Source organism: Natator depressus, chromosome 11, assembly GCF_965152275.1.
Source record: "Natator depressus isolate rNatDep1 chromosome 11, rNatDep2.hap1, whole genome shotgun sequence".
In the NCBI taxonomy this organism is placed as follows: Eukaryota; Metazoa; Chordata; order Testudines; family Cheloniidae; genus Natator; species Natator depressus.
The window spans coordinates 58,749,606-58,873,576 of record NC_134244.1 but is presented as its reverse complement, the minus strand read 5'-3'; the positions used below and the strand labels follow the sequence as shown (position 1 = coordinate 58,873,576).

Sequence of the window (123,971 nt, the reverse complement as noted above, 5' to 3'; positions counted from 1 at the left end):
GAGAGTGGGTTTGTGGGGGTGGGGGTGGGGGGAGAAAACCTGGATTTGTGCTGGAAATGGCCCAACTTGGTTATCATACACATTGTAAGGAGAGTGATCACTTTAGATAAGCTATTACCAGCAGGAGAGTGGGGTGGGGAGAGGTATTTTTTCGTGCTTTGTGTGTATAAAAAGATCTTCTACACTTTCCACAGTATGCATCTGATGAGGTGAGCTGTAGCTCACGAAAGCTTATGCTCAAATAAATTGGTTAGTCTCTAAGGTGCCACAAGTACTCCTTTTCTTTTTCCAGAGTCTGTTTTGGATGAACTGTCCCATCTGATAAAGTGGGTTCTAGCCCACAAAAGCTTATGCCCAAATAAATGTGTTAGTCTCTATGGTGCCACAAGGACTCCTCATTGTTTTTGCTGATGCAGACTAACACGGCTACCACTCTGAACCCTGTCCTATTTACAATGACTCATTATGCACCTTCTTGTAAGAGTTTTGACAGCTTGGTCAAGGGCATTGAGCAACCTTTTCCCCAGGATCATCAGCTGTACAGTTCTACTATCCACCCCGCTTTTTGAGATGGTCTATCCCACTTCCTGCCTGCCTGGAAGCACATCATCTCAGACAAGTGGATGCTAGAAGTGGTCAACATGCGCTATTCCACCCACTTAGATTCTATCCCTCCCTTCCTGTTCCTCTGCAGGAACCCCTCTCACAATGAGCTCTTAAATCAGGAGGTCCAATCTCTCCTGCTCTTGGAGGTGATCAAGCTGGTTCCCACTGAGTTTGTTAGAAAGGGGTTCTATTCCAACTGGCTCCTCAAGGTTTGATCAGTTCTGGGGTTCCAGTCAGCAACCTCCAAGGCACTAGCCATATTTCAGTCCCTGGGTCTTTGTATCAGTCTGAAGAAGCCTACACTGACTCCACTCAAGAGGACAGACTTGATCGGAGTCACTCTAGCCTTCCTAATGACCAGAGCCTACCAGCCCGAGAAGAGAATCTCCACTATGTCAGTCTAATCTCTACACTACAGCACGGCCTGCAAACAACTGTGAGGACCTACCTAAAACTCCTGTGCTCCATGTTGAAGTCCATGTTTGTGACACCTCAAACAAGACCACATCTCAGATGCCTTCAGATATGACTATGGGCTGTGTACACCCCAAACAGAGACCGTCTCTCAAAACACATAATAGCACCTCTGAAAGTTCTGGACTCTCTAAGGGGTGGAGAGACCCACTGAAATTCTGCAAGGGAACTCCATTCTGACATCCTCTGCCCTCAAAAATCCTCATAACAGATGCCTCTCTTTTGGGTTGGGGTGAGGGGCAAGCGGTCCTCACAAGAGATTATGCTGCCAACATCTTAGAACTGAGAGCAATCCATTATGCTTTTCAACACTTCCTTCATGATATACAGGGCTATACTGTCACGGTAATGCTGGACAACAGGTAGCAATGAAACTGACAAAGCGAAGGAAGATCCCAGACCTTATGCATAGAATCACTAAACATGTGGAAATGGTGTATTTACCATCAGATAGAAATCTTGGTGGTTTATGTACCAGGCCTCCAAAATACAACTACAGACTCCCTGAGCAGGAATGTCAATCAGGACCAAAAATTGGAGCTCTGCAATTTTGTCTTCTGCAGCATCTGCCAATCATGGGGTCTCCCAGGAACAGATCTCTTTGCTACCCCAACCAATATGATAGGTCGTCTTTTCTGCTCTAAGGGAGGTGATTGCGGCTGCAGTTCTTTGGAAGATGCCCTGATAATACCATGGCTGCATGTCCTGTTGTATGCTTACTCGTCTCTACCTCTGATTGTCAAGATGTTAATCAAACTGAGACAGGAAGGAGTGAGGCTTATTCTCAGAGCACCATCATGGCTGAGCTAGGTGTGGCTCGTGAACCTCTTTCACCTTTCAGTGGCAATGCCTTTCTGCCTTCGCTTCAAGGAGGATCGCCTGTAAGAGAACTCAGGCACCCTGAACCATCTCAGCCCTTTATTTTTGAGTCTGAAGGTGTGGTTCCTAGATGGTTCTTGGGCATCGAGTTGACCTGTTTGGATGTGGCAGCACACACACAGGCAGGGACATGCCCAGCTGTAGAATCACACAGAGTCTGCAATTTATCTCTCTGTGGGAGGGCTCAGCTAGGGGAGTGCCCAGCTCTCCTGTGCACACACCTTCTGGAGTGTAAACCCCAAATTATTGTCTTGCGCTGTATAGAGATCTACATAGCATACGCTCAAAAAATCGCCCCCTCCCTCTATGTGGAGGGAGATATGTAAAGCTCTCCTCCCCCCCGCCCCCCAGTTATGAATTGCATAAACTGGGGTTTGGAATAAACAAAAAAGTTTATTAACTACAAAAGGTAAAATTTAAGTGATTATAAAGGGTAGCAAACAGAACAAAGCAGATTACTGAGCAAATAAAACAAAACATGCAAACTAAGCCCAATACACTAAAGAAACAGGTTACAAATAGTAATTTCTCACCCTAAATGTTGTTTTAGGCAAGTTGCAGATTTTCTGCAGCTCAGAGTTCGTTATTTCTCTTCACAGGCTAGACCCCTGTCTCAGCCTGGACTCAGCCCTTGCCTTTCCCCAGCTTAGTTCCTTTGTTTCTTCAGGTTTTTTCAGCAGTCTTCCTTCTTGGGCGGGGAGGCAATGGAGAAGAGCCTTGATTGACTCACTTCCCCGCCTTAAATAGGATTTACAAAAGGCAGGAATCCTTTGTTTCCAGTGGAAAAATACCAGCAGTATCCAAGGTGGTACTCCGTACCAGGTGACATTATCACATAACCTTGCAGTGTTAAGGCAACCGTGAGACAGGGTTTACTTGTAACGTCCACAGGAAGGAACTCCAGGAAGATGAGAGATCAGCATCTTCAAAGACCCATTCTATTATCTTTCCTAATGGCTCATCTAGGCTGATTGCACACTGTCTGGTGGGCATTTCCTAGGTGTAACCACCGTTGTAATTGTAACATGGTCAGTATTCCTAACTTCAGATACAGAAGTGATACATGTATACAAATAGGATAATCATATTCAGTAAAACATAACCTTTCCAATTATATCTTACATGACACATCTTGCATAAAACATATCTTAGTTATGCCATATTTATATCATAACAATATTTCTCTGAAGAATATGGGCTGTAGCATTACAGAATGATGTCCAGTCAGTCCTCTTATCTATCAGGAAACCTACTACTTTTAAAACTTACTTGTAGAAGAGGAAACACTGTCATTCCTGATGTTCTTGCCACTCTTTTCCAGACTCAGAAGTTCTGCTGTCCAAGATCCTTGATTTCCTGTTGGACTTAAAGACACAGGGTCTGTCAATGAGCTCAGCAGAGTACACTTAGCAGCTGTTAAAGCCTTCCTCTCACCTATTGACAACTTCTGAGTTTTAGCCCATCCTACCACTACCAGATTCCTTGTTCCCCCGTGGGACCTTAATTTAATTCTCAGTTCCTTAACGAAACCTCTCTTTGAACCATTGGCTACCTGTTCTCTCTGCCACCTTTCTCTCAACACCTTATTCCTTATAACTATCACTTCACTAGATGGGTGAGAGAACTCAGTGTGCTCATGACAGACCCACCATTCACTACATTCTACAGAGACAAGTTCACATTATGTCCCTATCCTTGTTTTCTCCTCAAGGTTTCTTCATAATACCATATTAATCAGGAAATCCATCTACCAGTGTTCTATCCAAAGCCTCAGGTCAGAAAGGGTCTCAACTTCTACTTAGAACCAAGGCCTTTATGACCTCTCCCATATTCTTTCTATTCTTTGATGAAAGGATAAAAGGGCAGCTCATTTCCATGCAAAGACTATCGAAGTGGGTCTTAGGTTACATCTTAATATGGTATGAGCCTGTAAGAATATAGCCTCCTCACAGAATGAGAGTACAGTCCACAAGGGCTTGGTCAACATCTCTAGACCTTCTGAAAGATGTTCCATAGCAGAAATCTGCAGTACTACAACTTGGTCCTCTGTCCATACATTTGACATGCAGTACTCTATTGTACCTGCTTCCAGAGCTGATGCATTTGGTGACACAGCCCTCCAATCTGTCTTGGATTTGCCTCCTCAACACCCACCTCCATTTGAGTTACTGCTCGATAGTCTCCTACAGTGGAGCACCCAGAGGGACATATACTCATAAAAGGAGGAGAGGTTACTTACCTGTACAGTAACTTGAGTTCTTTGAGATGTTTTGTCCCTATGGGTGCTCCACTGTTCCCCTCTGCTGAAGAGTTTCTGGTTTCACAGTGGAGAAGGAACTGAGTGGTGATGGGTTCATGCTTCTCTATATGCCTTCATATGGGAGCACAAGGAGCTGCTCTGTGCAGGTGCGGACCCACAGCCACCGCTTTATAGTCTCCGGTCCAGCATGCACAGGCGTGCACACATCCTACAGTGGAGCAGCCATAGGGACAAAACATGTTGAAGAACTCAAGTTACTGTACAGGTAAGTAACCTCTCCTTTTTTTTATTATAAGAACATAAGAAGGGCCATACTGGGTCAGATCAACAGTCCATCTAGAACAGTATCCAGTTTTCTGACCGTGGCTAATGCCAGATGCTTCAGAATGAGTGAATAGAACAGGACAATTATTGAGTGATCCATCTGTCGTCTAGTCCCAACATCTGGCAGTCAGAGGCTCAGGGACACCAAGAGAATACCGTTGTGTCCCTGACCATCTTGGCTAATAGCCATTGATGAATCTCTCCTCCATGAACATATCTAATTATTTTTTGAACCTAGTTATGCTTTTGGCTTTCACAAAATCCCCTGCAATGAGGTTGACTGTGCATTGTGTGAAGTACTTCCTTTTGTTTGTTTTAAACCTGCTTCCTATTAATTTCATTGGGTGATCCCTGGTTCTAGTGTTATTACCCCCTTCACATAACACTTTGCAGTGGTGTTTAATGAGAGACTTATGGATTTGATAATGGGTTATGTAGCCTTTCTCTCCTGTTTCATTCTGGTCCCAGTCAGTAGTAATCAAAAATCAATGCTTATCTCTTCAGTGGCCTTTGTGTAATGAGCTGGTGTTTGCAATCCAGTGTCTACATCATAAAAGCCACCATCAAATTGACATGGTAAGTTAGTAGACTAGTTAGAAGGGCATGCCACTGAGTACTGAATATCTAATAACAAAGATTATTACAAGAAAAGATTGACTTGTTGGAAACTGTATTCCTAGTATCAGTCAGGTGTATAGAATACCAAGTGTCTATATTACATTTCAGAAATATGTACATAGAGAAAAGAAAAACCTTGATATATTTTAATTTTAAAGATTTTGTGTCTGTATTTTCAAATGAATGTTTTAGTGTGGCGATAACCAAGAGGGGAGTGGAGGCAGGGAGTATTTTTCGCAGCTTTGTCAAAGTTATTTCCTAGAGATCTGCTGCACTTTGGTCTTTGACCACCTTTTCCTCCTGCCTCAGTTATTTTGCCTTTACCTATTTGTTTGTTATTAGCAAGTCTGCTTTTGACCAACCACCTAAAACTTTGGGTATGAAATCCTGGCTCTATTGAAGTCAGTGTGGCCAGGATTTTACCCAGATGCTTGAGTTGTACTAGTGATCTCCAGCATCCCATTACAAATAAAATGTAACTAAAATTTGGATGTACCAATATGGCATTTATTCAGGAACCTCCAGTGAAATGTGGATAGGTAATTTATGTTTTAGCATCAGAACTATGAATGAATGAACAAACATAGGTAATGATTTTGGTACCCAAATTCATGCCTTTCAAATTGTTAAAAAGAACAGGTTGCACAGCGGAATTATGTTGTTGAATACCTGTTCATGTAACTACATTAGCTTGCTGAGCATTTAGCTCTTGAATGTGGTCAAGCCATCATTAATTCAGATGGTTTATTAGTAAATTGGATCAAAACTTGGAAAATTATTAGACACGCATGAAAACCACGTAGAACCCTACCCCTAAGACTTCAATTCTTGAGCAACTCACTTGAAAACATTTTGGTTTTCAAGGTTATGTGACATCATATAGGAATCACATTTTTATTTTGTGGCAGGCAATATGTGTAGTAGGATCAATTTTTTGTAATTTGGGAATGGAGGTGGGAGGTTCCCTGTAGAGCTACTGATGAGCACCCTTTCCTCTCTCACCCTAATATTCTGGATAGATTGAATTATGGTATCAGCTGAATTAAATATGTGAGTGGTGGTTATACAAACAGGATGCTCTGTGTGCCAACAATATTTATACATTTATCCATCCTTTTCTAAATCCCAAGCTGAAATCTGTCACTTCAAATAACTTAGTTTCACAATACAGCTGTTATTGTGTGTCCATCTGAGATCAGTCTCACTGTGGATATGTATAGTGTGTGTGTTTTGTTTGAATTTGCATTTGTTCTCATTCTTATTCACAAAGGACCAGGAGAAGTAGTTGGGCATCTGTCAACCAGACTGTTTATAGAGCTAGACTTCAGCTGTTTTTTTGAAGGTTAGTTAGCCAGTCTAATGTATTATATTGTAGTAGTGCTGTTTAGTAGTAGTTCACAAACTGTGTATGAGGAGGTGTAAACCTTATTTGATTTCTTTTACTGTTGGATTTGTGATTTGTTCAAGGATTTTTGATATTCCAGAGAAATATGGAGTCACCTTAGTTGAGATCTTCAAAAAGGCCACTTGATAGCTGAAGAGCAGCCTTACTATATAGATTTTGTTTTTGTTTCCACCCCTCTCCAGTAGCATCAAACAGAAGAGTATGCCATCTTTTAGGGGTGTTGTTATACTGACAATCTTTATAGTTTGTATAGCTGTGTATTTTGGAGTGGAGAGTGATAATACCCAAGAACAGTGGCAGAAGCCATTCAAAGGCTTCTGAATGCTTTCTCCCCACCATCAAGAATGGTGTGTTGTTTTTATTTAATTACTCATTAGAAGTAGACTTCCTTCTGGCTGGAAGTGCTTATCAATGGCAGTACCCTTAATTTACTTGGCTACAACCTAATAAATAGAACTTGTGACCTCAGATGAACTTTAATACTCCAAATTATTTTTTGTTGTAAATTGTTACTCATTCCTGTGATCTGTCCTCTGTAATAATTGTTTAACAGCTTTGTGCATAAAAACTTCGTTTTTCTACAGTATATGTGTCTGAGACGGTTCCTACTGTGATACCTTGATATTTTAGTTCCTGATGTTTTCTGTTTGAGTGTTGATTGCTAGTACAAAAAGGGGTCGCAATAGCAGCTTTGCCTTGTTCCTCTGTGTAAATTAAGTGGGAGTACAAACTGTTTCTTCCTGCAGAGTGGAATAGTACCAAATCACCTTAATCTAGTTAATGTATTTATCCAGAAAGCCCTTGTGTCCAATATTACAAACACTTGTAAGGACTTTGTGAGCGTACAGAACTTTTATCTGCCCAAAAAGGTCCTTGTGTGGTGTCTCCAGTTGGACACTCAAAATCACTATTCAACCTTGAAATTTAGGCCCCAAAGTATGGAATTAAAAGAACTCATCAAATGTCTGGAACTTTCACTTGATTGCCTCTAACCCTTTCATTTACTGCCTAAATGATTGATGTAGGCAAACTAAACAAACAAATGGTCTGCAGGCAAGTATTGAGTGGGCTTTATTCTGCTTTTAAGCATTCATGACAGTTTGGAATAGGGAAAGTATACAATTCAGCAGCCAGTAATTTCAAATATATAGTCAAGATGTATCTAGGATTGCTTTAAACACCAGTTGTATAGGAAGGCTTGTTCAATAGAACAACAGGAGTGGGCTCAGGCTGCCAGAATGTACCAAAGCTTTACTTCCTTGATCTCTGTTGCCAAAGTCTGGTAGTTGGAACATGGAAGCTGATATGATTATACACTTTTGCTATTATAGTACTTTACCAAAATAGTCTGTCAATGTATTTAAGTGATATTTCCCACTTAACATTATCCTTTAGATACCAAAATTGAGATAACCAAAATGCGTTTAGTTCTGCCTCCCCCCAGGTCAGGGTGTTGTGATGGAATAGTAGATCTCATACTTTATAAGAATAATTAGGTGGACAGACTCATGTTTTTTCATTGCTTTGGTTTTAGAAATACAAAGCAAGTAAGTTATTGGTACTCAATTTTAACATTTTTTGAATAAAGATTTTTCATTTTAAAGGTTATAGAAGTTATTTTATTCAGTAACTTTCCTAGGTATTTTAATTACTCATTTTCTACATACAGAAATTGAAATAGCAAGTAACATCTCTGTAGCAATTGGGATGCATAACTCAGTTTAGGCTTATAATTATGGACAGTATTTGATTCCAGTTATTTTTATACATCCAATTAATGATGCATGGAAGACTTACACAGATTAGCATAGTATAGTTTGTCAAATATTTAAATAGCTGCAGTAATTTCAGTTGTTCCTTGTTTTCTAAAAGAACACTATCAGTCAGTTACTTCATTAAGAGGTATGTAATAGAAGTACAGATGTTTTTAATACATAAACTTGTGCACTTATTTTGAAATGTTACAATTTAGTTAGGTTTGACCTATATTTTACAAGTACTAGTATTTAGAAACAATCTGTGTAAATTATATACCACAATTAAAAATACAGCCCTCAAAACCAGAGAAGAGAGAGATTTTTGACTAATAGCAGGGTAAGCCCATTCTCTTATTACACTTCAACATGTTCACTTGATGGCTAAGATCATAAGTTAAAATTATATACTTTTTTATTTTAGTCAGGAAGCAGGTTTAATAGTCTTGTATTTTTGGGATTAAAAACTTGGCTAAACCATGACTTAAAGGTAGTTTTGTGGGTTTTTTTTAAATAACTCCTTTGGTAATTGGAAGTGTGATGCAATAAAGCAGAGTGAGGTATCCGAAGCACAATTCTGTATTAAGGCAGATGCAACTATTGCTTCTCTGGAAGAGTGAATGTTAGTTGCAAAATGTATAGACTTCTCTAGACAACAGTATTAAGCTGCCCAAATGACTCTGGCTGGTTATATAAAACCTCGAGGATAGTGTCTTAAAATGTAAGATATCCATTGTGTGTCAGCCGAACAGTGCACAAAAGCAGTTCAGGTGAGGAGAGGCATGAGCTCTGGCATTTGCACATATAGAAAAAGATTTAATAAAGTCATTTATCAAAGGCCAAAATTGCACCCTCTAAAAGAAGGTTACCAAAAATGCTGAGATCCTTCGCGGGCAATGCAGTAAAAGAGCTGGTACCACGATACTGGGGTTAACAATCCAGTTGAAGGCCACAGAGAGGCTCGATATGAACCTCAACATAGTTATGCAGTACTTGGAAATTCAGGATGGCATTTGATTGCAGTATTCTTCAAATAGAAGTTGTATGAGTAAGTACAATACCAGATAAGGCTATAGAAGGAGCCTTCTGCCAAAGGATATCAGTCCAAAGGGGTGGGGAGAAGAGAAGGATAAAAAGCATCAATATTCTTAAGATGAAATTTTCCCCTGGGGTTAGGAAAGTGAGGCCTACTGCATTTTTACAGTGCCAGCTTTAAATCATGTACACACCACAGATGTTCAAGTATAGCTCTTATATTTGTATTTAAACCAATACAGAGAAAAGCAGCAAGTAGAAATCACATTTTCCTCCTTTGAAATATGGGGGAGGTATGATGGTTTTAAAAGTCCCACTCTCTGTCTCTTTCATTTGGGCAAAAACACCCAAGTTCAGGCCTGATTGCTGTTGAGGGCAGTGGCAAGAATTGTGGTCCATTGTGTTGGGCAGGAGGTGGCAACAGTGAAAGTAAGGAACTCCTTGTTTGTTCTTTTACCTGAGGAAAAAAATGAACAGGATAAAATAGTGCTGTACATACAAGTCCACTGAAACATTGTGTACATCTTTACTAAAAGTGCATGAAGGGGTATAGCAGCAGCCTTGTGTGCTATGATGCTGGAGAAACCAGAGTTTGAGACTAGCTTCGTCACTCCAGAGTAAATTGACCATGAATGTTTGTAAATTTGTAATCAAGTTAAATGATTAGCTTGACTTAAAATGTTGTTTTTCAACCAAAATATCTCAATGGTTAAGCTCACTTCAATAAATTTTCATCCTTTAAATAAGCTTTCAAATTCCATTTAACAGAGGACATGATTGCTGTGTTATGCATTGCACAAGATTCTAGATGATAGGACATTTTGTAAAAGAACTGTCTGCAGCATCCTGGCTGTTAGAGGGTGATTTTACTTTACATCTGCTTTTACTTTACCCAACTTTTTAATATTTTGCCATTTACTTAGGCTGCAGTTAGCTCATCTCAACAGTTAGTACACTCACCTGTTTGAAGAAAGTGTGTGACAGCAAACTGCTTGCTGATGGCCTGGATCATAAAATGGAAAACAAGATTATGTTTTGAAAGTAAGTGTTGGTGTTTGTAGAAGATGCCAGATTGACCATGCAATCTAGGCCCTAGGGTTATTTATCCACTGAACAAGTGCAGCCTGAAGAGAGGCAGCACAAGGTTCCTTCATTCTGTGCCTCAACTTTACTGTGAGGGCATTACTAGAGGCAGTGAGTTCATTGATCCAGTACATTCAATTCTCAGCCTCCACAGAAGCCATAGTGTTAGAGGGATATATCATCCTGTAGAAATCTTGCAGAATTTAACAGTTTAAAGTAGTTTCTGGAACTAGCCCTTCCTGAGTCTGCTTGCCAAACTGTGGTTTTTCAAACTTGTTTTGAGAAACAAGCAATCCATTATCCAAGAAAGCTTCAGAATCAGTGATGAAATAGGATTTTAAAAGCATGTTGAAGATCATTCTTCAGACCAAGACAGTGTTGGCCTGGCACTTTGACAATTTAGCATTGTGAAAAGAAACCCAGATGCACTTCATCTTAACACGGAATTTATCATCAGTTGTATATGACTTAGTAGATTCCAAGTTCACCTTAGGTTATGCTATATCTTATGTTGAAGTGACAGTGAATGTTAGGGTTCACAGGTAAGTTACCTTTTCTCGGGGTCCTGTTGCAAACAGAGTTCTATCAAGTTGTGAAAAGCAGGGGAAAATGTTTTTGAGGACGGAGTTTGCAATCTCTCACTAGTCATTGTGTGTGTCATGCTTTCACCAATTCCCGAATCCACACCTGATTGGGAATTCTTCATTCTGGATTCCACGCATGGGAAGGTATTTATATCCCAGAGACAATAAGTGGGACCTTTCAGCTTATGCAGCAGCATCTAGTAGAAGGGAAAGACAGTATAAGAGTCCAGTGGCTGTATTAGCCTCTAGAGGCTGTGATGAATTGGCAGTATGTTTGTACAACTTATGAAATCCGGTTGATATTATGAAAAACAGAGTTCCTCTATGTGGATCTACCACTTCTGACAGGTTCTATAGCAACTTCACAGCAAACAGGACAGTGGGAAATACCTGAGGTTAACCACAGTACTTAAACCCAACAAAGATTATAATGCAAAGCAGCTGCATCTTTAAGAAAACCAGTTTGCGCCTAACTCCCTGAAGAGAGGGGGTAGATAGGACTAGTGGAAGCTTACCCAAAAGACAGAATCAAGGAAGCCAGGGGCAGGGTGTGGTGTTTAAAACCAAACCAGACAGGAAAACGAAGCCTTGGACAGGAGAGAGCAAGGTCACAGAAGCTGAAGGAGAGATCATATAACCACCATATAACCCCCTGCACGAGGCAAGGAATACAGGTTGAACCTCTCTAGTCTGGCACTCTCTGGTCTGGCAACATCCGGGGTCTGGCATGATTTTAGTTAACCAGATGTCCGCTTATTGTGGGTGGGGCCAAGTTTCCTGCGGTCCAGCAAAGTCTCCCCAATCCTGGCTCTCAGTGTTCTGTGCTGTTGTTTAGCTCTAGTTTACCCATAAATAAGTCTTCTAAGAGACCAGCAAGCAGTGGAAGTGTTGGTAATGCTGCTAAGCGTAAGCATGTATCAATATCAATACAGCAAAAGGTGGAATTTCTGCAGAAATTGGAAAAGGGCATAGTGGTACGTACTTTGTGTGAGTTTTACAATGTAGGGTCATCTACAGTGTATGATTTGAAGAAACAAAAGAATAAAATCCTTAAGTTTTTTGCCAAAAGTGACAGTGTTTTAACAAAAAAAAAAAAAAAAAGTGTTCATAAGACATTGAAGGAGGGGGAATGCAGCAATTTAGATAGTGCGCTTATACATTGGTTCAAGCTTCGTAGGAACAAAGGTGTTAGCATTTCAGGCAAGATGATGATGGCACAAGCAAAAATATTCCACAAAAAACTTAACCTGCCACATGAGTGTGACTATTCACAAGGGTGGCTTCAGAAATTTAAAAACTGGCATGGTATTAGTCTATGTCATGTGTGCGGTGAAAAAAGAAGTGCAGATATGGAAGCTATCGCTAAGTACGTTGACAAATTTGCACAAATGAGAAGTTATCTGCCGGGGAAGGTATACAATGCTGATGAAACTGCTCTCTATTGGCATTGTATGCCCAAAAAAAACCTTTGGCTACTGATGCAGAGGAGCCACCATCTGGTATGAAGGAGTGAACAGACAGGGTAACTGTCCTTGATTGTAGCAATGCAGCAGGCATACACAAATGGAAGCTCATGGTTATTGGGAAAAGTGTGAACCCAAGGGCATTCAAAGGGGTGAAAATATTTCCAGTGATATATCATGGCAATAAAAAGGGATGGATAATGACTAATCTATGTCTCGAGTGGTTTGAGAAATATTTTGTAGTGGAGGTGAGAGCCCATTGCACCTCGGTAGGTCTGGATCCAAAGTGCCAAATTGTGCTGATTCTCGACAGTCGCTCTGCCCACCCTAACACAGAGCTGCTTGTCAAAGATAATGTGGTGGGCTTGTATTTACCCCCAAACTGTTCCTCACTGATTCAGCCTTGTGATCAGCGTATCTTACGATCCCTGAAGTGTATGTACAGGTCTGAGTTTCTGCACCAATTACTAGTATTGCTTAATGATGGGAAGAGTTTGACAACATTTAGGAAAGAGTTTAACCTCAAGGATATGATTTGAACACCTAGCTAGAGCCTGGGAAAGACTAACTCCGTCTACTCTGAAGAATGGATGGCACAAATTGTGGCCAGCCCTAATGTTTGAGGACAGTCCTGACATCAATGACGCGTTCAAGTGTCTGAAAACCAAAAAAATAGTGAGTTAATGGAGTATGCCAGCGGTACATCCCACCCTGTAGTGCTTGAGCTGGCCAAGGATTTGGGAGAGGAAGATTTACTAGACTGGATGGAAATCGACAAAGATGCACCAATTGCTAGTCAAATGACGGATGAAGAAATTGTGCAAATGGTACAGCAGGGGAAAAACAAAGATAATGAAGTCAGTGATGGTGATGAAGATGTTGCAGAAAAAATTTCTATAGATAAATGGATTCAGTTGGCAACAAATTTAACAGAAGGACTGGAGCAAAGACATTTCATTTCTGAGCAAGAGATCATGTCTCTCGACCTGACATGAGAAAAACTCATTAAAGAAAAACCAAAATACATGGGACAAGCTAAGCTGGAAGATTGGTTAAAGGTAGCGAAGAGCAGCGGTGAGCAGTACTCTACAGTCGAAAATCCTGTTACCTCCACTTCATCTACCCCGGATATACCGATAGCAGAGACCTCAAATGTAATTTGACTTAGCAGTTCTTGTCATATCACTTTGGAAGCGCAATTCAGGCATCATTTTAGGTGAGTAAATTATAGATTTACCTGTATTATCTTTTTCATATTATTTTATGTTTTTTATGCTTTATCTGTGTATTTCCTTGTGTCAATACAGTAAAATTGTATAACAACACTAACACTTTGTTATGAAGAGAGCCAGTAAGCCTTGGCTAGGCGGTGTTGCAAACATGGTTCCATTTTCCTCAGCGAGATAAAAATAAAAAGAGACCCGCTTGCTACAATAGTGACCTCCCATGGTTCAGCAAATTCTCTGGTTCGGCACTGGTCAGGTCTTCAGGGCGCCAAACTAGAGAGGTTCAACCTGCACCGTGCCTTTCTGGATACCAATGGTCCCTAAGGACTCCCAGGGGAAGGGTGAGCTAGAAAATGGCATTGTGGTTAAGATGTTTTGTATGGTCTACTCTTCTTGGCTTTCTGTGGTTTTGTATTGAAAAAGAGCAAACGTGTGTGTGTGTGTGAACTGCTTCTGGAAGAGGGTGTGTAAGTATGGGGAGTCCAGAGAGTCATCATTGTGCTCAGAGGGGCTAGGCAGCTGGACAAGATGGTTCCTTCTTTCAAAAGTGTGTCACATAGGTGTGTGCCTAAGGCAGCAGTTCTCAGGACAAATTTTTTGGTGGCCTTAGAGTGCGGCCACCAACTCTTGCTGGTGGCCGCTCTCACCCTTTTTCCTAAAATACTTAATTAGCTTTAGGAAAAACAAATAAATATGCACATATATATGTCCAAATCATTGTAATTTTTTTTTGCTAGCTAGTAAGTCTGTTGTTAAAAGTGATATTAAGAAACATACAAGTATTGCTTTTCACAACAGACTTACTCAGCCCTGTCAAGCCTTGGGACAAATTAAGCCCTGGATGGGTGGGGGATCGGGAAAGGCAGCAGGGGCCAGGAACAATGTGGGGGCTGGAGCCCAAAGCCCTGTGGCCAGAGCCTGCTACCCCACTGCCCCGCCACTCCAGGACTGAAGCCTGAAGGCTGAGCCCCACTGCCCCAGGAAGGTGGGGAACTCACCAGCTGGCTGGTTTTCCAGAACTGTGCCCCAGGTGTCTCCAAAGGGGGAACAGGGCCCAACCCCTGCTGGCACCCCAGCAATCAACACCAAGACAGTGCATACAGGAGCAACAGGGAGGGGCCACTCACGACTTTCCCCCCTTTCCCCCCCCCCCATACCAGCCCAGGAGGCTGTAGCCACAAGAAAAGCTCCTGGTGTCCGCATGCAGCCACAGTGGCTGCATTTGAGAAATGCTGGCCTAGGGCCCGTAAAATTGTGGTAGTGACTGCACCCTGGTCAGGCTCCAGGGACAGAACTTTTGTCATAGAACCTTTCAGAAAAACAAGGAGTTGGAAGCTCCTTTGACCTAGGAAGCAGCATGTATGTTTGAAATTTAAAAAAAAAAAAAAAAGCCACCCTTTAATATATTTAGTAGTAACTTTATTATTAGACAGTATCCGTACGAGAAAAATAGTCCTGTGAATGAAGTTTTGAGAAGGATTTAAGAGTATTTAATGTTTTACCTTTGCACAAGGCATATCCTGAAATGGTACATATCCATTGGCTAATTCACATGCTGTTATCCCCACACTGTAAATGTCAGACTTCACATTATACCCATACAAATCCTGTGGGAGAGAAAAAGCATATCAACTCACTGGGAACTACTGAATATGTACTGCAAAAATATGTATGTGCAGATATACTGTAGATATAATACAGGTTCAGGACCCAATCCTAATATCGCATAGCCAACAAGTTGTGGGTGAGCTGGTTATATAAGATTGGGCCCTCTGACTGTAAGAATGATTTAATGCACACAGCTTTTGTTAACACTCTTCTGTACAAATATCAACTGTGAAATCTGTTAAGTCAATGCAATTATTTTCAGGTTTCCATGGGGGGAAAAAAAGTGTCCATTAGGATCATGTCCTTTAGAACCTTTTGTAACAAACAGGCAAAAGGTAAAGACATTAAGCTGGGTGGGTCCACCATAAAGCCACAATTTATTTTAAGGTTCCTAAAGAAGTTGTACACAATCTAGTTTTGAAGTTGCAAATGAATAGCCTTTATGGCTCTTTCACAAGCCTATTAAGTACAAACTTTAAAAAAAGGAAGCAGCCATATCCAGAGACTCGAGGCAAAATGAACTGGTTTATACTGACCTGTCTCAGTAGCTCAGGACTCAGCCAAGGAAGTACTGAAGTACTAAAATGGGGAAAATCATACACAACCTTTGACTTCTGTCCATTGTTAACTAAACTGTAGAGATGTTTTAAGCCAGACAGAGAAACCAGACCATCCCCTGAAATCAAAATGTGGCTAGCTTTCATATTCCTGAAACAAAGTGATAAAATGTAGTTATAAAAAAAAACACCAAACACTCAAATGAATGTTACTTATTACTACAGTAGAAAGCCTGCCCTATAGTCATAAAATATTCTGAGATAGTCAGCTATAGCATGATCACGTGGTCAGACTGAGAGGCATGTTAAAGACGGGTGAAGAGAAACTGTATAAACACTGAATCCCTTATCCAAAATGCATGTTTACAAAACCCTGACTTTGCAATCTGAAGCCTTTATATGGTGTTCATTCTAAAAAGTGGAGTTTTACCCGTATATAAAATCCCCCCCAAACATTTTTTGGGGTACATACACACCCACGCTGCCTCATTGAAAGAGTTTTGAAACACTATTTGAAAAGGTAGATATCAAAGCTAAGGTTCTGCATGCCGCCATAACTATGTCCCGATTAGCATTCACATACACTGGCTTACAGGTATTATAATACAACAAATTAAACTCTCCCCAACAGTCAGTTTTATTTGTAGTCAGATACTCCCTAATGGAGGAGATAGTCAAGCCAGCATGTATGTAAAGTATATATAGGTCCTCTCTCTGTGTCAGTGAACATGGTACTCTGGCACCTGCAGCCAACAAGTACAGTGAATGGGGGTAAAGGTGCATTCACAGAGCTATACAAGGAAAAATTAAGTACATATATTGGGGCATCTGCATAGAGAGGAGATCAATGTGGAATAATTGGTTTATAATGCATTTGGGGGTATGGGGAAGGAGACAGTCTCTATTCTGGAGTTAAGATACAAGATGCTGTTATCTCTAGAGCAAGGTTGGGTCCAGAGCTAGTGTTCGGTGATTTGCATGTCAGATACAGTGAACACTGCATGAGAGAATAGATACAGAAGAATGGATGTTGGATATGTAGAGGATGGGCAGAAATATAAAGTTTCTGGTCTACATGCTGAGGTGAACAAGGAGATGAAGTCCAAATTAAGGTTTGTTTTCAAATTATTCCTATGCATTTCAAGACTTGCCTTATTTTAAAATCTGTAACTTCCTAATAAGGCCTTCATTTTAGTTTATGGTAAACATATTTCCAGTTTTGAAGCAGCATCATTGTGCCACTTCAGATTTCTGGTAAATTAAAGTTAAAGAACCAACAAGAAGTTTGCTTAAGACCAGACTGTTCTTGGAGGTAAGAATTTGTGTAGGAAACTTGACTTCCACTAAAAACCATGACGTCTGACATTAAATAGTCAGAACTAGTATAAGACAAATGTGGAGCTTCTGGACAAAGTTCTTATTTTAAAAATAAGACATTAAGAGAAGTTCAGGCTTTTTAGAAGCCTTTGGGAAAACTTAATCTTTTTGGAGTTCGATAGCTCAAAAATGCTTTCACCATGAATCCTCCTCTCATTAGAAGCTATATAAAAAGTTTTAACAAGTGAAGCTTTTTAGGAAAGTGGAGTGAAGTTTCAAGTGTCAGCTTTCTAATCTTAAAACAAAAATTTATAACCATAACTAGGAAGTCAATGCTGCAACTTGTTGACTAATATACACTGGCTAGCATACGTATATATTATGTTGATAATACTACCCATAATATATGTTCCAAGCATTTCAGTACACATAATATTAAGCATTAATATAGCAGTTATATAGCCCAAATTGGCCTGTACCTTTATTATAAATCTGTTCACTTATGCTAAGTATTCCATAATAGCTTGCATTAGCCGAAGTAAACTTTGGCTTATGAAGATAGGAAAACTGTCAGTATCAGGACATTTAATTGTTTTGTCATAGCAACAGAAAGGGAGTTACCCTCACAAACCTATTTATCCTGGTACAAGCCTAGGAGGTGTCTTTACACTCTTTAGTACCTGGAATGCATGGGTTCAGAACAAGAGATAATGGGGTACACCATGATACCAGAAACAAACAAGATAAAAAGGTGATTAATTCAATCCAGTTGCAGGTGATGTATACAGTTCCTTTTTCTGGTAAGCAAGTAAGTTATAAAAAGATGACTGCAGGGATGTAACTTTGGGGAGCACACCTTCTGTGTAAGGTGAATGTAATATTGCTGCACAGGACTGTCCTTTGGAGACTGGCATTGTATAGAACATATTTTCCTGTACCATATTAATAAACCTGACTGGTTATTTGGTCTCTTGATTATATTTCATAACAAACAAAAGTGTGGTCAAGCAACTGACTATAGAATTTATCAACAAACTCCGTAACGCTACTGAAAACTTGGAGTGCTTTACATCTCCAAAGCATTGTATAAACAGTAAAAGATGATCAAGCAAGTGCTCCCATTCATCCAGCCCCCGTAAAAGAACAATTAAATTGAATAGCAACACATTTAGAATGGATAAAGGGAAGTTATTTACAAAGCATTATAGTTCCTCTGCAATGTACTGCTGCAGAAAGTCATTGTAGCAAGAAGGCTCAAAAGTGATTAGACATTTTATAGGAACAAAAGTAGTATCTTCAGCTAAACTAGCTATGCCAGAGAGCCTGGAGGGTATCAAACCAAGAAAATGATCAGAGAAGGGCATGTGTCTACTCCACAACACTGAACAATCTGTGAGTAACAAGAGAATGGGTGTTGAAAGGGAGCTCCCCTTCCTCTAAAGCCATCAGGCATAGGCTTCTGGTAACCTAAATAGACTAATGAGTAGCTTCAGTTTGGAAGCTTGTGTGTTGCTATAACTTCTTACCTATGGTATTAATTGTCTCATACCTGTGAATGTAGCCATTTTGGTGCATGTAATTTAACCCTCTAACTGCACCAAACAGAATGTTTCCTATCAAAGCTTCACTCATTCCTTCAGGGAAGTAGGTCCTCAGTAGGTGACTAGCTGAATCTGAAAAGAAAAGAAAAAAAATCACGCTAAGCATTCGGGTCTTGTTAGTGACAAATCTTTATTCCTACTATAAGAAAGCACTCTCTCCACTGTGCATGTACCCCCTAGAAGAGGGGAAGGTAAACTATTTGGCCTGAGGGCCACATCGGGTTTCCGAAATTGTATGGAGGGCCGGTTAGGGGAGGCTCTGTGCCTCCCAAAACAGTCAGGCATGGCCCGGTCCCTGCTCCATATCCCACCCCCCACCCCCTTCTCACCCCCGACCCCTCTCCCAGGACTCCTGCCCCATCCATCCCTGACTGCCCCCTGCTGCCCCATCCAACCCCTGCCTCCTTCCTAACTGTCCCCCCGGAACCCCTGCCCCCATTCAACCCCCCTGTTCCCCACCCTCTGACCACCCCAACCCGTATCCACACCCCCGTCCCCTGACCACCATCCCGAAATCCCCTGCCCTCTATCCAACCTCCCCTGCTCCCTGCCCCCTTGCCACGCTGCCTGGAGCATTGGTGGCTGGTGGTGCTACAGCCACGCCGCCCAGAGCACCAGGACAGGCAGCCACGCTGCCCGGCTGGAGCCAGCCACACCACCGCGCAGCACAGAGCACCGGGTCAGGCCGCGGCTCTCCAGCTGCGCTGCCCAGCAAGAGCTTGCCTCCCCGCCGCCCACAGCATTGCACTGATGGTGCAGTAAGCTGAGGCTGTGGGGGAGGGGCTGGGGGCTAGCCTCCCAGGCCTGGGGCTCAGAGGCTGGGCAGGAGGGTCCCGTGGGCCGCATGTGGCCCACGGGCCGTAGTTTGCCCACTTCTGCCCCAGAAGCAGCATTGTTCTCCCTTTACAATGACTTACACAGGGAGGCAACTGCTGAGGAAGAAAGTCACCTCAGAGTATATCACTGAAAGAAAGTGATTCTTCCAGTAGTAAAAGATCACAATGAAGCCTACCACATCCTAAGTCATGTTTCCATGAACTGGAAACCGGCTGTTTCACCCCTATAGCCAATCCACGCTGCCTTCTAGGAGAAGCAAAATTCGTAAGTCTGGCACAGAGGAACTAGGACACATCCAAGGTCTACAAGAGAAGAGATGCTGAAAGGAATATGGAATTGCTCTGTCTCGTGCTCTTCCATAGCCACAAGCCTGGTGTTAGAGACTGAGTGAGCTATCTAATCCAGAGTTAATTCAGTAAGCTTTTTTTCCCAAATTGTAGTTACAATTCTTACTATAGGCCATGAACGGAGAGATGACCCAAAGCCAGCTGCCAGTAGTAAACACTGTCCAAAGTGTCATTATGTTGGGGTGCTGGAAAAAGTGGGATAGCACCACCTCACTCTAGAGAATTAAACAAAAGTGAGTAAGTTATTTGGAAGATAATTATCTTGACAAAAACCTTAACTACACAGGTCCTCAGTAACTTTAAGAAAGTCAATTTCGTAAATGCAGTTCTACTAGCTAACAAGTTTGGAGTCCCACTATGTAGGTTTCAGATGCTTTGCACATCCTGCAATAGAAATTCAAACAAATTGTTGAAGCTTTCGATATCTAACTGAACTGCTGTTTTATTGTTAATTCTGAGTCCCTTATTCTAGTGAAGAGTATAGAGTTTGTGTGTCAAACTGGGGTACGTGCATGACTAGAGAAATTGTTGTATTGCAGAAGACTTCAGTTTATTTTCTAGTGCCTTATCAAGGAGCCACTTAATTTAGGGTGCACCAGTTCATATAACAAGGCTAACTCTGGTACTGATTAACTGCATATACCCACATACATTATAGTTCCTGTGTCAGACATCTATACAAGTCCTACTGTTTTACCTGTAAAGCTTTCAAATGTTCTTCAGAGCAGCTTTCTAAGTCTGTGATCCTTACAGCCACAAGCGTTCCTGTAGGTGTATGTCGGGCAAGGTAGATCGAAGTTAAATTGTTGAATCCTCTTCCTGTAAGCAGAAGCAAACCAACTGCCTTTCGTTAACATTATAAAAGGTAGTTTTAAAAAAACCCCACAAATTGCTTCATCGTTTAGTAGTCAAAAAGTCCTAGAATTCTAACACACTGCTGATGACTGCAGTGAATCTATGGCTTTAAGGGTGCAGTTAACAGTGCATGCTTACATGTAACATCAGCCAGAAAACTAGTCAAGCCATGTTTGTTGCTTTTGTTTAGTCTAATAAAAATTGTTTAAACAAGTCTGATTTCTCAGGACCAATGAAGTGTCTTACAAATGCTGACTTCTTTGCTGATGTCCAACTTAAAGAACTACCACCACTAGCACTCACTCTATACATAGTGATGCAGTACAGCCATCTTTAGGACCATCTTACCATGCCTGCTGACTGATAGGAAACTGTCAAGTGCCACAGCCACCAGAACCACAATGCTGATTTGCTCTCTACTATATTTACAACCAATGTAACAGATTTAGAGTGGTCACTTATTAAAAAAAAAAATAGCAAGATGAGCGGAAAATTTCTTCTCCAAATTGGAATAGAGATATCAAATTCAGGCAGGTTTTTGTGTATCTTGATGAATTTCTATTGTATGTTTTTAAACATTAAGTGAAATTCACAACACTAGAAAAATAATCAGCTAAGATCAGAGGTCAAGAAGTGTGTAAACATTTAGAGAGATCTTAAAATAGTTTTGGGTGGCTCTATAACAAGGAGAACACATGTTTCCACAGCTTCTAGTTTTTCCCCTCATGGGATTTTTTTTTTAAATATATATAAAGAATGGCCATTTGCAGGAAAAATCTTGGATAGACTAAGCACATTTCAGCATAGAACTAGATTACCTATTTCCACCTGGAGTTCATAATGGGAGACGTCAGAAGAACAACGTGCCTTCTCATTTCTTCCATATGGATGAATCCAGGAGAACTCAGGTTCATCTGCCTAGTAGTGAAAGGATTAGTTTTTAACATTGGTACACACATTTGTGTATGTATGTGTGAGTATATGTAAAAATAAATAAATACATACTCGTGCAAATGTGGGGGAAGGGGAAAAAATCAAGCACTCAATTCTTGAGATTCAAGAAATTAAGGTGGTTCTTTGAGTGCTTGTTCATTTCCATTCCAATCAGGGGTGTGCAAGCACGGTAGCTGCAAAATTTTCCCAGAGCAGCAACCGTCGAGTCGGTCTGGGCACCCCCTGGAGTCGTGCCTTTATGGTGCTCAATATAGAACCCTGCTGACCCACCACCTCCTCAGTTACTTATTACCTCCAGTGACGGTTAGCTGGAACTTCCCTGTGCTCTTGTCTCGGCAAGCGCATTTAGCAGTCTATATACATAGTTTTCATTAGCTCTGTAGTGTTAATTAAATAGTTAATAGCCCTCAGTGTTAGATTGTTTCCTTTGGGGCGGGGGTTTCCCCTCCTACGCTCTCTCCATGCTGGGATCTCCAGGCTTCGAAGCCTGCGGCAAGTGTATGCCCAGAAGCGATCCTCACTTCGTGTTTGAAGTGTTTAGGAGAGAGCCATCAGAAGGATCGTTGTGCCATCTGCAAGACCTTTCGGCGTAGGACATTAAAGGGCACAGATCAGTGTCTGAAGGTCCTGTTAATGGGGGCTGCACTCAGGGCCAATCATGGGAGGGTCAGGAGGGCTATTTGGCCTGGGCCTCAAGCTCAAAGGGGGCCTCAAATGTAGATAATTGTTAATTTTTTGGCATTTGATAAGTTTCACAACTTGTTTTTATGTTCATCCCTATCAGACCAAAATGTGACACACACACTCAGCTTAGAGCTGCAAATTTAAGCTAATAAAGATGTGATTTGGTAAAAGAGAATTTTTTTGTTAACTTATATAGATTTTTTTCATATTAAAGAGTTTAAAATGTTCATAAATATTAATAAAAATATCTGTTCTGATGGCACAAGATTAGACTGTGATGAACGTGTCCACTCAGATCTGCTGATTATATAAACAAACCACTATTAGTGGCTGGTGCTGGATCAAGTTCGTGTTGAAAGGTAGAGAATTGTTACATTTTAGTGTCTTTATAGTTTTACGTTTAGTTGACTAAGGAGTTATTTGTGTGTGAGAATTCCTCATTATTATCTTCATATAGTAGCTAAAAGAGGTGACTGGTTGGTTGAGTCCCAGCTTGGTAGCTTGGCCATCATCATAGGCTTTCGCAGTCTATAGGCCCAGATTCAAGGTGAAAATTTCTGAGGACAATCTTGTACAGTGAATTTCGTGAGTACACACATTTGAAATTTTTGGACATTATCCCTCTGTCTGTATCCATGTCTGTGTTTACTCTACACACACACACACACACACACACACACACACACACACACACACACACCATCCCTTTGTCTTCAGCTCAGCCTGTTATATTATACCTTGCGTGCTTGAGTTTTGATTCAGTGATAAGGATAATAACCTGACTGTTTCATTTTGTGTTCTTAATTAGTATTCCTTCGTTTTAAGTCTTTTCAGCATTTGCGTACCATTCAGCATTTGCATACATGTTTACAGTAGAAGATTTCAAGTGTAAATAAGCTACTGATTTACAGCAGAATATTTCAAGTGTGGATAGGCTACATATTTACTTTAGAACATTTCAGGTGTAAATAGATCAGATCACTATGAGGAGGAGATTTGAAAGTGGTGCAAGCAAGAGAGGCGAAAACAACTGAGTGAATCAGCAGCTAAGAGCTCAAAGCCAATAACTTCATTTCTCAAACCACTGGAAAACGCACCTTACCCAACAAACAATGCCACAGATAATGAAAATTCTGCAACTGCAACAGGTGGTATTTCAATGCCAATACCTGAACATGAGGACAGTAGTCAAGAAAGGAGATATGCCAACAGTAACAGATGCAGCAGAAGATCCTGTGTACGATCAAGAAACTGAACAGCAACAGGAAGATGTAGATCTTACACGGTAAGAGCAATTCATGAGTACTACAGGTTTGACTGTAACTGACACTGGAATTAGTGACAAGAGCAATGCTGCCCAAATGCAATCTTTTCTTCAAATTAGTTGTTTTGAAATTCCAAGTAACCTTCCACGAGATGCTGATAATCATGCTTTCCCTACTCATCTGCTGACAAAAACTCTTCCAAATGGCGAGACCTGCACAAGAGACCGATTATGCTGGAGTATGGAAAAACAATCTCTGTACTGTGCACCCTGCTTCATTTTGAACAAAAGTGCTGCAAATGCATTAGTTCTCTCTGATCAATCAGGATGGAGCATCAACAGAGGTTGGAGGAAGTTGAAAGACCGAATACCATCACATGAGAGTTCAACGTCACACAAAGAAAACTATGTTGCATGGAAATCAGCCAGTAGGGCAGCATCAGCTGAAAGTTCAGTTGAGAATTTACTCTTGACTGAACTCTCTACAGAAACTAATAACTGGAAAAAACTTCTTGAGTACATCCTGAATGTCATCCTTTTTCTTTCTGAGTGGAGATTGGTTTTCTTTGGTTCCAGTCAACGTATTGGTGATCATGCAAATGGAAACTTTCTAGGCATAGTTGAGCTCCTCAGCAAATATGACCCACTTTTATCAGAGCATGTTAAACATGTTCGAGACTCTCAAGAGAGTCAAAAGCGCATGCAAGTCCATTATCTCTCCACACGCATACAAAACAAGTTTATTGAGCTACGTGGGTCATTCGTACAAATAACAATTCTTGATGAGATTTGAAATGCCAAGTATTTTTCAATCATTGTTGATGCCACTCCAGATTGTTCTCACATGGAACAGACTATTATGGTTATTTGATATGTTAAGATTGTAGACAGCTCAAAATTTTCAATTGAAGAAAGGTTTATTTTGTTTGAAAATTTCGTGGGAAAAACTGGAAAAGAAATTGCTGCTCAAGTACTAGCAATTCTAGAAGGTTTTAAGTTAGCTTTTCAGGTCTGCATTGGTCAAGCCTATGACAATGGATCTAATATGCCTGGGAAGTACAAAGGTGTAGAAGCAGTTCTGCTTGAGCATAATTCAGACTGTATTTTCTCCAACTGTGGAAATCACACACTAAACCTTGTAGGTGTTGACTGTGCTGAATCATGCAAGGAGGCTGTCAAGGTTCCTCCCCCACTCTGAACTCTAGGGTACAGATGTGGGGACCTGCATGAAAAACCTCCTAAGCTTATCTTTACCAGCTTAGGTCAAAACTTCCCCAAGGTACAAAATATTCCACCCTTTTGTCCTTGGATTGGCCGCTACCACCACCAAACAAATACTGGTTACTGGGGAAGAGCTGTTTGGACACGTCTTTCCCCCCAAAATACTTCCCCAAAACCTTGCACCCCACTTCCTGGACAAGGTTTGGTAAAAAGCCTCACCAATTTGCCTAGGTGACTACAGACCCAGACCCTTGGATCTTAAGAACAATGAACAATCCTCCCAACACTTGCACCCTCCCTTTCCTGGGAAATGTTGGATAAAAAGCCTCACCAATTTGCATAGGTGACCACAGACCCAAACCCCTGGATCTGAGAACAATGAAAAAGCATTCAGTTTTCTTACAAGAAGACTTTTAATAAAAATAGAAGTAATTAGAAATAAGAAATCCCCCCTGTAAAATCAGGATGGTAAATACCTTACAGGGTAATTAGATTCAAAACAGAGAGAACCCCTCTAGGCAAAAACCTTAAGTTACAAAAAAGATACACAGACAGAAATAGTTATTCTATTCAGCACAATTCTTTTCTCAGCCATTTAAAGAAATCATAATCTAACACATACCTAGCTAGATTACTTACTAAAAGTTCTAAGGCTTCATTCCTGGTCTATCTCCGGCAAAGACAAAATGTAGACAGAAACACAAACCCTTTATTTCTCTCCCTCCTCCCAGCTTTTGAAAGTATCTTGTCTCCTCATTGGTCATTTTGGTCAGGTGCCAGCGAGGTTACCTTTAGCTTCTTAACCCTTTACAGGTGAGAGGAGATTTCCTCTGGCCAGGAGGGATTTTAAAGGGGTTTACCCTTCCCTTTATATTTATGACAGAGGCAATTACTTACTTTGTACATTTGCTGAACAGTTCCAATCTCTTCAGTAGCAGTCCACAAAGGTGGGAAATTCTGAAGCAATATCTTCCTGTTTCATGGTAGGATGTCCAAAACTAGATGGTCTGCATGAATTGGTGGTGGTCAACCAGTAGCACAGCATTTTAATTCAATGAGAAAGGCTTTAAATGAGCTTGAATCTCTCAATCTCACTGCACAGGCTCAAACTGAACTTCAGTCTATTCAGAAGCACATGTCCAAATTTGAATGCATTCTGATGTCATCTTTGCAGATGAAGCTACTTACAAATGATCCACAAAACTAATCTGGTAATTGAAGCATGCAAATGCTACACTTGATGTTGAGAGGAATAACACTGAAAGTCTTATCAATGACATATTCGTGAACAATGGGATGCAATCCTGACTGAGTCCAAATTAGTAGCACAGAATATTGGCATTTCATTTGAGTTCTCCACCAATCGCAACTTACCTACTGAATCCGATGCTGAGCAGCATTCCTTCCTTGTCATCACTGTGGCACCTTAGAGACTAACAAATTTATTTGAGCATAAGCTTTCGTGAGCTACAGCTCACTTCATCGGATGCATGAAGTGAGCTGTAGCTCACGAAAGCTTATGCTCAAATAAATCTGTTAGCCTCAAAGGTGCCACAAGTACTCCTTTTCTTTTTGTGAATACAGACTAACACGGCTGCTACTCTGAAACTTGTCATCATTGACTCTATTCAGTCAGGTTTTACACTTCGATTTGAGTCACTGCGACTAATTTGTACCCTTTTTGGGTTTCTTTGGCAGTTCAACAGACTGAGTAATGAAGAGCTACTTTCTGTAGCTGAACAATTTCAAAAAGAAAAGGAGTACTTGTGGCACCTTAGAGACTAACCAATTTATTTGAGCATAAGCTTTCGTGAGCTACAGCTCACTTCATCGGATGCATACTGTGGAAAGTGTAGAAGATCTTATTATATACACACAAAGCATGAAAAAATACCTCCTCCCACCCCACTCTCCTGCTGGTAATAGCTTGATCACTTTAGATAAGCTATTACCAGCAGGAGAGTGGGGTGGGAGGAGGTATTTTTTCATGCTGTGTGTGTATATAATAAGATCTTCTACACTTTCCACAGTATGCATCCGATGAAGTGAGCTGTAGCTCACGAAAGCTTATGCTCAAATAAATTGGTTAGTCTCTAAGGTGCCACAAGTACTCCTTTTCTTTTTGCGAATACAGACTAACACGGCTGTTCCTCTGAAGCCTGAACAATTTCAGCAGCAGTACAACAAAGAAATATCAAAAAATCTTAGTGACTAGGTCATCTTCCTCAAATGAATATGTTCCACGAACTTTAAATTGGATTGCAAGCCAAAGGAATTGGTTCAAGAAATACTCAAACTTGGACTCTCTGGGGTGTTTCCTAATATCACAATTACATTGCGTATTTCTTTCAGTTTGCCTGCATCGGTGGCTTCAGGTGAACGGGCTGAAAAGCAGGTAAAGAACAATCACCATTCAACTATGGGACAAGAGCATTTGAATGGGCTCACCATGCTTAATATCAACTGTGACATTGCACGAAATCTAGATTTTTCCTCAATAATTAGTGCATTTGCACAGAAAAAAGCTAGAAAAATATTTGTTAAATAAAATAATATTCAAATTATGTCTTCTTTTTTTTGGTGCCTTATTTTGTTTTCATGTGTCATCATTTTTTATTTTTATTATGGCTAGGGAACTCAAAAGCTGGAAGTGGCCCGGGCCTCTCTGGACCTCTGAAAGGGCCTGGCTGCACTCCGCCCCCAGTCCGACCCCGGTTGACAGACCCTGCACCAAGTTCCTCTTCCTTGGTTTGGAGCGCTCCGGCAGTGTCAGCATGAGCACTGGTGCTGAGTAAGTACCAGGACCCATGGCACCATCCTGGCTCCACTCGTGGCTCACATACCACACACGGGCGCCGTTCTCAGTCGCTGGTGCCGCAGAAGAAGAAAAGGAGGCCGGACAGGAGTTGTTCTCCCTCGTCTAGTCCTAAGGAGCCAGCCGTTGTGAGACCCAAGTTGGGCCACACTACTTCTGCTCCACCGCTGGTGACAGTCACGTCAACTTCTGCCCATGTGGAAGGGCGGTTGAGTCTGGACCCTCCTCATTCGCCGAGCTGGGAGCTTGCACTTCCCTTAGACTCTGGAGGTGTTGGAGGGAGCCCAAGAACTGCTCCATCTCATGGCACTGTTCTCCCCTCCTAGATGGACAGGTCGCTGGCACTGGTTGCTCTCCGAGCACCTTCAAGGGGAAAGCCCGTCATGATGCCCTGCTGATCTCCAACCCCGGTGCGCCACTCCCTGGCATCGGAACAGACCCAGCAGCTGTGCTGGTCCCTGAGCCCTTGGCACAAACAGTCGACACCTAGAAATAACACTCCTTTGTGGTCCTCTTTTTCAGAAACCTCTGAGTCTGACTCCTATCGGTTCCGTAGGAGTAGGAGCAGACGGTCCATGTCAACACGGGACTGGCACCCTTACCTGGCACTGTAGCCCGCACAATGGCAACCCCCCGGCGCAATGGCCCTTTTTGGACTCCTGGGCTTTTCATCAAAGCCAAAGTCGGAGCCAAGGGTCAAATTCCAGGGAGACGTAGGTGGCCTTGGCCACTTTTGTACCCCCTCCAGCACCGTCGGCATCAGCAGGATCAGGGGTAGCCCCGTTGCTACCCAGCACCAATATCCCAACGCCTCCGGCGTGGCCTGCACTGGACCCATTTGTTTCGGCTCTGAAGTCTCCAACACTGACGACAGCCCCGGCACTGACTGCGATTCCGGTGTCAATGATAGCCTTGGCACCACGGACACTTTCAGCATTGGCATCAGCATAGGCAGTCCCGACACCCAGGGGCACAATACCATCCAGGTCAGCAACGGCCCAAGAAATCCAGGTGCCCCGGGACCCCTTGGGTGTGGAAGGCGGGGAGCAGCCATCCCTTACGGGGGTCTCTTCCTTGTCCTCACCAGACGAGACACTGGTGGGCACAGTACAGCCCCAGCCCTGGAAAACAGTAGGGTTCTACAGCAATTGGTGTGATGGGTTGCCCAGGGCCTGGGCATTCAGGTGGAGGAGGTAGTGGAGGTCACAGATCCAATAGTAGACATCCTTGCCCCCTTCGGACCTGCACGTATTGTCCTGCCTCTTACAAAAACCATCTCTGACACCACAAAAAGTTTGTGGCAGACCCCAGCCTCATTGTCTCCTACGGCTAAGTGCAACGAAAGACGCTACTTTGTGCCGCATTTGTATACCCATCCCCCACTGGATTCTCTCATTGTTGATACTGTCAACCAATGTGAACGCTAGGGCTTCCAGGGACCCTCCCCGAAGAATCGGGAGGCAAAAAGGACTCAACCTTTACGGGACAAAGGTCTATTCCAGGGGCAGCTTGTAGCTACCTGCGTGATGGCTATGGGCATAGCACTGAGAAGGGGCTCTTGGTTCCAGGTCTCGGGCCTGCCGTATGAGGTCTAACAGACTATTTAGGACTTCCCATTTGAGGATTCGGCTCTCTTTTCCGAGAAAACAGACAAAAGGCTGCATAGCCTAAAGCAGTGGTTCTCAAAGCCGGTCCGCTGCTTGTTCAGGGAAAGTGGCTCCCCTTCCTGCAGCCCCGATTGGCCTGGAACAGCGAACCGCAGCCAGTGGGAGCCGCGATCGGCTGAACTGCAGACACGTCAGGAAAACAAACCGGCCCAGCCTGCCAGGGGCTTTCCCTGAACAAGCAGTGGACCAGCTTGGAGAACCACTGGCCTAAAGGACTCGAGAGTCACTCTCAAATCATTAGGCCTCCATACTTCAGCTATGTAGCAGAAGCATTTTAGACCGCAACCTCCGCCATGCTTCTACCAGCAGAACCGTCAGGACAGTTCCCGGAGGAGGAACAGGAGTGGGAGGAAAAGGTCACACCTGTCATCAGGCCAGAACTCTAGCCATTCCAAGCCATCTTCCAGCCCAAAACAGGCCTTTTGAAGGTGCAGTCGAGGACGGCACACCAAAACAAAAACTGGATTTACCCCGCCTTACCTTTTCATTACGACTGTCCCCTTTCTACTGTGCTTCATCCCGTATCACTTCAGACTGCTGGGTGCTCCACACACTAGCGAGGGGATACTCCATCCAATTCTGAGCCCTCCTGCTCTTCCACCCTCCTTCCCCGTCCCCCTTCAGGGACCCCTCTCACAAGCAACTCCTTATACAGGAGGTGCACTCTCTCCTTCCACTAGGGGTAGTGGAAGAGGTCCCTCAAGAGCAGAAGGGCAATGATTTCTATTCTCGGTATTTCCTAGTACCGAAAGCCAAAGGCAGGCTCAGGCCCATGCTAGACCTGCGAGAACTCAACACGTTCATGAAGAAGCTCAAGTTCCGCATGGTCTCTTTGGCCTCCATCATCTCTTCACTGGATCCAGCAGACTGGTATGCTGCCCTCGACTTGAAGGAGGTGTACTTTCACATAACAATAACTCAGTCCCACAGAAAATACCTCAGGTTTATGGTGAACAAAACCTGCTACCAGTTCACAGTCCTCCCATTCGGCCTGTCTGCGGCACCTCAAGTATTCACCAAGTGCATGGCAGTCGTGGCTGCGTTCCTGCACAGGCGACAGGTACAGGTGTTCCCATATCTCGATGACTGGCTGATCAAGGGTCGATCCAGGACTCAAGTAGAGATGCAGGTCGCCTTCATAAGAGCTTCTTTAGATGAACTGAGTCTGCTACTGAACGAGGGTAAATCAATGCTGTCCCCCGTTTAAAGGATAGAATTTGTAGGGGTGGTACTGGACTCGACATATGCCAGGGCATTCCTTCCAGAAGTGAGATTTCGAACCATGGGCGACATGATTTGAGGTCTCAGACAGTTCCTCACCACCACAGCATGGTACTGTCTGAAACTTCTAGGACACATGGCAGTCTGTATCTATGTAGTATAACGTGCAGACTCAGACTTCAGCCTCTTCAGTCATGGCTGGCATCAATGTATCGGCCAGCCCAGGACAGTTTGGACAGGATTGTAACCCTGCCTCGCCTGGTACTCAACTCCCTCCTGTGGTGGCTCAACCCGCAGGTAGTATGTACAGGGGTCCCTTTCACCAGCCCTCAGCCATCCCTCTCGCTAGTAACAGACATGTCAGACTTTGGCTGGGGTGCACATTTGGGAGACCTCAGAACACAAGGCTACTGGTTTCAGACTAATCTCACTCTCCATATCTATGTCAGAGAGCTGAGAGCGGTAAGCCTGGCATGTCAGACTTTCCAAGCACACCTAGCAGGGAGATGTGTATCAGTGATGACAGACAACACCACAGCAATGTTTTATATTAACAAAACAGGTGCACTCTCCTCTCCCCTGTACCAGGAAGCCATCATGCTGTGGGACTTTTGTATAGAACACTCAATACACCTGCAAGCATCATACCTCCCTGGAATACAGAACAAGTTGGCGGACCATCACAGCAGGTTGTTCCACGGCCCGGACGTTGTTAACTCAATCTTTCATCAGTGGGGTTTTCCCCAGATAGATCTGTTCGCCATGTGACACAACAGGAAGTGTCAGCCGTTTTGCTCCTTCCTGAATGGCAGCCCGAGCTCCATCACGGATGTGTTCCTCCTCCCATGGGGAAGCAGTTTCCTGTATGCGTTCCCACCCATCCCTCTCATTCATAAGGTGCTCCTCAAGATACAAAGGGAAGAAGCTTTGGCGATTCTGATAGTTCCAGCCTGGCCCCGCAACACTGGTACACATCACTCCTGGAAATGTCCATGGAAGCTCCAGTCACCTTGTTGCTCTTCCCGGACTTACTAACTCAGGATCATGGCCATCTCCAACATCTGAACCTGGAGTTGCTGCACCTCATGGCATGGAAGCTCCATGGCTGAACCCAATGGAGCTCTCCTGCTCAGACTCAGTTAGGCAAGTCCTCCTGGGCAGTAGAAAGCCCTCCACCAGGGCTACCTACCTTGCAAAGTGGAAGAGATTTTCAATCTGGTCAGTGCAGCATTATTAATCTCAGTCACTTGCCTCTGTGACACTTATATTAGACTATCTCCTCCATCTCAAGCAGCAGGGACTGTCCGTGTTGTCAATAAGGGTTCACTGGGCCGCCATCTCTGCCTTTCATCCAGGTGCAGAGGGCCACTTGGTCTTTGCCAAACCTATGGTCAGCAGTTTCCTTAAAGGGCTCGACAGGCTATACCTGCATGTCTGGTAGCCTGTCCCACCTTGGGACCTCAATCTGGTCCTTTCCAGACTCATGGGACCACCCTGTGAACCTTTGACGACATGGTCCCTGCTCCATCTCTCAAACAAGATAGTATTTCTGGTCACGATAACCTCAGCCAAGAGGCTGTCTGAGCTCAAGGCCCTGACTTCAGAGCCCCCTTACCCTGTGTTCCATAAGGACAAGGTCCAGCTCAGACCTCACCCGACTTTCCTCCCGAAGGTTGTCTCCCAGTTTCACATCAACCAGGGCATCTTCCTCCTGATGTTCTATCCTAAGCTGCACTCGAGCAGCAGGGAGCAAAGACTTCACTCATTGGATGTCCACAGAGCGCTAGCCTTCTACATCGAGACAACGAAACCATTCCAAAACTCAGTGCAGTTATTCGTGGCAGTGGTGAACAGAATGAAAGGTATTCCTGTCTCTTCTCAACGGATTTCATCGTGGATCACATTCGGCATCCAGATGTGCTACAACCTGGCAAGGATGCCTGCTCCTTTGATCACTGCACACTCTACCAGGGCTCAGGCCTCTTCAGTGGTGTTTTTGGCGCAGGATCGCACCCAGAAAATCTGTAGAGCAGCAACGCGGTCCTCCATACACACTTTCACCACGCAGTATGCGATCACCCAGCTGGCCATAGACGATGTGGCATTTGGAAGAGCAGTTCTCCAATCAGTGAATGACTCCGACCCCACCTCCTGAACTTGGGCTTGTGAATCATCTGATTGGAACAGACATGAACAAGCACTCTAAGAAGAAAAAACGGTTACTCACCTTCTTGTAACTGTTGTTCTTTAAGATGTGTTGTTCATGTCCATTCCAATACCCACGCTCCTACCCTCTGTTGGAGTAGCTGGCAAGCAGGAACTCAGGGGGGTGGCGGCTCGGCAGAGCTCTATATTGAGTGCCATAAAGGCGCTACTCCACGTGGTGCCCAGACCAGCCCGACAGATGCTGCTATGGGAAAATCTTCTGGCTACCGTGCACATACACACCAGATTGGAATGGACATGAACAACACATCTCGAAGAACAACAGTTACGAGAAGGTGAGTAACTGTTTCTCTCTACCACAGTATGAGACTTGGCGACACTGTCCATTCAGAATTTTTCTAGTACAGATTGAAGAGTAATGCATTAGTGTTTAAATGTAAGAAAAATTGGAATAGAAAATACTATATATACTATAAAATTCTACCCACAACCTTGCCAAGTTAACATTGCAATAGTACGCTTAATCTTTGGAAATTCCTGACGTACAGTGCTTGATATTTCTCAGCCTTACATTTTTCCATTTAATTTTGCAGGTTAACTCTTAAATCAATTTGGATTCCTTCTTACCAAGTATTGATGGATGCTATTTTCTGATTGCTTTTCTTGTCTGATTGATTCAACTGTTGTCCGCAGAATACAGGAACAATCCTTGAAATACATAGTACTGTATCAGTAAGTGAACTGCAATGGACGTACTATAATCAATAGAGTATTATGAGGGGGACACATTACCCAAAGTCATGTTCCAGTTATCCAGGATGTCATCAAAAAGAATCTCTGTGCACATCATTTTAGTGCAGTGCTCCCCAAACTTTTTTGCTTATGCTCCCCCTCTTACCTGGTTTCCCCTTCCTCCTCCCCCTGCCCCCCCCCCCCCCAGGAGCCGCGGCTGGGAGAGGGGCCAGAGCCACCATGGAGAGCTGGAGCAGGGCCCCACTTGGAGCCAGAGCTGCAGCTGGGGCTGTGGTCGGGGCCAGGAGCGGAGCTGGGGGCAGAACGAGGCTGGGTGGCACTCCCTCCCCACTCCCCAGGAGGGCTGGCCTGGGCCCCGCCACAACCCACCAACATTCCTCCACAACCCACAGTTTGGGACCACTGTGTCAGATAGTCTATTGATATAAGTAAATCAGGAACAGAGAGGGTGGAAGAGTCCCCCTGAGAACAGTAGCACTTAAGGGCCAAGTGCAATTGCCCTCATCCATGCCATTTTTCTCTTCTACTAGGACCTACCTTTCATAGTGGAGGAATACACTGTATAAAATTCCAAAGCTGTTTAAGGTTTTTCTTAATTTTAACATTAATGAGCCCCACTCTACTAAGAGTGAACACCAACAGGCTAATCAGCTCTCTGAACTATTCTGTGTAACTATTCTAGAAGAGAAACTCTCACTCTCGTGAACCCTTTTCTAGCATCTACATTAGGAATTTGTTATTGTTTACTGCTCGAATCCCTTGAATGGAGTTTTCCCTCAGAAATTTCACCAGAAATTTTATTTCATGATACATGATTGAACTGCAAGGTGCAACTGTCAAAAACTATGGCATAAAATAAGCCATATTAAATGCAGACTTACCAAACAAGACATGGAACTGCTTTAGTTCAGGGAAAGGTCATGCACACCCATTTATCCTAAAAATAAAATATTACAGTAATATCAATGCACAAAGGAAGTATTTCTTCACACAACATACAGTCAACTTGTGGAACTCTTTGCCAGAGGATGTTATGAAGGCCAAAACTATAACAGGGTTCAAAAAAGAACTAGATAAGTTAATGGAGGATAGGTCCATCAATGGCTATTAGAAGTGTTCCTATCCTCATTTTGCCAGATGCTGGGAATGGGCAACAGGGGATGGATCACTTGAGGATTACCTGTTCTATTTATTCCCTCTGAAGCACCTGGCATTGGGCACGGTCAAAAGACAGGATACTGGGCTAGATGGACCATTGGTCTGACCTAGTGTAGCCATGTCTTATGTCAACCCATGACCCAACATTGCAACAAAATCCAAATCTAAATGTCAGTCTCTCCTCTTTGTCATAAACTATGGGAAGTCCAACATTTTACATAAGAAGTGTCATCCAAGCATGCTCCTCTGCTACTAATTCTGTCAGTAAGTACATAATGGTGAAAGCTTATAGTATGGCTGGAAGGGACTTGCCTAGTCTCATCCAAGTTTCTGGACACTAGTTTTAAACAGTTTATAGTGGCACTGGTCAGACATACTCATTTGTATCATATAGGCAACCTCATCCTATAAGCAGTTCCCCCCTTCTAACTCACGTACTTGGAGTCACTCTTTGAACAGGTAGATTGGTTACCTACAAATAATCTACAAGAACAGAGGCACTGAAATAGAAGGACTAGATTCATTGATCATTGACAGTGTGTAGGGAAGAAAACCACATTGTTATTCCAATAGAAAGGAGCACAGCTGTGCTAATCAAGTTCCAGCTACAGACAGCGGAGCTTGCACTCAAGAAAAGCAAGCCAAAAGCAATTTCATACTGCATTTCTGAAGTTAACGGAGAGGATAAAACTGTTGTTAGACCTAGTTAGAAAAAAGGGGGTCCCAGGCAGGTATACAATCACTTCACTGTACCCCTACTATTTGAGGCTAAAAGACATCATAATTTAAAAGGAAATTCAGCATTCATCACCAACTCTCATGCCCAGAAAAAAAATTAGGCTATTGGAGTTCTTTGAAAAATCTGAAAACATAAAAAAACAGAAATACAATTATACCATCTCCAGCTGAAACCTGTTCAAGTTGATGAATTTGCACAGTGGGAGTACTAGAATCACTTTAGCGAATGTTATTTTTCTACCCTTCTGTTATTCTTAGCCAAGTTGCTGACCATTAGCCTACTAGAATATGTAGTTCCATTTTGATGTGTAATAATTGGGTGGAGAGAAACAGCATGTCATGGGTAGTGTAAAGATGCTCATTCTGTAGTGTGTTAGCACCCCATTAAGTAGCCAGAGCTGTTGATTATCTAGTACACTATGTTCCTCTAAACAAAAGCTCACGGTTATCATTATTGTGTTGTCCCTGATACATACTTGGCAAGGATTTGTAAACCTGTTAAAATGTTCTAAACAAATATTTAAAAAAAAAATCAGGTGGAGATTGTTTGAAAGATCATCATCTAAATTTTCAGTTACCAGCTCATTTTCCCCCCAAAATTATCACTAACCACCAAACTTTGGCTCTTGGATCTGATCTAGTGATAATAATTCAAGGAGAGATTTTCAAAAAGGCACCAAAAAAATAATCAAGAGTATCCTTGAAATGGATGAGGATCTTTTGGTAAACCTCTAATTTTTCCAGAAACACTTACAGTGAGATGCCACTATTTTATCATCTACATGCTAATTATTTCTACAAATCCCTCCTGGCCAAGTTGAAATTGATCTAATAAAGAACATTTGGAATCATGCATGATGGAGCACATCACAGCTAGTTTAGACCCCATCATTTGTATGTCTAGTTGAGATTATGTTTTCCAATATGCATTACTTTGCACTTATCAACACTGAATTTCTTCTGCCATTTTGTTGCCTACTCATCCAGTTTTGTGAGATCCCTTTAACTCTTTGCAGTTTTTGTTCTCCTTGGTTGTCAGGCTTGAAATAAAATTATATTACCAACATGATTATTTTAATCATATACAGGAATAACCCTTAGCAAAGCAACCCACCATTAGTAAAAGTTTTGGAGGAACACAAAGTATTATCAGCTAACTACTCAGTTTATCATGGTCTTTGTTTTTAAGGTACTTATATGACCCCATTACCATAATATCTGAGCACCTCACTATCTTTAATATCTTCATCCTCAACATCCTTGTGGATGTAGCTAAGTGCTGTTATCCCATTTTATAAATGAGGAATGGAGGTAGAGAGAGACTAAGTGACTTACCCGAGGTCATACAATAAATTTGTGGCAGAGCAGGAAGTTGAATCCACATCTCTCAAGTACCAGACCAGCATACTAAGCACTGGACCATCCTTCCTCTCCTTGTTGGGAAAAATATATGCTATTCTATTCTATCAGAAATAAACTCTGTGGTTTGCAACATGAAACCACAAAAGGAGAATGAATTTGTGGAATACAGTCATTAGGACTTAATTGTTTAAGTTTATGGCAGAGGTACAATAAAGATACAAAGTTAATATGTCTGCCTATAATCCAAGTTTGCCAAGCAGGTAAAGCTATGTAAGGAATATCTTCCTATTAATTCTTTTTGCACTTTTATAATTCTCAACATTTTCCTCTGTTTAGGAATACTTTGTGGATCATTTCACTATAGTCTATATTTCCAAATAGGAGTGGCAGAAGCTTCCTAAAAGTGTGTGTGGGGGGGTGCGCAGTGGCACCCAAACCGTGGCCATATGCCCAACCCCTTCTCTCCGCTCTCACACTGCCCAGTCTTCTCTGCCCCCTTCCCCTCCCTTGCTCGCCCTTACAACTGGTAAAAAGTGGAAGAGCATAGCCCTCCCACTTTTAAAAGTGATGGGGCCCTGGCTCCCCCCATTCCAGCACCCTGTTTCCAAATCTCTCGTTTTATTTTTGTTTGCTATCTAGCCTTTGTTGTTCTAAGCTTCCTCTAAACCTGTGGATTGTACAGGAGTGGTAAGCAAATGGATTAACACACTTCTCCCAGGTTTCACACGCAGGAAGGGAGTGATGAAGTGATGGAGATGTCACTTTCCTATCTAAGAGGATGCCTTTGGGAAACCCAATACCTGTAAATGCTCTGAATGTGCACAGCCTATTGTAAACAATTATTACCACCAACCGTGGGCTATAGCTCATTGATTATTTTGACATTTAGGATGATATCAACAGTCCTCGGTTATATTATTTTGAGGGGTTTTGTTTTGGTTTTTAAATAAGAACCAAACCTGTAATGTGAAGTAACAGAGCACATGTAAGAGGTCTGCTCCCATGAAGCATCTTAAAGGAGGATCATCTTTCAGTTGCCATTGTTAAACCCCATTTATCAGTTTCCTTAGCAACAGTATCATTGACAGAGGACTGTACTTAGTTATCCTTGTGATTCGCATTAATATTTCTTTTCAAAGTACACGGGGCCAAGTTTATACCCAGTGAAACTCCATTGACTTGAATAAAATTACACCCCTACTGAGTTAGAGATGCATTTTCTTGCAGGGCAACCTAAACTGAAATTCAGCGGGAGGATATAATTAGAGATTATAGCATACTCCCAAATTTTAAAAGACAAGCCACTTTTATTTTTGCTACTGCATCTTAATTCCAAACTTTAAAGCAGCAGTGATACTGAGCATAGGATGATTTTCTAGGCAACAGTGAGGGGGAAAACCCAAAACTTTCCTTTGGCCAAGGAAGCCAGGGGATTTCAAACTGATTGCTGCTTTGTTTCTGTTATCTTTGTCTATTTAAATTCACTGGGCAAAATATTTTGACGTAAGATGATTTATGGGAAATGTACAATTTTTTTGCTGTCTACCCCCACCCTTCCACCTGGGAATGTTTGTCTGCTGCTAGAAGGGAAAGCATCGATCTTTCTGTTTATGTCACAAACTTCAGGCTTTCCTCCAGGCAAACTCCTGAAGCTACCGTGTACAGATTGAGTGTACACAAGTGCCTGCAATGCATAGTTAAGTATAATAAAAAAGACATAGGATTTAACTCAGCACTGTTTAGGGACTCCAGATGTGAATAACAAACATACATTTAGAATTCCATGAATTATTTACATCGAGACTTTATTAAATTTAGCCTGGCCAAATGGTGGGACAATTTGTGAAAGACAGCAAGCACTGCCAACATGCTTACAGAAACCCCTCCAAACCCAATAACCAGGAAGTTTTTTATAAGCATATATGATACTCTCATTTTCTCTTGAACTCAGCTAACCAAACTGTGAATGATGTAGCTGAAGTCTGGAAGAAAGACTGCCTTACCCCATAAAACCCTGCATGGGAAATCTGGGTTTTAGTGTTAGTTCTATCACAGATTTCCTTTGGGATGTTAGGCAAGTCACTTGCAGCCTAATTCTCAAAGATGCTGACCTACCACCCACAACTTCTGCAACTTCAGCTCACATTGTGGGTGCTTGGCACCTCTGAAAAGTAGGCCCCTAATCTCTCTGACTATACGCTAGGAGAGGTGGCAGCACTTGTGTAACCCACACACCTCCTGGGTGTGGTGCTCTGTCCCATCTAGTGGCACCGAGACCACTTAGAGAGAGATTAATCATAGAAGATTAGGGTTGGAAGAGACCTCAGGAGGTCATCTAGTCCAACCTTCTCAAAGTAGGACTAACCCCAACTAAATCATCCCAGCCAGGGCTTTGTCAAGCCGGGCCTTAAAAACCTACAAGGATGGAAATTCCACCACCTCCCTAGGTAACCCATTCCAGTGCTTCACCACCCTCCTAGTGAAATAGTTTTTCCTAATATCCAACCTAGACCTCCCCCACTGCAACTTGAGACTATTGCTCCTTCTTCTGTCATCTGCCACCACTGAGAACAGCCTCACTCCATCCTCTCTGGGACCCCCCCCCCCTTCAGGTAGTTGAAGATTGCTATCAAATCCCCCCTCACTCCTCTCTTCTGCAGACTAAATAAGCCCCGTTCCCTCAGCCTTTCCTCATAAGTCATGTGCCCCAGTCCCCTAATCATTTTTGTTGTCCTTCGCTGGACTCTCTCCAATTTGTCCACCTTCTTTCTGTAGTGGGGGCCCAAAACTGGACGCAGTACTCCAGATGTGGCCTCACCAGTGGCAAATAAAGGGGAATAATCACTTCCCTCAATCTGCTGACAATGCTCCTACTAATGCAGCCCAATATGCCATTAGCCTTCTTAGCAACAAGGGCACAGTTCTGATTCATATCCAGCTTCTTGTCCACTGTAATCCCCAAGTCCATTTCTGCAGAAGTGCCGCTTAGCGAGTTGGTCCCCAGCCTGTAGCAGTGCATGGGATTCTTCCATCCTAAGTGCAGGACTCCGCACTTGTCCTTGTTGAATCTCATCAGATTTCTTTTGGCTCAATCCTCCAATTTGTCTAGGTCACTCTGGACCCTATCCCTAGCCTACAGCGTATCTACCTCTCCTCCCAGCTTAGTGTTGTCCACAAACTTGCTGAGGGTGCAATCCATCCCATCATCCAGATCATTAATGAAGATGTTGAACAAAACCGGCCCCAGGACAGACCCCTGGGGCACTCCGCTTTATACCGGCTGCCAACTAGACATCGAGCCATTGATCAGTACCTGTTGAGCCAAACAATCTAGACAGCGTTCTGTCCACCTGACAGTCCATTCATCTAATCCATACTGTTTTTAACTTGCCGTCAAGAATACTGTGGGAGACCATATCAAAAGCTTTGCTAAAGTCAAGATATATCACGTCCACTGCTTTCCCCATATCCACAAAGCCATCATAGAAGGCAATCAGGTTGGTCAGGCATGACTTGCTCTTGGTGAATCCGTGTTGACTGTTCCTGATCACCTTCCTCTCCTCTAACTGCTTCAAAATGGATTCCTTGAGGACCTGCTCCATGATTTTTCCAGGAACTGAAGTGAGGCTGACCACTCTGTAGTTCCCCGGATTCTTCTTCCCCTTTTTTTTTTTAAAAATGAGCACTATATTTGCCTTTTTCCAGTCGTACGGGACCTCTCCGGATCGCTACGAGGTTTCAAAGATAATGGCCAATGGCTCTACAATCACATCAGCCAACTCCCTCAGCACCCTCGGATGCATTAGATCCGGACCGATGGACTTGTGCATGTCCTGCTTTTCTAAATAGTCCTTAACCTGTTCACCACTGAGGGCTGCTCACCTCCTCCCCATACTGTGCTGCCCAGTGCAGCAGTCTGGGAGCTGACCATGTCTGTAAAGACCAAGGCAAAAAAAAGCATTGAGTACTTCAGCTTTGTCTACATCGTCTGTAACTAGGTTGCCTCCCCCATTCAGTAAGGGTCCCACACTTTCCCTGACCTTCTTCTTGTTGCTAACATACCTGTAGAAACCCTTCTTGTTACCCTTCACATCCCTTGCTACCTGCAACTCCAATTGTACTTTGGCATTCCTGATTACACCCCTGCATGCGCGAGCAATATTTTTATACTACTCCCTAGTCATCTGTCCAAGTTTACACTTCTTGTAAGCTTCCTTTTTGTTTAAGCTCATCGAAGATTTCTCTGTTAAGCCAAGCTGGTTGCCTGCCATATTTGCTATTTTTTCTCCACATTGGGATGGTTTGTTCCTGCGCCCTCAATAAGGCTTCTTTAAAATACAGCCGGCTCTCCGGGACTCCTTTCCCCCTCATATTAGCCTCCCAGGGGATCCTGTCCATCAATTCCCTAAGGGAGTCAAAGTCTGCTTTTCTGAAGTCCAGGGTCCGTATTCTGCTGCTCTCCTTTCTTCATTTTGTCAGGATCCTGATCTTGACCATCTCATGGTCACTGCTGCCCAGGTTGCCACCCACTTCTACTTCCCCTACCAATTCTTCCCTGTTTGTGAGCAGCAGGTCAAGAGGAGAACGGCACCTAGTTGGTTCCTCCAGCACTTGTACCAGGAAGTTGTCCCCAACACTCTCCAAAAACTTCCAGGAATCGCTGTGCACTGCTGTATGGTTCTCCCACCAGATGTCAGGGTGAGCGAAGTCCCCCATGAGAATCAGGGCCTGTGACCTGGAAACTTCTGTTAGTTGTCCGAAGGAAGCCTCGTCTACCTCATCCTCCTGGTCTGGTGGTCTATAGCAGATGCCCAGCACGACATCACCCTTGTTTCTCTCACCTCTAAACTTAACCTAAAGACTCAACTGGCTTGTCTCCTGTTTCATACTGGAATTCTGAGCAGTCATACTGCTCCCTTACACACAGTGCGACTCCTCCACCTTTTCTCCCCCGCCCATCCTTCCTGAACAGTTTATACCCATCCATGACAGTGCTGCAGTCATGTGAGTTACTCCACCAAGTCTCTGTTATTCCAAGCACATCATAGTTCCTTGACTGTGCCAGGACTTCCAATTCTTCCTGCTTGTCTCCCAGGCTTCTTGCGTTCGTATACAGGCACCTAAGATAAGTAGCCGATTGCCCTACTTTCCGAGTATGAATCAGGAGGCCTCCCCTGTTGCAGCCTCCTCCTTGTGTTTCTTTCCGGTATCCCACTTCCCCACTTACCTCTGGGCTTAACTCACCATCACCTGGTGAATCTAGTTTAAAGTCCTCCTCACTAGATTAGCAAGCCTGTCTGTGAAGATGCTCTTCTCTCTCTTTATTAGGTGGATTTCATCTTTTCCTAGCAATCCTTCTTCCTGGAAGAACAGCCCATGGTCAAAGAATCCAAAGCCTGCATAACCACACATTTACCTCCATAGTTCGATGGTCCGTACCAGGGCCTTTTCCTTCAACAGGGAGGATAGACGAGAACACAACTTGCACCTCAACTCCTTTATCCTTCTTCTGAGAGCCGCATGAGTCTTAGCTAAGAGTCATATGGCTTTTGGCTCAGGCAGTAGAGGTTCATGCATTTAGCCCAGAGGGCCCAGGTTTAATCCCGCCCACCAATGACCAGCCACCCCTAGCGACGAGGTCTCAGTCTCCCTAAGGCTTCGAGGAGGGGACGTCCCGGTAGAGGCTGCGGGGAGGCAAACGCGGGAGACCGAGCCGTCGGGACCCGGTACCGCCCGGTAACCAACCGGCCTGGCACAACCCCACCCCCATCCCGCTACTCCCCCGCCACCCAGCGGACCCGGCACCACCCGTCCCGCTACTCCCCGGCCACCCAGCGGACCCGGCACCGCCCGCCATAGCCTACTCGGTACTAGCCTCAGGACCGCACAGGCAGCCCCCGCCCGGCATACAGCTCCCTTCTGCCCTCTCTCACCGCGTCCCCATAACTCCCTCCTTCTCCTCTCACCTCAGCGCGGGCGGGGCTACGCTGAGCCCCTGGCGAGGATGGGGGAGCGAAAACCAGGTTGGGGCCCACCAGCCCCTCCCCCCCTGCCAGTGTAACAGCGTCCCGGCTTGGGCCAACCCGCCGCCACAGCCCCTCTGCTCGGCAACAGCCTCAGACTTTGAGCTCCGCCCCCCGTCCCAGCCTCGTCCAGCACCGAGGGGCTCCCGGGCGAGACTACGAGCCCCAGGCTTCCACGCGGCCTCAAGTGCACGCTGGGAGTCGTAGTCTCCATCGCGAGCCTCGCCCGTTGCATGCCGGGATCTGTAGGCCCAGGGTTGCCCTCGGGGTGCGTTCGGTCGCTATGTTATGACGCAAAGCAGCGGTCACCACCTTCTCTCTTCCTCTCCGCGTGCCCGCGAGTCGTGACCCCCGCGCCCGCGGCGCGGGGAGCTGCCGAAGCGTTTGTTTAGCTCGCGGAGGCGGCCGGAAGCGCCGGCAAGGAGGGAACCCCGCCTCGGAGCGGGTAAGAGGGGTCCGGGGTGGTCAGCGCTCCCCATGGTTCCCCCGTTCACCGCGATCCCCGCCCCCTCCATCCCCCCAGTCCTCCCAAGCCCCTTCCTGATCCCCGTCCTCGGTCCCCTCCATCTCCGCCGCCCGTCCTCCAACCAACGGTCTCCTGACCCCCACCCCTTCATCCTCCCGGTCCTTCCGCCCCTTCCTGACTCCTGCCCTCCTCCTTCAGCCCTTTGGTCCGTCAGTCCCCTTCCGCCTCCCCCCAGTCCTTCAGTTCCCCCCGTCTTCTCCTCCTCGCCCCCTCGTCCTTCAGTCCTCCGCGCCCTCCACCCCGCCGGTCCTCTCAAGCCTCCTACTGCCCCTGCCCCCAGTCAGCTCCACCCCGCCTCCGGTGACCTCCATCCCCTGGGTATTTCAGCCCCTCTCCTGAGCCCCGACCCCTTTCACTCCACCCGAAACCCTAGTCCAGTCACCTCCACCCTCAGCATCCTTCATCCCCCCAATAGTCAGCTCCATTGCCCTGGTCCTTCAGCCCTTCTCCTTCCCCGTCAGCTCCACCCTCATCCCCCCCTTCCCTCCACCCAACCCTCAGTCACTTCCATCCTGCTGGTCCTTTATTTTCCCTCCCCCAACCCAGTCACCTCCCTCTCCCTGGTCTTTCAGCCCCACCGCCCTTTCACCCCAACCCCTAGTCATCTCCATCCCCACCTCCCACCCAGGCACTTTCATCCTCCTGGTTCCCCTTTATTCACCACCACGTCCTTGTTAACTTGAAACAATGGGCCTGTTTCCTTTCTGAGTGACACCCATGGAATCCCCAGTTGTGTGACTGGGATAAATCAGGTTTCAGAGTAACAGCCGTGTTAGTCTGTATTCGCAAAAAGAAAAGGAGTACTTGTGGCACCTTAGAGACTAACCAATTTATTTGAGCATGAGCTTTCGTGAGCTACAGCTCACTTCATCGGATGCATACTGTGGAAACTGCGGAAGACATTATATACACAGACACCATGAAACAATACCTCCTTCCACCCCACTCTCCTGCTGGAAATAGTTTATCTAAAGTGATCATCAAGTTGGGCCATTTCCAGCACATTTCCATTTCTGCTGGAAATGGCCCAACTTGATGATCACTTTAGATAAGCTATTTCCAGCAGGAGAGTGGGGTGGGAGGAGGTATTGTTTCATGGTGTCTGTGTATATAATGTCTTCCGCAGTTTCCACAGTATGCATCCGATGAAGTGAGCTGTAGCTCACGAAAGCTCATGCTCAAATAAATTGGTTAGTCTCTAAGGTGCCACAAGTACTCCTTTTCTTTTTGGGATAAATCACTGCAGGCTCAAGGATGAGTTTTCTCCAGCCATGCTATGGGAGCGATGATTGCTGGGACAGACATAGAACAGGGAGCAATAGCACTTCCTTCCTATTTGTGGAGGGGGGGCAGGAGAGTTATACTAAATTGGAAGGAGCATTTCGTAAACCTGTTATTTTATAATGGTCTCCAGTAGGGCTTCCAAGAGGTGTATGTGTGGGAAGAAGTAGTTACTCTTTGGGTTTTTAACACCCTTTCCTTTCCTCTGTTGATGGTTCAAAATGCAGATTGCTGACATATTAACGGATAAGTATGGCTAAGGTGCATTAATTATTTAGAAAATCTAACTAATGGAAATTATTTATTATTTAGAAACTTTAACTAATGCAACAATGTGGCCTCTTACTGTGGCTATACTGTCAAAGCCGATTCTGTTTACAGATCCTTGGTAGATTTTTCTCAATAGAATGTTTTATTCTTGGTACTTGCTGAAAAAAGTTAATCAGGGGAGGTTTGCTTTATTTTACACTTGTTTCAGAGGGAATACAACTGAGTAGCCTAGTGAGACTGAATCAGAAGGTCTGCATTTTGATTCTCCTTCTGCTGTTGACTTGTTACAGGACTTGGGGAAAATTACTGCTTACCCTCTGATGCAGTGTCTACTCTATTACCATCCTTTTGTGGGGGGAAATTTTCCACTACCATTGGTGTAATTACAATGGTGTGTTTTTTAGGTAGGCAAGGTACCTACATTTTTATCACCATATAATATAATCCTGCTCAGGATAGTACTAGATGATGCAGTGTAAAAATGCAAGTGTCTTGTCTACACTAGGGCTCCCACTGTTGCTACCACTTCTCAGGAGATTCCTTAGAAAAGTGTAATGTAGGTCAAGGCTTTAAATTCTGTTAGGTCAGTGGGAAGCAATGAAAACAGCTTCGAGTATGGTTGAGAGCTCCTTTTGTTTAGATTATCACCAGGTTCAGTTATCACTGGGATAATTATCTCGTTTTTATTCAGAATATCACCAGGTTGAATCATCTCTAGGTTTTGTGGTCTACCACCATCAATTTTTTAAGTTCTCAGCCATTTTTGGCTTTTTTACACACAGCTTTACAAATTGCACCCATGCAGCAGCTTGAACATTCAGCTATTAGTTGTTACAAGCATTTGAGCCTCTGAAGAGTGTGTTTTGTTTTAATAAAATAAAATTATATAAAAACCTATGGAAGTATTCTCTGCCATCATATATAATATGTATATTAAGAATGCTCAAATTACTGTAATAGTTTCAGTCAAATGTTATACTTCATTGTAAATTTTAGTGGTAGCTGCAGACATGACAGATGGCATGACTTTAAGCTCCTAATCAATGAGTTCATTCATGCATTCAGAGTGCCTTTTAATCATATTATGATGAGATGTTACATATTTACTGTTAGAATTTAAAACAGCTTTATTTTCTGTTGTGGCTCTGCTTGTGTGCAGGTCTGGTGCAAAAGAGATTCGGACGTCATTAAGTTTTGCAAGTCTTGTTCACTGCAAAGTTGTATTACGGCATTAACAGTGATACTGTAAGCATTTGTATGAGAAACCCTGATTTTCATGAATTACCTGGTCTGTTTCAAATTATACTTTCTTAAAATTACACTTTGAATGCAACTTTTAATCTTTTCTCAATTATATGGAGTCAAGTACACATTATTCTTTGTCTTGGTTTCAGAAGTAATTTTGACCAATTCTGACAACAGGATTTTTCATAGAAAACCTGTGTTACTGAATGACTTGTGGTACTTCGGATGAAAAAAAACCACTCTCTTTGAAAATACCCTGAATTTGATTACCTTCAGAAATGCTGCAAAACCATTTGTGGGGTAAAGTTAAGGGTATGTTACTGGCTGTAAATTAGGGGTGAATGTATTTATTTATTTTATTTTATTTTTTTCCACTTTTATCCTAGGCACCCCAGTAATACAAATAATAATTTGTCTCAGCCAGTAGATTATTATTGATCTTTATTTATCTAAGGCTGATGGCTGGCAGAGTTAACTTACTTGTATATTTAGTGTTGTAAATCTGATTACTGTCATGGTGTTTTTATATGGGCATTATTTTTTTTAAAGTTGAATCTAAAAAAAATGTTTATTTGAAGTAGCTTCTCTCGTTGCAATATTATATAAAGAGGTATTTTAAATATACTCATCTCATAGGCATGTTGTGAATATTGGTCAATGTTCATAACCCATTTTGAAATCCTCAGATGAAAGGTGCTATATAAAGAACAATTTGCATTTTATTTATGGATTCACATCTACAGATCCTGTTCTAGAAACAAAATTCTTAAACTTTTGTTTCTACATAAAGCCTTCAACTTTCTGTACTTTGGGTTAAATTGAACCATTCAAGTGTCAGTAGCTCTTTATTAAGGATCATTACCACTGACTCTACACAGAATGAACCAGATAATACAATTCAAGGCTACTTGATTTTTTTTTTCTTTTCCTCCAGTCCCGTTGCTACCAGTAGCTGATGTCACTCAGTTACAAATGAAATATTGTTAATACTATTCAGGCCTCTGAATAACATTACAAAACAAACAGAAACTTGTTTGTTGGAAAATATACTCTGTTTTAGGGGAGTTGTGGGGAGTGAGCAGTAAAGCTAGTGACTGGTCGTGTTACTGTTTTTTCTGAAACACATCATTAAACATAATTTATAATTAGCTTGTCTCCTTCCCTGCTTCCCCCCATTCTTTTTATACACACTTCAACACTGTCTTGTCTCTTGGATTTCTTTGTTTCCTTGAATAGAGATATAGTGACATGTGAGTAGTTCACTTATATGGGTCACAGATCGATGTAATTTGTTCTTGTAATTTATGGCAGGGATGCTAGAGCATTGAATAGGTGCCTGTTCATATAAATATATTTCATATTTACTTCAATTTATTATTAATCTAGTTCCCATTGCTTGACATATTGATTCCACTGCATGTGGTGATGCTGTCATAATATTTTTATATCTGTGTAGCCTAGTTTATCTAATCTCTATTAGGTATTTCTAAGGCCTTGGCTTTATATGACTAAAATTCTTAAGCAGCACAGCTTTTTGTGACAGTGATTTGCTTCCATAAGAGAGGATCTTTGGGAGAGGAATAGCCTTTCTGCTGTGTCCTGTCTCTGTAGGAAGCATAGGGATATGTGATTCACTGACAGGTATTGTTCTAAGAAATTACAAAACCACATTTCCACAGAGATGATTACGGAACTGACAGCAAAACCTTTACAGAACTGACAGAAAACCTTTCTATAACTTAAAATGGTGGCTATGCTCATTTTGGGGCTGGTGACTCAATAATAGACCAAGAGCAAAGTTAATATTTATTGGAGCATTTTAATAGTGCAAAATTTGTTTTAAAATAGTGCAGAATTTGTTTATTTTTGAGTGTTGAACTAAAATTCTCAAACAATTTAAAACGTATCACATTGTGGAATTTCTGAAGACCTCTACAAATATAGCGATGTATATAGAGATGTATTAAACAAATATATAAAACAATAATGGCATCAGATGAAAATAACTTAGCTACTGCTTCTGATTTGAAGAAAGAAATGTTACTTGCTTTGTTTACAATCTTGATGTAGCGCACTGTTTCAGGTATATTAAGAAACCAATCTCTTGACTGATAAGTATTTCCAGATTGTCTGTTTTACTAGCCATGTGTCAGTGACCCTAAATGCTCAACAAAACTGAATACAACATGCTCATTTTAAATGTTGCACAGTGAATCAAACTTATACAGTAAGACTCTTAATATTATAAGAATATTTTATCCTAAAGATCTTTATGTAAAGACAGTGATATAATATATTGATGAAAACTGATGATAATAATGCACAGCATTTAGGTTACTATTTTGGGAAAACCAATCTCTTGCTTGTGTCTTCCAAGAATAAACCGAAACAGCTGCTTATATTATTCCATGATTCCCCACTAGTCATTGCTAAAATATTCATTTTCTGCCACAAATTCACTCAGAGTACTCAGTCCATTTCTAAGAAATGACATACTCTGTTTGTAGCAAAGGGACATCAAGACGCCATTTGCTGACTTTCCCTGGAGCCACCCAGTCCTAACTCAGACATATACCTAAGGACTTTTAGTCTCCCAAAGAGTCAGGAATTTAGAACTGAGACATCAGAATTTCATTGCAGTCTTTCCCTGCTACGTTCCCTAGCCAAAGTATTGGTTTCATGAAATTTTCTTGTACTCTGAAATAAAGGTCCAGACCTCACTGGATGCTTTTGGTGAAAGAAGGAAAAGAAAACCCACACTGCCAAAATGGTGCTATATCTGTTATTAATGTTGTGTATGTGCAGAAAAGATTTGGGAACTAATAATCATGACATGGTTACTTTGCAGAAATTGTTGTAGATTGGCTTAAAATAAGAACTGTTTGTTTTGCTCTGGTTTTGTGCAGAAACTCTGCTTTCTCCTGTTTTAAATACTGTTGTTCAGTTACCTGAGCACGTCGCTTTTTTCAGTGTGTTTGCCCTGTATTTTTGCTGTATTGTCATTGTAGTGTGTGAAGAGAGTCAAATCATTTGATTTTAATATCTGAAATGTCTTTGCTTTAAGTAAAAATTCTTAGATAAAAGTTAGCTAAATTAATTTTCTAGAACCTACAAATTTAATTTACTAAATCTGTTTTCATTACAAAACTTTCAAGCTGTCATGGGTGTCATGCTGTCTGGAGTGGCTCACAACTTTGAGAGCCTACCTGAGGGCAGACTGTCAAAAACCGGGTAGACACCCCAAATCAGTGATCTGTTCTATAATTAGTTTTCACCAAGTCAGTAACAAATGAGAACTCCTAGATCACTATAACAGTCTTAACATGGAGGTCCAGAGAGTCCCCTTAGACTCTCCAGCCTATTTTGCCACCCAGACAAATTGGACTTCATGAGAAATGCTCACATAAACCAAAAATCACCCCACATTCAGGTTGCTTCTAATCTCAAGACACCAGTCACTTACCCCAGATCAACTGCTTCCCTAGATTTTACACCAAAGACCACGCCTGCAGCTAATCCTGTAACAAACCATCTAAAGGTTTATTAACTAGGAAAAAGGAATAAGAGTTATTTACAGGTTAAAGCAAGCAAACATCTACACACAAATTGTTGCCATCTAAATCCTAAGAGTGATAGAGTTGTAGTGATCTGTCAATTCAAAGTGTGTTTCAGGGCAAACTCAGGAGGCAATCTGTAGGGATCTCTGGCTCCAATTTAGAATCTCTGGCCCTTCAGAGTTCAAACGGCCAAAAAGATGGAAATTTTTCACATCCTTCTGCACATACTCCTCCATGGGTGTGATAGAGCCATTAATCAATCCTTTGTATTGCAAGGGTCCTTTGTGGCCCATTTAATTTTGATAGTCCTTCTGGATGGGCAGTGGGAATGAGTCCCGTGCCTGAGTTCACAAGTTTAGAGCAAACATTTTCAAAGGTGTAAAGCATAACTTACATATTTTCTTAATACATTCTTATAAGACCAATATTTAGTTCTGCTCAAAATAACATACAAGTGACCTGTTCTGATCTTCAGCTCTGAGTTCTTAACTAATGCCTGCAGCCTGGTCAAGAGCTAGCATCTGGCCTGCCAGCATCACAATGGGTATTAATGACTGTCATTAAACTAATTATTCTGGAAATGGTGGCACTTGGGAGACGTATACATATGGTTATGTTTCATTCCCAGTTGCTTTACACTTTAAATCCAGAAAACTGGTAGTCTTGCATTCAGTGTGGAAGGCAGGGGCAGGCAAACTTTTTGGCCTGAGGGCCACATCAGGTTTCCAAAATTGTATGGAGGGCCAGTTAGGGGAGGCTGTGTCTCCCCAAACAGCCAGGCATGGCCCGGCCCCTGACTCCTATCCAACCCCCCCCCCGCTTCTCGCCCCCTGATGGCCCCCCCCCGGGACCCCTGACCACCCCCGGACCCTCCACCCCTCACTGCCTCCTGCCACCCCATCCAACCCCCCCATCCTTCCTGACTGGCCCCCCCCCGGGACCCCTGCCCCATCCAATCCCCCTGTTCCCTGCCCTCTGATCGCCCTGACCCCTATCCACACCCCCGACCACCACCCCGAACTCCCCTGCCCTCTGTCCAACCCCATGCTGCTCCCTGCCCCCTTACTGTGATGACTGGAGCACCAGTGGCTGGCGGCGCTACAGCCACGCCGCCCAGAGCACCGGGTCAGGCCACGGCCCAGAGCGTGAGCCAGCAGCACGGCACGCTGAGGCTGCGGGGGAGGGGGGCCAGCAGGGAAGGGGCCGGGGGCTAGCCTCCCAGACCAGGAGCTCAGGGGCCAGGCAGGAGGGGACCGCAGGCCAAATATGGCCTGCGGGCCGTAGTTTGCCCACCTCTAGTGTAAGGGCTTGTTTGCACTGGGAAAATGATCAGATTAACCATTGCAGAATAAGCTATTCTGCACTAGTTCCCATATGAAGACGCTATTTTGGAATAAATGTGACTTTTATTGTGGGTTCATCTGAGGCAGAGGAATTATTTTGGAATAAGAAAAGTAGTACTTGTGGCACCTTAGAGACTAACCAATTTATTTGAGCATAAGTTTTCGTGAGCTACAGCTCACGAAAGCTTATCCTCAGATAAATTGGCTAGTCTCTAAGGTGCCACAAGTACTCCTTTTCTTTTTGAGAATACAGACTAACACGGTGCTATTCTGAAACTTGCTATTTAGGAATAAAATAACTTTTATTCCAGAGTAAAGTATTCACACAGGCAACTGTTGTGGAATAGTTTAGTCTGAAATAGCTATTCTGGTCAGCTTTCCTGTGTAGCCAAGCCCCTAATCATGTCTAATGGTTTTAAGTCTTTGAAATGTTCTGCAATTAGGTGCAGTCTTGCAGAGTTATTCAGCTGGGACAAGTGAACAGCCTGAGTTGTTTGTCACTGTCTGTCTGTATTTCCTTTCATGAGTCAAAACATGTGATTATTGTAACATACTGATTTCATATATTTTCATTTGGATAAATCACTTTTCAAACAGAATTTTAAAAAAACAATCCTTTCAGGTATGTAAATTAATTTACAGCTTAATCTGGGTGGCTAAAAGTAACCTATTTGTGGGGTTCTCACCATTTGGTAGTCTCATTCCTAATATATACTTTTTGAGTATGTATGGAAGAGATATGCAAGTAATGTATTTGTTTGAAGAATGTAAAATTTGTAGCTTCAGGGCTAATGTTTTCCATTCCATTGATCAAATTAGTCAGTCTATCAGAGCAGGTCTACACTTAAAACACTGCAGTGGTGCCACTGTATCACTTCGGAGAAGACCCTACTATGCTCACGTGAGAGCTTCTCCCATTAGCATAGTTAATCCACCTCCACGAGAGGCAGTAGCTACGTCGTCGATGGGAGAAGCTCTCTCCTCGACATAGTGCTGTCTACAGCAGGGTTAGCGTGGTATAACTGCATTGCTTAGGGGTGTGGATTTTTCACATACCCGAGTGGCATAGTTATGCCGATGTAAGTTTATAGGGTAGACTTGGCCTCAGTCTATCATGAAATGTAGCTGATGTAGCCATCACTAGCCATCACCTTCAGCCCCCAACTAAAACCTCTCCAATGCATCATCAAGGATCTACAACCTATCCTGAAGGACGATCCATCACTCTCACAGATCTTGGGAGACAGGCCAGTCCTTGCTTACAGACAGCCCCCCAACCTGAAGCAAATACTCACCAGCAACCACATACCACACAACAGAATCACTAACCCAGGAACCTATCCTTGCAACAAAGCCCGTTGCCAACTGTGTCCACATATCTATTCAGGGGACACCATCATAGGGCCTAATCACATAAGCCAGACTATCAGAGGCTTTGCAAAAAGAAAAGGAGTACTTGTGGCACCGTAGAGACTAACAAATTTATTTGAGCATCAGCTTTCGGGAGCTACAGCTCACTTCATCGGATGCATTGAAGTGAGCTGTAGCTCCCAAAAGCTTATGCTCAAATAAATTTGTTAGTCTCTAAGGTGCCACAAGTACTCCTTTTCTTTTTGCGAATACAGACTAACACGGCTGCTACTCTGAAACCTATCAGAGGCTTGTTCACCTGCACGTCTACCAATGTGATATATGCCATCATGTGCCAGCAATGCCCCTCTGTCATGTACATTGGCCAAACTGGACAGTCTCTACGTAAAAGAATAAATGGACACAAATCAAACGTCAAGAATTATAACATTCAAAAACCAGTTGGAGAACACTCCAATCTCTTTGGTCACTCGATTACAGACCTAAAATTGGCAATTCTTCAACAAAAAAACTTCAAAAACAGACTCCAACGAGAGACTGCTGAATTGGAATTAATTTGCAAATTGGATACAATTAACTTAGGCTTGAATAAAGACTGGGAGTGGATGGGTCATTACACAAAGTAAAACTATTTCCCCATGTTTATCCCTCCCCCTAACCCTTCCCTTCCCTCCCCCCCTCCCCCGTTCCTCACACGTTCTTGTCAACTGCTGGAAATGGCCCACCTTGATTATCACTACAAAAGGTTTTTTCCCCACCGCTCTCCTGCTGGTAATAGCTCACCTTACCTGATCACTCTCGTTACAGTGTGTATGGTAACACCCATTGTTTCATGTTCTCTGTGTATATAAATCTCCCCACTGTATTTTCCGCTGAATGCATCCGATGAAGTGAGCTGTAGCTCACGAAAGCTTATGCTCAAATAAATTTGTTAGCCTCTAAGGTGCCACAAGTCCTCCTTTTCTTTTAGCTGATGTAGTGTAATCTTAAATAGTTTTTGTTAGAACAGGTTCCTATAAAGCACTCTACCTTTTTCCATTTAAGCGCTGTAAAAACACTTCCCCATAGAACACCCAAGGGAGGAAGGTAAGTGCTATTTTCATTTTCAAGATGGGAAAATGGAGTTATGGAGGTTACATGACTTGCCTAAAGTCACACAGTGAATAGGTAAATAACTGGCATGTACTTGGGAATCCTGGCCCCTAGCCTGAGCTGAGTCCACTAGTTCCTATCACTTCTCAAAAAAGAAAATGTAGCCTTGTTTCACACCAATAAGATTGTTTACGTTTATTAGTATTGTGGGTATTCTAATACTATGGAAAATTTAGCAACACACCAGACTTGAGAAGCCTTATCCGCCTAATTGTGAAGCAGAATGTGGAACTTGTAGGTTCTCAGCACCTCAGATCTGGCACTCAGTGAAGATTTTCACCTATTATTCTCTTAGCTCTTGCTGAAGATAATATATGTAACAGAAAATTGAATTAAGTAAAATTGTGTCAATATGTACGTATAAAAGCACGTATTAAGAATGGCTATATAGCAAAAAGTAGTTTTGCCACTCAGGGAGTGGGGAGAGACAGATACACCTGTCTCAATTCTAAAAAGAACCCAAGAGAATGGGACATGGCAATCTTCACTACTAGCCTAGCCCACTGAGCAGGATCCTAGGACCCTTCTCTGTCTCCCTTTCCCCTATTTTAAGAGTGCTTTTTTGCCACCCCATTGTAGGAGTCTCCTTCCTGGAAATACTTTCCCTCTTTCTTTCTGTCCCTTTCTTATGCCATCCACTAGAGCTTATGTTTACAGGCTACCAGCACTGCTGCTGACGAAAAAAAGCTGTTTTTCCCGATAACTATCTCAGTTGTGGGGTGGCACTTCTGAATGATTAGCCATTAATTTCTTCACATAATAAGCAACTTCCTCACCTTCAGATTTTAGAGCTTAATGTTAGGCTGCTTTTTGGAGACATTGTAATGTCATTACAGCCTCTCTTCTGTTTCCTCTTTGAAAATCATCTTGGTGCTAGTGTTGATTACTTGTTATGAAATATGAGACCATGTACCAGGGCACTCTGCCAAGTTAGGCTTCCTAAATACTTGTGAGAAGTTTGATTCCTATCTTTTACTTGAGAATAGAGTGAATGGAAGTGAGGTTTTTACCCATGAAAGCTTATGCTCAAATAAATCTGTTAGTCTTTAAGGTGTCACCGGACTCCTTGTTGGTTAATGAATTACTAGTGCATTCATGGATACGGTTTTTTCTTGGTATGCAGGAAATTAGATGCAACTCCCTTCATTTACCTAATGCGTCAAACTGAAGCTTTGCCCTTATGTGTTCCACGTGTAGAAGCTGCTCACCTTATCTTCCTGATATGTCATGTCTGAATTTCAGGGTGGACAGAAAGAGTGCTCTTTGGGGGTATGTTTGAGCATGAGAGATTAGGATTACAAAAATCAGGTCATGTAACTACCTTTTTTGTGTTCAGTCACAATTATTCTATAAATATGGTCAGGGAAAGGAAACACTTTTTAATCTCCTATATCTAAGGTTGTATCTACTTTAGAGACCTTAAAGCTGCCACAGCTGCACCACTGTAAGGTCTCCCATGTAGTCGCTCTTTGCCAATGGGAGAGAGCTCTCCCGTCAGCATAATTTACTCCTGAGGGCATTCTATGCCAACCAAATAAAAATTTTGCACACAGTAACTTAAAATTCTTCAAATTTTATTTGTCAAATAAATGTGGAGGCTCCAGCATGGCATTGAGGTGCACAGGCCACTGGCTGCCCAGAGATGGGAGATCACTCTGCAGTTCCCCCCAGGACATGGCTCAGCAGTGAGGCTGCACCCAACCCTGACACAGTGCAAGGACCAAGCCTGCCCCAGAAACACGGCAGCTGTAATGTCTCTAAAGTAGATATAACCTTAGATATAGGAGATTAAAACCTCTGTGCCAGGTGTGGGCAGGCAGGCTCAGCCTGGCAGTATCCAAGTGTGGGGGGATCCAGGTGTGGGTTGAGAGGGTTCTGTGTGGAGCAAACTGGACATGGGTGGCTCAGTGGGGGATCTGAGTGTGGGTGGGATCTGGATGCACTTGTTGGGGGGTTCTGGATGCAAAGATAATGGGACTCTGGGGGGGAGGCGTGTCCAGGTGAAGGTGTTTGGGACTCAGCAGGGCAGGGTCTGGTTGTGGGGGGGAATAGAGCTCAGCAGGGGGGTCTGAGTGTGGGGGGCTCAGTGGTGGGGTCCAGATGCTGGGGGACTTGTGTTCAGTGGGGTGGGGATCTAGGTGCAGCTGTCAGGGGCTCAGTGGAGTGGGGACCCAGGTGCAGGTGCTTTGTTGGGGTGGTCCAGGTGCAGGAGGAGTGGGGCTTGGTGGGGTGGGGAGGTTGTGTGTGTGTGGGAGGATGAGGCTTGGCGGGAGGGTCTGAGTATGAGGGGATCTGGATGCACGGTGGTTGGGTGGATGGGGGAGCAGCTCCCCCATACAGTGATCCCTGCAGCTTAGGAGCGATGGGTGGGGAGTTTGCAGAGCTTCCTGCAGCTTGAGGAGAAATCTAGGGGTAGGTCTGACCTGGCCACAGATACTGTGCGGGGAAAACGAAGTCCTGTCCTCCTCAGCCCAGCCCTCCTCAGCCCAGCCAGGACTAGCAGCTGAGCCCAGCACAGGGTAGGAGCCACCAGCCAGGTCTTCCACAGCCCCACAGTGATTTAACTCTCTGCCAGCTGTCCTGGGCACCCAAAACGTACTGCTGGGGAGGGTCGCATGACTGCTCTTGTGGCTTCCCTTTGCTTCCCCGTCAGAGAGTCATTTTTCTGTGGGGAAACAAAGAAATCTGTGGGGGGATGTGAATTCTGCGCATGTGCAGTGGTGCAGTATTCCCCCAGAAGTAATAATTAAACCACCCCTAACGAGCGGTGGTAGCTATGTCAGCGGGAGAGTGTCTCCCACTGACCTAGCGTTGTCCATACCGGCACTTCTGTTGCTGTAACTTATGTCAGTCGGGGTGTGTGGTTTTTTCACACCTCTGACCGACAAAAGTTTTACCAACTAAAGTGCTAGGGTAGACCTAGCCTCTCTGAAAGAGTTTCCATCAACACTGATTTTGCTAGCGATTCTGAGTCAAGTTGTCCTAACTCATTGAAGAGGAAATTGAATCAAGCCTTTGCCATGTGGTCCTGAGAAATGTATCTTTGTCATACTATGACCAACTCACTTACTGATAATTCCAGACAAATACTGGACTATTTTGGTTTATCATTTCCTTCTGCTTTATCTGTAGTATTACATTATAGAATTTAACTATTTGTAACTAGTGACTTGTTGCATTTCTCTTAGGGGTGTTTGAAGGAATCCAGTGATACTTTCTTCTCTCTACCCATTTCTCCTCCATCTGATCATTGTGTACTTTGATTGTATCAGCATTATCTATTGTATTATAAGAAACAACCATTGGCCATCATACTGTTTAAGGCCCTGATCCTCCAGATATTTACATGCCTGCTTAACTTCATGTACTTGCATAGTCCCATTGATCTCGTAGTCTCTGGGACTTCATTTGAAATACTCATATGAGTAAAGCTATTACATGTATATGAGTGTTCACAGGATTGTCCCCTAAAATTCTTTCTTTTTCATTTTTGTGGTTGAATAGGTGATAACACTTGAGAAAATATCTTTGTTTATAGAGTCAGAATCTCTAGTCCTTCAATTACAGGCATATGTCAATATTAAAAAACAAAAACAAGTCAAAAATAGATTCACACACAAAACCTTCTCCAGACACCCCCTGCTAATTTTGATTGTTTTATAATCACATTTTACTTTTTAAAACATTTTCTTACTAAAAACTTTTAAGAAGGATTTAAGGTTACTGCTGCCTAATTGTGCCTTCTGTTCCTTCTACCCCTCTGGGACATGAAACTTCAAAACCCCAAACTCAAATATTAGGAAATACTTCGTCTAAGGTCTTCTCATATATTCCCAGAAAGAAATGTTATTAATAAATCAAAAACAAACCTATTTATGTGAAAAACCTACATAAATGAGAGAAAATGGCTATAAAGGGGAAACAATGCAACTGACTAGACACAAAGTTATGTTAAATGGACAAAATAAATTGGACATATAGAAACTTTTTCTTCAATATCTTTTAGTTATGGTCACTTTATGTGGTAACAATAGTAGTTAAAAAATTTTCCAACAATTTTGGTTGTGCGTGGACTTGTTAAACTGATGGTACCCTTTTAAGCACAGACAGAGCAAGCAAGCAAGAGCTTACAATCCGTATCTGAGACATCAGAATCTTCCATTGAAACCGGATTTGACATTCGATTTTTCTACAGTGAAAAAATCAGCAATAAGGAGAAAAGCCCTTAAGGCCACCTGTATACATCAAAAAAACAAGGAAGAACATAGACACCTCACATTTTAATAGCTTATCTCTCCTTCAGCACATATGTTGTTTCATTAGCAGCAGAGAGCCTGAAGATTTTGTTCCTTATGTATAAAGAAAAATAGTGTGGATTTTACAGTTGACTCTAAAACCCAGTTGCTTAATGAGACAAACGCTATCTAAGCAAAAGGAGCTAGTCCCTTTCATTATATAATTATGTCACTGGCATTAATTAAGGGAGGGGGAATGTGCAAATAAACTTATTCTTCACAATCATATAAAAATTCTTTAGTCATTTAAAGGAAAGTGCTGTACAGAAGAAACACATTTAGAACAGCTCTTCGCAATATGACAAAGCGACAGAGCCAGAGACAACTCCAGATCTGTCACAACAGCTGTTTTAGGAGTAGAATTGCAAGAGAGCCAGACAGTGCTGGAAAATAGTATCCTGCCTGACTTACGTGACTGATAATTAGTAGAGCCGTGCGCGGATACAAAAATATGGATCCTCATCTACCAGAATCAACCCATGATCTGACCTGCGATCCGCTAACCGTCTTTTATGTGTATCTGCACCCGCAGCAGCAAGCTATCTCACAAGGGCTAGCAGGGGAGAGGAGGGGAGGGAGTGGAGGGGGTCTTGCAGGGAAGAAGCAGCGTGAGGGCAGGGACTGGGGGTAAGGGGCAGTGTGGAGGCAGGGTCTCAAGGAAAAGGAGCCCCATGTCCCTGCACGCTCGCATTATTCCCATTGTGGCAAAGTCAAGCTGGATGCTACAAGAGGATAGAATCATAGAAGATTAGGGTTGGAAGGGACCTCAAGAGGTCATCTAGTCCAACCCCCTGCTCAAAGCAGGACCAATCCCAACTAAATCATCCCAGCCAGGGCTTTGTCAAGCTGGGCCTTAAAAACCTATAAGAAAGGAGATTCCACCACCTCCCTAGGTAACCCATTCCAGTGCTTCACCACCCTCCTAGTGAAATAGTTTTTCATAATATCCAATGTAGACCTCCCCCACTGCAACTTGAGACCATTGCTCCTTGTTTTGTCATCTGCCACCACTGAGAACAGCCTCACTCTATCCTCTCTGGGACCCCTTCAGGTAGTTGAAGATTGCTATCAAATCCCCCCTCACTCCTCTCTTCTGCAGACTAAATAAGCCCAGTTCCCTCAGCCTTTCCTCATAAGTCATGTGCCCCAGACCCTAATCATTTTCATTGCCCTCTGCTGGTCTCTCTCCAATTTGTCCGCATCTTTTCTGTAGTGGGAGGCCCAAAACTGGATGCAGTGCTCCAGATTTGGCCTCACCAGTGCCGAACAGAGGTGAATAATCACTTCCCTCGATCTGCTGGCAATGCTTCTACTAATGCAGCCCAATATGCCGATAGCATCCTTGGCAACAGGAGCATACTGCTGACTCATATCCAATTTCTCTTCCACTGTAATACTCAGGTCCGTTTCTGCAGAACTGCTGCTTAGCCAGTCAATCCCCAACATGTAGCAGTGCATGGGATTCTTCTGACCTTAGTGCGGGACTCTGCACTTGTGCTTGTTGAACCTCATCAGGTTTCTTTTGGCCTAATCCTCCAATTTGTCTAAGTCACTCTGGACCCTATCCCTACCTTATAGCGTATCTACCTCTCCCTCCAGCTTAGTGTTGTCCACAAACTTGCTGAGGGTGCAATCCATCCCATCATTCAGATCATTAATGAAGATGTTGAACAAAACCGGCCCCAGGACCAACTCCAGGGGCACTCCGCTTGATACCGGCTGCCAACTAGACATCGAGCCATTGATCAGTACCTGTTGAGCCAAACAATCTAGACAGCGTTCTGTCCACCTGACAGTCCATTCATCTAATCCATACTGTTTTTAACTTGCCGTCAAGAATACTGTGGGAGACCATATCCAAAGCTTTGCTAAAGTCAAGGTATATTATGTCCATCACTTTCCCCATATCCACAGAGCCAGTTATCTCATCATAGAAGGCAATCGGGTTGGTCAGGCATGACTTGCTCTTGGTGAATCCGTGTTGACTGTTCCTGATCACCTTCCTCTCCTCTAACTGCTTCAAAATGGATTCCTTGAGGACCTGGTCCATGATTTTGCAGGGACTGAGGTGAGGCTGACCACTCTGTAGTTCCCCGGATTCTCCTTCTTCCCTTTTTTTAAAAATGAGCACTATATTTGCCTTTTTCCAATTGTACGGGACCTCCCCCGATCACTACAAGTTTTCCAAGATAATGGCTAATGGCTCTGCAATCACATCAGCCAACTCCCTCAGGACCCTCGGATGCATTGCATCCAGCCCTATGGACTTGTGCATGTCCTGCTTTTCTAAATAGTCCTTAACCAGTTTTTTCACCATTGAGGGCTGCTCCGCTCCTCCCTATACTGTGCTGCCCAGTGCAGTAGTCTGGAAGCTGACCTTGTCTGTGAAGACCGAGCCAAAAAGGGTCCTGGAAGGCCAATGTTTTAGCCCTAAAATGTTAAAGGCCCTTTTTCCTACAAGCTGAGAAGAAGTTACCTCAGGTCAGTTAGGGACACCTGAATACAGTTAAGGGCTGCCTGAGACCTTTAAAACCCCATCCTCTGGGGTTAGAGAGAAACTGCTGTCAGACTAGTGGCAGCGGGGAAATAAACTTCTCCAGGATGAGAGGCTGTGCTCCTTCCCATAGGGGAAACATCCAAACCTGAGTGTCTGCTAGGGGAAGGACTGACACCATGGGGCAAACAGGACAATACCCTAGCCCAGCGAGGAGGCAGGGAAAGGTATACTCCTTTGGTTTTGAGTTTGTGAGACTGTTTCCTTTTTGTTTGGAGGATCAACCCTTAGGCCAACCCCAAGCCCTACCCTGACAATACGGCCAAAGGAACACAGAAGGGGGAAGGCTAATACTGCCCAGAGTGGGGCTGATTTACCCTAGGCCCATCACCGCCAGCGGGGAGTGCTAAGTCTGGTAAGACGAAGGAGGTGCCTTGCCACACCATGTATACTTCCTTGGTGACATGCCCTCCTTCCATTTCCTGTATGTATCCCTTTTGGTTTTTAGATAGCTAAAAAGCTCCTGGTGCAGCCACAGTGGCCTCCTTTGGCTGTTCTTATCTTTTCTCTGCTTTGGAATAGCTTGAGTCTCTAGTGTTACATCTTTTAGGAAAAACCAGCCTCCTTTGACCCCTTTTCCTTCTAAGGGGTGTTTCCATGGGACCTTGCCTACTATTTCTCTGAGTCGGTTGAAATCCACGTTTCTTAAGTCCAGTGTTCTTGTTTTACTGTTCTCATGTCCTCCTTTCTGTAGGATCTTGAATTTTGTAAGATCATGATTACTTCTTCACATGTTCCCAGCCACCTTCACGTTCACAACTAATTCATCCCTGTTGGTCAAAACGAGATCCAAAATGGGATGACCCTCTAGTTGTTTTCTCAACTTTCTGAATCAGAAAGCTGTCCCCTACACATGCTGAGAATTTGCAGGACATACTATGTTTTTCTGCGATAGTCTTCCAACAAATAACAGGGAAGTTAATATCCTCCATTATTACTAGCTCGTGTGTTAGCTAATCTTGTTACTTACTTGTGGAATGACCTATCCACTTTCTCTTCCTGATTTGGTGGTCTATAATAGACCCTCCCTCCCCACATTATAAGACTGCTACTGTTCTTTTCCCTATTTATCCTCCCCCAGAGACTCTTGAAGTCCTTTCCTGAAGACTTTATTAGGCTTTTCAGTTGTAATTTCAGCCTATCACTTAAGTCGTAACATTGCTTAGGTGCTACAAATGATAACTGCAGCTTTTTTTCCCTCTGGGAATAGTTTATTTTAATAAAGTTTCACATTTGTGTCTCAAATATATGTATTCCACTGAAGTATAACACACTGAGTACACACAGTGCTTTACAATGGACAGGATGCTTACCCAAGGATCTCAATCTAACTCAGAAAAATAAGATGCCTAGGATATTGGTAAAGCTGCGAGTCTGTCACGGATTCCATGACTTTTCTGGGATCTCCATGATGTCTGCAGCAGCAGGTGAGGCTGACCCCAGGGCTGCCTGAGCCCAGGGCCAGCCACACCGGCTGCTGCTCAGGAAGCCCTGGGCAGCTAGCCCCAGGGGCCGCCGGTGCAGCCCTGGAGCAGCAGTGGAGCCCCGGGCTGCCGTCTCCCGGAGCAGTGGAGGCAAAACACACACACACACACACACACACACACACACACACACACACACACACACACACACCCAGCAGCACCTTGTGGTCCCACCCCCCAGAGCAGCAGCTGTGCCCTGGCACCACCACCACCCCCTCCCAGAGCAGTTAAGATTTAGTCATGGGTATTTATAGTACAAGTCATGTACAAGTCACAGGCTGTGAATTTTTGTTTATTGCCCATGACCTGTCCATAACTTTTACTAAAAATACCCATGACTAAATCTTCACCTTAGATATTGGTTACACCAGAGTCAAGAAGACCTAGTCAGTAAAAAGATTCTCTCTCATAGACTTCACAAAAGAAATGGATTGGAGAGGACAATTAATTGGCACATTGTAAGGAGAGGTTGGCGGGGAAGCAGGAACAAACCACAACACAAACACAAAAGGTAATAGTTAGAGGAGTGAGGCCAGTATTAAAAGGAAGTGAAAGTAGAAATGTAGGGAGGGGCGGAGCTGTGTGGAGGTTTGAAGGTGAGGACAAGAGTTAGAACTTTGATTCAGAAAAAGAGGAAGCTAGTGAAGGGACTTGAAATAATTGGAGGGATGATATGGCTAGAGCAGTGAATGGTGATTAATTTAGCAGCAGTGTTTATAAGCTGGAGGAAGTAGGGGCGAGCTGTAGGAAAGCACCTCAGAAAGTGGGGTCCTGGTCCATGACTAGTTCTCCTAGGTGTTACCCTAATACTACTAACAATAATAATAATAATAAGGCTGGAGAAGAAAGTTACAATAGTAGATGCAAGTCATGACCCGGTTTTAGCCGGTGAGGAGGAGAGTACAGGATGGATTTTTAACAGATAGTGGAAGAAATACTATAAAAACAAGTGAGAGTGGGTGGGGGGGGCGGTAAAATCATGCGACGTCAGTTAAATGACATGCTTATTTTAAACAGTGTTTACTAGTGACATATTTCTAGACTGGAAACGAACAGAGGGAAGAGCATCTTCGCAAGCAGGCTGGCTAACCTAGTGAGGAGGGCTTTAAACTAGGTTCACCGGGGGAAGGAGACCAAAGCCCTGAGGTAAGTGGGGAAGTGGGATACCGGGAGGAGTCACGAGCAGGAGTGCGTGAGAGGGGAGGGCTCCTGCCTCATACTGAGAAAGAGGGGCAATCAGCAGGTTAACTCAAGTGCCTATATGCAAATACACGAAGCCTGGGAAACAAGCAGGGAGAACTGGAAGTCCTGGCACAGTCAAGGAATTATGATGTGATTGGAATAACAGAGACTTGGTGGGATAACGCACATGACTGGAGTACTGTCATGGATGGATATAAGCTGTTCAGGAAGGGCAGAAAAGGTGGGGGAGTTGCACTGTAGGTAAGAGAGCAGTATGACTGCTCAGAGCTCAAGTATGAAACTGCAGAAAAACCTGAGAGTCTCTGGATTAAGTTTAGAAGTGTGAGCAACAAGGGTGATGTCGTGGTGGGAGTCTACTATAGACCACCAGACCAGGGGGATGAGGTGGACGAGGTTTTCTTCCGGCAACTCGCAGAAGTTACTAGATCGCACGCCCTGGTTCTCATGGGAGACTTCAATCACCCTGATATCTGCTGGGACAGCAATACAGCGGTGCACAGGCAATCCAGGAAGTTTTTGGAAAATGTAGGGGACAATTTCCTGGTGCAAGTGCTGGAGGAACCAACTAGGGGCAGAGCTCTTCTTGACCTGCTGCTCGCAAACCGGGAAGAATTAGTAGGGGAAGCAAAAGTGGATGGGAACCTCGGAGGCAGTGACCATGAAATGGTCGAGTTCAGGATCTTGACACAATGAAGAAAGGAAAGCAGCAGAATACGGACCCTGGACTTCAGAAAAGCAGACTTTGACTCCCTCAGGGAACTGATGGACAAGATCCCCTGGGAGAATAACATGAGGGGGAAGGGATTCCAGGAGAGCTGGCTGTATTTTAAAGAATCCTTATTGAGGTTACAGGGACAAACCATCCCGATGTGTAGAAAGAATAGTAAATATGGCAGGCGACCAGCTTGGCTTAGCAATGAAATCCTTGCTGATCTTAAATACAAAAAAGAAGCTTACAAGAAGTGGAAGATTGGACAAATGACCAGGGATGAGTATAAAAATATTGCTCGGGCTTGCAGGAGTGAAATCAGAGAGGCCAAATCACACCTGGAGTTGCAGCTAGCAAGAGATGTTAAGAGTAACAAGAAGGGTTTCTTCAGGTATGTTAGCAACAAGAAGAAAGTCAAGGAAAGTGTGGGCCGCTTACTGAATGAGGGAGGCAACCTAGTGACAGAGGATGTGGAAAAAGCTAATGTACTCCATGCTTTTTTGCCTCTATCTTCACGAACAAGGTCAGCTCCCAGACTACTGCACTGGGCAGCACAGCATGGGGAGGAGGTGACCAGCCCTCTGTGGAGAAAGAAGTGGTTCGGGACTATTTAGAAAAGCTGGACGAGCACAAGTCCATGGGGCCGGATGCGCTGCATCCGAGAGTGCTAAAGGAGTTGGCGGATGTGATTGCAGAGCCATTGGCCATTATCTTTGAAAACTCATGGCGATCAGGGGAGGTCCCAGATGACTGGAAAAAGGCTAATGTAGTGCCCATCTTTAAAAAAGGGAAGAAGGAGGATCCTGGGAACTACAGGCCAGTCAGCCTCACCTCAGTCCCTGGAAAAATCATGGAGCAGGTCCTCAAGGAATGAATTCTGAAGCACTTAGAGGAGAGGAAAGTGATCAGGAACAGTCAGCATGGATTCACCAAGGGCAAGTCATGCCTGACTAATCTAATTGCCTTCTATGACGAGATAACTGGCTCTGTGGATGAAGGGAAAGCAGTGGACGTGTTGTTCCTTGACTTTAGCAAAGCTTTTGACATGGTCTCCCACAGTATTCTTGCCAGCAAGTTAAAGAAGTATGGGCTGGATGAATGGACTATAAGGTGGATAGAAAGCTGGCTAGATTGTCGGGCTCAACGGGTAGTGATCAATGGCTCCATGTCTAGTTGGCAGCCGGTATCAAGTGGAGTGCCCCAGGGGTTGGTCCTGGGGCTGGTTTTGTTCAATATCTTCATAAATGATCTGGAGGATGGTGTGGATTGCACCCTCAGCAAGTTTGCAGATGACACTAAACTGGGAGGAGAGGTAGATACTCTGGAGGGTAGGGATAGGATACAGAGGGACCTAGACAAATTGGAGGATTGGGCCAAAAGAAATCTGATGAGGTTCAACAAGGACAAGTGCAGAGTCCTGCACTTAGGACGGAAGAATCCAATGCACCGCTACAGAGTAGGGACCGAATGGCTCTGCAGCAGTTCTGCAGAAAAGGACCTAGGGGTTACAGTGGACAAGAAGCTGGATATGAGTCAACAGTGTGCCCTTGTTGCCAAGAAGGCCAATGGCATTTTGGGATGTATAAGTAGGGGCATTGCCAGCAGATCGAGGGACGTGATCGTTCCCCTCTATTCGACATTGGTGAGGCCTCATCTGGAGTACTGTGTCCAGTTTTGGGCCCCACACTACAAGAAGGATGTGGAAAAATTGGAAAGAGTCCAGCGGAGGACAACAAAAATGATTAGGGGACTGGAACACATGACTTGTGAGGAGAGGCTGAGGGAACTGGGGATGTTTAGTCTTCAGAAGAGAAGAATGAGGGGGGATTTGATAGCTGCTTTCAACTACCTGAAAGGGGGTTCCAAAGAGGATGGATCTAGATTGTTCTCAGTGGTAGCAGATCACAGAACAAGGAGTAATGGTCTCAAGTTGCAGTGGGGGAGATTTAGGTTGGATATTAGGAAAAGCTTTTTCATGATGAGGGTGGTGAAACACTGGAATGTGTTACCTAGGGAGGTGGTGGAATCTCCTTCCTTTGAGGTTTTTAAGATCAGGCTTGACAAAGCCCTGGCTGGGATGATTTAGTCGGGGATCGGCCCTGCTTTGAGCAGGGGGTTGGACTAGATGACCTCCTGAGGTCCCTTCCAACCCTGTGATTCTATGATTTCAGCAGTAAAAAGTGACTGCAATTTTTTTTTATAATTTTGACAGATACCAGTATTAAACTGATCAAGGGCTCTTCAATGCAACATTCTGTACCTTCCTAGGTTAAAATGCTTTTGAAATATGTTGTAATTTCCAAGTAAACTTTTCTCAAAAAGTGAATTGTTTCTTTTTCTTTTCTTTTTTTTTTTTTAAAGTCCATAGCTGAAACAACTTGCCAGATTCCCCTCAAATTTTGACCAAAAAAATCTCCTCACACCATAGTTCACATGTGGAATTTGACCTATGAACAAGATTTTCTTGAGGACATGCGGGAATGTGGAAACAATTATTGAAGTTTGTTACAAATGTTATGACTAGCATCTCTCCATAATACTTTTCAGAGCCTATTTTGTACTCAGTGCGACTTTTGTAAGAAATAGATTCTCACAAACAATATGAAGGTCCTTAAAAAGCTCACATATTGTAGATATTGATAAAGGGACATCATAAATGCTTGGTTTCAGAGACTGTTTCCAAAGGTTGGAGCTCATTCATTTAAGAAAAATGAGACACAGTGATGACCTCTAGATGGCACTGTCACATACATTTACCTAATGCTAGCTCTAAATGACAGCTGCATATGTAATCAAGACTAAAAACAAAAGCATATCAATCTTTTTTTTTTTATAAGCTGTTCTCACAAAAATGGGTATTAAAAACAGTGGCTCATTTGCTTCCATATACAAATCAGTTTTCTGTGCTTTTTCCTTCCTGGGGGATACTTTGTGGGGAACAATCTAACAGTCACTTGTTTATGCTCGTATTAACTTGTCGCATTATTGCAGTGTAATAGACAGCATACAGTATGCAGGATTACTGTGGAGAGGTGCTAGGAGTACAGACTTTGGTTTATGCAGTCATATGTCAGGGTTACTTTATGAATGGGCTTGTAATTCTAAATGGATTTGTTACTATCTTCAGGGTTTATCAGAATTCAGAACTAGCAGTTGTATTGGTCTGTTCTTAGAACTAACCATGGCTGGTATAAGACTAAATTTGTTCCTTTAGCAGCATTTCTGAAGCAATTGGGGCATGACTGGGAAGGGGTCATGGGTCAGAACTCTGACAGCCAATGAAAGCTGTGTTGTTTGCTTGTTTGTTTGGCTTTTAAAAGTTTCTGCAGTCTGAAGTCTTCCCTTTTTTACTAACTCTTTGGTGGAAGGAAACTCTGCTTAGAGATTTCAAAGCATTTAGATGTATATTTACACATAATATGGCAGTAAAGAAGCTGCGTTCAGCCCAGCTGGCTAGACAGTGCTTGTGCAGTACAGACCCGTTTACACGCGGATGTTGGGAGTCAAACCATCACAACCTCGTGTTAACGGACCGCGGGTTAAGAGGGCCATGCTGAAAAAATGTCTATGATTCACTTAGAAAAAAACGCCATTATTTTCTGCTTTTTCTGGCTCTCACCTTTTTCTTTATGAAGTCTGTCATTCGCCGCAGATGAATGATTTCGATATTTTCCGCATTTTTCTCCTCCATAAATCTTATAACAGTTTCTACAGCACGAAGGGCTTCTGTGGGCGAAATTTTGACCTGTTCAACGACATCATCGCCATCACTTTTGTGGTCCGACGTAGCCTCACAGCCCATTAATATTTCTTCCTCGGACAGAAATTCTGAAGTCGGGCAATCTTCATCCATCTCTAGCCACTAGGTAATGATTTCTGGTGACGTATCCAAACTCAAACCTTTTATCATTTGAAAGAGAAGTTTACCTTTATCCTCTTTTGTCTGTGTGCGTGTTTGTAGGACGTCGTCTTCCAAAAATCCTTCAAAGTCTGGCTCTGAATCAGTGCCACTGCTGGAGTTTTCCGAGTCTGAGCCGTCTTTGACAGAAAAGGCATCACCGAGAGCCTTCATCCAGCAGTTTTCAATGGACTTTTGTTTTACTCTGTCCCAAGCTTTTTTAACTAACTAAATAAATTCCTTCATGTTTAACTGTTTCAGGAATTCGGAAATGCCTGAAGACGTGCATGACACAATCACTGAAATCAGCTCCACTCGATAATTGTTTTTAAAATTCTGAATAATGCCCTGGTCTAAAGATTGAATTTTTGATGTGGTGTTGAATGGTAGGTATAGCACTTGAATTTTTCCATCGCTCGATACCAGTTATTCGGCTGGAGGATGGGCTGGACAATTGTCAAGTAGCAAAAGTGCTTTGGCTTTGAGTTTCTTCGACCGCAGATGCTTACGAACAGCTGGAACACAGCTGTTGTGGAACCAGTAGTCGAAAATGTGTCTCGTCATCCAAGCATTTTTGCTGTTAGTGTATATATTATATTAGGCCTACAGTTAAAATTTTCTAATGTAGTGTGTATATATATTACTATATAACTACTATATACTGTATTATATATCTCTCTAGCGTGACAATGACTAAGCGTGCATGATACGTCTTTACCAATATCGGTAAAGACATACAACACATTTCTGCTCCATACTTCCTGTCAATTTCTATGTCAGTGAGTTAATGAGCAAATCTGTAGCGCTACGTAGCAAGTTCCTGTACCGCGTGTTAACGAGTCTCGCATGTTAAATAGGTAGCACTGGGGGGCATGGCGCTACCGTGCATTAAGCGGATTCACGCGTAAACGGGTCTGTACTGTAGTGATCTATATTACCTGGAGGAGGGCAGAGTAGTGTATATGAAAGGGATATGTACCCACTGTGAAAGCGTACGTGCAGCCTGGGTGCTCTTGCTGCCTATATTTCTTGATGTGTCTGTATTCTCCATAACTAGAAAGGCCGTAGGGAGGAGTTGTTTTACAGGAGGTAGTGGCAGATGGTGGCTATGTAGGATTGGGGAAAACAAACACTAAAAAGTGGTGGCAAAAAAATGGAGAAATCAAGTATTTAGATTTAACTACAAACTGTCACAGTGTACTGAGACTAAAACTAATTCAAACCCTGTGGATTTTCTGTAAGGTGACTTGTAAATGGGGAAACAGATTTATGTCCTCATTACTATTTCTACGTTTGGTTTATATAAAGAAGGCTTGAAAGGTTTTCTCCTTTTTATTATTTTTTAAGTTGGAACAATTAGATCTTGTGTAGCCTGATGGACTAAAAAATTAGTATTACTGATACCAAGCATGTGAGATTTGATTAACTGAAAACTGAAATGGCTTTATATTTTGATTGTTATATTCATTGTTTCTTTTCTTAACACCTATTTATCTATTTGATGAGGGGAGGGAGGGGAATCTTTAAGGATTCAAAACACCCTTTTATTTAAGATTTGATACTACACATCTGAGTAATTCAAAAGAACTCCTACACAGGGAAGACTATACTTGATAGTCCTAAAATGGAAAATCTTGTGAGGGGAAAATCTTTCAGGCTGGCTTAAATAATAAAGAAGCCATAAATGGGCACAAATCCCTTCTCCCTTCCCTTTCTTTGCAATTTACCTTCAACAAATGCTTTATTTTTTTATTAAACATACAAGTACATTCCAAGAAGCTGGAGAGCAGAAGCCACACTCATACCAACTTGGACAGTTCTCTCCAGCAACTCCCTCTTCTCGTTAAAGCAGTTCTGATTAGCAAACAGGTGCAAGCTTAAATAAATAAGTTTGCTCCCTGTTTCACCCCAGGCACCTCTACCCAACAGGAGCAAAGCAGGCCCCTGATGTTCCAATAAACTTGCATGTGACAAGCCCAGGTAGTTAATGTTTTGTTATCCAAAGCTGAAGTCACTGCTTTAACCGTGGCAGCAGTTTTGAAAGAGCTATCAATAATTTTCTGCTAAAAGTCAGTGCTTTTTGAAAAAAGTGTCACAAATTGTTGTAGTAACCAATATGTGTTCAGCCTACTATAATTTTGTTTCAAAGTCAAAATACAGACTTTTAATTGGACACAAAGTAATTCATGGCAAGAACAAATTAACTCTAACGGTGTTTAGGTCTCTATTAATTATCTTGAACCTCTGAGTGCTACTTGGGAGTTGATAGTCGGGGCCAAAGGGAGATGTGTTGGCAGTTTCTCTTAGAGCAGGATCACTCTGCTGACAACTACACATAAAAGGCCCAGTCTTGCAGACCTTGGTGATGTGAGTAGTGCCAATGAGTTGAATGAGACTACTCATAAGTGAATGTTACAAGATCTGGTCAAAGTTTGGGGAATTTTTTAGGGGCAGGTAAACTACTTGCTGCAAAATCTGTGTATTTGGGTATTTCAGGCTAATAGCTGAGTTAGGATCCATGGCGAGTTTGAAGTTGGTGTGTTTGTTTTAAATCAAAAAGGCCAAACTTCATGCAGCAGAGAAAATGTAGTGGACCGTTTTGAAGCATTTGATGAATAATGTTGCTCAGTTAGTGAAAAAACATTTTATCTTAGTCTCTTCAAGTAGGTTATACATATTGTAGGAGTTCAGCTTGGCTTTTTGTGGTACTGAACATGCAATTCAGGTGACGCTTCTAGCAGTGTTGAGCCTATTCTCAGTTCACAATATCCTCTGGAAAAGAGTTCCACAGGTTGACTGTGGGTTGTATGAAGAAATACTTCCTTTTGTTTGTGTTAAACCTGCTGTCGGTAATTTCATTTGGTGACTCCTAATTTTTGTGTTTTGAGAAGTAAAACACACTTCCTTATTTACTTTCTCCACACCAGTCATGATTTTATAGACCTCAATCATGTTCTCCCCCCGGGTTAGTCATCTCTTTACCAAACTGAAAAGTTCCAATCTTATTAATCTCTCCTCATACGGAAGCTGTTCCATACCCCGAATCATTTTTTTCCCCTTTTTGAACCTTTTCCAGTTCCAATATATCTTTTTTTGAGATGGGACAGCCCAACAGAATTCATGATGATGATTTATGGAAACAAGTAAAGTAAGGAGGATCAAACTGCAGGAATCGAGCAAACCTTGGGATATCACTTTGCAAATGAGCTAAGAGTCAAGGTCTCTTAAAAAAGCTGTACTCTAGAGACCATAACAGCTATCAATTGCTATTATACAATAGAGCAAAAAGATGCATCAAGCAAAACTGATTGTAATATAAAATGCATCTGTTTATAATGCAAATAGGTCAAAAGTTTAGTCTCAAATGTAATTTAAAAAATTAGCAATCAGGCAAGAAATGTTTCAGAGTAGCAGCCGTGTTAGTCTGTATTCGCAAAAAGAAAAGGAGTACTAGTGGCACCTTAGAGACTAACCAATTTATTTGAGCATAAGCTTTCGTGAGCTACAGCTCACTTCATCGGATGCATTCAATGGAAAATACAGTGAGGAGATTTATATACACACAGAACATGAAAAAATTGGTGTTATCATACACACTGTAAGGAGAGTGATCACTTAAGATGAGCTATTACCAGCAGGAGAGCGGGGGGGGGGAGAAAACCTTTTGTAGTGATAATCAAGGTGGGCCATTTCCAACAGTTAACAGGAACTTTCGAGGAGCAGTGGGGGCGGGGGGGGGGAATAAACATGGGGAAATAGTTTTACTTTGTGTAATGACACATCTACTCCCAGTCTCTATTCAAGCCTAAGTTAATTGTATCCAGTTTGCAAATTAATTCCAATTCAGCAGTCTCTCGTTGGGGTCTGTTTTTGAAGTCTTTTTGTTGTAATATTGCGACCTTTAGGTCTGAAATCGAGTGACCAGAGAGATTGAAGTGTTCTCCGACTGGTTTATGAATGTTATAATTCTTGACATCTGATTTGTGTCCATTTATTCTTTTACGTAGAGACTGTCCAGTTTGACCAATGTACATGGCAGAAGGGCATTGCTGGCACATGATGGCATGTATCACATTGGTAGATATGCAGGTGAACGAGCCCCTGATAGTGTGGCTGATATGATTAGGCCCTATGATGGTGTCCCCTAAATAGATATGTGGACACAGTTGGCAACGGGCTTTGTTGCAAGGATAGGTTCCTGGGTTAGTGGTTCTGTTGTGTGGTTGCTGGTGAGTATTTGCTTCAGGTTGGGGGGCTGTCTGTAGGCAAGGACTGGTCTATCTCCCAAGATTTGTGAGAGTGATGGGTTGTCCTTCAGAAATGGCCATCTTGATGGTCTAATGTGAAATAAATCAAGGAATTGCCTCATGACTTGAGTACACAGGAAATCTGAGACTTTCAGTGGTTTTTAAGTGGCATTTCTGTTGAGTTAATGTAACAGCCATGTTTTTAAAAATATATCTTTTCAAAACATTTTAAAGTCTCACACCCTTAATGCAGTCAGCTCGCTAAGCAATCAAATCAGTGCTGCAAAAGACCTATTATGGATATCGTCTAGTCCAGGGGTTCTCAAACTTAATTGCACTGCGACCCCCTTCTGACAACAAAAATTATGACACGACCCCAGGAGGGGGGACCGAAGCCTGAGTCCACCCTAAGCTCTGCCGCCCCAGGTGTGGGTGGGGGTCAAAGCCAAAGCCTGAGCTCCAGTGGCCTGGATGGGGGGCCAAAGACTAAGCCCAAGGACTTCAGCCCCAGGCAGGGGACCTGTAACTTGAGCCCCACCACCTAGGGCGGAAGCTCTTGGGCTTGGGCTTTGGCCTTGGCCTTGGGTAGTGGGGCTCAGGCTTTGGCCCTGGGCCCCAGCAAGTCTAAGTCAGCCCTGGAGACCCCATTAAAATGGGGTCACAATGCACTTTGGGGTCCGGACCCACAGTTTGAGAACCACTGGTCTAGTCCATCCCCTGGTATTGCAGAATGTTCTATAAATCGTGTTTTATATATGATACTAGGCTTCCTTCTGCAACCTATTTAAATGACAGCCACCATGAAATAAGACACCAGCACTAATCCCAGCTATGGAAATACTGAAAAGTGATAGGCACTTCTGAAATCTACCTAGAAAATTAACTGATGATGATTTTATTAAGTAAATATCTGCAGTAATAGATAATAACTGGGATTATATTATTATTATTATATTTTAAAGTAGCTAATACCTGTGTCTCTTTTCCTAAAAACAGGAGAGATCACAAGGCATGTATCAGCAAAAAAACAGGAGTACTTGTGGCATCTTAGAGACTAACAAATTTATTAGAGCATAAGCTGACAAGTCTGAATCAACCTTAATGGATGAAGGTCCTTTCTTGGTCCGCAGCCAAATTCTACAGATGGAGGAAATGGCATACTCCCTTTAGGAAGCTTCTGCATTGTCTGTTCTGATCCTGCCAAAGGAGATGATACTGTTGACAGCAAGTCAAATCGGTGGTAGAAAATGGGAGACTTTGCTTTTTAGGTTTCAGAGTAGCAGCTGTGTTAGTCTGTATTCGCAAAAAGAAAAGGAGTACTTGTGGCACCTTAGAGACTAACAAATAAATTTGTTAGTCTCTAAGGTGCCACAAGTACTCCTTTTCTTTTTGCTTTTTAGATTTCCTCATTCTTGAAACTTATCTACAACTCCAATAAAATTTCAGATTGCTGAAGTTAGCAAAAGATCTTGGATGCAGAGACCTTTTTATCTCCCGCTTTTTGAGTTAGACTCTATCATCTATCACTATTTTTGTAATTTTGCATGTTAAACTAGCAGTCCTGGCTAGAGGACAGCAAAAGCTTGGCTTCCTTAAACTGTTCTAGTATTTCACCTCAATCTTAAACTAACATCACTTCTATTTTAGTCCTGGGCTGCTGAGCAGGCATAACCAGTTGTGTGAGATTTTTATGGTGAACCATTATGTGATTTTCCTGTTAGGCACACACTTGATTTTTTTCCCTTTAAAATAATTTTACTAGAGAGCAGAGTCATACAGCTTTGTGTTTGTTAGAGTGTTGTTTTGATTTCTCTAACGAGATGACTTAGTCCTGCCCGTTAGAAACCATTACTGTACTTGAAAAATAATTTAAACACCTTTGTCTATGAGGCTGCAGGAAATCAACTTAGCTGAAGCAGCCATGTTTTAGGGCAAAGGAGACTGTCCTACAGCAGTGAACAACCCTGTCATGCATTAAATATTGTATTGGTGGAAGGGGAATAAGTAGACAGCAATAGATGAGAATTGTGAGTTTCTAAAACTGAGATTTACTATCTTTGTAGAGAATTTTGGTTTGGTTTTGTTTCATTTCATGCTGCTCTTTGCATGTAATATATAAATTACAATCCAACATATTCCATGTCTTTGATTTCTAGATGATGGCTGATCTAAGAGAAACCATCACATGAAGCTTGCACAGTATATCATATAAAAATTTTAGTGATCTGTACCTCAGATGAAGTATCAAGTGTCAGACGAGGCAATAGGAGACCAAGAATATAACCCAGTCTGTAGAAGTGATTTAAGAAAACCAGAGTAATTAACGCCTAGGTAGCTTGATGGCTCTCACTTCAAACCAAAGTCATCCTTCAGCCAAAGCAAGAAAGGGACCGTGCACAACCTGAACACAGAATGCCATTCCTAAATAACTGAAGAGTGAAGAAACCCTCATGAATATCAACCACGGCGATCCGGAGAGCATCACTGGTAAGTTGGAAGGGCAGCTCTAGTCTGAACCACAAATTCATGGAGTATTTTCAGTGCAGCTAGCCTGAAGACCCTGATCTCAGCTTCAAATTGTGTGCAGCGCTTATCCAGTGGTGCACATGAACAAGAATAGTAGATCCTTCATAAACTAAATTAATTCATTCTCCACCCCTCCAAACCATCCATTATTATATTTTTCTCACCACATAAAACTTTTCTCCAGTAGATAAATGTTTGTTCTTATCAGGGATGGAATGAATGAGTGTTGGAGATCCCAAGTGATTTTTAAAGGAGTGGTGGGAATTGACAGAAAAAGAAAGATGTGGCTTCAAATGTGATAGTTGAAGCTGTAAAAATACTTTATATTTTCAGGTAAAAAGTCTGACCATAATCCAGGCCACTGCTGCCTCTCCCTTCCCATTCATGGTGAGTGGAGAATTGCGGCCAAGTTCCTTCCTTCCTCTTGGATCTCTTTGCTGTAACTTACTCAGACTCCCCTGAATTCTGTGCCTTTTTTTCATATTTGTAACCCAAAGGAGGTAGTGCCTCAAAAATGCCAGAGTTCATTGATATAACTTTGAGGTTTATAAAGAATGCACGGTGGGGTAAAAATACAGCCCTTCAGTGGACAGCCTGTGGAGGGGTGTCCAATATGTGGCCCTTAAGGCAGACTGTCCCTGAGAAGAAAACTCGTATTTGATTATGAATTGAAAATGTGTACCCTCAGTTATGTATGCCCTGTGACTTATAAACTGACACGTTTGAATCAGGCCTGCCACCATGGAGGCGGGAGTTCAGGGGCACTGCCTCCCAGAGCCTCCACTGTAACTCCAGGAGAAGTCCTGTTAAGACCTGGGAGTACTCTGAGCTGCTGTTGTCTCTTGCCTGCTGCTGCTGGCCACCTGCTGCTTGGAGGGATGGGAGGAGAGTGTAGCAAAAGCTGCTCCATTGCCTGCTTCCCTGCTGGGCTGTGAGAACCCTAGGAGGAGCAGGATAGGAACTTGGTTGGCTGTGCCTCAGTTCAAGCTAGTGCCTGGCAAAAGATGGCTGCCCTCCCCCACACAGGACAACCCAGGAGGGTTGAAAAAGAAAAACTAAAAAACAGCAACAGTTACAGCTCCTTGATTCTCTGCATTAGCTGGGTATGGTCCCCAAAGGACCTTACACCAGTTAGATATAGACAGAGAGGGGAAATGCCAGAAGCCTGCTGAGGATTCTCCCTGCCCAGAGGTCAGACCCAATTAAGCTGACACCTGCTCTCCTGGGCAGGGAGAATCCTCAGCAGGCTTCTGGCATTTCCCCTCTCTTGAACAGTGCAAAGGGACCAGAACAAGACAGACAATCTGTCCCTATGTGTTGATTGTGTCCCTTTTGAAATACATTTGGCACTCAGGCTGAAATACATCTGGCCTAGGTGTATTAGTGCTTTAAATGATCGTATCTAAATGTAATATACTACTAGGTGCTTTCCTTTCGTTTTGCTATTGGTAGAATACAAAGATAGAATTAGAAACTGCCCTCCATTTTGGGGGGTGAGGAGGAGTCACTCCATGTGTTCACTCCAATCCATAACATTTTTCATGGTTTAAAAAAAAAAAAAAAAAAAAGCTAAGTTTTTGAATAGATGAAATGTATTCTACCATTAGGGTGTCACAGAAGGGATGTGCGTCACTAAACTGAGAGAGAAACCAAAAGGCAAGAAAAAAGTGTGGTTGAATTGAAAGGTGCAAGAGGATATTCAAGACAAACAGATTTCCTTCAGAAAAGTGAAATGCAAGCAGAGTAAAGCCTACAGAAGGTAGTACAGCCTAAAGCACGTAAAATGTAACATGGAAGTTAGGAGAGCTGTGATGGACTTTGAGAGCTAATAGCGAGACTTAAAAACAAATAATAACACTTAAATGTGTCAGAGCCAGGAAGCCTATGAGAATGAGCAAGTCTGCTAGATTCACTAGAAGTAAAGGGATCAATTAAGGAGAATAAGGATTTTGCAAATACTAATATTAAAAAAATCATACTACTAGTGCAAATTCATTTGCTGGTCAAAGTGAAATATCCTTGTGTAATCCCTCTTATGTAGAACAATTCTTTTCAAACCCGTGGGTTTTTAAAATAGCAGATTTAATAGTAATGTGCGTGCTTTGGTTTCATGGCACATGTTCATCTTCAGATGGCTGCTCCAGTGAGGACTTTCCTGAAGTAGAGTTGGTGAACATGCTGGAAGAACAGCTACCACAGTATAAGCTACGAGTGGATACTCTGTATCCGTATGACAACCAAGATTGGCTCCAGGCCCCATCCTGCTATAGCCATGTCCCCCAAACCATCTCTCCTGTCCTTGCTGAGGAGACCTTCCGTTATATGAGTGAGTATTTCTGGTCATCATGGAGATCTTTGCATCATGTGAAATGAAGTCATTAAAGTGACTAAAAAGTACTCTATTACTGAAAGATTCAAAGCATTGTGAACACAGGCAAAGCAAAAAGCTCTGTTCACAGGGAAATGTTTCTAATTTACTGTTCCAAGCAGCTAGAGTCTGTGCGCAAGCAGTAAAGGGTCTTGCTGTAATGCTCTGTGGGTCATAGGTATAGTCCTGTTTTATTGCAGTTGAAGTCCTTTGGGCTTCATGGAGAAATTGGGAGCAGAAACAGTGTTAGTGCATGTGGTTCCCTAAGTATGATGACTGGAAACCTGGAATATACCAGGTATTGCTCAGTGTCATGCATAATTTGTCCCAGTTATAACTTGTTTTCTGATCATTTTTGTTTTAAAATATATGGCTATTGTGACAAAGTTCCTCCTCTACCTTGGTGGGTCTTGCGCTTATTGGTGGACTTGCTCATCTCGGAGATTCACGGCAGCCCTCAGTTTGGCCATTTTCATGAACCCACAGTCCAGGTCAACTCCTCCTGTGTCGGACCAGGAGTTGGGAGGTTTGGGGGGAACCCGGGCCCACCCTCTACTCCAGGTCCCAGCTCAGGGCCCTGTGGAATGCAGCTGTCTAGAGTGCCTCCTGGAACAGCTGTGCAACAGCTACAACTCCCTGGGCTACTTCCCCATGGCCTCCTCCCAACACCTTCTTTATCCTCACCATAGGACCGTCCTCCTGGTGTCTGATAATGCTTATCATCCTCAGTCCTCCAACAGTACATGTTCTCTCAGCTCCTAGTGCCTCTTGCTCCCAGCTCCTCACACGCGCACCAAAAACTGAAGAGAGCTCCTTTTTAAACCCAGGTGCCCTGATTAGCCTGCCTTAATTGATTCTAGCAGCTTCTTGATTGGCTGCAGGTGTTCTAATCAACCTGTCTGTCTTAATTGTTTCCAGAAGGTTCCTGATTGTTCTGGAACCTTCCCTGTTAGCTAGCCTGAACACTTCTCCCTCCTGAAAGCTGCTGTGTTATACCTTCTGTTTGCGTTGTTTTGTTGCATACTTTGATTTGGTTCTTTGGTAATTCTTGTAATTGTTACTATAAAAAATTTTTTTCTGTTTAAAAAAAAAAAAAAACCTTCCCTGTTACCTTACCCAGGGAAAAGGGACCTACTTAACCTGGGGCTAATATATCTGCCTTCTATTACTCTCCTATAGTCATCTGGCCCGACCCTGTCACACTATGTAAACACAAATGTGAAGAGATGAGATAAGAACAACCTAAAACCCACATTTTCTTCTTAATAAAGAAGTTTTACTTGTTTAAAAAAAAAGTGAACTGTTATTGTTATAAAGCAATTGGATCAGCCAATATAACTAAAGAGATGCTGTCAAATTAAAACTCATATTTAAAAAAATCTTTACCTGTGATCATTAACACCTTAAGATTAGGGAAACCTAATTTTATTAAAAAGCCCAAAAACACTAATGCTTGGTATTGCTCTGAGCATTTCTGTCAGATTGGCTAATGAAAACAGATTAGTCAGTTTTACTTTTGTATGTAGGCAGTTTGACTTTGATTCTTGTGTAATAGCTCTGACCTGAGATATTTTGGATTGCAATCACTATAAGCCCTGGTCTACACTAGGACTTTAGGTCGAATTTAGCAGCATTAAATCGATGTAAACCTGCACCCGTCCACACGATGAAGCCCTTTATTTCGACTTAAAGGGCTCTTAAAATCGATTTCCTTACTCCACCCCTGACAAGTGGATTAGCGCTTAAATCAGCCTTGCCGGGTCGAATTTGGGGTACTGTGGACACAATTCGACGGTATTGGCCTCCGGGAGCTATCCCAGAGTGCTCCATTTTGACCGCTCTGGACAGCACTCTCAACTCAGACGCACTGGCCAGGTAGACAGGAAAAGAACCGCGAACTTTTGAATCTCATTTCCTGTTTGGCCAGCGTGGCAAGCTGCAGGTGACCATGCAGAGCTCATCAGCAGAGGTGACCATGATGGAGTCTCAGAATCGCAAAAGAGCTCCAGCATGGACCGAACGGGAGGTACGGGATCTGATCGCTGTATGGGGAGAGGAATCCATGCTATCAGAACTCCATTCCAGTTTTCGAAATGCCAAAACCTTTGTCAAAATCTCCCAGGGCATGAAGGACAGAGGCCATAACAGGGACCCAAAGCAGTGCCGCGTGAAACTGAAGGAGCTGAGGCAAGCCTACCAGAAAACCAGAGAGGCGAACGGTCTCTCCGGGTCAGAGCCCCAAACATGCCGCTTCTATGATGAGCTGCATGCCATTTTAGGGGGTTCAGCCACCACTACCCCAGCCGTGTTGTTTGACTCCTTCAATGGAGATGGAGGCAATATGGAAGCAGGTTTTGGGGACGAAGAAGATGATGATGATGACGAGGTTGTAGATAGCTCACAGCAAGCAAGCGGAGAAACCGGTTTTCCCGACAGCCAGGAACTGTTTCTCACCCTGGACCTGGAGCCCCCGAACCCACCCAAGGCTGCCTCCTGGACCCGGCAGGCGGAGAAGGGACCTCCGGTGAGTGTACCTTTTTAAAATACTATACATGGTTTAAAAGCAAGCATGTGAAAGGATTACTTTGCCCTGGCATTCGCGGCTCTCCTGGATATACTCCCAAAGCCTTTGCAAAAGGTTTCTGGGGAGGGCAGACTTATTGCATCCTTCATGGTAGGACACTTTACCACTCCAGGCCAGTAACACGTACTCGGGAATCATTGTACAACAAAGCATTGCAGTGTATGTTTGCTGGCGTTCAAGCAACATCGGTTCTTTATCTCTCTGTGTTATCCTCAGGAGAGTGAGATATAATCCATGGTCACCTGGTTGAAATAGGGTGCTTTTCTTCAGGGGACACTCAGAGGAGCCCATTCCTGCTGGGCTGTTTGCCTGCGGCTGAACAGAAATGTTCCCCGCTGTTAGCCACAGGGAGGGGGAAGGGTTGAGGGGGTAGCCACACGGTGGGGGGAGGCAAAATGCGACCTTGTAACGAAAGCACATGTGCTATGTATGTAATGTTAACAGCAAGGTTTACCCTGAAAGAGTGTAGCCAGTGTTTTATAAAATGTGTCTTTTTAAATACCGCTGTCCCTTTTTTTTTCTCCACCAGCTGCATGTGTTTCAATGATCACAGGATCTTCTCCTTCCCAGAGGCTAGTGAAGATTAGAAAGAAAAAAAAACGCACTCGAAATGAAATGTTCTCAGAGCTCATGCTGTCCTCCCACACTGACAGAGCACAGACGAATGCATGGAGGCAAATAATGTCAGACTGCAGGAAAGCACAAAATGACCAGGAGGAGAGGTGGCGGGCTGAAGAGAGTAAGTGGCGGGCTGAAGAGAGGGCTGAAGCTCGACTGTGGCGGCAGCGTGATGAGAGGAGGCAGGATTCAATGCTGAGGCTGCTGGAGGACCAAACCAGTATGCTCCAGTGTATGGTTGAGCTGCAGCAAAGGCAGCTGGAGCACAGACTGCCACTACAGCCCCTGTGTAACCAACCGCCCTCCTCCCCAAGTTCCATAGCCTCCACACCCAGACGCCCAAGAACGCGGTGGGGGGGCCACCGGCCAACCAGCCACTGCACCACAGAGGATTGCCCAAAAAAAAGAAGGCTGGCATTCAATAAATTTTAAAGTTGTAAACTTTTAAAGTGCTGTGTGGCATTTTCCTTCCCTCCTCCACCACCCCTCCTGGGCTACCTTGGTAGTCATCCCCCTATTTGTGCGATGAATGAATAAAGAATGCATGAATGTGAAGCAACAATGACTTTATTGCCTCTGCAAGCGGTGATCAAAGGGAGGAGGGGAGGGTGGTTAGCTTACAGGGAAGTAGAGTGAACCAAGGGGCGGGGGGTTTCATCAAGGAGAAACAAACAGAACTTTCACACCGTAGCCTGGCCAGTCATGAAACTGGTTTTCAAAGCCTCTCTGATGCGTACCGCACCCTCCTGTGCTCTTCTAACCGCCCTGGTGTCTGGCTGCGCGTAACCAGCAGCCAGGCGATTTGCCTCAACCTCCCACCCCGCCATAAACGTCTCCCCCTTACTCTCACAGATATTGTGGAGCACACAGCAAGCAGTAATAACAGTGGGAATATTGGTTTCGCTGAGGTCTAAGCAAGTCAGTAAACTGCGCCAGCGCGCCTTTAAACATCCAAATGCACATTCTACCACCATTCTGCACTTGCTCAGCCTGTAGTTGAACAGCTCCTGACTACTGTCCAGGCTGCCTGTGTACGGCTTCATGAGCCATGGCATTAAGGGGCAGGCTGGGTCCCCAAGGATAACTGTAGGCATTTCAGCATCCCCAACAGTTATTTTCTGGTCTGGGAATAAAGTCCCTTCTTGAAGCTTTTGAAACAGACCAGAGTTCCTGAAGATGCGAGCGTCATGTACCTTTCCCGGCCATCCCACGTTGATGTTGGTGAAACGTCCCTTGTGATCCACCAGAGCTTGCAGCACTATTGAAAAGTACCCCTTGCGGTTTATGTACTCGCCGGCTTGGTGCTCCGGTGCCAAGATAGGGATATGGGTTCCGTCTATGGCCCCACCACAGTTAGGGAATCCCATTGCAGCAAAGCCATCCACTATGACCTGCACATTTCCCAGGGTCACTACCCTTGATATCAGCAGATCGTTGATTGCGTGGGCTACTTGCATCACAGCAGCCCCAACAGTAGATTTGCCCACTCCAAATTGATTCCCAACTGACCGGTAGCTGTCTGGCGTTGCAAGCTTCCACAGGGCTATCGCCACTCGCTTCTCAACCGTGAGGGCTGCTCTCATCTTGGTATTCATGCGCTTCAGGGCAGGGGAAAGCAAGTCACAAAGTACCATGAAAGTGCCCTTACGCATGCGAAAGTTTCACAGCCACTGGGCATCGTCCCAGACCTGCAACAGTATGCGGTCCCACCAGTCTGTGCTTGTTTCCCGAGCCCAGAATCTGCGTTCCACAGCATGAACCTGCCCCATTAGCACCATTATGCATGCATTGGCAGGGCCCATGCTTTCAGAGAAATCTGTGTCCATGTCCTGATCACTCACGTGACCGCGCTGACGTCGCCTCCTCGCCCGATAGCGCTTTGCCAGGTTCTGGTGCTGCATATACTGCTGGATAATGCGTGTGGTGTTTAATGTGCTCCTAATTGCCAAAGTGAGCTGAGCGGCCTCCATGCTTGCCTTGGTATGGCGTCCGCACAGAAAAAAGGCGCAGAATGATTGTCTGCCGTTGCTCTGACGGAGGGAGGGGCGACTGACGACACGGCTTACAGGGTTGGCTTCAGGGGGCTAAAATCCACAAAGGGGGTGGCTTTACATCAAGGAGTAGTTCAGGCAGGACTTCACGGAGGGTTCCAATAAGAAATGGTGCACCTAAGTTATTGTTCTTATTGGAACAAGGAGGTTAGCCTGGCCTCTGATTGATACATGGCTAGATCTACCTCGCTGCACCTTCTCTGTGAGTGACTGCAGTGTGACCTAGAGGAATGAGTCCCCTAGACAGGGGAGAAGGCAAATGAGTACAAAACAAATCTGGTCTATTTCTTGTTTTGATCCACTCCATCTATCTTTTACATCTTTGGCTGGCAGCAGACGGTGCAGAAGGACATATTGCCTGCCTGCTCACCATAAGACGGTTCAATAGGACTGACTGCCGGACTTAAGAGAATGACCTGGTCAAGTCACTAAAAATTTAGTCCCTGCGCCCATGTCTGCCCAGGCGCTCCTGATCGACCTCACACAGGCGACCAGGAGTACCTCGGACATGACGAGGACGGCTGCCAGTCGTATTGTACCGTCTGCTGCCAGAAGGCAATGGGTTGCTGCTACTGTGTAGCAATGCCGTACCGCGTCTGCCAGCACCCAGGAGACATACGGTGACGGTTACCTGAGCAGGCTCCATGGTTGCGGTGGTATGGCGTCCGCACAGGTAACTCGGGAAAAAAGGCGCGAAACAATTGTCTGCCCTTGCTTTCACGGAGGGAGGGAGGGAGGGAAGGGGGGACTGACGATATGTAGCCAGAACCACCCGCGACAATGTTTCAGCCCCATCAGGCATTGGGATCTCAACCCAGAATTCCAATGGGCAGCGGAGACTGCGGGAACTGTGGGATAGCTACCCACGGTGCAACGCTCTGGAAGTCGACTCTAGCCTCGATACTGTGGAAGCACTCCGCCAAGTTAATGCACTTAATGCACTTCTGTGGGGACACACACACTCGAATATATAAAACCGATTTCTAAAAAACCGACTTCTATAAATTCGACCTTATTCCGTAGTGTAGACATACCCTAAGGCAACATTTAAATCCAGATCACTGTTTCCATTGAAATTTGAAACAAAAGTATAGTTACAATATTTCTGCTTTAGTTTGGTAAAACCTTGTTCTTACCAAAGCTAATTTTTAGCCTAAATCATCTTGGTGTGGTGTCCTTTTCAAATTAATGTACTGTATAAATATATTGTCATGTTCACTGTCAGGAAAAACATTTTTAGAGAACTTTTAGTACATAAAACATTTGTATCCTATAGGATGTGTTAGGTTGAGAAATAAGTAGAAATTAGGTTTTGGTTAAGTTAGGCTATGTACTATATAGAGGAGTATGGGAAACTGAGTTTGTTAGTTTAAGTAAAAGTTAGCGATAAGTTGGAGACAGTAAGATAGGAAAATTTAATTTAGTGAGGAAATGACCCAGGCTTACGTTGTGGCTGTGTTTCTGATTATAACTGGTTCTAGCAGAGTTTTTAACAAGTGTTTAGAGAATTTTGAATATTTTATTAAAATGCTATCTGTACTGATAGCATGGAAGGATATTGGTGCAGATGTTAATTTAAATTATGTGTAATGTAAAGAGCCAATGAAAAGGTGGTGGAAATTAGAATATAGTTGGGGCCTTCCCAAATTCACAACCATGAAAAACACATCAAGGACCATGAAATCTGGTCTCCCCTCGTGAAATCTGGTCTTTTATGTGCTTTTACCGTATACTATACAGATTTCACGGGGGAAGACCAGCGTATCTCAAACGGGGGTCCCGACCCAAAAGGGAGTTGCAGGGGGGGGTCACAAGGTTATTTTAGGGGGGGTGTCACGATATTGCTGCCCTTACTTCTGCACTGCTTTCAGAGTTGGGAGGCCTGAGAGCGGCGGCTGTTGGTTGGGCACCCAGCACTGAAGGCAGTGCCGCCGCCAGCAGCAGCACAGAAGTAAAGGTAGCAGTACCACAACCCCCCTACAATAACCTGGCAACACCTCACCCACCCACACAACTCCTTTGTGGGTCAAGACCCTTACAATTACAACACCATGAAATTTCAGATTTTAATAGCTGAAATCATGACATTTATTATTTTAAAAATCCTAAGACTGTGAAATTGACCAAAATGGACTGTGAATTTGGTAGTGCACTAAACATAGGTATTATAATAGTTAGGTTTAGTGTTAATTAGTATTAAAATGGAATATAACGGGAGTAGCCTTGCTAAATTGTGGAGAGCGCAAATTAACACCAAAAGGTACCGTTAGGTTACAGGATTATAAGGCTATACTTCATTCTGTTGTCAATGGTCTGATCACCCAATGATGTACCATTCCATCTTTGAATGTGAGTATAATTGTTGCATCAGTGTAAATGGTTAATTGTATGCCTGTTTTGCTTAACTAATTATTTTTCCCTTAAATAAAGTTTGGTTCTATCATTCAAAGTGTCCTCTACTAAGTTAAATTGTCTCTAATCTACCTAGAGGCTTGCACTTGAAAACTAACTTCAGTTGAGTGCATTCTTAGCTTTAACAATTTAACCTTAATTGAGAACATTTAAAAGTCAAGGTTTGATATCATAATACCATCTTTTACAAATAAATTACTAGATAAACTGAAATGGAAGCATTTTATACATTTAGACTTAATAGGCTTTCAGGTAAGCAGCAAAGTAGTTGGAACATAAAAATTAAATTCACTGTTGACAGTGGCTACTACCCCATAACTCGAGGTTATTATAGAGAGAGAAACTGAGGTTTTACTGAACCTTTTAAGTCACAAATCCTCAGCAGTCAGTTGATGAAGGTATTAACCTGAAATATTCTTAATGAGATTCCAAAATGCTGAAGCCATGAGAATGATAGTTCATGCTTTGGGTAAAGTTATACTGCTGTGTATCATTTCCCCCCCCCATCTCAGCTAGAGTTGAAAAAACTGATATTTCTTCTGCAGGGTAACAGTGTCTAAGCAGTGTAGGTAGGCATAGACTCCCTAGACCCACAGGTGTAAATCACAGCGTTGTCCTGGAGCTTTACACCTCTGAAATAGAAAAACTGGCTACCAGGGAGTTCCAGGGGTTAAAGTCTTTCAAATGAAAACAAAGTTGCTGTCTACTCTATGTGAACCTTAATGATCCTGTGGCCATTTTTGTAAGAATAAGGGTGTGCCCCAATGCCTTCTGCAAAAATGTCCATTCTTGGCATGCTGTGTAGTAGTTTATTGAATGCCAGTTCATTGCCACCTTCCACCTCAGAGGTGGCTGCATTTCACTGCTGCTTTGTTTGTGTAGGGCCTGATGATATCAGATACTGAACAACCTCTTTTCCTATTTGTTGTTCAGAAGTAAGGGTGCTTAGTATCTTGCAGGACTGGACTCACATGTGAAGTGCTTTGGGATTCTTTGTCTTAAAAGATTCCCTGCAAATGGCAAATATTTTTTAACTGCAGTAAGAATCCGATCAGCATTGATCATTTCACATGCTGGAAGGGCAGACAAATTCAGTGACTATCAATTGGTTATGTTCTCATTAGGGCTGTAAAATTAATCGTGATTAATCACGCGAGTAAACAATAATAGAATACAATTTATTTAAATATTTTGGATATTTTCTACATTTTCAAATGCATTGATTTCAATTACAACACAGAATACAAAGTGTACAGTGCTCACTTTATATTTATTTTGATTACAAATATTTTCACTGTAAAAAACAAAAGAAATAGTATTTTTCAATTCACCTAATACAAGTACTGTAGTGCAATCTCTTTATCATGAAAGTTGAACTTACAAATGTAGAATTATGTACAAAAAATAACTGCATTCAAAAACAAAACAATCTAAAACATTAGAGCAAGGGTGGGCAAACTATGACCCGCGGGCCACATCCGGTCCACCAGCCGATTTAATCTGGCCCTCGAACTCCCTCTGGGGAGTGGGGTCTGGTGCTGCTCCATGCGCACATGCCGCAGCTCTGCACAGCTCCCGGAAGCAGCGTCACGTCCCCCTACTGCTCCTACCCATAGGAGCAGCCAGGGGGTTCTGCACGCTGCCCCCGCCCCAAGTGTCGCCCCTGCAGCTCCCATTGGCCAGGAACTGCGGCCAGTGGGAGCTGCATGGGCGGCACCTGCGGACGGGTCCACATGCAGAGCTGCCTGGCTGCGGCTCCACCTAGGAGCCGGAGGGGAGACAAGTGTCTGCTTCCGGGAGCTGCTTGAGTTAAGTGCCGCCTGGAGCCTGCACCCCTGAGCTCCTCCCGTGCCCCGATCTCCTTCCCCAGCCCCCTCCCACACGCCAAACCCCTCGGTCCCAGTCTGGAGCACCCTCTTACACCCCAAACTTCTCATCCCCAGCCCCAGCCAGAGCCCTCGCCCCCTCGTGCACCCTAACCCCGATTTTGTGAGCATTCATGGCCCACCATACAATTTCCATACCCAGATGTGGCCCTCGGGCCAAAAAGTTTGCCCACCCCTGCTTTAGAGCCTACACAGCCACTCAGTCCTACTTCAGCCAATCACTCAGACAAGTTTGGTTACAATTTCCAGGAGATAATGCTGCCCTCTTCTTGTTTACCATGTCACCTGAAAGTGAAAAAAGACATTCGCATGGCAGTGTTGTAGCTGGCGTCGCAAGATATTTACATGCCAGATGTGCTAAAGATTCATATGTCCCTTCAAGCTTCAACCACCATTCCAGAGGACGTGCATCTGTGCTGATGACGGGTTCTGCTCGATAACAATCCAAAGCTGAGTGGACCGACGCATATTCATTTTCATCATCTGAGTCAGATGCCACCAGCAGAAGGTTGATTTTCTTTTTTGGTGGTTCGGGTACTGTAGTTCCCGCATTAGAGTGTTGCTCTTTTAAGATTTCTGAAAGCATGCTCCACACCTCGTCCCTCTCAGATTTTGGGCAACACTTTAGATTCTTAAACCTTGAGTCAAGTGCTGTAGCTATTTTTAGAAATCTCACATTGGTGCCTTCTTTGCGTTTTGTCAAATCTGCTGTGAAAGTGTTCTTAAAACGAACATCTGCTGGGTCATCATCCAAGAATGCTATAAAATGAAATATATGGCAGAATGCAGGTAAAACAGAGCAGGAGACATACAATTTCCCCCCAAGGAGTTCAGCCACAAATTTACTGAATGCTTTTTCTTTTTTTTAAAAACGAGCATCATCAGCATGGAAGCATATCCTCTGGAATGGTGGCTGAAGCATGAAGGGGCACATGAACATTTAGCATATCTGGCAAGTAAATACCTTGCAATGCCTGCTATAAAAGTGTCATGCGAATGCCTGTTCTCACTTTTAGGTGACATTGTAAATAAGAAGCAGGCAGCATTATCTTCCATAAATGTAAGCAAACTTCTTTGTCTTAGTGATTGGCTGAACAAGAATTAGGACTGAGTGGACTTGTTGGCTCCAAAGTTTTGCATTGTTTTGTTTTTGAGTGCAGTTATGTTAAAAAAAAAAAAAAAAAAATCTACATTTGTAAGTTACACTTTCACAATAAAGAGACTGTGCTACAGTACTTGCATGAGGTGAATTGAAAAATAGTATTTTATTTTACAGTGCAAATATTTGTAATAAAAAATAATAATATAAAGTGAGCACTGTACACTTTGTATTCTGTGTTGTAATAGAAATCAATATATTTGAAAATGTAGAAAAACATCCAAAAATATTTAATAAATTTCAATTGGTATTCTATTGTTTAACAGTGCGATTAATTTTTTTATCGTGATTAACTTTTTGCGTTAATCACGTGAGTTAAGTGCAATTAATCGACAGCCCTAGTTCCCATCAATCCTGATAGTAAAGCTGGCAATTTTTCAGGGAGAAAATGGCCCGGTCATAGAGCATTCTTGAAGAGTTTGAATTTGAATTTGTTAAAATGAAATGGCATAGTAGGCTGCCAAAAGGATTGAATGTGGGGGTGGGAGAATCTTTGAGTATTTTGATGAATTGGTAGGGGCACAAGGTACATATTTTCCCCAGGAAAATAGCGAAATCAAATGACTTCTCATACAGCAACTGGAAGAAAGTAGCTTTTAGTAGGGGTTAATATTGTGTTTGGACATAATATAATATTCACTGTGAAACAAATTTTCCTTGTACATGCCTGCACTAAGAAGATTTTGTCATTAGTCTGTGGGTTTTCTCCTAGGGAGTATAGTAATAAAAGGGAATTATCTGAATTTGGCTTGAGATGATGTCCCACAATCTAAACAGAATTTTGTTCTCTGACTCAACGGTTCAGTTCAGAATTCTGTCTAAATGTGTCAGATGTTTAAATATTGACTAGACTGTTTTATTGCCCTAGTTTTCTGATAAGCAAATTTAAAAAACAAGTAAAGTGAAAGCTTTACTATCGCCTTGAAGCACACTGCTGTATATCAATAGGGTGTGTTCTTGCCTCTGAGCCCAGAAAAAATTGAGGCCACGCAGTTCACTTAGATTTGAAAAAAACTTTACAATCTTTACTGAAGTACTTTTGTTTTCAGTGTCTGAAAGTGCAGTTTTTCAGTATCAAAGTGTTCTCACACACGAGGCCCTTTGAGCAGTCCATCAGAGACTGAATTCGTAGCCTTCAGAGTAAGATGCAAGATGTAAAACAAAACAAAAACCCCTCAGAAAGTTAATTGTTCTATTAACTGATTGTAATCGAGGCAATAGAGTGGGTAGTAATTTTACTTAAATCTTAAAAAAAAGGAAATTCAAAGAAAAATATCCCTTCTAGAAGGAAAAATGTAATCTGATCAGGAGAGAGATTTTTGGAGTTACTGTAGAAATACTCTTGTAGTTTTCAAAATAATGCATTCCTTAATAAATACAGTGAAACTCCATCCAAGTAAGATGAATGATTGTTATTAAGAAGAGCTACCCCATTTTAGGATTTAGAGTTCCATGTAGTCTGGATGTTTTTGTATATTTTTATTGTTAGGATTTGTCCCTACAGTGGTCACTAGGCACGCTACAGGAATTAAAAAGAAAACCATTACACTCAATAAGTAATCCTGTCATTAATGACTGGCACACCTGTTGAACTCTGGACACTTTCAAGGAGAGTTGCAAATTGTATTTATTTACTTTATCATTTTCTTGATGCAGAGACTGGCTCAGAATAACAGGCAGTGGATTCTGAGAGACATACCAACCCCTACAGACGGGGGGGTGGGGGGAGGTGGAATGAGCAGGGTGGGGCTTTGGGGAAGGGCGGGGTAGATCCTGGGTTGCCCTTAAATTCAAAAAATGACCACACGATCCATTGTCTACTGCCAAGCTCTGCGATACAACCGCATTTGCTCCAACTCCTCAGACAGAGACAAACACCTACAAGATCTCTATCAAACATTCTTACAACTACAATACCCACCTGCGGAAGTGACGAAACAGATTGATAGAGCCAGAAGAGTTCCCAGAAGTCACCTACTACAGGACAGGCCTAACAAAGAAAATAACAGAACGCCACTAGCCGTCACCTTCAGCCCCCAACTAAAACCCCTCCAACGCATTATTAAGGATCTACAACCTATCCTGAAGGGTGACCCAACACTCTCACAAATCTTGGGAGACAGGCCAGTCCTTGCCTACAGACAGCCCCCCCAACCTGAAGCAAATACTCACCAGCAACCACATACCGCACAACAGAACCACTAACCCAGGAACCTATCCTTGCAACAAAGCCCGTTGCCAACTGTGCCCAAATATCTATTCAGGGGAGACCATCACAGGGCCTAATCACATCAGCCACACTATCAGAGGCTCGTTCACCTGCACATCCACCAATGTGATATATGCCATCATGTGCCAGCAATGCCCCTCTGCCATGTACATTGGTCAAATTAGACAGTCTCTGCGTAAAAGAATAAATGGACACAAATCAGATGTCAAGAATTATAACATTCATAAACCAGTCGGAGAACACTTCAATCTCTCTGGTCACGCGATTACAGACGTGAAAGTTGCGATATTACAACAGAAAAACTTCAAATCCAGACTCCAGCAAGAGACTGTTGAATTGGAATTCATTTGCAAATTGGATACAATTAACTTAGGCTTGACTAGAGACTGGGAGTGGCTAAGTCATTATGCAAGGTAAGCTATTTCCCCTTGTTTTTTCCTACCCCCCTCCCCCACCGGACGTTCTTGTTAAACCCTGGATTTGTGCTGGAAATGGCCCAACTTGGTTATCATACACATTGTAAGGAGAGTGATCACTTTAGATAAGCTATTACCAGCAGGAGAGTGGGGTGGGGGGAGAGAAAACCTTTTGTAGTGGTAAACACCCATTTTTTCATGGTTTGTGTGTATAAAAAGATCTTCTGTACTTTCCACAGTATGCATCCGATGAAGTGAGCTGTAGCTCACGAAAGCTTATGCTCAAATAAATTGGTTAGTCTCTAAGGTGCCACAAGTACTCCTCTTCTTATATTCTAATCTGTTATACTTGTGTAAATCCTGAGTAACTGAATTGACCTTAATGAAATTATTCCAGATTTATATCAGTGTACGGGGAGCAGAATCTGACCTACTCAGTGTAGTAAAAAGTACAAGCCAATCTTTGCAATATGCTTTCAGCTTTTTCTAGACCTCCTCAAAAGAGCTTCCATATGCTAGTTGAGATGGTTCTTCTGAGACCATCTTCAAGTCAGTATTACTTTTGTTCCTGTAAAAATAACAGTTCTAAAGTATATTGGGCCCAATACACTAACAGTAGCTTAGATCCTAGTATCATTGTATAAATACTGATTTAAACACTGGACATTTAACACTATGGGCGTGTCTACATATTGGGGTAATGAGTTTCACAAGGATGTGTTGTCTAAAGCACGCTAATGTGTTGCACTTGAATTAGTCTGTGTAGACACAGCTGATGCATACTAACTACATGTTAATGCTATAAACTATCTTAGAGCACACTAAAGAATCTTTAGTGTGCACCAGCTGGGTCTAGAGGACAAATTATTGTGCAACACGTTCTTCTTCAGCTATCCCTCGATGCAAGGATGATGTCTGCCATGGAGGTTCATTGGCAGGTTTTTAAGTGGCTGAGGAGCCCAATATGTGCCCTGCAGATTTTCCCACAGAAGTGACAGGTGGGACAGCTCCTTTGTAGCTTCTCTGTCCCATGAGTACATCTGTTCTCTTCAAAGTGAGCTGTGGCTTGGTGTATGGTGTGGCACCACTGTACATAGTGGCCAGTCCAGCAGAGTTGGTGTTCCATGACCTGTGCCTCTATACTGCTCATGTTGGCTGCAGAGAGAATGCTGATGTTAGTGCGTCGGTCTTCCCTGCTGATCCTGAGAATCCTCCTGAGGCAGCGCTGCTGGAACCACTCCAGCCACTTGAGATGTCATCTGTAGGTTACCCAGGTCTCTCACCCATAGAGAAGGGTGAGGATAACCACTGCCTTGTAAGCCAGGATCTTCGTGCCTGTTTGCAGATCTCTGTCATTGAAGACTCAGCTAAGTAGTCTTCCAAAGGATGTGCTGGCACAGTGGATCCTGTATTCAATTTCTGTGTCAATGCTGGCTGTTTGGGAGAAGTGGCTGCCAAGGTATGGAAAATGGTCCTGCTGATGATAATTTGTGGAGTACAAAGAGTAGTTTGTGCAGGTGAGGGCTGGTAGAGTACCTTGGTTTTCCCGACGTTGAGAGAGAGACCCAGGCTGCGATAGGCATCTGCAAAAAGATGTAGGTCGCCCTGTGTGTGTGTGTGTGTGTGTGTGTGTGTGTGTGTGTGTGTGTGTGTGTGTGTGTGAAAGAGAGAATGACGCAGTCATCTGCATACTGAAGTTCAGTGATTCCAATTCTCGTGATCTTAGATTTTTGTTTGGAAATGTCGGAGATTGAGGAGTTGACGGTCTATATGATGCTCAATCCCAATTCCATCAGAAAGGCAGTCATGGATGAGAATCGGCATCACAGCAAGGTAAATGGAGAAGAGTGTGTTAGGATATAGATATTCAGGCCTGTCTGGAAAGGCCTATACTCTAAGAATTTAAGTGTATTCTTATCACTTGGCTAGTTAGAGGTATAAAAGAAAGAATCAAAATCACTGTCTGCCAGCGTAAGGTCCTTCTCTTACTGTGACGGTCTGAGGCCCTGTGCTTAAGCTAAGATCTTTAGCTAAGCAACAGAGGCAGCCATAAGCTGGGAAGCGACCTGTTACCTCCTCACATTCCAAACTAGTCACATTGAAATAAGGTGCTATTGGGCTGTTAGGAATACAGTCCTGTCCTGATAGTGCCTATCGCCTCCAGAGAAAGGGAAGTGCCTAGAAAATGTAAAAGGAAACTTAGTTTGATGGCATCTTGTCTGGCAAGAACTCACTTATCAATAGCTGGGATGTGAAATCCTCACTTCTGTATTGTTTTGTCATTATAGTTCCCACTTTGCTATTGTTTGTATAATCTCTGTCTGGTTCTGTGATTGTTTCGGTCTGCTGTATAATTAATTTTGCTGGGTGTAAACTAATTAAGGTGGTGGGATATAATTGGTTACATAATCATGTTACAATATGTTAGGATTGGTTAGTTAAATTTCAGGAAAATGATTGGCTAAGGTATAGCAAAGCAGAACTCAAGTTTTACTATATAGTCTGCAGTCAATCAGGAAGTGGGTGGGGGTGTGGGGGAAATGGGAACAGGGAATGGGGGTGGGGATATTGGAATCATGTTTTGCTAAAGGGGGAAATGGGAACAGGGAATGGGGGTGGGGAAATTGGAATCATGTTTAGCTAAAGGGGGAAATGGGAACAGGGACACAGGTAAGCCTCTGTGGTGTCAGAGCTGGGAAGGGGGACACTAAGGAAGGAAACTGGAATCATGCTTGCTGGAAGTTCACCCCAATAAACATCGAATTGTTTGCACCTTTGGACTTCGGGTATTGTTGCTCTCTGCTCATGCGAGAAGGACCAGGGAAGTAAGTGGGTGAAGGAATAAGCCCCCTAACAGAGTGTTGGAGCAATGACAGCCCTGCTTGACACCAGTGCGAATGATGAATGGTTCGGTCTCTGAGCCATTGCACAGAATAATGGCAGTCAACTCATCATTGAGTAGTCTGATGATGGAAATGTATTTCTGTGTACAGGCAAACGTACACAACACCTTTCACAGGGCATCACTATTGATAGAGTCAGAGGCCTTGGTTAGCTTGATGAATGCCATGAACAGTTCCTGGTGTTGCTCTCTGTACTTCTCCTGAATCTGTTGTGCCCACGAAGATCATATCAGTTGTGCATGAGGATGGCCTGAAGCCACACTGGCTTAAGACCCTCAGAGCGGCATAGTCCGGAGCTTTCGTACTCCTGGTAGGATCCCTCTTGGCAAGAAGGTCTGAGGCCAGGCTCCTGGCTAATCGTCCAAACTTCACAAGACCCCCAACGGTGGATCAGGCACATATAGAAGACCTTTTAATACTCTGCAGCTAAAAGGCAGATGAGGGCTGCAGCAGGAGGGAGGCCCCTGGTTGTCTTGGATCTCCTTGCCACTGGGCCAGGGTTTTCCTCCTGCCAAGTCTCGTGTGGTCACACACCGTCTGTGCACCGGTTTCCCCACATTAAAAGATTTCATGTGCAGGCCTCTGCCAAAGGCCTCTCACCCGCACAAAGCCCTGACGACAGGAGCAGTGTTCTCTGGGAGTCTTTAATCACAAATGTGTACGCAGGCGGCAGCCGTGTGACGGTCATCTTGTGCTTGGATGAGACAGAAGTGCCTTTCGGTAGCAGTAGCTATGAATGAGCAGACCTTTTTTAAGATCCCCTCTGCTCACCCCAAATGGGGAGGGGGATAGAAAAGGTACCCCAAACATAGGCTAACACTCTTCCAACTGGATGGCCGCATCCAGTGGGATCACTCAACTCCGTAGCCAAAACAAAAGATATAAGACAATGAATTTCGCCACCTGGAATGTCTGCACCCTTATGGACTCTCAGCACATTGAATGCCCAGAAAGAAGAACTGCCATAATTGCCAGAGAATTGGTAAGACTCAACATTGACATTGCAGCTCTTAGTGAGACAATGCCTGAGGGCCAACTAAAAGAGAATGGAGGTGGCTACACCTTCTTTTGGAAAGGAAAGCCACCTGAAGAGAGATGCATTCACGGGATTGGCTTTGCCATCAAAAATGAGATTGCCATTCAGCTTTTGGAGCTTCCCATGGGGATCAACGAGCATCTCATGACTCTTCGGCTCAAGCTCAGCAATAACCAATATGCCACGATCATCAGTGCATACACCCCAACATTTGATGAGGAAGACGACAAGGAGCAGTTTTATAGCACTCTTGATATGGTCCTCACAGCCACATGTAAGGCAGACAAACTCATCCTCCTGGGAGATTTCAATGCCAGAGTCGGACGGGACTCCCAACTCTCGAGCAGCACAATATGCAAAGAAGGAGTAGGAAATGTAAACCCCAATGGTATTCTCTTCCTCACCAAATCTGTGGAGCATGATCTGTTCATCACAAATACCATCTTTAGGCAGAGTAACAAATTTAAGACCACCTGGAAATATCCTTGGTCCAAACACTGGCATCTCCTTGACTAGGTTATAGTCAGAGCTCAAGATTACGCTGATGTCTATATAACATGAGCCACAAGAGGTACAGATCACTGTTGAACAAACCATCGATTAGTAAGGTCAGTCATGTACCTGCAGCTCGCTCCATCACACCACAAACGCCCAAAGACTAAGTGAAAGCAGTACAATGTCAAAGCACTTCAGGACCAAGCCAGCTGCGAAATGTTCCAGCAACACCTGTCTGAGAAACTCTCTAACTTGCCTGATGACGTCACTGACATTCAAGAGCACTGGGATCAACTTAAAAACACCATTCACAGTGCATGTGCTGAAACTTTAAGATATTCCACCCATCTGCACCAAGACTGGTTTGGCGAAAACAACAAGGAAATCCTAGCATTAATTCAACAGAAAAGAACTGCATTCTGTGACTGGCAAAATGATTTCTCTAACCAATGAAAACATGAGGCTTATCACCTGCTCAAAGTCAAAGGAGGCTAAGTGACCTCCAAACTCAGTGGTGGCAAAAGAAGGCCGCTGAGATTCAGGGTTTCGTAGACTAGGATGACATGAGAAGCTATATATGGGCCAAACACTCAACCCCTTTACGTTCCCAGAATGGCTCCATCCTTCTCAAGGATAATGCGGCCATTAAACAATGCTTTGAGAGCCTACTAAACAGCGAATCCACGATCTCTGAAGACACCATAGAGTCTATGCCACAACACTTGACAATGGAACACCTTGCTAATCCCCCATCTTCTGAGGAAGTCAGCATGCCATCACCCAGACAAAAAAATCACAAGGCACCAGGCCCAGATGGCATCCCAGCTGAGGTTTTTAAAGTTGGTGGAACAAGGCTCCAGCATAAACTTTGCCAACTCCTTGACAAAATCTGGACCTGTGAAGAAATTCCACCTGACTTTAAGAACACCAACATTGTTGCAATATTCAAGAAAGGGTACAAATCTTTGTGTAGGAACTACAGAGGTATTGCCCTCCTCTCCATCACTGGGAAGATCCTTGCCCAGATCCTACTAAATCGCCTTCTCCCCCGGCCGAGGAACTCCTCCCTGAATCGCAACATGTTATTGTGCATTAGAAATCACACCCTTGTAGAACTCATTACAGTGCAGACAAGCCCTATGTAAATGTAATACCTTGTCCACTGTGAACATCACAGATAATCTGAGACAAGGTATTGTATACTGGGCAGAATTCTAAAACTTAATGCATCGGGGAATACTGGAGCTCAGACTGATTACCATTACGACATAAGTATCTGTGTCTGGACATAAACCAGAAGAGATAATGAGTCTGAAGGAGGAGATTAAAGGAGGAATGATGGTCTTTACATTGAACATATCCCTTTGGATTATTCCATCTAGTTTAATCAACTCATCCAGTGCAAAGTGATTCCTAGTAGAAACCAACTATACCTTGTCTAGTCACATATCAGTGGGAAAGAATCAAGCACACTGAAATGCAAACATATATTGCTTTCTGTATGTTGGTCCAATAAAAGATATTACCTCACCCACCATGTCTCTTCTGTATGTTAGAGCAGACTGAGGACAAGAGAGAGATTACAATCATTCTATCCTTGAGGGGTGTTTTGTGTTACATGTATATTATGAAAGCAAAGTATGAGTACATCTTTGAAGTGTAATCTAGTTGTAGGGCGCCCTGCTACATAATAGCTAAGCATTTGCTATGTTTGATTTCCATAATTCTATACCAGCTCATTTCTGATAAGCTTGGGGTTAAAGCTTTTGTCTTGTGCTTGTAGGAAAGAAAATGTGATTGATAAAGCTTCTGAAGCACATAATGCAGGCCAATTCCCAATGTCTGTATAGCGTTACACCCTAATCTGGGGAAAACTCTAGATTATTGCTGTTAAGCTCCTCCTTTTTATGGTCCCTGCTGCCTGAAGGCATGTTTCTCTAATAAACCACTGAGTACATACTGAGGAGTGCTTTTCAGTGAGCTGCAAGAGGACTCTGTGCTGCAACAGGAGATGCCAGTTTAGTAATCCTCTGCTACAAAGCATCTTTTTTCACATCTACTTTGTATATGTGAATGGAGACAGCAATATGGCACTCGATAACAAGGACACTAATCAAAATGAAGAGTTGCTTACAGCATTCGCTATGCAAGGTGAGTGTGTGAGAGAGAGTGGAAAGTGCAACAAACTGTGTGATCATGGTCCTAAACTGTCTGGAAATATTGAGAATGTGGAGCAAAGCACCAAAGCCATTCTCTCTCCATAAATTATCAGTTACCAGGGTAATATATATTTGTGGGCAGGATGGAAATTCCAAAATGGCCTGAATATAGCAACCATGTACTGAATGTAAACCTTCACGAAGAAGGGTGAGTACTGATTAGGACACTGACCAGATCTGATTAAAATGAAGTATGGTAGGAACGTCTACCAAAACAGAGCTGCTTATGCTCTTTCACCTGCAATGGCTGAAGCTTGTGTGTGGGTGGGCACATGAATCATCAAGACTAGTGAGCAAAATGAGGCTTTGGAGCAAGGGTCGTCAGTTATTTTTTGGCAAGGTCCAAATTTCTTGGTCAAGGTATAGTCAAGGTCCAGACTCCAGAGAAAATAATAATAATAAGTAAATAAAAAGATTTTGTGGTCCGTTCAAAAGCATCTGGCTGTCTGGATTTGGCCCGCAGGCTGCCTATTTACTTACCCCTGCTTTGGAGTCTCTTCTCCTTTCAGTAAATACGGGCGACTCTTGTTAAAGTGGTAGAGCAAATCCTACCTGTTGAATGCATATCTTGCTAAGAAGATGGTGAATATTTGTCATTTGATAAGGAAGCTTTTCTGATTCTGTCTTGCTCAGAAACACAATTTGTAATTTACATAGCAATAAGTTCAGAGTTCCCAAAAAACCAATACAAAACACAATAAAAGTACTGACTGCAGCAAATTATTCATAATTTCTGTCAGGAAGTGAATAATTAGCTAATATTTTTGTCAAAGGTACTTTAAAGGCTTTTAAACAAGAGAAGTTAAATGAGAGCTCTGCTTTTCTCTGAACTTGCCTTTGAAAATATGCCTGGCATGATGTGTCCTAAGCAGGTATAGCGTGTCAGGGAAAAGAAAAATGTCTTTGGGCTGCAAATTGTCTTTGCCCTGTTTTCCTATTGGGGGTTGTTTTTTGTGGGGGGTCCCTTGTACAGGGATGTGCTACAGACATTATTGTATCTTAATGATTCCTAGTGATTTGTCGTGTGTAATGTACATGGTGGGTTGCAGACTAGATGGTTTTTTTGTGTGTGTACATACATCAGAGGCATAGGAGCACTTGTGTATTTCATATGGTCATAGGATCATTGGAAACAATGATATATACATTGTTCAGTCCATAAGTATGTATTGTGACAAAGTTCCTGCTCTACCTTGCTGGGTCTTGCACTTACTGGCGGATTTGCTCGCCTTGGAGCTTCACAGCAGCCCTTAGCTTGGCCGTTTTTCTGAACTCACGGTCCAGGTTGACGATTCCTGTGTCTGACCAGGAGTTGGGAGGATTTGGGGGGAACCCGGGCCCGCCCTCTACTCTGGGTTCCAGCCCAGGGCCCTGTGGAATGCAGCTGTCTAGAGAGCCTCCTGGAACAGCTGTGCAACAGCTACAACTCCCTGGGCTACTTCCCCATGGCCTCCTCCCAACACCTTCTTTATCCTCACCATAGGACCGTCCTTCTGGTGTCTGATAATGCTTGTACACCTCAGTCCTCCAACAGTCCGTGTTCTCACTTTCAGCTCCTAGTGCCTCTTGCTCCCAGCTCCTCACACGCGCACCAAAAACTGAAGTGAGCTCCTTTTTAACCCAGGTGCCCTGATTAGCCTGCCTTAATTGATTCTAGCAGCTTCTTGATTGGCTGCAGGTGTTCTAATCAACCTGTCTTAATTGTTTCCAGAAGGCTCCTGATTGTTCTGGAACCTTCCCTGTTACCTTACCCAGGGAAAAGGGACCTAATTAACCTGGGGCTAATATATCTGCCTTCTATTACTCTCCTGTAGCCATCTGGCCCAACCCTGTCACAGTAAATAAATCTGTACATAAATAAAGAAATGTATAACTTCGAAAACATAACTCATGCTAGCTGACATGCTTGTGGAAGCCTAGTTATATTTGAACTAGAAGTCGTGGAGGTATAAAGAGACAAGCAAGGAGGAATAAAGCACATAATAAGATCACAGGAAGATACATATGCTATATATCCAGTATTGAGAGAACTAAGACTAGAATGAACACACACACACAAGCATATACATGTAATAGAAACTGAAAGAGCAGTAGGGGTCGGGGTAAATGCCTGCTGAGCTACTTGGGTGGAAAATGTTTGATTTACGGGGTTGGTTTGTTTCACTTTTTAGGAAAGCATTTTAGAAAACAATTCAGTGCAACTTTGTTCTTCTCTTTGCTATTCTTTCCTTTTCTCCTCTCTTTTGCAACTCACTGCATAATTACTCCTTCCAGACTGAATACCAGATCTGCTTTACTCCAACCCTGTGTCACAATTAAGTATGAGGCCCAGAATGGACATAGTCTATATTCTATATGTGTATATTTTGATTTATTAAAAAAATATTAGTTTAAAGCCCCTTACATAATGCAAATCAAGCAATGGCCAACTTTCCTTGAGGAAAGGGGATATGACTGCTAATAGAAAAAAAATACCATTTGCAAGGAGTAGTTTCAGCACAGGTTCACAGAGACATATGTCTGATGGAAAAGTTTCATGGCTCTGTTAAACTTTTATTGCTACTTTAATTGTTTTATGACTTTATGACTTCGGATCATGAAAGCTATAAATGGAAAAGCTCTGGTGGGTTGAGGCCACCACCTATACCCAACCCCTCCAAGTGCAGGGCATAGTTCCCCTGTTGGTGGTTGTATCACATAAGCTGATACTTTAAAAACATAATTCATTACTGTTTGTAAAGAGCTGTAGGATCCTTTGGAAGCTTTTTAGAAGTGTGAAGTTATGATTTTATATATAAAATGCATGCATTAACAATAGTAACTGAAAAACAAATTCACACTCATCTATTTTCTTAACTTCTAGTTCTTTTGCTCTCTTCCTCTCTCTTGCCCTTTTTTCTGTCTTTCATTTTCTGCTATCCTAGCTTTTGTTGAACTTCCCCCCTCCTCTTTGGCTGGATCTCAGAAATTTGCACAAGGTAATTCAGGTTTCTTTTCCATTTTCATATTTTTCTTGTAAGGACAGGAGATAGCAGATGCTGGTACTTCATGTTTTTGATGTTCTGTTTTGATCCTCGTTATCATTGATTCCTCCTTAGTCTTTAGAAGTTCTTCCTGACTCAACCCTGTGCTTAAAGTATTTTGAAAGTGCAGTTTCACTTCTCAGTAATACTTATTATTTGTAATAGTTTTCAACAACATCTAAAAGCTCATTAAGACATTAGCTTTCCAAAGAAGAAATGGTTACCATTCCAATGAGTTTGCACTAGTAGACAGTCTGGAGGTGCAAATGATGTGTGTTTTCCTCTTATCCCATGTAACCTTAGGGCTTGCTCCTGTAAACACATGCATTATGGGACTTGTATGAATTAGTCCCAGCAATCTTCGTGCCCTAAGGCTTTTCTGTCTTCCTGCTTGTAACTACCACACAGTCACCTTGATTTCTTTGTGTTTCAAGGGTAAAGCCCACAGACATTGCCAGCCATATGGGGTGTGCAAGACTGCCCCCTCCCACAATCAACTGCAGTGCAAACCAGATCCATTCAATAATTTGGCTTCATCCAGAAAGTTGACTTTCCCCCACTTACCTCAGTAAGGACCAAATTCTGAGAGGTTCTGGCAGAACTCCCTCAACTCCAGCTGACTTAACTGGGAATTGCACCTCCCTGGATCAAGCTTCATATGTGTTGCCTCAAATGGGTTTCCTCAAACTTTCCAGTGCTTCCTAAGCTAAATATTCTTAGTCTGCTTGTTAATCCTCTCAAAGATCCCTGTGTTGCATACTGGTTAGGTAATCTATGCAAGTTTTAGATCTACCCCCACTTGTATTCTTCTTGTATATAAACTACTGCAGTGAATGTTTCTGGGTTTGGTTTTCAGTTCTCGGCACAGACAGAGTGGAGCAGATGACGAAAACCTACAATGACATTGACATGGTCACACATCTGTTAGCTGAGGTACAGTCATCTCCACTTACTGTTGTATTAATTTGTAGTGAACTAACCATATATTTGGATACAAGCTTTCCTTCACCCACCTGTCTGCATTGTTTCTCCAATGAGCATCTGTTGTCACTTAGAGAGAGAAAAGGAAATGCTTCTTGCCTTTCAGCTGTTAGACCCGATAGCACAGGACACGTCAAACAGCGGGGCATGGGGCATGAGAGCGCCCAGTGAACTGCACCAGCTGAGAAACAAAATAACTTAGCAAAATCCTGCAAACCTAGTGGGAGCCCATGACGACGAGGAGGAAGGTAGCAACTTGCTCCTTCCCTTCTCTTCTTTCTGCTACCTCTACTCTGTCCCCTTCATACCTCTCCCATTCCCAGAAGTATGCTCTACTCTGAGGGAAGCTGTGCTTCAAAGACTGTGGAGCTGGTGCTTACAGCTCTTTAAAATGATGCCTCAATAGTGACTGTAAAGTCCCCACATCAAACCACCCAGGACCACAATAAAAAATTCCAGCACCCAAAGTTAATTTTTTTTTTTTTTACTGTGCCCCAATTCTCTGATGTTGCAAAGGATTGTGGGAATGGATGAGTCATGTCAAGAAACCAGTGTGTATTCTAGATCCCAAATGGTTAAAGTTTGAGAAACACTGCACTGGCATGTATTGCTGCAGTAGTTCACTGTCAGTGCAGTTTGAAATGAGTTGGGGGCACACCCTATGTTGTTTGGCCTTTGTGAATGAGGCAGAAGCATATTAAATTAATTAGGCTGAATTTAAATTTAGGTTGAATTTAAATATAGCCTGATCAAAAACAAAGATTTTTTTCCTGGTATTTGTGAGCAGCGAGATCGGGACCTGGAGCTAGCAGCTCGGATTGGACAAGCCCTTCTGAAGCGGAACCATGCCCTGACAGAACAAAATGAAGTGCTAGAAGAACAAGTGGGACAAGCCGTTGACCAAGTGAGTGATTTTTAAAACAGAGAGGTAGGGTAAAGGGTTTTTGTTTTTGTTTTTTTACTGTGTAGAGGCAGATATTTGCATTTACTCTACAGCCATAGGGGGATCCTTAAAAAAACAAACAAACAAAAAACGTATTTACCTAAACTGAAGTATTCCAGTCAAGTGCATCATTCCAATATCCAGCTATGAAAATTCAGTACAGTGGTCATTTAGGGGAATGTGATATGTTGGTTTTGTAAATATAATACATCACACTTAGAATAGTTTTCAAGGAAGTTGAGCTGATCATAATGGTCCCCTCTGACCTTATTATTTCTGAATCGAAGAAACTCAGTGTATGTTTATAAACAATGAGTTCAGTTTCCTACACCCTTGTGAAGTAGGAGGTATTATTCCCATTTTACAGATGACGAAACAGCCAAAGAGATGAAGTGACTTGCTCAGGATCGCAGAAGAAGTCTGTAGCATGAGACCTTGAATCTCTTCCAGATTCTGCCTCCATCTTATGCTTTAAACACAAGCACATCTTTCTTTCCATGTTTATTCAGTCTCGTGTTACCTTTTTTTTTTCACTGTTGCTCAAATCCGTCTCACGTGCTGCCATCTCAACAGAGGAACTAATGAAGGATGAAATTGTTACCAAAGTATGACACTTACCAGGGATATCCGGGGCTGTGAGGCACCTTGCTGCCACCAGCCCTTAGTGTGAAGAGGCCTTGTTTGTGCCTCCCTGCGGCCAGCTCCCCAACTCCACTGGCCATCGGCAGCACCGGCACTTACGTCTAGGCCTGGCAGGCCCCCGTGTTGCTCTACAATTCATCGTTTGATAGCATATGTCAAAATATACAAGGCAAATAGCCTTAAATCAAACTCTAATAAGTTCTGAAGCAGCATTTTCTTTCTTTGCCTGTCTGTACCTTTTGATCATCATCAATGGGAAATATTTTTCTTGGTTCATCTGGGTGCGCTGAAATCATCAGTCAACACTTAAGTTACAAATAAAAATTGATCCTGCCGAGCCCACTTATAAAACAAAATAGTTACTCACATTCTAGAGCCTCGACTTAATTAACAAGATATTCCCATATCTTGTGGAATATTGCTCACCCAGAATCCTTGCAGCATTTACAGACAGGCTGACTGTGACCATCCTTTCATAAGACAAAGACGCTGTTAGCTTGCATCCTTGGTGATGGATTCTATGTGTTTCTTCATACCCGCAGATTCAACCCTAACAATTTCCTGTCTTTAGTCATAAACAGGACACCCCCTGCTGTTTTGTTTTCTCCTGTGAATTTCCTCTCAAAGATTTTGCAATCTTTTCTCCTGCCTGTGGCTCAGTATAAAAATAGACCTGCATTGTGAGGCATATGCAACCAGACAGGGAGATAAGTGTCTGTAAGCTCCAACCTGAAAGGAACATGTCCAAACTGTGTCACCTCCTGGTAACCTGCCTTAACTCTGAAACCTTAAGAACATAATTTTCAGTATAGATACATAACTCCTTAAATATTATCTATTCATATATGTATTTTAATGATTATGATGACCAATGGACTACTGGGTCTCCGTAGAGATCTCACATGCCATCTTTTGGTGAGCTATTATGCATATACCTCACCCATGGGATCTCTGTAAAATCCTGTGCACCCCCTGTGTCCACTGATAGTTGGCACTCAGAGGTTGTTGGGTCATGCAAAGGATTATAAACTGTATCAAAAACCTTTTCCCCTTGTTGATGTGACCAGTGCATCCCAGGGCCAGATTTTTCAGTGAAATGGGCACAACTGCAAGCACAGATCAGCATACAGATACCAAATATGTGCTCACAACTGACCATATGTATGTTCAAAGACTTAGTTTGTGTATTCACATCAGGTATTTGTACCCGAACTTGGAAGTGCGAGGTTGCACACACCTAAGTTCAAAGATATGACCGAGGGGCGGTGGAACAGGGGAGGCCGGGGGGCCAAGGGGCCATGGCCCTCCCACTTTTTATGAAAGTGGACGGGCCTGGTCTCCTACCTCTCCTCTTCACCCTGAGGCCCCACAGGCCAGGCCAGAAGCTGGAACCCATCCCGGGCTCCCCAGCAAGGCTCCAGCTTCTGGCTTTCATCATATTGGAGTTCATTATAGTTATGTTCCCCTGGCTTTTCGTACATAAATTCTTAGTTCCAGTCTCTTATGACATCATAATTTCACTACCTCTATAGCAGCATAGTCTTCAAAGCTAGACAAAACCTGAATTTCGAGCATAAAAATAAATAAAAATCTTGTCATAATATTTGGGGTTGTTTTTACCTCAGTTTAAACTGGACCAAGTTTTGTACCAAGAATTCAGAAGCTACATAATATAATACTTTACTATGTTAAGTATATTTTTTGTAAACAAATTATCTTTTTAAACATAGGTTAACCAGCTGCAGCATGAACTATCGAAGAAAGATGAGTTGCTTCGTATTGTTTCAATTGCTTCTGAGGAAAGTGAGACAGACTCCAGCTGCTCTACACCACTTCGGTTCAATGACTCCTTCAACCTGTCGCATGGTCTTTTGCAGCTGGATGTCTTGCAGGACAAACTCAGGGAACTGGAGGAGGAAAACCTGGCTCTCCGATCAAAGGTACGCTTCATTTTTAGTATGTGCCATGTAAAGTTGCAGGACAGTGTTATAAAAATCCAGCTTCCATGCTCACTGGAGTGATTTCTCTACCTGAGGACTGTAAATACACCATCCCACCCCAGGTCTGCATTCTTCACACTTGGCACTTTACTCTTGGTTGTCTTTAAAGTTCTGTAATATACAGTGTGCAGAGACAATGCTCAGTAACACAGCAGAAGCCAGATGCCCTCACTCACCCTCTTCTTCCCCCCCTTTCCCCCACTATTGGCAGGCACAGGTCATCTCTGCCAGTGTGCAAGGTTGCTACATCCAACTGTTCCCAAATTCCCTGTGGTATGTGATATAATACAGGTTCACCTTTAACTACCCACCCAAATTACATTGGCCTGCAGGACTTGCTGATTTGTATGATCCAATATTGTGTGATGGTTTGTTCTTCTGGTAATACCGTTGAGCTGACATCTGACTATGTAGTTACTGTTTGTCAGTCTGTATTCTAGATCAGGAAATTACAGTTTAAAGCCCCAGTAATGCACAGATTTGTGCACGTGTTTCACTTTATGTACATGAGTGATCCCATTGACTTAAATGGGAATACTCTTATCCTTAATTTTTTGCACATGTATACAATTTTTGCAGGATCAAAGCCCAATTTTTAAGAAAAAATATAATGAACTTGGGGTTAGTAGAACTAGAGGATGGGGGTTCAGGAATAGGATCATGGAGTTGCTTAGGTTTGTGATGCTCAGTTAAGGGTTATATACTTTTGTTTTGGTGTGCTCCATTATCACTGGCGTGAGCAAAGGATCTTGTTTTAGACCCCTAGGGCTGTAGTTCCCAACAGGCTTGGGCTTTTGCACCCGAGAAAACCTAGTCAGGTCACAGAATTTAAGGCCTGGGGCGAGTGGGAACTGGGTCTTCTTGCAGGCCTTATTTTTCTCCTTTATATGACTTCCCCTTCATGTACTTAAGCCCTTGTCAATCACCAATATTATCTACAAACCTCTCAACTATACCTCATTATGAAAGTTGTCATTAATTTCAGATTTAAAATTAGCTCTGTGCCATAGAAACCTATTGCTCTCCCGTAAATTAGTCGCATTAGAAATGTTGAATCATGAACCCAAAATTAACTCAATCCCACCTCCTTTAAAGCACTCTCTTCTGCTGTCTGGGATTCCCTTCCTGTGGAATGTCTCACATTTTAAAAGTCCCTGTCAAACATCTGGGCTTTGGCAGATGGAGTCCCTGTGATTCTTTGAATAGCTTAGGGAGACAAAGAACATTTACAGGATTTAAACCAACATCATATCTTTGGCAGTACATAGCATGATTTTTAAAATTCCAAGTTGCCCCAACCCCTCCATTTAAAATATTAGATCCTTTTAAGAAGCCTGTGTCAGTACAGGGCTGAAGTTGCATGTATTTTGGAACTGAAATCTTGGTCCTGTGCTGTAAGCACCATGGTGGAGGAAAGAGGGGAGAAAAGTCTTCTCCTTTCCTCTAGCCACCTTGTCACCTGCCTCTTGCCACCTCCTTTTCCCAGACTACTTTGCTTGACTAACAATTGGAGGAAACAGAAGAAGAGCCTTTTGTTGTTTGTGAGAGAGCGATTTGTATTCCACCCGCACTGCTAGGGCATTCTCTTTCTGATTGTCGCTCTGCTCCCTGTAGTATAAGTGTTATGGGTAGCTTGCCATTTCCAAGGTGTGCACCTCAGTGTGTTGCAGCAGCCCAGACAGTGGTGCCCACATCACCAGTAAAAATCCGAGGGCATAGGGTTTTCCAGCTTGACTTGTGGGGAGCTTTCTTCTCATGGGTCAGCAGGTTTGGCCTTCCAGGTGTCGTCCTCTGGAAGCCGTATTCAATTTGCAGACTTGTTGGTCATGCTGTCCTCTCCTCTCACCCTGCCCCTCAGTCCTGCTGGGTGTGCCAGTGCTGTGAGCCAACTGTGTGTTGGAATCTGCCACATTTCTCTTTTTTTAAGAGTAGGGTTTTGGTACATTCCCAAGCCCTGTTCCGTTCTAGCAGACATGGGTAGATTGATGAGAGAGTCACAGTCCTAGGCTGGGGGAAGCTGCAATTGCAAGGAAAAGTCCTGCTCTTGTCTATGTGGAAGCATGCCTAGTGAAGACAGAAACATCTGGGATTTTAGCTATGATTAGGGTTACAATACCTCCAGGTTTTCCTGGACACGACCTCTTTTTTTATCCTCCGACCCGGTCTGCACTTAACAGTAGATCGGTACAGATGTAATCGATGCAGTGGGTGTCGACCCGATAAATCAATTTTAAAGCACTCTCCAGTCAACTCTGGTAATCCACCGCTCCAAGAAGAGTAAGGGAGGTTGACGGGAGAGCATCTCCCATCGATGCAGCGTGGTGTAGACACCATGGTAAGTCGACCTAAGCTACGTCAACTCCAGTTATGTTATTCACGTAACTGGAGTAGCGTAACTTAGGTTGACTTACCACTGAAGTATAGACAAGCCCTCTGTCTGGGCAGATTTTTCAAATCAGAGGAAATGTCTGGGAAAACCGTCTCTGCGCCCTGCATCCACAGCTGCTGGATCCCGACCAGCCCGGCCCACCAGGTAAGTAGAGCCACTAAGTGCCTCTCTGCCTGCCCCACCCTGGGGTCTCAGAGCCCTGCTGGGAGGGGTGACAAGGCCAGACCCTGGCTCCCTGCCCTGGGGAGGGAAAGAGGCCTTCAGGGAGGCGCTGGCTGACACTGCATCCCTGGCCTGCACCTGCCACCATGACAGGTAGTGCAACACTGTCCATGACCTCGAGTGCGAGGCCACAGGTACTCCTTCCAACACCCCCCCCAAATACCCCATCCCGGTACACACACCCTTCCAGCACCCCCCAAATACTCCCTCTCAGTACATGCCTCCCCCTCCAGTTCCCCCACCCCCATCCCTGGCAGTGTCCTCTGTTTGGGAACTTGAAATGTGGTAACCCTAGCTGCAATGCTCTAGCACAGGGGTGGTCAACCTGCACCTGAGAAGGAGCCAGAATTTACCAATGTACATTGCCAAGAGCCACAGTAATACGCCAGCAGCCCCCCCAGCAGCTCCCCTGCACCTGCCAGCAGCTCTGCTGATCAGCACCTCCCCCTCTTTCCCCATGTCTCTTGGGGGAGAGGAAGGAGCCAGGGCATGGCAGGCTCAGGGAAAGGGGCAGGAAGGAGCGGGGGGTCTTGCGGGAAGGGGTGAAGTAGGGGCAGGGCCTGTGGTAGAGTTAGGGGTTGAGCAATGAGCACCCCCCCACCCCCGGCAAGTTGGAAAGTTGGCGCCTGTAGCTCCAGCCCCGGAGTTGGTGTCTATACAAGGAGCCGCACATTAACTTCTGAAGAGCCGCGTGCAGCTCTGGATCCACAGGTTGGCCATTGCTGCTCTAGCAAGTCACAGCTAAGAGTGTGTGAACTGTGATTTTTTTTCAAAGGTTTGTATCTTGGTCAAATATGATCTGACTTTCACAGGGATGGCAAAAGGCCGCCACCACCCACTGCTACATTTCAAGCCCCTAGTCCTAAGCATGGGGGCACTAAAGCTTCTCAAAGAAAAGATCCCGAGAATTATTTTTAACTGGAACAAAACAATGTATTTTCCCTAACCTTCTTCTCGGAAATGGCTGGACTATTTTTGCTAAATTTTTCTATTAAATAAATAATCAGCTTGAGGCAGACACCTGGCACTGAAATTTTCAGCCCAAACAGTTAAAATTTGGCCAAGTTATAAGCAACTGGAAATGGTCTTATAATGGGGGAAGTGTCAGGCAACTATAGTAATAAATGGTGCAACTAACCCAGCCTATAATAAAAATATGGCACATAAAAGATAGGTTAAATTTTTGCCCTGCCATTTTGCCTGGGCCCTTTTAACTGAGGCTTTTCTATAGTTTTATTCTTATGTAATTTCACCTTTGTCTATTGTAAATATCCTCAGGCATATTGAGCTCCTTGTTAGTTGGCCTGATTTCATGAGAAATGCCAAGATCTATTTATAGTTCATGTGATTATGTTATGTGGAAGTGCTTTTATCTGCAGTTCCCTTTCTCTGAAATAGAAATTACTTGTAATTTCTGTGGGTAAAATGTTTTCTGATGGAAGTATAATTTTTAAGTTGATGTTGTCTCTCTAATTTTCTTGAAGGCTTGTCATCTAAAGACAGAAACCATTACATATGAAGTGAAAGAGCAGGAGCTGGTCAGTGACTGTGTCAAAGAGCTCCGTGAGTATCGAGTTCGTATCTCATAGTAGAAACAGGGAAAAGGTATTTGATTACCTGGTGCTCAGAATATTTTGGCTATCCCCAGGTTCAGATATGAGTTTCAGAAATCTCCATGAACAGTGTTTCGAGTCTAACTACTTGACCAGTTCAGAATGATGATTCTGTGTACAAGCACTTATTTCTTTCAGCTTCACTATGGCACTGAGCTTTGGTTTGGAGACCAAAGTATAGCTGTGCAAAAGATAAAAATAGATATTTGCTAAAAATTGAATGCCTCTTGCAGACCTGAGCTCTTAAAAAAGAAAACTAAGCTTAGTGCTCATGAGAGGTGCCAGACAGATTTTCAGTCTCCCTAGATATCAATGTACAGGACACATCTGTGATTCTGAATAGTAAATGACACCTGTTCTTGGGAGTATTAAACTGATCAATATACAGGCTTTTGGATATACCCATTCTAAATGTTCATAGCTCCATGAACACACATGAACTCCCTCTGATATAAATGCATAATAGAGTACTAAAATCAGCTGCATTTGCAGTAAAATCTCTACAAGAATGCTTGCATTCCTTTGCACTTACTTGCAGATATGTAACTTTCACTAACCTTGTACAAATGCAGATAAACACTCTGATACAGTTGGGAGTGATGTTAACTTTCTTTGGTAATTGGGTAATATGGCAGTTTAAACTTTTATCTGTATTCATTTGATCTATGCTTCTTCCCATATTCACTAGAAAGATAGGCTTATCTTGTGAGATTCTTATTTTGCATAATCCCTATAAAGAACTCTGCCTTGTTGCCAGCTTTTATTTTGGATAGCAGTCAAGTGTTCTGGATTAATGCCCATCTGATTGTCTTAATTGCTTTATTGTATCCTCCTAGAAACTGTGTAACCTCAGCCAGTGGAGGTTGTTGATTCTGTCTTACATACCACTTCACTGTACCACCAATAAGAGGGATGTAACTCTTGTTTAACTTTACAGAATCCAAAGGTGTGTTAGGCACTTCAGAAACTCATAAAATGGATCTTGCACCCAAAGAGTTTGTAGTCTATGTAGATGACACACAGAAAAAGAACGGGAGAAACACACTACAAAGTTTTTCCTATTTTGCATCTTTTCAACTCTTTCTAGTATATTATTTTTACCCCTAATTTTAAACATAAACTTATCTCCAAACAGCATAGATTTACTGTTATCCCCCTATCTGTTGTAATTTGCCATAAAAATGAATCATGTAACCGAAGTTATATAAATCCTTATATACAATTAGATAAAAGGAGTACTTGTGGCACCTTAGAGACTAACAAATTTATTAGAGCATACGCTTTTGTGAGCTACTGCTCACTTCATCAGATACATAGAATGGAACCATACAATTAAATGTATCTTGCCTCATGTCACTGTTACAAGGCTAACTGCATCTCTGTCCCCTTTCTGGTTTCTAGTTATTAAAGATCACCCCCATTTTTTATTTCAAGCTCTCATGGGCTGAGCAGGGTTGGGTTTCTCATTCACTGGTTATTGCACCTTTTTAAAGACCCATTTGAGAGTTTAAAGGGTGTGAGCTATGCCCTTTAATGAGGGAGTTGGTAGAAGTTATGAACTATGAACTTCATCTTTATGAACTTTATCTTCAGTGATAAAAAAGGTGTGTTTTACCTTGGCATAACTAATATGCGTTAGCTGTTCCGCTGTAAAAATATAATGGAGACAAGGCACTTTGGTTTTACTGCAAGGTAAACTGGGTGAAGTCAACTACAGATGGCATGAGATTAACCACAGACATTCAGGGCTCTTGTGTGCTTTTCACCATATTGACAATTCAGAGCTCCGACTGGTGTACATCCTGAATTGATTCTTTAGGAATTTCACTGTCCTTTGACGACTACAGTGTTCACCTTTGCCAAGGGTGTGTCAGGGAATGCTGTGTGCTGAATGTATATTTTATTCTGTTTTTAGGGGAAACACATGCTCAAATTGCCAGAATGACAGAAGAGTTATCAGGAAAGAGTGAAGAGCTGACTCACTATCAGGAAGAGATCTCAACCCTCTTGTCTCAGATTGTTGATCTTCAGCATAAACTCAAAGAGGTGTGTGCATGCAGTAGGGCAAGGAGAGGCTGAGGGACAGGCTGCTGTTTTCAGAGTGTGGTTGGTTCAGAGGATGCTCTGGAGAGGAACAACTTTCTTTTTGGTAAAAAAGGAAGAAATAATCTGAACACGCTATTTGCTTTGCTTTTTGTACCTACAGCATGTGATTGAAAAAGAGGAGCTGAAACTTCACCTACAAGCTTCCAAAGATGCCCAGAGACAGCTGACAGGAGAGGTATTGGGGCTTCTATTTATCCATTTGAAATAGGGTGAGGAAAAAAGGAGCCAGGTGGAGGGAAAGGGGAGCAAGGATTTTTTTTTTTTTGTTAACCTCCTGGTGGGTAGAGGGTGAAGGAAAAGAACAGAGTATTTCTTCTAATTCATCCTGACTGTGTTTACAATCCACGTGAGTCTCAAGGCAAGTAAGGTATATATGGAGAGAAATCTTACTGCTCCAGAAAGTTCTGAGCAGTGGTGAGCTGGAGCTGGTTCGCGCAAACCAATTTTTAAATTTTGAATCCGGTTTAGAACCGGTTGTTAAAGAATACAAGGAACCAGACAGTGTGCTGTGAAGCAACTAGAAAGCTTTTGAATGCTGTAACAAGAAAACACTTAAGTACATGGTTAACTTTAGGCAATTTTTACTCATCTGGCGGCGCTCCGGGTCTTCGGCGGCACTTCGGCAGCAGGTCCTTCAGTGCCGCCAAAGACCCGGAGCGAGTGAAGGAACCGGTTCTTCAGCTTTTGGCAGCTCATCACTGGTTATGAGGACTATATCAAGTGAATGTGCACAGTTCTAGGCTGGGTTGCAGCTTGCTAATTTTTAGGGAAATGCTCTTTGTTCTGTTCTTTGTACAGATAATTACTGCATTGCAACAATATTCATCTGTATAGATTTATCCTGGTGTAAATTCCATTGGTTATTGTAGTACTGTCTTTGCTTCTGTTGCGGACTGCTGGCTGCATTAATGACCACTGTTTTTTATTGCAGCTGCATGAGTTACAGGATCGGAATGCAGAATGTCTAGGGTTGTTGCATGAATTACAAGAAGAAGTGAAGGAGCTGCGCAGCAGAGCCAGCCCTGCTGCACATCTCTGCCGCCCCCAGTCATGTGGGGCATTTCCTTTGGTAATGAATCTTGAGCTTCTCTTAGCATGGTGTATCCACACTGTTACACTGTAGGGCTGTAATACTATCAACAGTCTTTAGTAACATGGAATTACAAGGGCAAAACCAGAGTTGCTTGTTCTTATGAGTAGAATGCCAAAGAAAACAATCCTAGAGCTGTCAGAGGGATGGATTAGATGAGCTAATCTTTTCTATTTCTGATTTCTAAGATCAGAAGAGATCTTTTAACCTCTCCACATTTGGGCCATTTATTCACTATAAAGAGATTTTTAAAATGTACTCTGCATGTGTGTTCTACACGTCCCTTTCCTTACCATCTATCACAAACACGTCACCTTTCTTTCTTTCTTTCTTCTCAGAAGTTGATCCCAGTTTTATATCATGCTGATCACTGTAAAATCCAAATGCCTTTCAAGATTTTTAATTTTTCAACCAGTATCTTATGAACTCAGTCTCTCCACACCTAAATAGTTTAGAGATTAGACTGCTAGCATGTTCTGTCAGTGGAAGTCCCAAAGAAACGTGCTATGGATTGAACTTTTAAATGGCTGTTCTGCTACAAACGGCGTGGCAGATTTCAGTAGTTTTCGTGTGGGAAATTCAAGAAATAAGTTCAGCTGGTAAATTTCCCCAGTGCTGGCAAGGCCTTAGTAGCTTGACAGCTTCTCTTTTTAAAAAAAAAAAAAAAAAACCCGTTCCTGAAAGTAATCACCCTTTTATAATGCACTACGTTGCTGTGATTTTATCTTCATTATATACTCCCCTGCAATCTCCTTGTTATGAAATTGGTGCTGAACACCAATAGAAATGCATTGCCTTGACATGGTTGTAAATGACCAGTGGAAAACTTAGATTGTAAATGTTGGTTTCTTTTAGATTAATCTTTTTGGGGAACTGTCTCTTTGGCCAGGTCTACATTAGAAACTTGTGTCAGTATAGTAATATCAGTTAGGTAGGTGATTTAATATTTCTCTGGTGACACTTTTATACTGGCGAAAGCCCTGGTATAGATGCAGTTATACTGCGTAAAACTTTTTTTTCCATTACAGCTTATTTTGCTTGGGGAACCAATGTAAACTATACGTGCAAAAGCACTTTTGTGCTAGTATAAACCACATATCCCCTAGGAGAGTGTGCTAGTATAGCTATGCCAGCAAACGTTTTCTAGTGTGCACCTGACCTTTATCTGTGTCTTTTAGGTCGCTATGTAGTGACACTAATTAATAATAATAATGGAGCAGAACATGAGTTTTTTACTGGGTTTCTATTGCCAAACTTGTGGAGGAAAGCATTTGAATGTCAGTTTTATTTTATTTGATTAATTTGTTCCCTACAGAATTCCCTTGCAGCAGAGATTGAGGGGACAATGCGAATGGAGCTGATTCAGGATGAAGAATCTGCTCCCGGTAAACAAAAGTAAGTTCAACTTTCACCTTCCCACACGCATCCTCTCTCAACTTTTGCTAGACGTGCCAATGCCAGGGCTAAGACTAATGTCAATGAGGATCGGGTAATTGCTGGGAGTGGGTGAATCTAGATATTCTGTGCCTTATGGAAAGGTTCAGTGTAGTTCAATAAAAAAATCACCTTTCTAGTGTTGAGTTTTTCAATAATCTTAGGGAATTTAGTACAGTATGTATACTCCTCCTATTGAGTTCTCTGGGATGGTTAAAAAAAAATCTACTCAAAGGATATTATTCCTGAATTCTGTAGGTTTTTAAACTAATTTTTGTATTACTACATTGGTTTCATCCCTGTTAAATTCTCTGGCAATTTTCTATAAGGGAAACTAGAACTGAAGAGAAATTATATCAGTTCCCAGTATCTTGAAGGCCTTTTCCTGGCGCTTTTACTCAGGAGTAAGGGCTGCAGGGTCTGATCCTAAAACATTTTATTGACCTTGAAAGTTCCTGTGTGGTATTAATGCCACCTCCTCTTGTTCCTTCAAGCCCATACAGGGTGGTTGTTCCAGCAGGAGAGAGCATGCCCCTCAGCAACTTCATCACTCAGACAATTTCCACTCTTTCCGGGCTCTGATTCCTTACTGTTTACTAGATTTGTATAGCCTAGTAGAAGTCGTGTGATCGCCTGAAACTTTTTTTCTGTATCCTACCCAAAACACGTTCGAGAACGTTATTAGTCATTGGTCAGTTCCTTGCTATAAGGATGAAAAGGGGATTTTGTATTTTATTCTCTCTCTCTTTCTCAGGGTTCAGCAGAAAAGGGTGTTTGATTCATAGGTATTAAGGTCAGAAGGGACCATTATGATCATCTAGTCTGACCTCCTGCACAATGCAGGCCACAGAATCTCACCCACCCACTCCTGCAATAAACCTCTCACCTATATCTGAGCTATTGAAGTCCTCAAATCATGGTTTAAAGACTTCAAGGAACAGAGAATCCTCCAGCAAGTGACCCATGCCCCATGCTACAGAGGAAGGCGAAAAACCTCCAGGGCCTCTTCCTATCTGCCCTGGAGGAAAATTTCTTCCCGACCCCAAATATGGCGATCAGCTAAACCCTGAGCATGTGGGCAAGATTCACCAACCGGATACCCAGCAAAGAATTCTCTGTAGTAACTCAGATCCCACCCCATCTAACATCCCAACACAGGCCATTGGGCCTATTTACCATGAATATTTAATTGCCAAAACCATGTTATCCCATCATACCATCTCCTCCATAAACTTATCGAGTTTAATCTTAAAGCCAGAAAGGTCTTTTGCCCACACTGCTTCCCTTGGAAGGCTATTCCAAAACTTCACTCCTCTGTTGGTTAGAAATCTTCGTCTAATTTCAAGTCTAAACTTCCCGATGGCCAGTTTATATCCATTTGTTCTTGTGTCCACGTTGGTACTGAGCTTAAATAATTCCTCTCCCTCTCCGGTATTTATCCCTCTGATATATTTATAGAGAGCAATCATATCTCCCCTTAGCCTTCTTTTAGTTAGGCTAAACAAGCTAAGCTCCTTGAGTCTCCTTTCATAAGACAAGTTTTCCATTCCTCGGATCATCCTAGTAGCCCTTCTCTGTACCTGTTCCAGTTTGAATTCATCCTTCTTAAACATGGGAGAGCAGAACTGCACACAGTATTCCAGGTGAGGTCTCACCAGTGCCTTGTATAATGGTACTAAAACCTCCTTATCTCTACTGGAAATACCTCTCCTGATGCATCCCAAGACCGCATTAGCTTTTTTCATGGCCATATCACATTGGCGGCTCATAGTCATCCTATGATCAACCAATACTCCAAGGTCCTTCTCCTCCGTTACTTCTAATTGATGCATCCCCAGCTTATAACTAAAATTCTTGTTATTAATCTCTAAATGCATAACCTTACACTTCTCACTATTAAATTTCATCCTATTACTATTACTCCAGTTTACACTCATATCCTCCTGTATGATATCCCAGTCTCTCTCTAAATAGGCAATACCTCCCATCTTTGTATCATCTACAAACCTTATTAGACGCTCCCACTTTTTTTGCTCAGGTCAGTAATAAAAAGATTAAATAAGTTTGGTCCCAAAACTGATCCCTGAGGAACTCCACTGATAACCTCCCTCCAGCCTGACAGTTCACCTTTCAGTAGGACCCGCTGTAGTCTCCCTGTTAACCATTTCCTTATCCACCTTTCAATTTTCCAATTGATCCCCATCTTTTCCAATTTAACTAATAATTCCTCATGTGGCACGGTATCAAACGCCTTCCTGAAATCAAGGTGAATTCGATCCACTGCGTTTCCTTTGTCTAAAAAATCTGTTACTTTCTCAAAGAAGGAGATCAGGTTGGTTTGGCACAATCTACCTTTTGTAAAACCATGTTGTATTTTGTCCCATTTACCATTGACTTCAATGTCCTTAACTACTTTCTCCTTCAAAATTTTTTCCAAGACCTTGCATACTACAGATGTCAAACTAACAGGCCTGTAGTTACCCGGATCACTTTTTTTTTTTTTTTCCCCTTTCTTAAAAATAGGAACTATGTCAGCAATTCTCCAGTCATATAGTACAACCCCTGAGTTTACAGATTCATTAAAAATTCTTGCTAATGGGCTTGCAATTTCATGTGCTAATTCCTTTAATATTCTTGGATGAAGATTATCTGGGCCCCCCGATTTAGTCCCATTAAGCTGTTCGAGTTTCGCTTCTACCTCAGATATGGTAATATCTACCTCCATATCCTTATTCCCATTTGTCATGCTACCCAATTATCCCTAAAATCCTCATTAGCCTTATTAAAGACTGAGGCAAAGTATTTGTTTAGATATTGGGCCATGCCTAGATTATCCTTGACCTCCACTCCATCCTCAGAGTTTAGTGGTCCAACTTCTTCTTTCTTTGTTTTCTTCTTATTTATATGGCTGTAGAACCTTTTACTATGGGTTTTAATTCCCTTTGCAAGGTCCAACTGTACTTGACTTTTAGCCTGTCTCACTTTATCCCTACATGTTCTGACCTCAGTAAGGTAGCTTTCCTTGCTGATCCCTCCCATCTTCCACTCCCTGTATGCTTTCTGCTTTTTCTTAATCACCTCTCTGAGATGCTTGCTCATCCAGCTTGGTCTACAACTCCTGCCTATGAATTTTTTTCCCCTTTCTTGGGATGCAGGCTTCCGATAGCTTCTGTAGCTTTGATTTAAAGTAATCCCAAGCCTCCTCTGCCTTTAGATCCATAAATTCTTCAGTCCAATCCACTTCCCTAACTAATTTCCTTGATTTTTGAAAGTCAGCCCTTTTGAAATCAAAAACCCTAGTTGCAGATTAATTGTAGAAGTCTTGTGATCGCCTGAAACTTTTTTTCTGTATCCTACCCAAAACACTTTCGAGAACATTATTGGTCATTGGTCAGTTCCTTGCTATAAGGATGAAAAGGGGATTGTGTATATTTATTCTCTCTCCCTTTCTCAGGGTTCTGCAGAAACGGGTGTTCGATACTGTCAAGGTTGCTAATGTTACACGTGGTCGCTCTTCTTCATTTCCTGCCCAACTACTAATCCCTGGATCTAATCGTTCAAGTGTTATCATGACCGCAAAGCCCTTTCAGTCTGGCCTACAACAAGTGGAGAACAAGGCACATCTGAACCAGAGGAGCAGCTCCAAGGAAATCTCAAAGTAGGAGACTCAGCATATTAGTGTGGTTTTAGGTTACTTGTATTAATGGTAGGCAGTCTGTATGCATGCATAGGAATTATCATTCTCGGTGCCGAACTATAATCTTGTTGCTCTCATCAAAACTCGAGGAAATAGCTCTCTCTCACCAGCTGCCATGGCAAGTTAGGGCTCAGCTTTTTCACCTTTGCAGTGTGATTGAGACTATTTCCTTTATTCTCTTAACTGCTAAATGTTCTAACTTCCCAATGTCACCCCATGGGATATTGTGAACCCAGGCTTCCTCCACTGATGACATGATTTAATACTAAACCTGCTCATGCTATCCACACCTATTGTGCTGACAAGTCATATATGTCTGTGACATTGTGCATCAAGGTTGAAGGGGGAGGGATTACATGGCGCATATAAGGCAGAAGAGGATGAATGTTAGCAAGCAAATAATACAAAGAATTATAAACATCCCTATGTAGTAAATTCAGTGACTGCAGAGAAAAAGCAAGCAAACAGGATATCTTATACACTGGTTGTCTTTGTTCCTAAATAATGAAGCTGTGAGATGCTGCCTCCAGACAAATTTGTCTGCAGATTTTTAGTCTGAAACCTTGCCAGATATTGTGATACTGACTACACCAATTAAATAGAAGTCTTTAAAACAACTTCATCTTTTTTTCCTCAACCCAAAACTAAATCCAATCTGGGCCCCTGTTTACTAAAGTAATGTTTAGTCTTTAAACTTTTAGTTTTAATTCCCAATTCTGATTTCATGTTCCCCCAAGGGACAACCAAAAGCTGGGCCAGCCTGGAACCCCTGGAGACAATGATTTAGCTACAGCTCTGCACACACTTCATCTCCGTCAGCAAAACTACCTGAGTGAAAAGCGGTTCTTTGAGGAGGAATGGGAGCGTAAAATGCATTTGCTGGCTGACCAGAAAGAAGAGGCTGGTGGCTGTTGCACACCAGTAGGGAGTTGTCTGTCCGTGGGCACAAACTCAGAATTCACTGACTTCTCTGGGGGCTCTCCCTGCCTCCGTTTGCTCCTGCCAGAGAAATTACAAATTGTTAAACCTCTCGAAGGTAAGAGAATAATCTGCCTTCTCTCTCTAGCAGAAGGAAATGTCATGCTTTGCTTATGATGGAATCAGTGTATTTGATAATTAAATCAGTGTTTCCCTGGGAATGGGTTGGTACTCAAGAATCAGAAGCCCTTGGAGAAAGAGACATTTTTTTAAAGCCAGTTATCTGCTAGCTTGGTGGTAACATAGTGTACTTCAGAGTAAGAGACCCAAATGTAGGAGCAAACTTGTTTCAGTACTAGGCTTTCCTGTTTAACTCTCTGAATCTCTTGGTCTAAATTCTTCTCATGTACCATGATGACAGTCCCAGGTGGTCAGGTTGTTTTGGTATTGTGTTCTGGCCACTCTTTATGATTCAGTAGAATGGAACAGAAACATCCCCTTCCACCTTTTTTTGCCTCATCAGGATCTCAGACTCTGTTCCACTGGCAGCAGCTTGCTCAACCCAACCTAGGTACCATCCTCGATCCACGGCCAGGTGTTGTCACAAAAGGCTTTACACCATTACCTGAGGATGCCATCTACCACATCTCTGACTTGGAGGAAGATGAGGAAGAAGGGGAAGGAGGTATAACATTTCAAGTGCAACAAGCCTTTCTGGAGGAAGGGACACGTGCAGTGCCAAAGCCAGAGGCAGGGATCTTCCTACCACCTCTTACTTCAGCAACAGTGCCACTCACTGGTAAGAATCATGGACGTTTATGGTTTCACTTTTCATATATTTATTACTGTGTGGCTTATATGTCACTCTTGGTGCTTCCTTATGATGCTGCTTTTTTCATTGCTGTATAAGGTTGTGCATTACCCCTGTCAGATTTTAAAACTAAGGAGAGGTATGTCAGGTCAGTTCTTGGATGGGGGATCTCCAGGAACATCAAGGTTTTGCAGGATTCAGAAGGTGGCATTCTCCCTCTAAGCCCGTGCTGTTCTGGAGCATACTGCTGCTGGAAAAGCTGGTTTTGGATGTGACCAAAAACTGAATTCTTAACCAAGTACGTTCGTCAAAGAAAAACTCCTATGTTCTTGTATCAAAAACAATTGACATTTTCTTATTTAAAGTAACAAAAATACTGATAAAAAAATTAAAACATTCCATGGCAACTCCCATTTTCTGCTAGAAGACATGAAAGAGAAATTCAGACAGGAAGAAATTTAATCTGCACTAAACTTGGTTGAGGAAAGTACTGTGTTTTTGAAGACTGAATTTAGTTATGTTTCAAAATAATGATTCATTGAGAAATAAGGTTGTGGTAAAGGAATAAAACTTCTGAATTCTCCCTCAATGTTGGTATGAGGAGATACATTTGCCTGCAGCAGGTGTGTCTTGGTCAGTGATTTCTGTACCATAGCTTGCTGGTAGACTAAGAAATATGAGATTTCTGAATTAAGAAGTCTGGATTTGTCTCTGGGAAATTTAAAGGCAAACTTCTTTGCAGAGCTCCATTCTATACTTGTTTGGGGAGGTAACCTGTTGGGAGTCTTTTCATCCAAGTACCAGAAGACAGCAGTCACACAATGTTAACTGAAGCACACTTCTGTAAAAAGGAGATAATCATTTCTTGTGCTCTCCATCTTCAGAGCACTTGACAAACAGCAACTAGCTCTTGCCACACCAGTGAGGTATAGAAGTATTTCTCTCCCCTATTTTACTCATGAGAAAACTAAGACACAGAGAGACTTGATGTGTCCTGTGTCATGGGAGGAGTCTGCATCAGTGTGTGAAATGAATCTAGAGTCCAGGATCAGTCCTGCACTGAAAACACTAGATATAACACTCTTGCTAATGTCCAAGATATACACTCTAAAGAAGCAGAAACTCTAATACTGAGAAGTCTCAATTTCACTTCATCTTACACTGAAAAAAATTAAAGTGAGGAATGGAAAGTCTCTTAAAATAAAACTCTCTTTTTCAATTGAACATATTTATCTTTGGGGGATTCCCCTTATTTAGTCTTTATTTAAACCCCACAAAAAATCCTGGAATAATGGTACCTTACCTTAATTAGTCCTTTTCTCTTGCTTTCTGTCCTCATTGGCTGTGTTTTGTCTGCATTGCAGCCTCAAACCCAGGAAAGTGTCTCTCCTCCACAAACTCCACATTCACCTTCACTACCTGTAGGATCCTGCACCCCTCTGATGTCACTCAGGTTACCCCCAGGTAAGATGGTTATTAACATTCAGAGTTATTGCACAGAATCAGTTGCTCCTGAGGTATGGACCAGGTCTAGAAAAGAATGAAAGATGTATCTGGCCCGAGAGGAGCATTCAGGGTTGATGTTCTTACTAGTCGTTTTAATTATGAAAGGCATTGCGAGAATGGATCGATTTCTTTCTCTCTCTCTCTCTCTCTCGCATACATATATCCCTGACCCCTTTAATTTCACCACACATTGGTTCCTATTGTGGAAATATAACTTTATGCAGCATATAATATACTGATGGGATTCTCTCTTGCAGGACATATTTGAGATCTATTCTGTGACTGGGTTTTTAAAAAGAACTAACTCATTTCATGTAGTTATCCAGCTACATAGCACCTATGTAGTTATCCAAACTAATATAGTGAAGGTGATCACATTTTATACTTCAGGATAGATGATGTAAGATGACCCTCTGTGCCATTTGGGATCACGTATGACCTTACATAATTTGCATTATTAGTTGGTTTTGTGTTGGATCTTGTGTTGGTTGGTGGTTTTCTCCTGAGGGGTAGGGTAGGAGTTTAGATGGATCAGTGGTCTGATCTGGTGTCAAATCCTACGGGAGCTCAGTATTCTGAGATTTTAGAATGTCATTGACCTCTTACCCAGAAGGCACTCTAAGTCTGGTCTGAAGCTTTCTCCCTATTCTTTCCAATAAACGGGTGCACCAGAAACCAGCACCCACTTTCCAATTAAAACTAGATGCTGCTTCCTGAAGCACCGAGTTATTATAGTAGCAGAGAGAGGTGGGAGGTAATGATGACAATGTTTGTGCATTGGGGAAGGAAGATAAGGATTAAAAGGAGAGAATATGTGGGAGAGAGAAAAAAACTTGTACTGGACAGTGTTAATCCTCGGCTTTGTGAAATGAATCCTGTCAGTTGAAGCGGGAGCTCTACAAGATCCTCCAGTCTGCAGCTGTGGAGAATCAGGTTTGCAAATGCTTAGACCTTTAGCCTCCCTCCACCAATGTGTGTGTTTTGCAGCAGAGCAAATGTTTTGTATGCTTTTGTAATTACATTTCTATCAAATGTATCCAGATACTCCTAAATAGTAATTGGCTTTGGAAAGCTCTAGTTTATGGTGTTAATCTCTAGCTTCAGCGCCAAAGGCATTTAAAAGGTAAACTCTTCCAAGTTAAGACTTGACAAAGAAATGAGTTTAACATATACCATGACCTTTGCAATCAACCCCATACTTAAATATACTCTTAAAATTTTAAAGTAGTTCTTCTTCCATGATTATTCTAATGCACATAAAAGTGCTGGACTGTAATTATTCCTGTAATTTGGTTCTGTAGGATCCTGTAAAATTCGCTGCATTTTCTATAAAAACGTTTCCCATCAACATATGTCAATATGGACCGGCTTAACTTTTTTTTTCTAATGTTTTGTGTCCTGCAGTGTGGGATTTGCAAAGCAATGTTTTGTATTTCTGAATATTATAAAGGCTGAAGTTGTGAAAGTTGTAATGAATCTTGCTATATGCAGATACAGAATTTTTAATCTACTTTTTTTAATTTGAGCACAAGCCTTATTTTTAAAATGATTGTTGTTACCTTGCCCTGTGTTATATGAAAGTTTCCAGATTGAGAGCAAAGTACAGTAATAATAATATCCAGTGTGTGTGTTTTTGTTTGTTTTTTTCAGCTCCATGTACACGCCATTGTCATTTGGAAGTAGTGGCAACAGTACTGGCAATACAATGGTCAGCTCTCCAGCCATGTCCTGTAGGCTTAGTATTGGAGAATTCCTCGCCAACAGAAGAGACTCTTCCACCACCTTGAGCACCACCACCAGTCTGGCTAAACTCCTGCATGAACAAGGCATCTCTGCCAAAGTTTGTGATAACCGTATGCCAGGAAAGCTGCCTATTCTACAGCCCCTACGAACCCTTCCCATTCCCTCCACTCCCCGAAATTCTCCCTCACACTCACCTTGTTCTTCCCCTCTGCCTTTTGATACTCGAGCGCATCTCTCTGAAAACTTTCTGGCATCACGACCAGCTGAAACATTCTTGCAGGAGCGGTGTGGCCTGAAACCATCCCATAACCCTCCTAACCTAGACCAACTGAAGATGAACCTGGTGGACAGGCTGAAGAGGTTGGGTATTGCCAGAGCAGTCAAACCCCCAGAGGCAGGGGACCATGTTAAAAATCAAGGGCCAAAAATTGGCCTGCGGAGACCGGACTCGGCTGTGTTTTTAAGTGCAGGTAGCAACCTGATGGGTGGACTGAGAAGAAACCAGAGTCTTCCAGTCATGATTGGGGCACTTGGAGCTCCATTTTGCACATCCTCATCAAAAATGGGTATCTTAAAGGAAGACTGAGTGGTTTCTAAGTAACAGACTTCTAGCAGAACAAATAATACGTTAAGGCTGAACATCTGATACAGGTGTGGAATAGAAAGTTGCAGAAGGAATGTGCACGTTAAAGTGGAAAAAGAAAGGGAGATGGGGTGTGAGAGAGAGAGAGAGAAATTGCATGGAGTTGAGGAAGGAAGAAGAAAGAATTGGGAAGAGATCACAGGAGAGAAGAAACCAAAGCTAAACCTTGAGACCCTTTACACATCTGACTTCCTGGCTTAAATAAAAAGACAATAACAAATGCTTGTTAGTATCTTCTGCTTTCAAATGTATGTGTCTGGGGCAATAAATGTCTTGTAGAATGCTCTGTCTCCCCCTCTCCACCCTGATCATATTATTTTGCCAAATGTTAGCGGTCATATTGTACCACTGAAGGTATTAGTAAAAGGAACAAGGAATCTGTTCTTTACTGCACCAGAATAATTGGTCCAAATCCATCTCTGTAATGAAGAACAAGCACAGGAACAACTCGGATTCCTTTGTTTTTTGCATTTCCAAATTAGAAATTAAACTGAACCTCTTCTTTTAAAAAAATATTTTGTATGTTAAGTTTTATACTTCTCATTGCATGTACAAATAAGAGTTGGGGTAGGATTTTTATTTTGGATGAGTGCAGCGGTGCTAGTGGAGTATCAACAGAATGACATTCCTCTCTGAACTCTCTGAAAGCTGTTGAAAGCACGTTGAGGAAAGTGCAATCAGTAGGAGTTAAGCAGAAGAAGATTTTATATTCTAGGGGAAAATTGTTTATTTCAAGCCACAAAACGTTTCCAAAGCATGCTATGCATATATTTTTAATAAAAGGAGGTTTGCTTGCACACACACACACACGCACACACACAAAATCTCAGGCACATTTTAAGGTTATAAAAGGGAGTAAAACATAAATGCTTGATTCTAGGTTTGTTTTTATTTCATCTAAACGGGGAGCATATTTTTAACAGAAGATGACAGAATGTTAGAAGTTTTGTGACTGACTCTGCTCTTGGCTACTAGATAGTCCCTACATCTGAGAGAGCTTTTTAATGGAATATAAACCTAATGGATTTGATACTTAAGATACTTTCTGATTCTAGGCAGGATTCTGTTACACAGATTTCACTGAGGAAACAGTCCATGAAAGTTGTTCTGGAACTTTGGTTAGTACATAACCGAACGTTCCAGACTCTGGCACTGAAGCAACAAATAAGGCAGCGGTGAGTGGTTTTTGTGGCCACTGTATCAAATAGAAATGAGTTTTGTCATTGTCAGAAGATAATCTGCCTCTTCTTTGTTAATGGAGAGCAGTTCAAAGACTTACTGTTCTGAGTGAAAGTAATAAAGATCTTAAGAGG

At 42.9% G+C, this 123,971-nt stretch overlaps 2 protein-coding genes across 8 annotated transcripts; one reads left to right on the top strand and one right to left on the bottom strand.

Annotated features, from left to right (window-relative positions):
* Positions 1-7,634: 7,634 nt before the first annotated feature.
* Positions 7,635-42,967, bottom strand: STRADB (STE20 related adaptor beta). Of its 4 annotated transcripts, none has more exons than XM_074967923.1 (13): positions 42,803-42,967; positions 42,064-42,287; positions 34,460-34,515; positions 33,453-33,533; positions 21,652-21,751; positions 20,676-20,797; positions 20,085-20,193; positions 18,743-18,866; positions 15,856-16,027; positions 15,214-15,318; positions 10,990-11,219; positions 10,316-10,358; positions 7,635-9,812 (listed from the first exon to the last, which is right to left on the bottom strand). In XM_074967923.1, exons 3-13 carry the CDS (start codon positions 34,469-34,471, stop codon positions 9,660-9,662), a joined length of 1,251 nt encoding a protein of 416 aa, XP_074824024.1. In that variant the 5' UTR covers positions 34,472-34,515; positions 42,064-42,287; positions 42,803-42,967; the 3' UTR covers positions 7,635-9,659. The 4 variants fall into 4 exon arrangements, with proteins under 4 accessions (XP_074824024.1, XP_074824023.1, XP_074824026.1 ...); XM_074967922.1 differs by having other exon boundaries at positions 42,064-42,197; XM_074967925.1 differs by lacking the exon at positions 42,064-42,287.
* A 173-nt stretch (positions 42,968-43,140) lies between these two features.
* Positions 43,141-122,783, top strand: TRAK2 (trafficking kinesin protein 2). 4 transcript variants are annotated; one of them, XM_074967917.1, is made up of 17 exons: positions 43,141-43,304; positions 74,151-74,481; positions 76,652-76,846; positions 99,822-99,875; positions 100,777-100,853; positions 101,689-101,805; positions 104,217-104,426; positions 108,582-108,660; positions 110,626-110,756; positions 110,917-110,991; positions 111,748-111,885; positions 113,222-113,301; positions 116,795-116,998; positions 117,775-118,073; positions 118,479-118,754; positions 120,131-120,230; positions 121,923-122,783. In XM_074967917.1, exons 2-17 carry the CDS (start codon positions 74,445-74,447, stop codon positions 122,599-122,601), a joined length of 2,751 nt encoding a protein of 916 aa, XP_074824018.1. In that variant the 5' UTR covers positions 43,141-43,304; positions 74,151-74,444; the 3' UTR covers positions 122,602-122,783. The 4 variants fall into 4 exon arrangements, with proteins under 4 accessions (XP_074824018.1, XP_074824019.1, XP_074824020.1 ...); XM_074967918.1 differs by lacking the exon at positions 99,822-99,875 and having other exon boundaries at positions 43,143-43,304; XM_074967919.1 differs by lacking the exons at positions 76,652-76,846; positions 99,822-99,875 and having other exon boundaries at positions 43,145-43,304.
* The last annotated feature ends 1,188 nt before the right edge of the window (positions 122,784-123,971 follow it).

What these genes read in the sequence shown, in the direction of transcription:
- TRAK2 (XM_074967917.1), top strand. Translation starts at nt 74,445, where the DNA reads ATGAATATCAACCACGGCGATCCGGAGAGCATCACTG. An exon ending in AGAGACAGCTGACAGGAGAG is followed by an intron (nt 110,992 to 111,747) that starts GTATTGGGGCTT and finishes TTTTTATTGCAG; the next exon opens with CTGCATGAGTTACAGGATCG. An exon ending in TCTGCTCCCGGTAAACAAAA is followed by an intron (nt 113,302 to 116,794) that starts GTAAGTTCAACT and finishes TCCCTTTCTCAG; the next exon opens with GGTTCTGCAGAAACGGGTGT.
- STRADB (XM_074967923.1), bottom strand. An exon ending in ATAGCATCCATCAATACTTG is followed by an intron (nt 21,752 to 33,452) that starts GTAAGAAGGAAT and finishes TTTCACTACTAG; the next exon opens with GCAGATGAACCTGAGTTCTC. An exon ending in CAAAATGGCTACATTCACAG is followed by an intron (nt 16,028 to 18,742) that starts GTATGAGACAAT and finishes ACTTTGTTTCAG; the next exon opens with GAATATGAAAGCTAGCCACA.